The sequence below is a fragment of the Ovis aries genome, chromosome 9, assembly GCF_016772045.2.
Source record: "Ovis aries strain OAR_USU_Benz2616 breed Rambouillet chromosome 9, ARS-UI_Ramb_v3.0, whole genome shotgun sequence".
Classification (NCBI taxonomy): domain Eukaryota; kingdom Metazoa; phylum Chordata; class Mammalia; order Artiodactyla; family Bovidae; genus Ovis; species Ovis aries.
Genome location: NC_056062.1, coordinates 14,260,647 through 14,398,917, shown reverse-complemented (window position 1 = coordinate 14,398,917; position 138,271 = coordinate 14,260,647). Strand labels below are relative to the sequence as shown.

Genomic DNA, 138,271 nt, shown 5'->3' with positions numbered 1-138,271 from the left:
CAAATGTACATTAACTGTTACCAAGGGAACAAGGGACAATAATGGTCACAAGGTCAGGAGACAATCCATATCTCAAGAAAAAGGGAGGCGAGACTAAGCAGTCTTGTCGTAAAGAGAATGTTTCCTAAAAGAGACCCAAGCCTGTCGCACACAATGACCTCAGTCCTGAGAGCTGCGTGCAGTTCTACTTGCCTCCGGCAGAGGCTGACAAGGAACAGAGGATTTATGAGAAACAGCACGTAGGAATCCTCCCGTTAAACATTCCCTGACACTCTGTGTGCTGTGTGTGTGCCCGTGTGCTGTGTGTGCACCTGTGTGCTGTGTGCTGTGTGTGCTGTGTGTCCTGTGTGTGCCTGTATGCTGTGTGCCTGTGTGCTCTGTGTCCTGTGTGTGCTCTGTGTGCTCTGTGTCCTGTGTGTGCTGTGTGTGCCTGTGTGCTGTGTGTGCTGTGTATTCTGTGTCCTGTGTGTGCCTGTGTGCTGTGTGTGCTGTGTGTGCCTGTGTGCTGTGTGTGCCTGTGTGTGCCTGTGTGCTCTGTGTTCTGTGTGTGCCTGTGTCCTGTGTGTGCTGTGTGTGCCTGTGTCCTGTGTGTGCTGTGTGTGCCTGTGTCCTGTGTGTGCTGTGTGTGCTCTGTGTCCTGTGTGTGCTGTGTGTGCCTGTGTGCCTGTGTGCTGTGTGTACCTGTGTGCTTGTGTGCTGTGTGCTCTGTGTGTGCTGTGTGCTGTGTGCTCTGTGTGTGCTGTGTGTGCTGTGTGCTCTGTGTGTGCTGTGTGTGCCTATGTGCTGTGTGTGTGCTGTGTGTGCCTGTATGCTGCGTGTTCTGTGTGTGCCTGTGTCCTGTGTGTACCTGTGTGCTTGTGTGCTGTGTGCTCTGTGTGTGCTGTGTGCTGTGTGCTCTGTGTGTGCTGTGTGTGTGCTCTGTGTGCTCTGTGTGCTCTGTGTCCTGTGTGTGCTGTGTGTGCCTGTGTGCCTGTGTGCTGTGTGCTCTGTGTGTGCTGTGTGTGCCTGCGTGCTGTGTGTGCTCTGTGGTCTCAGTTCTGCACGTGCTCTCTGTACCTTTGTGTGCTGTGTGGACATGTGTTCTCTGTGTGTGGTGTTGGCGTCCTGTGCACAGGGTTGCTGGCCTCATGTGTGCGTGCGGTGTGCTCAGTGGAGCTACAGCACCGGGCTTGCATGGCCAGAGCAGCCCTCCAGTGTCCTTTTCCCCAGTATGTTGCCCCACCCTGGGCCTGGCCCAGCTGGGCAACAGTCGAGAGGCGAGGGGTACCAAGACGTGTAGGCGGTTCCTTTGGCCCCAAGGAAGCAAGCTATGGGCTGGGGACCCCGTGGGGTAGGAGCCACCCCTGCCCACCCGAAATAGGAAGATCTGGGCGAGATTCCCTACCCGCCTTCTTAGCCACTCCTTCAGGCTGGGGGTGGGGGGGAGGGCGTCCTCCGAGGGAGGAGGAGGCAACACCCGCGCTGTGCAGGGAGAGCCAATTCCTAGGGCTGCCCTCAGGGTCACAGGGCCTGGTCTCTACTGGCCCCTCCACAGCCTCCCCTCCCCTGGAGGGTGGTGGCAGATGTGAAAACCCACTGGGAGCCAGGCAGCACTCACCCAGGATCCCTCGATCTCTGGTGAAGGGAGGGGAACCAGGGACTCCACTGCGACTGCAGTGAAGCTGAGCGGCCAGCCTCCCCCAGAAAGGGGCTGCCAAGCTCAGCCAGGACAGGGTTGTAGGGGAGGGAACTGGGCAGTGTAGAGGCGGGACAAATTTGAAGGCTGGGACCCCCAGGAACTGAAGTTGGTGCCCTAGCCATGCTGGAGATAAGAGCTGAATTGGGAAGTAGAATTAAAAGCACAGTCTCCTGCGAACTCAGAACACCTCTGTGTGCGGATCGCGTTGTTGAATCAGCATTCACCAGAGTGCACCATAGACCGTCTGCTAAGCTGAGAGACAGCAAAACTAGATAGGTCCTCTGCTCACACGAGTTCTTCAGATCCACGGTAACTGGCCTCCCACTTGACCTGCAGCGCTACCAGGTGACCCCAAATTCACCTTGTAAAGGATTCAATACCATCCCAAGTTAGCTCAGTTCTCAAGAGAGAATTCACCATGACCAGTTTTCTAAAGTGATTGTTCCAAGAAATGAGAGACAAGAAAGTTCCTTCCTTTCTTGCTCCAGGAAGAACACGTTTTTGCCTTGTTTTAATGTGTGCCCCTTACGAGCAGGGAGCAAGGACTCTTTGCCTTCCTCTGTGCTTGCCCTATTGCTCAGTGCCACTCAAAGAAGGCAGGGTCACGCTCCCATCTAATCAAATCAAACTCATTTCCACTTGACATGCCATTCCTTTTTGCACCTCAGTGCTTTTATTACCTAAATAACTCTCTTTCCTATAGAGAGTTCTATTAATAATAAACCATCTGAAAAATAAATGCCATGAACTGGGGCTTTGGCCCTAAAGCAGAAATGGATAGAATCAAAAATATCAAATACCTCCCACACAGCAAGAATTTATGTGTGGTCGTAATGAAACCAACTGGTGTCATTCTAGAGGGCTCTGAAGCACTCCAGCACCACAGTCCTTTATGTCTCAGCACAGAAAAGAACTCAGCAAGAGGCCAAGTAGGAGATAAAAAGTGATTTATTAGGACACTTGTGAGGTTTATAAGGGGGTGGATGAGAAAACCAGCACCCTGAGAACATACTGAACTACAGTTCTATAATCGAAAGAAAAATATGGGGGATGGGGGTGGCAGTGGGGGAGGGGGAATGGGAAGACCCTCTTTCTCTTGAGCACACACGTGTCCATCATCAGCTCCTCCTCCAGGTCAGGCAGGACAATTTTCTCATCCCTACATGGTCGAGCTAGGTCCACAAATTACTGTTTTTTATGTGTGCAGACAGCATGGCCTAGGGATCATTAATGTGCTGACCTCACAGGGCAGGATGTGAGACTCATGCCATCATTATTTTCTTGTTTGGGGGGCATGTCTCGTCCTTCTGTTGCATGGTTTTGTCGTTAAGCAAGCCTGTTTGGTTTTGTGGTTAAGCAAACCTGCTTTCTTGAGTAATCATTACTTACAGGGGGCTCCCATCGAGAAAAATCTACTTACAATCCCCTGGTAGGATTAACTATGTAATCATCTACTTACCCCTTTACTGTAGCCCTAAGAAACTGCTCCCTGGGCTTAAAGTCCTAATATTCCCACCAAATAAAATAAGTCTCTACTTTCATGTTGTGACTATTTTTTAGTCAACAGTTCTGGTGACAACAAAGGGACCCCGAGCAGACGCCTGTCCTCCGCCTGAACTCCAAGAGGAGCTAGAGCCTTGGGGTCAGCAGAGGCCCCTTGTGCCCATCGGCCTCCTCAGGGTCCAGACAGATGGACAGAGTCTCTCTTGGTTCTCAGACCTCCTGTACTGACTGATGATCCTGAGTTTTGTTTGGTGGGCTATAGCAATTACCTGCCCTGCTCTGTTGAGTTTACCGAGAAATACAAAGGGCTCTGTAGAAAGAAACCAAGTTTGCTCCATTGTAGGAGGCTGAACAGTCTATGCTGAGCAGTTGGGTAAGGGCTATTCCATGAGAGCTTTGCTCTGAAGAAAAGGGACAACACTCCTCCCCTGCCAGTTAAGGCTTTCCCAGGTGACTGAGAAATTTATGGGGGTGAAGACTGAGTCCCCAAAACATGCAGTGGTCACATAGGCAAAGCCACTCATTAATTCACCCTGGGGCTGCAAATAAGAACTGGCCGTTCATTCAGCAATCTGAGCAACCATGGTGGTCTTAGACTGCCAGAGATAGACTCTGAGACACGTAAGATGAGCTACAAGGCCTCTGGGGTGACTCCTGGAAGAATCAAGCTCACAAGCAGCACACAGGTCCACAATCTCACAAGTAATTTTATCCCTGACTAATTCAACATAAAATGTGAAACAGAATCTCTCAAAAACAAAACAAGAGGCAGCAGAAAACAACCTCTGACTAACATCTCAGCCAGAGCAATGTGTGAGCCAGAGCTCATTCTTACAAGTACCTAGTTGTTGATGGTGGTGGTGTTCAGTTGCTAAGTCACGTCTGACTCTTTGCAACCCCATGAACTACAGCACGTCAAGCTTCCCTGTCCTTCACTAACTCCCAGACTTTCAAACTCATGTCTATTGAGTCAGTGATACCACCCAACCATCTCATCCTCTGTTGTTCCCTTCTCCTGCCCTCACTCTTTCCCAGCACCAGGGTCTTTTCCAATGAGTCGGCTCTTGGCATAGGTGGCCAAAGTATTGGAGCTTCAGCTTCAGCATCAGACCTTCCAGTGAAATTTCAGGGTTGATTTCCTTTAGGATTGACTCGTTTGATCTCCCTGCAGTCCAAGGGACTCTCAAGAGTCTTCCCCAGTATCAGAGTTCAAAAGCATCAATTCTTCAGCACTAAGCCTTCTTTATGGTCCAACTCTCACATCCATAGATGACTACTGGAAAAACTGGCTTTGACCGTATGGCCCTTTGTTGGCAAAGTGATGTCTCTGCTTTTTAATACACTGTCAAGGTATTTAATATGCTGTGTTGTCAAAGCTTTCCTTCCAAGGAGCAAGCATTTTAAAATATCATGGCTTCACCATCTGCAGCGATTTTGGAGCCCAAGAAAATAAAGTCTGTCACTACTTCTACTTTTTCCATGAAGTGATGGGACTAGATACCAAGACTTTAGTTTTTTAATGTTGAGTTTTAAGCCAGCGTTTTCACTCTCCTCTTTCCCCTTCATCGACAGGCTCTTTAGTTCTTACTCTCTGCCATTAGGTTGATATCATCTGCGCATCTGACTCTGTCTCTTGTGGGGGTCAGTGCTTCATTTCCTGGGTCCTGGTGCACACAAGGTTTTGTTTGTGCCCTCCAAGAGTTTCTGGTGGGCAAAAAAGGTCTTAATGACCCAGATAACCATGATGATGTGGTCACTCATTAGAGCCAGACATACTGGAGTGGGAAGTCAAGTGGGCCTTAGGAACCATTACTACAAACAAAGCTAGTGGAAGTAATGGAATTCCAACTGAGCTATCTAAAATCCTAAAAGATGATGCTGTGGAAGTGCTGCACTCAATATGCCAGCAAATTTGGAAAACTCAACAGAGGCCACAGGACTGGAAAAGGCCAGTTTTCATTCCAATCCCAAAGAAGGGTAATGCCGAAGAATGTTCAAACTACAGAACAATTGCACTTATTTCACACGCTAGCAAGATAATGCTCAAAATCCTTCAAGCCAGGCTTCAGCAGTACCTGAACTGAGAAATTCCAGATGAACAAGCTGGATTTAGAAAAGGCAGAAGAACCAGATATGAAACTGCCAACATCCACTGGATCACAGAGAAAGCAAGAGAATTACAGAAAAATATTTACTTCTGCTTCACTGACTGTGCTAAAGCCTGTGATTGTGTGGATGACAACAAACTGTGGGAAATTCTTATAGAGATGGGAATACCAGACCACCTTACCTACCTCCTTAGAAATGTGTATGCAGGTCAAGAAGCAACAATCAGAACCAAACGTGGAACAATGGACTGGTTCAAAATTGGGAAAAGAGTACATCATGGCCATATATTGTCACCCTGCTTATTTAATTCCTATGCAGATAATAGCATGCAAAATGCTGGGCTGGATAAATCACAAGCTGGAATCAAGACTTCCAGGAGAAATATCAACAACCTTAGATATGCAGGTAACACCACCTTAAGGGTAGAAAGTGAAGAACTAAAGAACCTCTTGAGGAGGGTGAAAGAGGAGAATGAAAAAGCTGGCTTAAAACTGAACATTAGAAAGTAGCATCATGGCATCTAGTCCCATCATTTCGTGGTAAATTTTCTTGCTCAGTCACTCAGTCATGTTTGACTCTTTGCAACCCCATGGACTGCAGCATGTCAGGCTTCATTCACCTTCACCATCTCACAGAGCTTGCTCAAATTCATGTCCACTGAGTCTGTGATGCCATCCAACCATCTCATCCTCTGTCATCCGTTTCTCCTCCTGCTTTCAATCTTTCCCAGAATTAGGGTCTTTTCTAATGAGTTGGCTCTTCGACCCAGGTGGCCCAAGTACTGGAGCTTCAGCTTCAGCATCAGTCCTTCCAATGAAAATTCAGGATTGATTTCTTTTCGAATTGACTAGTTTGATCTCTTTGCAGTCCAAAGGACTCTCAAGAGTCTTCTCCAACACCACAGTTCAAAAGCATCAATTCTTCAGTGCTCAGACTTCTTTATGGTCCAATTCTCACAACCATTCATGACTACTAGAAAAACCACAGCTTTGACTAGACGTACCTTTGTCAGCAAACAATGTCTCTGCTTTTTAATATGCTGTCTAGGTTTGTCATAGCTTTTTTTCTAAGGAGCAAGTTCTTTTAATTACATGGCTGCAGTCACCATCTGGCAAACAGAAGGGAGGAAATGGAAACACAGGCAGATTTTATTTTCTTGGACTCCAAAATCACTGTGGACGGTGACTGCAGCCATGAAATTAAAAGATGCTTGCTCCTTGCAAGGAAAACTATGACAAACAGACACCATATTAAAAAGCAGAGACATCCACTTTGCCGATAAAGGTCTGTATAGTCAAAGCTATGGTTTTCCCAGTAGTCATGTACAGATGTGAGAGTTGGACCATAAAGAAGGCTGAGCACTTAGAACTGATGGTTTCAAACTGCGATGCTGAAGAAGACTCTTGAGAGTTCCTTGGACTGAAAGGAGATCAAACCAGTCAATTCTACAGGAAATCAATCCTGAATATTCATTGGAAGGACTGATACTGAAGCTGAAGCTCCAGTACTTTGGCCACCTGATATGAAGAGCCAACTCACTGGAAAAGACCCTGATGCTGGGAAAGATTGAAGGCAGGAGGAGAAGGGGATGGCAAAGGATGAGATGGTTGGATGGCATCATCGATTCAATGGACGTGAGTCTAAGCAAACTCCAGGAGACAGTGAAGGACAGGAAAGTCTGGCATATTTCAGTCCATAGGGTCGCAGAGTCAGACACACCTAGCAACCAAACAATAACAACTACATATATAGAAAAGAGCTAAATTCCTTAACTTGGAATATCTGCTTTTCTTTAATTAAAAATAGTCTTTTGAAGTTCAGACTACCTGCCCTTTGTTGCAAATTTCTATATAACATGGCACACACACACCCCTCGCCACCTTGGCAGAGTTCTCTCAGGGTTACTTAAGATGCAGACACCCAGGCTTCCTGCCAAATAAAACAGAATTCTCAACTTTCAGGTTGTGAATATCCTTTAAGTCCACAGGAGGGAGGGGAGAGGGGAAGGAAGCAGAGAGAGAGGCAGATGTATCCTTAGAACGTCTAGATGCAGAAGCGGGAGACACACACCTGGCCACTCCAGCAGGTGTCAGGTGGGCAAGCAGCAAGTCCCCAGAGCAAGAGGTTGAAAGAGGGAGCCTGAGTCACCCCCGCCCCCCCTCCCAGGGGTGGGTGAGCCTTTAGGAAAGCCCCCTGGCATAACTTTGGTTGATGAGCCTGGCTATACCAAGCCTATGGATACCGGGCCTGGATATAGACCCAGAACTGCCATGGTTTCAAGGGCATGGCCTTCTGAGTGCAGCAGGCTAATTAGGCCACCCTAACCCCACCCTATCAGACAAGTCTAACTGGAGTGTAGGCTGAAACCAAGCATCAAGGTCAAGGGAACCAGCTGGCCTCTTGGCCTCAGTTTTCAGGTTATGTTGAGTGTGGCCAGAGCTGGTGCAATCCCTGCTCCCCAGACCTGAGACCCAGAAGGAAACTAACCAAGAGCCACGGCCTACGGCATGTCCCTGGGCCCCAGTGCCGTGTAGTTCCCAAGGACGTCATCATACCTGAACTGTGACATCTCAGGACACACAGAGCCTCACCTTCAGCCTCTAAGGAAAAAGCCCCAGAAGCCTTTAGAAAGGCTTCTGTCCCACTCTCCTGTCACCTGGACATCACAGAAGACCATAGAAGAAGCGGAGCCCCGGCAGAACTCTGCACACACAGCGCACTCACCAGACAATCACACACACTCACATCCATGCATAATCACATGGTGCCCAGGGTACCCCCACCCTACCCAGAGGACTGGGCCCCTCTTACAGGGTCCCTCTTCCCACCGTGCCCCATCCTGACCACCCTCCCATCCTGCTTCAGCCCCTCTTCCGCGGGTGTATGGTTAAGAGGCCACTTCTCCTGTGCCCTACCCCCACCCCCCAACCCCGTCACCACAAATGTCACCCAGAAAGGGTGCAAGAAAAGGTCAGGTGCCATAAAAAAAAAAAAAAACAAAACAAAACAAAAACACAACAGCTCCAACAGGAAATATGCTGTGAAAGTAAGAAGTGTGACTCCTGGGCAGGGGGGCGGGGCGGCGGGGGCTCCACCTGGCAGCCACAGTGCAGGCAGGCAGGCGGTGCGGGTCTCCATCCCCACCCGGGAGAAGCAAGAGCAGGGCCAGGGCAATGCAGAAGCTGGCCTGGCTCACAGGCCCGGGAGGCGTCGGGCCAGGCCAGAGCCGCACACCGTGGATGTTCTGTGAACAGTTGTTGTAAGAAAGGCAGTTAATGGCATCTGAGACAGAACACCAGAAAGGCACTGACGCCAAACCCAGGAGAGCCCACTTCACTAAGGATGGCCGGGGGCCTCTAGGCTCCGCGAGGAGGGTCAGGACCGGCTGGCTTTGGGACCCAGCCCACCCCAGCCGGCTTCCCCGGAGCACCCAGGAGGTTCAGAGTCCTCCTGGGCGGACGGTTTAGACGCCGGTGGGGCCGGATCTCCAGCGGGTCCGCACTGTGGTCCACAACCACTGCCCCGAAACCCCCTCCTGCACCCCTGGATCCTCATCCTGTCACCTCCCCCACCATGGGACGGCTGACGGCCGGCGCGGGGAAGGCCTCCTCTCAGCCTCCTGGTCGCCCGCACCCCACTCTGAAAAAGGGGTTCTGGGCACCGCCGCCTCGGCCTCCTTGGCCGCCTCCCCTCCCCTGTGTTCCACCGGAAAAGTGTCGGGCCACCTGTGGGCCTCCCCCACCCCTGCCCGGGCTGCCGGGAGCTGCGCGACGCCCCCGCCCCCTTCCCGGGGGACCAGACTGAACCGCGGCGGCGGGCGCTGCGCGGGGGAGCGGGGCCGGCGGGCGGGGCCCGGGCGCCAAGCCGCGCCTCTCGCGCTCGAGCACCGCCTCTCCGGCCGGGACTGCGGGCTGCGGCGGGCTCCGGCTCCCAGGCAGTTTGGGCTGCGCCTCCAGGCCGGGGACCTGCGTCCGCTGACGGTAAGTCGGGGCCCGGCCGGCCCCGGCGGGCGGGGGCGCGGGTATGGGGCCTTCCCTGGCGCGGAGCGGGAGCGGGCGAGTGGGGCGCTGGGCAGGCGGGAGGAGCCGGCGGGAGGAGCTTGCGTGAGGGATGCTAGGGGTCGCGGTTGCGAGCGGCCCGGCCCCAGGGCTCGCCTGCCCGCCTGGTTTCCCCGCTCCCCGGCCCTCCCCAATATTTCCGACGGATGAGGGCGGGAGCGCACGGAGACTGCAGCGGGCACCCTCCGGGGCTGGGTAGTCCAGGGTTGCGCAGGCGCCGGGGGCCCATCGCCCAACTCTAGGTTCCCCCACGACCCCTCACGTGGAAACTGGGGAGAGTCAGCCTTCCAGACTTGAGAGAGCAGGGATCTTGGCGGCTGGCAGGAAGGAGAGAGTTAACTGCCCTGGAGGGTGACCACGGGACGGGAGCCTGCCACTGGAAGAGGTGAAAGCACCTTGTTTGGCATAAATTATGCAAGCACTGGAGATGCCTAGAAGCCCACTCCCTGCGCTGGGCCGCCCTTCCTTCCCTGGGGCCCAGGACCAGCTCCTACATCTCTTGCCGGCTCAGGTGCCAGGCATCACTAGAGGTCAGCCCGGTCCGTGCGCCCGGCAGAGAAGTGCACAGTCCGCGATTGGCGGAACCCCACCCCCGCAAACCCACTGGCTCCTCTCAGGGCTCCCTTCCGCTTGCCCCCACTAGTGTGGATACGTTAGTGTCCAGTGCCTGGACTCAGCCTGCTTGGGGTGGGGGTGGGGGAGCCTGGCAGCAGTCAGTTATGATGCTGGCCGTGCCAGCCGGGGCCGGCGGCTGTGGGCACCAGAACTTCCTTCAGGACCGCTCGGAGCTCCTCTCTCGGGATTCTTACTTTATGGAGGAGCAGACCGAGACTCCTTCCTCCCTGAACTGCCTGGATCTGGGCACAGGCCCCAGGGGGCCTTGGCGCTGTTCTTGGACATCTGCGGCTCTTTCTCTGCGCCCCAGGACTTCAGGCCTTGCCCAGAGCTGGGCAAGAGAGACCTGAAGCCCATTCTCGGGGTCTCCGCCAGCCCCTCCCAAAATCTGTCCTCTGCTTGGCATTCTCGTTTCTCCCAGTGCCTAGGAACTAGCGCCCTCCCCCACCCACAGCTCTCCCCTGCAGAAAGCACCAGACTGCTCCTCCCACACCAAGCCTGAAACAGAAGTCCAGAACCCCAGCTGGTCGCATTCTGAGAGCTTTCTCCACCCGCTGCTAAGGATCTTTGCCCAAAGGAGTGTCCTGGCCAGCCCCCAGGGGCTCACCCCCGTCCCCTGAGCCTGGGCCTATTCCCACTGGGGTGACTGGTGGCACACTGCTGGGTCGCCCTGAGCCCCCTGCCCCCTAGCCACCAAGAGCAGCAGATGCTTCTGGGGTCCTTGTCGTCAGTGCTGCCCCTGGACAAATGGGAGAGCCCTGAGCCGGCTCCCCCAGCACAGAAGCTGCCGGGGCGGATGCTCAGCTAGATAAGCCCTATGCCCCCAGCCCAGCTCTGGGATTCCATGGCAGGCATGGAGCTGGTCCCATGGCAGGCATGGAGCTGGTCCCATGGAAAGTTCTGGATGCAGGTCAGCTAATATTACCAGCCACCATCCCTCCAGGGCCCTTGAACTCGAGAAATTGATAAGAGGCCAGACGAAAATTCCAAACCAGGCTTTATAGGTGCTGGAACTGCAGCACAAGGAAGCAAAAGCAAGAAGCAGGTGCCCTCACCCGCTCCCCGAGAGGAGCTGCTTCAGTCCTGAAACGGAGTGACAACAGGGGCGGGTCTGGGGGGGGAGGCAGGAGGCATAGTTTAGGTGGTCAGTCCCACTGCTTGGTGGTGCTGTGGGGGGGGGGGTCCTGAACACCGCCCTGCTTGTTCTCCCAGCACCTCCAAAATGTAGTTTGTTTGTGACTTCTTGTATCTTTTTGCCCAAGGTGTGCATAGGCATTGTTATTTTTAGTCACTTACAGTTTCTTTGTATTGTGTTGCTCACTGGGACGGTTGTCCAGGTGTGAGCACTCTGGTAGAGGATCCCAGGTCCTAGCCTGTCTCACCCACACTGCCAGGCCCACAGGCAGGGCCCACTCCCTTGGCCTCCCTTTCTGGGAGATTCTGAAAAGCCTAATGAGTTCCCTTATCTGACCTCTAGCCCCCCTCTCCCAGCAACAAGTGCCACAGACTTGGGGAAGGGTGTCAGCCAGGAGTCTGTGCTGAGTGAGGGGTGGGTTCAGAATGAAGCAGAAAGACCGTCTGCACTCTGGCCTTGCTTCTGGCTCCTCCCGCACCCGCCCCCGCACCCGCCATCTACAAAGTGGGATCGCCAACTGTTCCCCAGGGCCAACAGCTCTGACCCCACTGGGAGAAGCAAGGCCTGCCCCCCAGCACACCATCTCTTTGGACTGCAGCTTCCTGAGAGCCCAGCCAGACGCCTATCCCTCCAGAATGAAGGTCTTCCTGCCATTGCTGCTGGCTGCCCTCCTGGGTGTGGAGCGAGGTGAGGTGCCCCAGGCCCCAGGCCTCCAAGCTGGCCGTGGCCGTGTCACTGGTGCCACTCACTCCCCCCCCCCCCACCTCCCCTGGAGGCCTCAGGCCTGCCCTGACACTTGGACATCACTGGAGCCCCTCCAGGGCCAGGATCTGGTGTCCTTGTCCTTCCGGGTCTCCAGCCTGGGGCCCGCGTGCCATAGGGGCCCCATCAGTGCCTGTGCAAGAGGGGGTGCCCTCGAGCCTCTGGGTCAGGGCTGGGGGGGCCCACTGGAAGACTCCTCGACATGAGCCTGCGTCCCTCCCCTGCAGCCCACTCCCTGGTGTGCTTCACCTGCCAGGATAAGCAAAGCAACTGGGGCTGCCTGAAACCAACCATCTGCTCCGACACCGACAGTTACTGTGTGACGGTCTCTGCATCCGCCGGCCTCAGTGAGTGCGGGGGCTGGGCGGCCAGGCTCCCTCCCATCCCCCCACCCCTCCTCCACTCACAGCCTCATTTCCGGTGGTGCAGAGAACGTGGTGAACTTGGGCTACTCCCTGTACAAGTTCTGCTCCCCGATCTGCGGCTCCACGAGCCTCAACCTCGGTTTGGCGTCCATGGACACATCCTGCTGCCAGAGCTTCCTGTGCAACATCAGCGCGGCCGGCCGCGGGCCCCGGGCTAGCGCCCCCGTGCTGGGCCTGGGGCTCCTGCTCAGCCTGCTGGCGGCTCTGCTGCGGTTTGGACCCTGACTGCCCAGCCCAGGCTCCCAAAGCTCAGGAAGGAAGGAAAGCCCAGACCCAAGAGGATCTCAAAGCCACTGCCTCTGACTCCTCACCCTGCTAGTCCCACCTTCTCAGCCCTGGGTCCCCACAGGCAGGCCTCTCCCCTGTACCCGCAGCTGCCAGCTCCCCTTACCTCCAGGTCAGCCTTGCTGGGGGAACCTGGGAACGGAGCCTGAAAGTCTGGGAGTCAGAACCGAGTCCCAGGGACACTCTGGGAGGGGCTCCTAATCCCAGGCCTCCCTGCCCCCAAGTGCCGAAGATGTGCTGTGTGCAGAAGGTGTGTGGTCCATGCGCCCAGCTGGGCATGTGTGAGTGTGTTTGGGGGAAGGGTGGGTGTCAGAAGCGTGTCTGGAGCCCCAACCGCCAGCACAGAGCCCCAGTCCCTGGTATCTCTGCACATGTCCTTGTCATTTCACTCACTTAGAGGGTGGCCTTTGGGGAGACAGGGCTTCCCCTGTTCCCAGGTCTAGATTACTGACCCAGGAATCTGCTCCCGTCCCAGATCCCACAGCTGCCCTCCACCCCACACCCTCCTGCCCTCCACCCCACACTCCTGCTGCTTTGTTGCCTCAAATAAACACGTTTCCACCCTTTCTGGCTCTGCTGTGGCCCTCAGCCTGAGATCACCCTTCCCGTCGGGGTCCTAGTGAGGGGGGCAGCAGAGCTCCAGAGCCTCAGGTGTAAAGGGGTCTGACAGTTCCCTGTGATGGGGCTCCACCCTGAAGCCCACTTGGAGGCCCTTGGGGAGAGGGGTCACCCAAGTTCACAGGTAGCTGCCCTCAGCTGGGTGGGATCATTTGATCCTCAGGACAGGACTGGACTGGACAGGGAGACTGGGGTGGGGCAAGGGAGGTGGTCAGCCCAATTCTAGGTGGGAGGCAGGACCCTACAGAGGGAGGGATGGGATTGGAAGGGAGGAGATCACCCCACACGTTCTGGGACTTGGGTAGGGCTATCTGGGCCAGTTGGGCTGCAAAGGACACACAGCATGGATGGGTGGGGGGAGGCACACAGGAGCTGAGTAAGGGGGAGCAAGGCCCCTGTCCCAGGGGTGTGTGGGAGGGACTCCCCTGGAGAAGGGCTGAGGTGCTGCTCCCTGAGCTCATGCCTACTCCCCGGCAAGCCCCACAGTGGTCTTCGGCCAGCCATGGACCCCCAGGGTCTGCAGTGGGGCCTGAGTTCTAAGCCAAGGGGATTCTTTGATTAGGCTGGTGGCCCAGGAGCAGTGGATCCAGGATTGCAGGGTGGTGGGAATGAACACAGCAGAGCTCGGCCTGGGCCATCCAGGAGCTCCTATGTGCTTGGGTCCAAAGCCCAAGGATCACTGTGCAGCAGGGCAGGGCAGTGGTCACTGCGGGGCTCGGGTTCTGGCCCATGTCATGGGCCCTGGTCACGGGGCAGGTGAGCAGCTTTGCACAGACGGGCCCTGTGACACCCACGAGGGCAGTGTCCTCATTGCCACCAAGGAAAACTCCAGCCAACACTTGAGGTTGAGCACCAAGGCGATGATAGAGCTCCAGGGAAGGGCAGGAGGAGGAGTCTGCCCTGAGAAATCAAGGTGGTCCAGCAGGATGGGGAGGGGAAGGAGATCCAGGCTCAGCCTACATATTGTGGAAGGATCTAGAAGCACATTACAGCCGTCTGGTTGAGACTCTGGGGTGGTAAAAATGTTGAGATTCATTTAGGGGCCAGACCAGCATTAAAAACCAAAACAGGAAACAAAGGAGAAGAAATCAGAGTGTCCCCCAGGAATGCTGGTTACCCCTGGAGTCCTGAGCCCTAAAAGCAGAAAGCTCAAGGACTTCCCTGGTGGTCCAGTGGTGGAGACTGCATGTCCACTGCAAGGGGCTCGGGTTTGTTCCTTGGTTGGGGAACCAAGATTCCACACGCTACCCGGTGCGGCAAAAAAAAAAAAGAAAAACAAAGCAAAACCAGAACGCTGCTCCCCACCAGGCCAGTTCCACAAGGATTAAATTGCAGCCATCCAATGGGGAGAACAGGAGGAAGCCTTCTGTGTTTTGGACATGCGCCCCTAGATAGCTAAGATGTGGGTCTAAGGAAAAATTCCAATGACCCCCAATTCTTGCATCTTCCCATACGTAGAAAGCACTAAAATCATTAACATGAGATGTCTGTCTTTTGTGGTTAGCTGTAAACTACCTGGTGCGAAGAGCCAACTCATTGGGAAAGACCCTAATGCTGGGAAAGATTGAGGGCAGGAGAAGGGGATGACAGAGGACGAGATGGTTGGATGGCATCACTGACTCACTGGACAAGCTCCGGGAGATAGTGAAGGTATGAGGGTCACAGGCAGGAAGTCCAGGGGCCTGGAGGAAATAGGCTGCAACAGTCAGACATTTTTCTCTCTCGCTTAAGCAGCAGGAGGAAGCAAACTACAAGTGTCAGATTTTTTCCCTTCTCTGTACAAAATTAAAAGGGGGTTTGTTTTTAAATTCTGTGTTGCCATGATGATATCTGGTTCCAACTGAACTGAACTTTTCTTAAACCTTGAGCTAACCAACGCATTTTTCTTGTGGAAATGTTTTCCTTAAGCTATGTTAAGTTATGTTAATGAACTATGTATTTACCCTAGACTCTCTTCAAGTCGGTTCCACCTATGAATCAGAACCAATAATCACTCAACAAACCAGTATGTTTGACTCATACAAATGTTCTCCTAATCTGTGTTAATGAAACTGTATATTTGTATGGAAATCTGCCTTTCTTCAAGGTTTCTATCAATCGTTTAATGGCCCGGGATGACTCACCTGGTGGCAATGTTATCTCAATGCATGTTGTGGGTGAGGGGCGTGGTGCCATGCTCTGAGTTCTGAGACATTTCCTTTCTCTAATTAGCAGCCTGCTAGTAGGTATGTGTAAAAGGAAATGGCAGCCCACTCCACTGCGCTTACCTGGGGAGTCCGATGGACAGAGGAGCCTGGGGGGCTACAGTCCATGGGTTGCAAAGAGTGACTGAACAACGACAAGAGTTGACTGCCTGTATTTCCCAATCGAAAAAATTCACGTAGATCCGACTTCTCCCCTACCTTTGCAGAACATTTCCTCAGAGCTACTGAGAGGCCATCTCCCAGGCTAGAGTCCTCAGCAAAGTCCCGGAAAAAGACTGAAACGGTGTAAGCAGGTAGGTTAGAGAGTCCCTGGAGAAAGAGTCAGGAATGGCTTTCTTGATATAAGAAAAGCCATGTTGTGATCTAAGCCTGGCCACAGAGCTTGCCCTTGAACATGGTCAGTAATCAGTGGTCTTCAGGGGACAAAGGAACGCTGGGACAGAGGAAAAGCAGTCAAACAAGAGTGCGGTGATAATACAAAGCAGGGTCCTAGTTCCTCCTCAAGGGGAATACGTGATAATATGTCTCTGAGTTCTGCAGGGCTTCCCGGTGCCACTAGTGGTAAAGAACCCACTTGCCAATGCAGGAGATATAAGAGACTCAGGTTCTATCCCTGGGTTGGGAAGATCCCTTGGAGAAGGGTATGGCAACCCACTCCTGCATTCTTACCTGGAGAATCCCATGGGCAGAGGAGTCTGGTGGGCTACAGTCCATAGGGTCCCAAAGAGTCAGACACGACTGAGCAACTAACACTTTCACTTTGGGCTATGTCATCCTTTTAAAGCTTGTGCCCTGCCCACTTCCCTCCTGTTTTGAGCAAGGCTGGGCAGTGGTGGTGAAAGGGACAGAGTGAAGAAGCGAAGTAGGTGATTAAATAGTTACTCCCACTAAGAGACCATAAGTAAAGAAAAAAGTATGGGAGACCTCTGTAAGTTAATGATCACTCAAGAAAGCAGGCTTGCTTAGCAACAAACCACACAACAGAAGCGCAAGACATGTCCCCAAACAATGGTGGAATGAGACTCAAATCCTGTTAAATCGACTTTAAAAAAATGCACAACGTGAGAGTTTCAAGTGAAGTTTTGTTGGGGGCAAAATGAGGGCTGCAGCCCAGGAGACAGCACCTCAGATAGCTCTGAGAAACTGCTCCAAAGAGGCAGGTGGGGAAAGATCAATATATATGTGATTTTGGTGAAAGGGAGATCCTGCAATCAAGCACATATTTTTGTAGGCTTCGCTAGTCATGAGAAGCAGATGTCACCACAAAGGAATTTAGTGCTTTTCCAGATATGAGGAGATGCAAGAACTGGGTTGATAATATCAGCTCCTAAAAACATCTTACTGAAGACATACCAATTTCCCGAGGGCACAGAATGCCTCATTCTTGATCTCCGATGTAAACTCCTTCAGGGAGTGTTGGAGGTCAGCAGCCACAGCAGCACATGCTTTAATCCTTGGAGACAGCAAGTGCCAATTTGTAGTTGAGAGTGACCACCTTTTTGGCCTTTTTGCACATTTCCATAGCACCAGGACAATCCCAGTTCAACAATGTAAAAACAAGAAGACTTCCCTGCCAGACGTGGAGGAGGAGCTGGTGAGGAAAGTTTGACATCTACTCAAGAATGAGTAAGAAGATGGCCTTTTTTCCCTTCCCAACTTCTTCTACAATAAAAGCAATGTAGCCCACCCAGCCCTGATGGCGGTGCCCTGCCCAGTGGCCCACACTAACAAGCCGTTGCCCTTCCTGTCTCTCTGCCTCCTGTTGGGTTCCTTCTGCACTGAAGACCCCACTTTTGACTGAGTCCTGAAACACAGGCCAGGCCAGAGGAAGATGCCCAGCTGGACATGACCGTCACAGTCAGGAGACACCAGAGCCCGGGGCAGATGGCAGTGGAAGGACAGCTGTGTAACCAATGCTCTATTCCCACGCATGCTAACCTCAGCTTTCATCTCTGTGCACAGACTATTTTGCAGGTGATAATAGTCTGTTATTACTCTACCCACAACTACACAGCGAAATGAAAAGCAGGGCTCAGAGCCTCCTGGTGACTGTGACCCTTGGAGACCTCCTGGAAGCAGCTGATGATTCTCTCCATTCCTGCTGCCCCTCCCCCACTGGGTGCGGCTAGGAGGCCCAGACTCTGCAGGAGTGGAGGGAGGCTGCGTGGGGCTGGGCGGGGGAGGGGCAGGAGGAGGAGCCCAGAGCTCTGAGTTTCCATTTCCCACAGCCCGAGAGAGGGCAGGTGGGGAGGGGAGGGGCAGGGGAGCCCCAGGAGCGGAAGGGGAGGGGCGGGGAGGGGAAAGGGGGCATCTCTCGGGCTCTGCTCAGGACTTTCTCTCCCTCCCACCTCCCGGCATCTGCCCAGGCGCCGCGCTGTCCAGTCCAGGCACACTGTGGTCAGGTGTCCAGACTCCCCAGTCTCAGCGCTCAGGAACCCATGTGATGCCTGCGTTTCCCTGCAGCCATGCTCAGCTCCATCTGGTCCGGCCCCGCCCCCTCGCCTGCCCCTCCCAGGGAGCCCTGAACCCGCTGCCTGCAGGGAGGCGGACAGTCCTGCCCAGCATCTGGCCTCCTCCCATGATGCCTGTTTGGTGCCCACAGCCCATGCCAGGGAGGACTCGGCGTCCCCTCCTCCCTAATCTTAGCATCACCTGCATTGCCTTGCTACTGCTCACCTGTGACTTCCAAGGGCCCAACCTGCTGGCTAGGGCCTCTCACTCGAGGGCTGTCTCATGACCCTGGATGTCCAGCAGCTATGGCTGGACCTGACTTTGCTCTGCCCTAGCTTTCAGAGTTCCTCTGGCCCCTGCCTGGCTCCTGTCTGTCTGGGAGACACCAGACGGTCCCCTGGGCTGGTGACTGAGCCAGAGCATAGTGGGACTCCCCTCTCTGAGCCCCGACCACGGGCACTTTCTAGGACCCCTGAATAAAAAGGATATAACCTCAGTAGAAAAGACCCTGATGCTTGGAAGGACTAAAGGCAGGAGGAGAAGGAGACGACAGAGGATGAGGTGGTTGGATGGCATCACTAACTCAGTGCACATGAGTTTGAGCAGGCTCCGGGAGTTGGTGATGGACAGGGAAGCCTGGGGTGCTGCAGTCCATGGGGTCTCAAAGAGTCGCACATGACTGAGGGACTGAACAACAAGAAGCCTCAGCAGAGGGTGCACTGTGGGAGGACAGCCCCCTGGAGAAACCCGTGACAGTCCTGGGAAGGAAAGCATTTGAGGTCTGGGTGCCAAGTGCAGGTGGCGGGTGCTCTAGGTATGGGAGCTGCTGGGACATGGGTTAGTCTGAAGGTCCATCGGAGTAATGATGCTGCTTTTTAATATGCTGTCTGGGTTGGTCATAGTGAAGGAGGAAACAGACAGAGCTGGACTCCATCTTGGGCTGGCTGCGAACATTAGGCTACATCCTCCCAATGGACTCTGAACTTTGTGCCCTGGGTCTATAGAAATGGCATACCAGGGACTTGCCTGGTGGTCCGGTGGCTAGGAGTCTGGGCTTCCGATGCAGGGGGTGCAGGTTTGATCCCAGGTCGGGGAACGAAGATCCCACATGTACAGTGCGGCCAATAAATAAATATAATTAAAAAAAAAAAAAAACACAAGAAATGGCATACCAATGGAAAACCAGATCCCCAGATAAAAGAGCCTCAGGACTTGTACTTGGACTCTCCGTTGCCTAAAAGAATATGCTAATTATCTCTGTAACAGAACAAAGTGGTAAATTCCATTATGTTTATCGGGATGTGACCACAGGCCTATTAGTAAATGTCCACTGTTTATCTAGCCTTGTGACACATGGATCATGGGTTGACTTTGATCGTATCTCTCTTTTACCTTGTCCAGACTAGTTTCAAGGAATTTGGGGAGGTGGGTTTAAGCAAATACACTTAAGGTATATAAGATTTTCACAAAAACTGATCGGGGTCCTTGGCTAAGAAGAGACTCTGCCATGGGCCCACAGGTGTAATAAACTGCACTCCACTATCTGCATTGTCCTTCTGAGTGAGTTTGTTTCCCGGAACGCGTGGCTATAACATTTGGTGCATTGGCCAGGAAACTCCTTACTTTGAGGAGACAAGTCTCATTTGGGACTACTCCGAAGCCTTGTGACTTGAATCTTCTAGAAGGGGGAAGACGCCTCGCCCTTCTGGAAGGATCCTGTGTCTCAGTGGCCGGACCTTTCACGTTAGCAGGTAGTGTACAGCAGCAGGGAAACTGAGCGCTCAGGTGAGGAGGAACCCACCCGTGAGGGTGGAAGAGGGGGCCTGATCACCCCCCTGGGAGGGACTAGAAGGGGCACGGACCCACAGGGGCCTGGAATAGGCAGAGGGCGATTGCTTTGTACACAGGTCCACGGGTGTGCTAGGGCTTAGGAAGGAAATTTGCAAAGGTCACTTAGGAGGTGTGTCCACGCCATCTCAGGGAAAATTATTACCAGCGATCACCAGGGGATTTTTAGGATAGGAAACTTTTCCCTATATGCTCATATTCCCCTGGAGGTGTCCCGTCTGCTGTGAAATTCTTGACCCCCTCGGAATTGTCAGGCTAGAAGGAGAGGGATACATAAGTGAGTATGAATTGGCTTTTCCGGAGACGGCGTGGGACATGGGATATTTAACCCATCTGTGTTTTCATCTGCACCTGATCAAGCCCACCAAGGCAGAACAGACTTTAAGGGAGAAACAGTCTTAGACCACGTGGTGTTCTGGTTCAACCTTGCTGACCGGCAGGTGAAGACACCCACTTCTCCCTCTGGGATCTGGCAGGATTTGGACAAGGATGACCTGCCCCTCCCCCATACTGGATGACGACGCACCCACCGGCCCTGTGCTCCACCAGGCCCGGAGGCCGCCTTAATGTCCGATCCAGGGCCAGGTGAAGTTCCTGCAGCAGCCGCTGCTCCTCGGCCAGCTCTCCTGGAGGTCGTAGAGCTGTCACCTTGGCAGGCTCCGATCCCGGTGACAGAAGCCTCTGGCCAACACTTCCAGGAACTGGTGCCAGCCGAACTGCCCAAATTATACCCTCCTCTCCCGGTGAGTACTGATAGGAAGGGAAGGGAGCCCTTGGAATTAAGCAGAGACTACACTCTGCCAGTTCCTCTTATGTCAGTTCCTCTTTCTACCCTTATAGCAGAAAGTGAAGAGGAACTAAAAAGCCTCTTGATGAAAGTGAATGGGGAGAGTGAAAAAGTTGGCTTAAAGCTCAACATTCAGAAAATGAAGATCATGGCATCTGGTCCCATCACTTCATGGCAAATAGATGGGGAAACAGTGGAAACAGTGTCAGACTTTATTTTTGGGGCTCCAAAATCACTGCAGATGGTGACTGCAGCCATGAAATTAAAAGACACTTACTCCTTGGAAGAAAAGTTATGACCAACCTAGATAGCATATTCAAAAGCAGAGACATTACTTTGCCGACTAAGGTCCGTCTAGTCAAGGCTATGGTTTTTCCAGTGGTCATGTATGGATGTGAGAGTTGGACTGTGAAGAAGGCTGAGCGCCGAAGAATTGATGCATTTGGACTGTGGTGTTGGAGAAGACTCTTGAGAGTCCCTTGGACTGCAAGGAGATCCAACCAGTCCATTCTGAAGGAGATCAGCCATGGGATTTCTTTGGAAGGAATGATGCTAAAGCTGAAACTCCAGTACTTTGGCCACCTCATGCGAAGAGTTGACTCATTGGAAAAGACTCTGATGCTGGGAGGGATTGGGGGCAGGAGGAGAAGGGGACAACAGAGGATGAGATGGCTGGATGGCATCACTGACTCGATGGATGTGAGTCTGAGTGAAGTCCGGGAGTTGGTGATGGACAGGGAGGCCTGGCGTGCTGCGGTTCATGGGGTTGCAAAGAGTTGGACACGACTGAGCGACTGAACTGAACTGACGCTCTGCCAGAGAGCCGGAGGGAACGAAAGAGGACAGACAAGAGATTTGCAATGCTAGCTGCTGCTCTGGGAAAGTCTATCTTGGGCCCTCTGGAAAACCTCCTCTGCCCCAGGGACAGGACGGTCCTTCAACCGGTCCCAACGGAGGCCCAGGACCCCGTTGCAGCCAAACCAGTGTGCCCGGTGCTAAGGTTTTGGCCACTGGAAGAATGAATGCCCTAAGGCAAGGAAGAAGAGGAAGCTCCCACAGCTGTGGGGCTTGCTGACTTTGGAAATTAAATAGGGCTGCCGGGGCTCAGAGATATCAGGTCCCTGAAAGCCCACGGTAACCTTAGAAGTGGGGGACCAAATCATTGACTTCATGGTGGATACAGGAGCAGAACTGTCAGTAGTAACAAAATCTGTGGCACCACTGTCCAAAAAGACTACTGCTGTAACTGAGGTATCGGGAGAAGAGATGATTAAATCGTTTTGCCAGCCCAGAAAATGTCAGATGGGGGGCACCAAGTGATTCATGAATTCCTCTACATTCCTGAGTGCCCAGTACCCCTGTTGGGAAGAGACTTGCTCTCCAAACTAGGAGCGCAAGTAACTTTCTCCCCCGAGGAGAGGCCCACCTTCCAGATGGACACTATGACTTTTTTGCTCTCTCTCTCAATACCACCCCAAGATGAGGGGAGGTTGCATGAGCCGCCCAAGGAAGAACCGGATGGGCCGGAAGAGCATGAGAGAGAGCTAACTCAATTATTCCCTGAGGTCTGGGCGAAAGACAACCCCCCTCCCCCCCGGTTGGCTAAACATCAAGCCCCAGTGATAATAGAACTCAAACCAGGCACCATCCTGGTTAGAAAGCGCCAGTACCTGCTACCGATAGAGGCCTGGGCCGGCATACTGCCCCACATCAATAGATTTAAACAAGCGGGCATTCTAGGAGAGTGCCAGTCGGCTTGGAATACGCCAATCCTGCCAGTCAAAAAGGAAGGAGGACAGGGCTATAGGCCTGTACAGGATCTCAGGCTAGTCAGCCAGGCTACTGTGACTTTACACCCCACTGTTCCAAACCCCTACACCTTACTTAGCCTCCTCCCACCGAGGACTAAAGTTTATACTCGCCTAGATCTCAAGGATGCCTTCTGCATATGCCTTGCCCCAGCGTCACAGCCCATCTTTGCCTTTGAATGGGCAGATCCAGTCGGGGGCACCAAACAACAGCTCACCTGGACTCCCCCACAAGGGTTTAAGAACTCCCCAGCCATCTTTGGGGGAAGCCTTGGCTTCTGACCTGGACTCATTCCATCCAAAAGAATATGGATGTTGGCTCCTACAATAAGGGGATGACCTGCTGCTGGCTGCTGAGAGGAAAAATGTTGGGAAGGGACAAAAACATTGCTCCAGTTGCTGACGGGAGCAGGTTGCTGTTGCTCCTGCTGCTGCTAAGTCACTTCAGTCGTGTCTGACTCTGTGTGACCCCACAGACGGCAGCCCACCAGGCTCCCCCGTCCCTGGGATTCTCCAGGCAATAACACTGGAGTGGGTTACTGGGTGTCAAAGAAGAAGGCACAGATCTGCAAGCAGGAGGTAAGGTATCTGGGGTTTGTTTTAAAGAAGGACACAAGGTTCCAGACCCTAGTTGGGTCCTATACACTGATGGCACCAGCCTGATAAAACAAGGACGACGGCTGTCAGGTTAGCCAAAGCGGAAGGGGCCATCAAGACTGAAAAGGGATGGTGGGAATTGCCAAGTGGCAAATTATTGGTACCAGAGGAGCTGGCACACACTCTGGTAAGCCAAACACACCAAGCGACCCACCTAGGCCATGCTGCCTGCTCACAGGTTAATGCTGCCTCTCGGGTATTCGGACAAAAACCTCCAGGTATTCAGCTGAAAGGCACGCTGCCCTTTGAACACCTGGGAGTGGACTTCACTGAAATGAAACCTCACCGAAACTACCATTACCTGCTGGTCATGGTATGTACGTTCTCGGGTCGGGTAGAAGATTTTCCTACCTGGACTGAAAGAACATCAGAAGTAGCCCGGTGCCTGCTTAGGGAAATAGTTCTCAGATGTGGATTTCCTGCCAGAATTGGATCAGACAATGGCCTGGCTTTTGTAGCTGATTTAGTACAACAAGTAAACAAAACTTTAAACATCAAATGGGAACTGCACACTGCATATAGGCCCAGAGTTCTGAGACGGTGGAATGAACCAACCGGATACTTAAAGAGAGACTGACTGCTCCTGGGTGGACTTGCTTCCAATGGCTCTGCTCAGACTCAGGATGACCCCACAGTCCCAAGGCTATTCTCCATATGAAATTGTGTATGAGAGGCCCCCTCCCATAATAAAAGAGGTGTCAACAAATTTGCCTCAGGTAAGGGGAAACAGGATTTCACAGCAGATGGAACTGGGTAAGGTAATAAATCAGGTAACTAAGTTTGTACAAGAAAGGGTGCCGTTCCCCCTTGGGGAACAGATTCATGAGATTACGCTTGGTGACCAAGTATGGGTCAAAGATTGGAAACCTGATTTGCTAGCCCCTTGGTGAAAGGGCCCTTATGTTATTCTAACTACCCCACTGCAGTTAAAGTGGCAGATATTGCCCCTTGGATCCATCATGCGAGGGTGAAGAGAACATACCACGCAGACCCAAAAAACGCTGAGTGGACTGCACAGGGGGACCCCGCTGACCCTCGAGGACTAAGACCATCCTTAAGAAGGAGGAAAAGAAGGTCCTGGATGAGCCCCTTCAGGATGAAGCTGCACAGTCAACTCCTGCTGCTTGGCCTCATCAACGTGCACATTCCTACGCCAACTTCCACAATACCTCCATCTGTTGGGTATGTGGGGCTCTGCCTCTGTGACGGATGGACTTCCCTGGTGGCTGTCACCGCTCCGCCAAGGAGATTTTAAACCACTCTGCTCTTCTCTGGGACACAATCATAATCTCTCCCTGCTCTCTGGGTATAAGCCAGACCTACAGTCAATACACTTAGGTCATAGGGTTACATTTTATATAAACTCCAGTGTAACAAAAGCCTAACCTACAACAACCCCCGGTAAATCTACCTTATTTACATGCTAGGTGGACAAGATCTGTGTTTCAATGGTGTGAGTATATTGCCTTATTCATACCCTCTATAAGGACAACAGATATTATGATTAAAGTAGAGGCCTTGACTAATTTCACAAAACAGGCCCTCCTAGATAGAACAAAAGCCATCCAAGCCTTAAATGAAGAGCGAATCCAAATGAGAAAAGCAGGAATTCAAAATAGAATGGCTTTGGACATACTCACAGTTGCTCAAGGAGGGACCTGGGCTATAATTAAGGTTGAAAGCTATGTATGCATTCCTGACTTATCTGGCAATGTATCAGCTGCTTTAGATGACGTGAAAACCCAGGTAAAAGCAATGTTAAATGAAAACATTCCTTTGTGGACTTCGGTCCTATCTTGGGTGAAGGGCGGTTGGTGGAAAACTATATTTACCATTGTTATAGTTGCCGTGATAGTTCTGCTTTGTGGACCCTGAATTTTACAGTGTATTCAATATATCCTTATGAATGATGCTCATGATATGAGTTAAGAGCATCATGACGGGGGAATGAAGGAGGAAACAAACAGAGCTGGACTGCATCTTAGGCTGGCTGCGAACATTAGGCGACCAGCATGGTCACCCTCCCAGTGGACTCTGAACTTTGTGCCTTGTGTCTATAGAAATGGCATAAAACCAGATCCCCAGATAAAAGAGCCTCGGACTTGTACTTGGACTCTCCGTTGCCTAAAAGAATATGCTAATTATCTCTGTAACAGAACAAGGTGGTAAATTCCATTATGTTCATCAGGATGTGACCACAGGCCTATTGATAATTGTCCACTGTTAACTACCTAGGCTTTAGGCATATGAATCTCGGGTTTACTTTAATTATATCTTTTCTTTTGTTCAGACTAGTTTCAGGGAATTTGGGGAGGTGGATTTGGGCCCGTACACTTAGGGTATATCAGGTTTTCAAAAAAACTGGTCGGGGTCCTTGGCTAAGAGGAGACTCTGCCTTGGGCCCGTCGGTGTAATAAACTGCACTCCACTATCTGCACTGTCCTTCTGAGTGAGTTTGTTTTCTGGAACCCATGGCTACAACGATAGCTTTTCTCCCATGGAGCAAGCATCTTCTCATTTCATGGCTGCAGTCACCATCTGCAGTGAATTTGGAGCCCGAGAAAATAATGTCTGTCACTATTTTCATTGTTTCCCCATCTTTGTGCCCTGAAGTGATGGGGCTGTCTTGCGAGTGCATGCTCCTCGGCTCTGTCTCATCACAACAAAGATTTGGAGTGGCGGACGACATTAAAGTCCCCCTCGGCGTGTCACAGCTCTCAGGTCTTGGACAGACCGTGTTATAGCTCTCAGGTCTCGAACGGACCGTGTTATAGCTCTTCGACAAATCAGTGTTACAGCTCAATGTTACAGCTCTGTTTTATTTAGATAATAGCAGGGAAATCCATCTTCGAGGCGTGAGGGCATGTCGACCTAGAGACGCAAAGAGAAGAGAACCCCAGCGCGCGGGAGGTTGGGGTAGGGGAGAGAGAGAGAGGTTTGGCTCCTCTTTTTATATGTTTTTCTCTCCCCCGGGCCTGTCCTATGTAAATTGGGCCAGCCAGGAGTGTTGTTTGTTTTACCTGAGGTCCTCATTCCGGTCCTCTGTTCTATTTTCGCGGGCTTTTCTCTTCCTTATCTTTAAGCCACCACCATTCTGGACTCTGTTTCCTAGTTCTAACTACCTAAAGGGACCAGATGCCTTGATCTTCATTTATTTGAAGGTTGGGTTTTAAGCCAGCTTTTTCACTCTTCTCTTTCACTTTCATCAAGAGGCTCTTTAGTTCCCCTTCACTTTCTACCTTAAGGGTGGTGTCATCTGCATGTCTGAGGTTATTGGTATTTCTCCTGGCAATCTTGATTCTGTTGCTGCTGCTGCAGCTTCTAAGTCGCTTCAGTGGTGTCCGACTCTGTGCGACCCCATAGACGGCAGCCCACCAGGCTCCCCCATCCCTGGGATTCTCCAGGCAAGAACACTGGAGTGGGTTGCCATTTCCTTCTCCAATGCGTGAAAGTGAAAAGTGAAAGTGAAGTCGCTCTGTCGTGTCCAACTCTCAGAGACCCCATGGAGTGCAGCCTACCAGGCTCCTCCGTCCACGGGATTCTCCAGGCGAGAGTACTGGAGTGGGGTGCCATTGCCATTTGGAGGAAGCCAATTCTGACTCTACGCTGGAAACTGTTTCTTTGACTTGATTTTGTTGCTTTTGTTATTATAATGATACTTAATGGCTTGCCTGGAGGACCCTGACCCCCTGCCCAACTATAAACTGAAGTGCCTTTGTTCAGCTTGAGAAGGAAATGGCAACCCACTCCTGTATTCTTGCCTGGAGAATCCCAGGGATGGGGGAGACTGGTGGGTTGCCCTCTATGGGGTCGCATAGAGTCAGACGCGACTGAAGCGACTTAGCAACAGCAGCAGCAGCAGGAGAGAGGATCGACCTTGCTCATCTGTGAATAGCAGAGATTAACACAGCCCTTCCAAAGGCAGGCCATTCCCTTGGAGCTGTTTCACAAGGCTGAAGGCCCTTTCCCTTTGCTTCCCCACTGCCTCTCCCTCTCTGCTCTGCCCTTTGACTTCAGTTCCTTATTGCGTCTTTCCCTTGGATCTATAAAAGAACCTGGCATCCAGACCCCAGTAAGATGGTTATCTTGCGGTGCTAGCCTGCCATTTCTTCGATCAGCTGGCTTTCCGAGTAAAGTCCTTGCCCCAGCACCTTGGATTCATTGGCCTGTCGTGCGGCGAGCAGAGGGCGCTTGGACCTGGTAACGCTTCTAGTTGCTGGCTTCCTCCTGAGAGCTGGAGGGGGCTTCCTCCTGAGGGCTGGAGGGGTCGTCCCCCCCAGGACCACCCCCTTTGTCTCTCCCTCAACCCTCAGGTCCTCTGCTGACAGCCCCCCATCTCGGGCCGCATAGGGAGCCGAAGAAGCCACTGGAGACACAGGTGGCCAAAGGAGCAGGCACGTGAGCCCAGGATGGGCTCTCCCTGGGAAAATGGCCCTGAGCTCTGCCCACCCCCAGGCCCGATTTTCATCTAGGCCCCCACCCCCACCCCCAACACACACACACGCGCGGTCCCAGGGTCAGGACTTGGAACATGGATAGCCCCCCCAGGCCTGGGCTGGGGGTGGGCAGGAGAGGGGCTCAGAGGCTGGAAGTGAAACCTGTATATGGTGGCGTTGGGGCCCGTGTGAGGAAAGCAGGAGAGACTGCATCCCGAGGCCTGTCATTCATCTTAAAGACAGGATGTGACCTGGGCCTGAGAGTGAGGAAACCGTTGCTAGTGAAAACCAGGTTTCCTGGAGGTTTCCCTCCCTACAGGTGACAAAGGGAGATTGCAGTCGTGGCCAGGCTGCCTGTCAGGTTAACCAGAGACATCCCCCCTCGATGTCTAATCACTGTTCATTCCCCCTTTAATCTTGTTTGTTCTCCTAGCACCTACTTGTTGTGAAATTCAAACATATGCAACAAAGAGGTTGCTAACATGTAACCAGTCGCGTAGTGGGGGGTATGAAACGGGGCCTCTCAGAAACATCAGGGGCCTTGTTGGGAACTGATCCCCGCTGGACCCGCTGGCGTAATAAACTGTACTCCACTGCCTTGAGTGTCTTCCGAGGTGTGTTTTGTGACTCTGGATTCCACAGCAGTGTCATTTCAGGGGGACTCCGAAGAGCTCCAGTACTGCAGTCTCTTATGTCTCTGTAAAGAGATTCAGTGAGAGTAAAGCGGTAGATACGTGATTTACTAGAACAGGACAGTTGTGAGGCTTACAAGGAGGCAGGCAAGAAATGCCATACCCCAAGAACTTAGTGGGCTACAGTTTTATAACCAAAGGAAAAGTGGGGTGGGGGAGAAGACCTTCTTTTTCCGGAGTAGACTTCATGCTTCCATCATTAGCTCCTCCTCCAGGTTGAGCAGGGGAGTTTTCTCGCCCCGTGTGGTCAAGCCAGGTCCACGAATTCTTGTTTTGTATGTGTTCAAAGACCATGTCCTAGGGATCATTAACGTACAGAGCTCACTGGGCAGGACGTGGGTCTCATGAGGCCATTGTTTTATCGTATGGGGGCAGGTCTCGTCCTTCTGTTGCATGGTTTTGTGGTTAAGCAAACCTACTTTCTTGAGTGATCATCAACTTATAGGGGTCTGCCATATTTTTCTGGGCTTCCCTCATAGCTCAGACAGTAAAGAATCTGCCTGCAATGCAGGGGACCCCAGTTTGATTCCTGGGTCAGGAAGATCCCCTGGAGAAGGAAATAGCAACCCACTCTAGTCTTCTTGCCTGGAGAATCCCATGGACAGAGGAGCCTTGTGGGCTACATACAGTCCATGGGGTCGCAAGAGTCGGACACGACTTAGCAACGAAACCACCACCACATTTTTCTACTTACAATCCCCTAGTGGGATTAACTATTTAATCACCTATTTTGTCCCTATAAGTAGGGTGGGTTCTGGCGGCTCTCATCCTACTGAACCCAGAGAGGGTCTGACCCCCTCCTCTCATCAATCCCTAGAGTGGGGTAGGAGGAAGGAGGCAGCTCTTGGCAGCTCACTGGCATCCTTGGCTGCTTCTCCCCAGAGGAGTGGGCAGAGTCCCGCCCTCCCCTGAAGATGTCACAGGCGCCTAGAAGAGACGGGGTGCAGGGGCTCCCCACTCCAGGCGAGTCCCTGCACCACCACCATATCCTGCACCCAAGCTCTCTTTGCAAGGCGCCCCCGACTGGGAGCAGACCTCCCAGCTCGCTTCACTGGCTGGCGCCTGAGTTACCCTGGGAAGGTGGCCTCACTCTCTCTCCAGTGGGGTCTCAGATCTGTGACTCGGGTTCCCCCATGGCCCACTTGTCCTCAACTGGACCGGCCCTCCTCCCCGGAGCCTGTTAAGAGCTGTGGTCCCTGTAGGAGGAACCCTTGGGTCCACAGGAGGGGAGATAGGTCAGGGGAGGACAGGGATGACCTGGGCCACGCTGTGAGGGTGAGCCCCCAGCCCTACCTCCTAGGGTCCTCTTGTCCACGGAAAATCAATCAACAGTCTTTCTAAGACGAAAGAAGTTTAGTGGAGCTGTTGCAGGAAGGCGGACTCCTTCCAGGGCCCGAAAATGGCCTCTTGTCTAACACTCGGAAGTGAATTGTCCGAGGAGACACATGTGCTGACAAAGGACCAGACCCAGCGGCCGCAACTGGGACCCTTTTGTCCCTGGTCTCCTCCTGACGTGGACAACTGGCCAGAGTGCCTGACCGGCTAAGGAACAAGAGACTTTATTGACCTCTCTCCTTCCCTCTCTCTTTCCTCTCCTTAACCCTTCCTGTCCTTCCCCATTTTTCTAGTCCCCCAGTCTTGGATGCAAGAATCTGGTCGAAGGGCCCTCAGCCTGAGCTGAGGATTGGAGACTGATCACCTCCTCTTGGCAGAGAACTCGAATTCTGGTTCTGGTCTGGTCTGATTTCCGGTAGGGCCGAGTTCCAGTCCTCCCTTCTCTGGAGGCCCAGGGAAAAGTCCCACAACGCCTGGGTATCTGCAGGTGGCAGGAGACGTCTGTAAGGCCACCCCTTTTGCCCCCCGTCTCCCACCTCCTCCCCCTTCTTTCAACCTGGCTTCCTTTCCTCCCTTTGAAGTTTTTGAAGACCTGAGATATTTTCCTTTATCTGAAGTTCTGCGTCTCTATAGGAGGTTTTCTGAGAGACTGTATTCTTATATTTAAGGGAGTGTCTGATGAGGACTGCCAGGTTTATATGTGTGTGTTTTAACTCTGTGATCTGTGTTGTGATTTTTGATGGCCATTTTGCTTTGTCTGGCCACCATGTGGTTTAGACCTGCCGGCATTTTGTTAGAACTTGATTTTCTTTCTCTGTGCCTTGAGACCAGGGCTCTCAGGAACACTTATCTAGACCATCTCTAACTCCTGAGACTGAGGGAAAAGGGGAAAAAGATTTTTAAAATTTTATTTATTTCAACTGTTTTTTTAAATAAACTAGTAAATTTTATATTGTAATATCTAATTCATGACTAAACTTAGAAAATGAAGCTAGATCTTGCACTGTGTTTGTCTAAATATGTCTTGCTATGTCTTTGTCTCTGGGTAATATTTTTGAGGTTAATTTGTAAATGAGCTCTATTTATTTGGCTTAAAAAAAGTAAGTGCTTACAAATCAAATAATTCTAAATTAAACAATAAATTTCAGGTTCATGTGAACTGGGAAATATTCAGTATTAAATACCTGATATTAATGTTTTTTTTATTGACCTATCTAATATAGACATGTCTTAGAGTAATTAACATTAAGTAGAATATTTTCATTGTACCTAAGTTTAATATAAGTTAAATATTATATCTGTTACAAGTTTGTCAACAAGGAAATTACCTCAAGTGAAGAAACATCTAAAAAATGTAAATGAGATATGAGCTTTTATATAAACTCTATTGAGAATAATTATTCTTTAGAAATATCTGTCTACAATCGTCTCTCCAGATTGGTGTAACTTAAATTTCTAAGGGTTGTGCCAAGTGTGCAAAGTGTTGGAATTCTATTGAATAGTTAGGTCATTTCCAAATAAAATAAGATTTTCAGACATTTACTGCTGCTGCTGCTGCTGCTAAGTTGCTTCAGTCGTGTCCGACTCTGTGAGACTCTATATACAGCAGCCCACCAGGCTGCCCAGTCCCTGAGATTCTCCTGGCAACAACACTGGAGTGGGTTGCCATTTCCTTCTCCAACGCATGAAAGTGAAAAGTGAAAGTGAAGTCGCTCAGTCGTGTCCTACTCTTAGCGACCCCATGGACTGTAGCCCACCAGGCTCCTCTGTCCATGGGATTTTCCAGGCAAGAGTACTGGAGTGGGGTGCCATCACCTTCTCCAGAAACATTTACTACTAAACACTAATTTCCTTTTACAGAGAAACTAAAGAGATTTGGAACTATAAATGAATAATGTTTGGTGCCTTCCTAAAATGTTTTAAGAAAGCAAGGGTTTTAGAAATTATCGCTGGTATTTATGTTCACCAATCTATAAAATGCTAATATAAAAGTTAGTTCTTGGTTGCTAAAGGAAAGTAGGAAGTGTGTTTTGAATAGAAAAAAGAAAGAAAGAAAAAGGTATGAAAAATACTAAAAAGAGTTATGCATGATCAGGATTTTCTAAAATTGTATTACAATTAGTTAGATAAATGGATTTTGTTAGAAATGACATAGCCGTAAGAAAACTGGTTAGAGTCAACTAGGTCCAAGATGGCGGAGCTGACTTTCACTAGACCTCGAGTCTTGGTATTTACTCCCATTGTGACATATCAACAAGCTAAATGATACACCCATCAACATTGACTAAATCTGATCAAATGTTCTAAACCCTTTTAATTGATCTTTTTGATAAAAGTTCCTTAATCGAAGTCTTTTGAAGTTCCTTTGACCTCTAGCTAACTTTGGGGTGGTTCAGAGGGCCCCTGGAACATCCAAAAAAGAGATATTAAACTGTGTTTATTTGGTTGGTTAAATTACATGGAAAAGATTATCAAATGACTAATAAATCTGCTCATGTTATAATGTATGGTAAGATTACTAATACAGATATCCTAGAAATTATATGGAGTTCTTAACATTCTGATATATCCTGGTATTCTAATGGAAAACCTGATGACTTCACAAAAGTTAACAAAAGGACTGAATGAACCAGCGAATATGCTTATAACTTTCATGGTTTCTGTCTGAAAAATTATGGGTTTGAATCTTAGGTTTTCAGGGAGTAGGGAAAACCTTCCTCTCAAACTAATTATGACAATACTTTGGTAAAATTAAACGTTATAAACAAAACAATTATATTTTTCTCTGACTCCATCAAAAATTGGAAATTCTTAGGTTTCCAGTAAGTTTATCAAATGAGTTAGGAAGGGTATCTCATGGGTACAAAAATCTCAAGAAATTTTTGAGACCTTATAAAGGGAAGAATTCACCTTGATTTGTTAGGCAAAATCTGTGATAAGCTTTTGGTGTGAGTTTTCCAGCCCTGTTTTATTTTAAAAGTTCAGTCTGAGACTCTATAAATGTTTCAACAAAATAAAAATTCCATAATCAATTATGGTTATATAAATCATCAGACCAAAATTAGTGAGAACAGACCTATTTTGCAAACAAACTAGCCTTAATTTGGTTATATTTTATAAAAAATAAAGGTAACTTTAGGGAGGAAAAGATATTTCAAAAAATGTTAAATCCCAGTTTGTTAATGGAGGTCTGCATCTAGTAAGACTCATCTCTTAGATAGTTCTTTGCTGTTATGTGATATTACTGTAAAATTTAATTGAATTCTTAAAGAACACCCTAAGTTTGTTTCTGAAGCTCATCTCAGTGATCCAGCTTCGGGTGAAGATCAGATGCCTCATGACCTGCAACCAGGACTAGAAAAAGACATAATTTAAGGGACTGTCTCCAACCTGGATGGAAGGACTTTTTATCAGGAGAAACTACACTACACCAGGATGAGAAGACGATGACATCAGAGGTAGACAGCTTCCCCAAGATGCTGGACCTGGGTCGTATAATCATTTATGTTTTCTTGACTTCTTAGACCTTTGCATATAAGTCAAATGCTTTTCTATCATAGGCCTGATTCTATGCTAGTTTTAGAAATCAATTCAATTGTTGGGTTTGTGGCCAATTACCTGTATCTAGTTCTGGGTTACCTTGGTAAATTTCTCTACTACAAGACTCTAACTGGCTGGCCCTGAGAAAATTTACTTAAAAAAAAAAAATTATAGGCATATTCACATCACTGTGATATTACTAGATGGGATCCCCTCACCAGGCCAATTAATAATGTCTGCTCTGACTCTGGCCATACATTTGAGCTTTTTTCTATTACTCAAGCTCAATCAGAGCAATAAGAAAGGTTTCAGCAAAGGAGGAAAAAATCTCCCACAGTTATGGAATGGATTTATATAGATAACACCAGGCTATGGTAATTTAGGTTTAAAGTCTCCTCTGTGTTGGAAACAATTAAATCATACTAAGGACGATCAGTCTAGTAACACAAGAAAACAGGGCTATGTGCCTTACAGACTATGCCAGTATATAATTTCCCTGGAAGATAAAGATTCTACAGAGCAGACTAAGTCAGGTGACCTGAGATATACTGGGCTACATCTAATGGAAGTTCTTAACATAAGTCTTACTTGTGACTTTACTAATACTGCTGGCTATGTTATTTGTATTTCACCTGTTTTACAAAATTGCTGTTTCTTACACCGTCAAATGTGTGTGAGGCCTCTAATAGAATAATATATAGTCCCATATGAGATCGATGATGGTAACAGTGTAACTCTAGATATGGCAAGAAGCAACAAGAGGGAATATTCTCCTGGACCAAGAGGCTAGTGAGACAGGTGGTCCAGAGAATTTTGGATACTGTTTTATGGCCTAGTCCTGTAACAGCACATTGAGTGACCTGTCAACAAAATCTTTGCCAAACCTGAGAATGGACATTCTCAGCACCATGGGATAAAATGGTCATGAAATGCCCCCCTCAAAATCATGGTCAAGTTTATGAGCAAAAAGGGGCTCTGCCAACTGAAGACTGACACTCGCCATCTGCGTCTACAAAGATTAAATCATGGCCACTGCAACTGCTGACCGTCAACACCCCTGAAAGGAGTGATATTACTGTAAAATTTAATTGAATTCTTAAAGAACACCCTAAGTTTGTTTCTGAAGCTCATCTCAGTAATCCAGCTTCGGGTGAAGATCAGATGCCTCATGACCTGCAACCAGGACTAGAAAAAGACATAATTTAAGGGACTGTCTCCAACCTGGATGGAAGGACTTTTTATCAGGAGTACAGATCAGTTCTGTGTTCTCCATTTCTTACCTGTAGGATACAGGCTTCATTCAGCCTCCTTGACTTTCCCTGAGTTCCAAAGCATGGATTCAAACAATTGCTAATCAGGGAAGGGAGGGGATGCAGAAACAGGCTGCTGCTAGGTCGCGTCAGTTGTGTCCGACTCTATGCGACCCCATAGACGGCAGCCCACCAGGCTCCCCCATCCCTGGGATTCTCCAGACAAGAACACAGGAGTGGGTTGCCATTTCCTTCTCCAATGCATGAAAGTGGAAAGTGAAAGTGAAGTCGCTCAGTCGTGTCCAACTCTTCGTGACCCCATGGACTGCAGCCTACCAGGCTCTTCTGTCCATGGGATTTTCCAGGCAAGAGTACTGGAGTGGGGTGCCACTGCCTTCTCCGCATTTTCCTCTTAATGGAGTTTAAAAGTGCCAACAAACACTCCAATTCCACCTAACATGGAGGGAACTCATGGAAAAGCATCAGGTAAAGCTGATACTCTGATTATGAGCAAATATCTTATTTAGCAAATTCTTCAACATGACTAAGTCAATACATGGTGAGGGCCCACCAACAGCCATGGAAAGTCAGGAGTTCTTTAGCTTCTTGGTAAAAACACCTCTCCACTGTCCTAAAAAGACCAGTTCTTCAAAATTTGCTCAAGAAACAAGTTTCGGATCCACTGAAGTAGATTATGAGGTTAATGCAGAAGTCAACTGGTGAAGTTTCTGTCAACTGTTACGCTTAATGTCCTCTTCTTCTGAAACCACCACCCCCTCTTCCTCCTCTGAAACCTCCACCTCTACCACCTTTGCCACCTCTCCCTGGTCCTCCTCCTTGACCTCCCCTGCCACCGCCTCTTGGAGGTCCCTTTTCACCAGGAGGTCGAGGTAGAAACCTCTGCAACGGCAGCAGTTTATATGGGTCTATATAAAACTTCTGAAGTTTTTTAAAGGAAGATGCTTTCATGTTCTCTGATAATTTAACTGAAAAATAAAAATCTCTAAGCTGTCCAAATATTTCACGCACTTTTCCAATTTGTTCTTTGTTTTCTTTCTTTCTTTCTTTTTTTTTTTTTTTTTTGTTCTTTGTTTTCTAAATGAACTGGAGCATTGAAATAAGGTACTTTATTTTCATCTGTGGTACATTTACACACTATGTCATCTTCACAGGGGTGCAGGAACTCTCGTAATAAAACTACTTGTTCTGGAGGTCCTTGGTCTTGGCCTTTGTTAAAGCCTCCGCGGCCGCCCCCTCGTCCAAATCCTCTGCCGCCGCCGCCTCTGAAATTACCGCCGCCTCCACCTCAGAAGTGGTTGCTGCTGCTGCCGCCGCCTTGATTAAATCCTCCGCGACCTCCAATCAAAGGTTGGTACAGCCTCCAGACAGAGTCCTGGTTCCTACTCAAAGAAATATGCATAACAATGTCTTTGAGCCCCCACCCAGGTGGAGGATGGGAACTTCAGACTGAACACAAGATTCCTGGAGCACAACTCTGTTGCCTCACCACCAACCAATCAAAAAGGGTCACAAACCCTGCAGCCCTCACCCCAAATGTTGCCTTCTGTTTCTGGGGACCAGAGGTGACCATCCTGTTAGGTCTCCTGTTTGGCCCTTGTCTAAAGGGGCCAACAGTTTCAAACTAAATTGCTGTTACTACAAGGGTGGAAGCTGGTTTCAGATGTGGAACACGCCAACTTAGATCAGGTAGAGAGAGACTTCTGCTTTGCTAGGCAGGCCTACGCCCATGCACAGCGGGAAGAAGTTACAGAAGAAAGAGACCTCCGCCCCAGTTCCCAAGAGGTATCTTGAGTATGAAGTCTCTCATGGGGGAGTTGTTAGGGGAAGCACACTGATTGAAACCGCCCACCCTAGCCAGGCACCACAGTAACCATTTGCATGAGTTGTTTTATGACAGGAGATCCTGATGAGGAATACGGAACTAATAAGCCACCACCAACCGGAAGCGTTCAGGAAAGGTCTAAAGGAGACACCACGTGTCCGTCCACTTCCCAGAATCCTTCTTGCTAGTATCCATCTTGGCTGACTGATGTGTGTGCCACCAGGAAAGACTCTGAATTAGAATGATTGGCCAAAGACCACCCGGAAACTAATCCCATCACCATAAAACCCAAGACTGCCAGCCACACGGCAGAGCAGTTCTCCTGCTTACCCTACTGCTCTCCACCCGGGTGCCCTTTCCCAATAAAATCTCTTGCTTTGTCAGCACATGTGTCTCCCCAGACAATTCATTTCCAAGTGTTAGACAAGAGCCCTGTTTTGGGCCCTAGAAGGGGTCCACCTTCCTGCAACAGAGCCGACCTGAGGATTACAATTGGGGAGACAGTCTTTCAGAAAGCTCTGAGGATTCTTCCACCTGTTAAAGGTCAAGGCAGGGTTATATGTTTCTGAGACACAGGGTTACACACCGCCAAGTGGTGTATTACTGGCAGTTCACACAATCCAGATCTACGCATACAAAGTGAGTAGTGAGTCCTGGTGTCAGAACAGACAGTTAGCTAAATGTGAGCAGAGGAAGTGGGGCACGGGGCCACATGCAGGAAACCATGCATTTTGTAAACAGTGGGTGTTTACAAGAAAACAAAGCAGATGAAGAAAGATGGAAAGAGGGTGGAATCTCCAGAGTGCTGGAAAACGTTTTGCTCTTTATATTCTCAGTAAGATCAGCCTCACAGATAAGATGTACCAGCCTGACACTTCCAGTCAAGGCTAAATAAGGGTCCCCCTTTGGGAAGGCGGAGCTGGGAAGAAATCAGGGAAATGTGACCCCAAGCCCTCACCTCCCCAGTGAGTATTCTGCCCTTAATTTCTCCACCCCACAGAATCAGCTTGCCAAAGAAACTCAGCATAGCTATTCACCCAGGTCTCCCACTTTGCAGGCAAATTCTTTACCAGCTGAGCCACCAGGGAAGCCCAAGAATACTGGAGTGGGTAGCCTATCCCTTCTCCAGCAGATCTTCCCAGCCCAGAAATCGAAGCTGGGTCTCCTGCATTTCAGATGGATTCTTTACCAAGTGAGCTGCCAGGGAAGACAAAGTAACAAGTAAAAAGCATCCCACCAAACCCTAGGGGACCCTAGGTCCTCACCCTCAACCCCATAAAAGCAGAACCCTAGCCTAGTGCTCGCTCTCTCCCCTCAAGACCCCACACTCTGCCTTCAGGGGCTCCTGGTAAGCCCAGGACTTGTGAGCAGTACAGCTGGTCCTTTCAAAGCTCCCTGTGGGTCATCGCTGCTGCTGGGCTTCCCTGGGGCTCAGCTGGTAAAGAATCTGCCTGCAGTGCGGGAGACCTGGGTTCAATTCCTGGGTTGGGAAGATCCCCTGAAGGAGGGCATGGCAACCCACTCCACTGTTCTGGCCTGGAAAATCCCCATGGACAGAGGAGCCTGGCAGGCTACAGTCCATGGGATCACAGAGAGTCAGACGTGACTGGGCAGTCAGGCACAGCACACACTGCTGCCAGTTACTGCCATCCTAATAGAAACCACAGGGCTGGTCTGGCCACAACACTAGGTGTTGATAGGCTGGGCCAAAACCTAATAGGTCATGGCTACCACTTTTTCCTTTGCTTTTATTTCTCCCAACTGTTTTTTCTCTTTTCTCATTCTTTTGGAATTATGGAACATTTTTCATATTTCCTTTTCTCCTTTATAGATATATTTCTTACATGATTATCACAATATGCGCTTGTTACGCTGCTAAGTCACTTTAGTCGTGTCCGACTCTGTGTGACCTCATGGACAGCAGCCCACAAAGCTCCCCCACCCCTGGGATTCTCCAAGCAAGAACACTGGAGTGGGTTTCCATTTCCTTCTCCAATGCATGAAAGTGAAAAGGGAAAGTGAAGTCACTCAGCCATGTCTGACTCTTAGAGACCCCATGGACTGCAGCCTACCAGACTCCTCTGTCCACGGGATTTTCCAGGCAAGAGTACTGGAGTGAGGGGCCACTGGTTATAGTCTGCCTTAAACTGCTACTATCACCACATCCTGCTCAAGAATCCTGCAGAGCATAACTTCATTTCCTTCCTCCTGTGAATGAAAAATGTTGCTGCTGTATCAGTAAACAAAGGACGTTACAGCCCACAGCCACTGCCATCACCCTGGAAGGTGAGTCCTGAGGGAACTCAGGATAGAGACAGACTCATGCCCACTGCCAAGCCCTTAGCTACTTGCCAGGAGCCAGCACGAGGAATCCCGCCCATGGCAAAGGTCATGAGGAAGAGACCCGACAGGCAAAGGCAAGTCAGATCTCGAGGGAACCTCCCTGGACATACTCGAGCATCTACCCCAAAACCAGAATCTGTCTGCCTTACTATATTATGCCTTTCACCAACTCCTGGGACATTAACAGGGGGCTGTCCCCCCACCACCTTTTTCCGGAAAAAGTTAATTTAGAGCTTTTAGATAATAAGTCTCCTGGACATAATAAGAGTGTTTCAATCCAAAACCCCTCTGATGGCTTTCTAGCCTGCCTGACAGGTTTATCCGGACTCTTACAGCTATGCATGTGGTTGTTTACAGCCTCCTGACCATGAGAGGCGCAGGAAGCTTGAAACATCCTAGGAATGTAGGGCCTTCCAAGGAGTCAAAAATCATTAGAATAGGACTGATTAAGGGTTTCATTGTTGAGCCAATACTTGCTACCAAGTTTTCATATCTTTTATTTGTAGATATAGTTGGTATGTAGAAAAAACAGGTAGTAGCCCTGGCGTTAGCAACATTAGATCTTTGAGTTAAGTACTTTCTTTGTTATAACCCACTGCACCTTTGTTCTACAGGAATGTAACTTTATTTAGTACTTTGAGGGTGATGCAGATTAAAGAAAAAACACTTCAGGAGAAAATGAGTTTTCTGGTTGATAGACATTTATCTAGGAAGAGAGCCATAAAAATGTTAACAGGCTTCTTGGCCAGAAGATAATGTAAATCACCTGAGACCTTTTGTATAGGGGAAGGTATGCAAAAAGAAAGCCTGGTCTCAATAAGTGTCAGGACTGCTGCCCCTGCATAATTCTGCATATTCCATTATTTCTTTATTTACAATTTGAGGTATATAAGCTGCCTTTGAAAATAAAGTTGTGGGTCTTGCACCAATGCTTGGCTCCCCCATGTCATTCTTTTCTTATTCTCCCTTTTCAGGCTACATTCCCATCTGGAGCATAGAGGCTCGCCGTGTATACTTATTTGCCCTGGCTTCTAAGACCCACTCGAGAGGGAGCCCAAGGCAGGGCACCCTCCGCTATTCAAACGGGCGCTTGTGGCCTACGTAGATGGTACAAGTCCCTTGTCTCGGGACTTTATTGGCTTTCTATGTAAACCAAGGAATACAGCCTCTTTTCTCCTCTATCTTCTCCACTCCACTATTCTTTCTTAATCTCTCTTTATATCTCTAATTAAATAATTCTTTTTTAATCGCCGACGCCGTTTCCCCTTCGAATTACCCTGGATCCACTGGGGCTGGACCCCAACAGCTACTGCAACTGCCCCAGCGGTGCACCCTGAGGGGACTCACGACAGAAAAGAACAGGATATTGGCCCTGGAAGATGCCATGCCTGTGAAAGGAATGATTGCAGTGAGCCCAGACTCGTATCTTCCCATACAGAGAAAAGCACCAAATTCCTTGAGATAACTGGTCCTCTTTAATTGACAATAATCTTTTCAAGTTCTGACTACCTTATTTTTGTCACAAAAAAGTCCTACATATCCTGGCTCCTCTGAGAAGCTGTCCTCTGGGCTTGAAATCCTCAGAAATTCCACCAAACAAAACATCATTCTCAACTTTTCAGTTCAGTTCATTTCAGTTCAGTCACTCCGTCATGTCCCACTCTTTGGAACCCCAGGAACTGCAGCACGCCAGGCCTCCCTGCCTATCATCAGCTCCTGGAGCCTACCCAAACTCATGTCCATTGAGTCAGTGATGCCATCCAGCCATCTCATCCTCTGTCATACCCTTCTCCTTCTGCCCTCAATCTTTCTCAGCATCAGGGTCTTTTTAAATGAGTCAGCTCTTCGCATCAGGTGAACAAAATACTGGAGTTTCAGCTTCAACATTAGTCCTTCCAATGAACACTCAGGACCGTTCTCCTTTATAATGGACTGGTTGGATCTCCTTGCAGTCCAAGGGACTCTCAAGAGTCTTCTCCAACACCACAGTTCAAAAGCATCAATTCTTGGGCACTCAGCTTTCTTTATAGTCCAACTCTCACATCCATACATGACCACAGGAAAAACCATAACCTTGACTAGATGAACCTTTGTTGGCAAAGTAATGTCCCTGTTTTTTTAATATGCTGTCTAGGTTGGTCATAACTTTCCTTCCAAGGAGTAAGCATCTTTTAATTTCATGGCTGCAATCACCATCTGCAGTGATTTTGGAGGCCCCCCAAAATAGTCTGCTACTATTTCCACTGTTTCCCCATCTATTTGCCATGAAGTGATGGGACCGGATGCCATGATCTTAGTTTGCTGAATGTTGAGCTTTAAGCCAGCTTTCTCACTCTCCTCTTTCCCTTTCTCAACTTTTAGGTCACACATTTTTTTTTTTCAGTTGACACTCCCCCATGTACTTCTGTTATCTTAGTACTTATTTATAGACATTCGTTATAAACCCCACAAGGTGCTGCTGCTGTTGTTTTACACTGTAAATATTCTTCCATATTTACCCCAATGTTACCAAAGGCAAGCCCACATGCCCAGCACACCTGGAGGCCAAGCAAACCTAAGTGTCAGAGTTTGAAACAAACAGTTTTATAGCAGGGCCAAGAAAGGCAAACAGGCGGATCCTCCTTGAAAAGCTGACCTCCCTAAAGGGTTTCAGCAAAGCATTTTTAAAAATTTATTTTGTTGAAGTACAGTTGATTTACAATGCGGTGATTCAGATATATATATATATTCAAATACTCAGATATATACATATACACACACATATATTTGACATTGAATATAGTTCCCTGTGCTATACAGTAGGACCTTGTTATTTATCTATTCTATATATAATAGTTTGCATGTGCTAATCCCAAACTCCCAATCCTTCCCTCTCCCAACCCCCTCTCCCTTGGCAGCCAGAAATCTGATCTCTACAGCCAAGCACTTTTAAAGTCAGGCGAGGGAGGGGGCCTCAGGGTCTGTGGTCAGCTTGGGCACAGTTCTCTGATAAGCTGATGCGTAGGAGAGGATGCAGTGGCGGGGGTGGGCTCCATACTGTCTTGCTCCGTCTCACTAAGACCATCATTTCGACTTTCAGCATCTCGATTGCATTATCACCAGCTGGGATGACATTCTTTGCACTTATCCTGCTAAGGATTTTCTGTGATCCATGGATCTGTGGGTTATCATTTATGAATTTTGAAAAATATTACATCTTCAAGTATCTATTAAACCCCTCTTTCTTCCCTATGGCACTCCAATCTCATGTAAAGTTAGACCATTTGACTGAATCTCACAGGCCCTGATGCTCCGATTAATTTTTTTCTATTGTTTTTATTCTAAGTTTCCTTTGGGCTGTTTTATACTGTCCTCTCTCTGCCTGTGCTCATAGTGTCTTTTGCTCCTAATTCATCCAAATGAGTTCTTAATTTTGGATATTTTATTTTTTACTTTCTGAATACAATGGCTAACTGGGTGTATTAACTTGACTGAGCCACAGGACTCCAATATGTGGTCAGATATCGTTCTGGATGTTTCTGTGTGGACATTTTTGGATGAGATTGACATTTTAAAATATTTATTTATTTATTTGGGGCTGCACCGACACTAGGGCTCTCTGTTGCGGTGCACAGATTCTCTGGTTGTGGCTCAGTTGCTCTGTGGCATGTGGGATCTTAGATCCCCCTCCAAGGAATAGAGCCTAAATCCCCTACATTGCAAGGTGGATTCTTAACCACTGGACCACCAGGGAAGTCCCAGGACTGATATTTAAATTGGTGAAATTGGAGTGAAGCAGGCTGCTCTCCATAATGTGGGTGGGTCTCATCTAATCAGCTGAAGGTCTGAATAGACCAAAAGACTGATTTTCTCCAAACAAGAGGGAATTCTGCAGCAGTCTTTGGACTTTAACTGTAGCATCAGCTTTTCCTGGGTCTCTAGCCTTCTGGCTATAGGGGAGCAGAACTTGCCACCCTAAAATATGTCTCTTTGGCATATTAGTTGTTTCAAGCTGGTTATTTTCTGAGAAACAGCATACATGGGAAGGGCTCTGAAAAGCAAGTGGGAGTTGACCTTTTGTAAGAAACATTTACGTATATAAAGGCAATCTCCATTTGGGATGACCAAATATCTAGAAACTCATACTAGTGGGGAACTCAGTGACTTAAATCTGCATCACTGATCAACCCCCCTTAACTGACTCTCCCTGCCTTCTACAACCTGTTTTTCTCTTTGGCTGAGGATGGTATTTAAGGTGAGGGCTTCAGCCATTTCAATGAGTTACTCAGCTTTCCTGGGTCTCTCCCATGTAGACATGGTATTACACTTCTGTTTGATTTTCTCCTGTTAATCTGTCTCCCGTCAATTTAATTCTTAGGCTAGCCAAAAGGGTAGAGGAAAATTTCTTCCTCCCCAACACAGCCCACCCTGGAGGTTTTGAACTTGCAGCCTCCCTAAGGTCATGAGCCCCATCCTTAAAATAAACTTTTTATTTACATACACATTCTATTGGTTCTGCTTCTCTGGAAAATCCTGGCCAATACACGGTACATTTATTCAGTTTGTTTTATAAAGTCCTAAATGGCACCCACTCCAGTGCTCTTGCCTGGAAAATCCCATGGACGGAGAAGCCTGGTGGGCTGCAGTCCATGGGGTCGCTGGGAGTCAGACACGACTGAGCGACTTCATTTCCACTTTTCACTTTCATGCATCGGAGAAGGAAATGGCAACCCACTCCAGTGTTCTTGCCTGGAGAGTCCCAGGGACAGGGGAGCCTGGTGGGCTGCCATCTATGGGGTCACACAGAGTCCGACACGACTGAAGTAACTTAGCAGCAGCATTCTCTGTTAGAACTCTCAGTTTTTCAAGTCTACGATTGAACGCACTTAACATAAAGTCCTTTCCTGCTGACCACTATCTGGATCATCCCTGGGTCTTTCCACCCTACTGTTACTGTCACCTTCGGGCGTTGTATAAATAAGAGCCAGAGGCCACAAGTACTAGGTCTCCAGTTCCCTCTTTTACCAGATCAAGTGCACGAGGTGTTCTCCAGGTCAACTCCATCAGAGTCGAGCTAGGTTGGGCTGGACCCCAGAGTTAGCAAGGCGCGTGGAAGATGCGTTTCCGCACCTTCGTGCCCTTAAGCCTCCCACTGCCAACTCCTGATGCCTTGCTTCAGACTCTGTCGAGTCTCTTCAGAGCAAGATCAGCTATGTGTTCGGAACAGACCTCTTTTCTCCGGTGGGAACTTGGTCCTGAGAGCTGTGGGACTGCCGCAGGTGCCCGTCTTCCTTATACGCGACCCGCCCTGGGTACCACCGCCAGCATGCGGGACCCTGCGCGTGTGCCGCGTCGCTTTCCCAGAACTGAGCATGCGGTAGCCGCCGGGTGTTTGGGTACAGTAGGGATGGTGGCTGGCGAGGCCCCCGCAAGACGGGGCTGGGGGCCGCGGAGGCTCAGTTTCCCACTTCTGGAAGCCAATCCACTTGGTCCTTGGTCCTCTCAGCTCCCAGCACATTTGAATATGACAGCTGCAACCTGTCTGGTATTTTCTTCTTGGTCCCGCGGGAGAACGTGACTGCCGGCCTCCTTCGTCCTGACACATACCGGACGCCCTCTGATGGCTACTGAGTTTTATATGTTTACCTTGCGTCCTGACTCATTACTGATTATTTTCGAAATTTGTTATTTGTATTCTTCATTCTCCAGGATTTCCAGATATACTACCACCTCATCTACAAATGGACCTGATTTTACTTCTTTCCCCATTCTAAAGCCTCTAATTAATATTTTATAATTATATCAGTGAATACTGGCTGAATTTCAAATAGTGATCAGAATGCTTTTCTTATAATGTAAGGTGATGACTTTAAGAGATTATATTTTTCTTGAATATTTTAAATTGAAGGGTAGCTAATCTATTCCAAGATACTTCAAAGTCTATAGATTTATCCCTATGACATTTATTTTCATATCTATTAAAACGATGAGTCGTATTAACACATTCCATGATATTTAACTATCTGAATCCTAGGAATATATCCTACTTTTTCTTCGTGTATTTTCTTGATGTGCTGTTGGAATCTATTTGTTAATATTTCTTAAAGATTTTTGCGATGATAAAAGATGTTGATTTGTAATTGTCTTTCTTTTCACAATTTTTATTAGGTTGGTTATCAGTATTATACTGGCTTTGTTAAAATAACTTGGAAGTCTCTTTCATGTTCTCAAACAGTCTGTGTCATTAGGAATATTGGTCTTTGAAGATTTTGTAGAATTTGTGAATTTTGTAGAATTATTTCAGATTGTGAAATAATCTGATCCAGGCCATTTCTTCTGGAATAGTTTCTTATTATGTTTATTTTATGCTGAAATTGATCTCTTAAAGCTTTTCTCTCAACTGGGATAAATTTTGCTTAAGTATATTTTCCTAGGTAGTTATCCACCTCATTTGAGGTACCATATTTGTTTAAGGGTATATGAAATAGTCTGTTATCATTTAAAATTTTGTCCTTCAATAAGAGCTTCACTCAGGATTATTTGCATATTTGTACTGCCCCCTTTTATTGATTAGGTTAGTTGTTTGCTTATCTAGTTCTTTTAATTTCTCAGAGAACCAAGTTTTTGCTTTATTACTCATGTCTGGGTTTTGTTCTCTGCACCATTTACTTCAGCTTCTAGCCTTATGATTTTCTTCTCCATACTTTCTTCTGTTGGCTTTGGTTCCTCCCCACCCCACCTCTCCAGTATTTTTGAATTGGGAATTTGAATTCGTGTATTGTCATTTTTTTACCTTTTACTAAAAAATCAAACTTCTAAGTTTTTAAAAACTTTTCTTACAGTATTGATGCTTGATTATATTCTTGACTATATTTTAAATACTTGGTTCAAAAGTTTTTCTTTTTTTAATAATTTCTACATCTTGGGAAGTCTGATAGCAACCTTTTTTTTCCCCTCTCTCTTTACATATACGCTGTGGGAGGTTTTGCATTAAAGGGTGCTTCTGTGTCTTTTACAATTTTTTACTAGCGTAGTCTTAGCGCTCACTTTTCTGGGTCATTTTTCCAGAACAGGTGAGCGCTTTTAGTTTGGACTTAGGTCGTTTTGTCCTCTTGTTTGCCCGCCTTCATGCTACAGCTTCCAACTTAGGGTCTCACATGCCTGCCCCCTTGGAACAGTGTGAGCTCACTTCTAAGCTGGTCTACTTACGGAGACCATAAATGGAGATTTGCCTCCAGTCGTTCCTCACGTTCGCCATTTTTTATCTCTTCTTCTTTTTATTGCCTATTGTTGTTCTGATGCAAGGTGCTCCTTCACACTTTCAAATGTTTTAATTCGGGCAGGAGAGTTTTATTCTGCTCCCTAGTTGGATGTCCGGGACATTTTCCAGGAGCAAGGCTTTATCTTCTTTACTTCTCCCCGCAGATTCGCGCGCTGGGTCGCGGCCTGCGGGCGCGGGGTCGCCCTCTTCCGGCTGCGCGGTGAAGTGCAGCTGCCCCTGCGTCCGCGCTCGGGGGAGGGGGGGGGGTGGCAGAGGTGGGTGTCCACCAACATCAAGAGTCCCTCTGGCTGCTGCAGCTCTGCGCTTCCCCTTCTCCCTCCCTTCTTTCTATGTGCCACCAAGCCTGCCAAGGGTGTCACCCCCTGCCCCACTTGTTTGCTTCCCCCACTGCTCTCAGCCTGCAGTACCAGGGAACCGCCCAGGGAGGCTGCCACTGGGCTGCCAGGACAGCAGAGGAAGGCAGAAACATCGCTGGGGGACAGAGACCTCTCTGACCCCAGGACCTGCGTCCCCGGCCCAGAAGAAAGGACCTTGGCGAAACATGAGCTCACAGGTGGTGACTCACCCTTTGCCAACGGGGCCAAGGCTTTGACTCGAGACTGTACCCTGAGGCGTGGGGTCCTGCAAAGCCGTCCTGGCCGCCCACCCCACGCTCACCCAGCCTGCTTCATCACACCCACATCCAACACCACCATGCGATTTGAGGTCCCAGACTCCCATTCAACTGGATTACTGCATGAAATGACAAATGAATAAACACACAATGTAAACCAAGATCCGCCCCCCAAGTGGGTGCAGTTCCACCCCTTCTGGGCCCACCTCCAAGGCCGGCCCATACCCCGCCAAAGGCAGGACAGCTTGAGGGGCTGGAGCGGACCAGAGGCTCTGGGTGTTCCACCACCCCCGAGGTGGAGGCTGGGACCTGCCAGGCAAGATGGGGCGGGGGACAGTCCTTCTCGTTGGACCACTGGGAGGGGAAATGTCCCCAAACAGCAGCACATCCTTGAAACTGGGGCCTGAAGGGGGTGCCGAGGTCCAGTGGCTGCTGGTGGAGGTGTCGCAGCGGTCACTTGGATGCCAGAGGCAACCCCTCTCAGCCCCCCTTTGCCTAGGAGTCACCCGCTTTGTCCTTCCACCCACTCTCCTGCTGGACCCCTGGGGGCAGGCATTCCCCTGCTGCAAATCCAGATCCGGGACCCACACCCTGCCAGCCTGCTCCTCACAGGTGCTCAGCGGGGCATGATCAAGGAAATAAAGGCAAGAAGGAAAAAAGAAAAGGCCTGGGGGAACATACAGGCAGGAAGTGGTGTGAAACCCACCTAGCTACCGGACACCCAGGTGAGAGCCTCTGGGCTTCGGCTCTGTGTTCAGGGTGCAGCCTCGGGAGACTGGGTCCCTGGGGGTCAGAGGAGAGGACAGCATCTCCTGCCACACCTGGACGCAGGCAGGACCCCGAGAGCCGCAGGTCTCCAGGCGAGGTAGGAGGGTTTGTTACAGGAAGAGAAGGAAGTACCCGTGGGGTGGAGCCTGACGGAGGGGGTGAGCCATAGGGGAGACGCCTTCCTCACACCCCTTCTCCCCTTTCTGCTCCAGCAGGAAGCGGCCATCCTCACAGGCCCCAGGAGACCCTCCCCAGAGCAGGGGCTGAGAAGCCCCTGCACCCAGCCCCTCCCTGGGCTGATTTTGCTGGAAGGGCAGTCCCCTGCAATTGGGAACGGAAGGGGCAGGAGGAGGGGTCAGGCTGGGAGAGAGCGTCCCATGAGAACTAGGATCTGATTGACCTCAAATGAGGGGGTCCAGGGCGAAGAGACCCAGGGGATGGGCAGGTGCAACTTGGGGAGCTCTGGGCAAAGCCCCCTCTGCCCCCACCTCCCTCCCCCACTCCCCCACAGGCTAAGCTGGTGGTGTCATGGGGGCGCTGGTTCTAGCCCTGTGGGCTCTGCTGGTGTCTTTGGACCCTGCTGGCAGAGCCAGAGAGCCAGGTAAGGACGGCCCTCTCGGCTGCGGGGGCTCCTGGGGGCGGTGGGCACATCCCGCAGGGTCGGCTCTTGGCGGGGTGGGTGCACAGCGCACTCCTCCGCGGCCGGTGCTGCCCCCCAGGGAAGAACCTGAGCTGCTACCAGTGCTTCAAAGTCAGGAGCCCGGAGTTTTGCTCGCCTGTGGTGTGCTCCTCCACTGACCAGGTCTGCGTCTCCCACGTGTTGATCATCACCCTGAGTGAGTTCTTGGCCCCGTGCGGAGGGGGACTCCGGGAACTCAGCCCTGGATCCTTTGGGGTCTCAGCGGGGAACTGATGGAGGCTCCCTTCAGGGGACCCCGGCCTGCACCCACCTTTGCCTGATCCCCATCCTGAGCACAGGGGAGGGGCCAGCTGCTCAAGGTTAAGCCTGGGGGCTTCTGGAGGGGGCTGGCCGCTGGTCTCTCTCCTTCTCTGGGGTGCCACGTGGCAGCCCATGATATGATGTAAGGCAATGCATACAGTTGTCATACGTGTGCGTGCTCAGTCGCTCAGTTGTGTCCGGCTCTGCAACCCCATGGACTGCAACCCGCCAGGCTCCTCTGTCGTGAATTTTCTAGGCAGGAATACTGGAGCGGGTTGGCATTTCCTACTCCAGGGGGATCTTCCCGACTCAGGGATGCAACCCGAGTCTCTTGCATCTCCTGCATTGGCAGATGGGTTCTTTACCACTAGCACCACCTGGGAGGCCCCGTGCAATTGTCGTATATACAATACAGTGAGGTTCAACCTAGCAAACACCTTGCACGCAACAGGTACAGCACACACGCACACACAGCACAGCAGCACGAGGAGGAGGGCTCCTCCAAGGCGACCTTTTCTGCAGCTGGGCTGTTCTGAGTGTCCTGCTTCCCTCCGGAGCTTCCTTCCAAGGTCTCTGCACGTCTCTGAGTGAAGGGGGGATGGGAGCCCCAGCTGGGATCAGCCCCTCCAGTTGCCCTCCCTTTTCTCTCTGCTCAGCTTCCCCCATCTCCCCGGGACTCCCAGGCCCCTGGCTGCCTGGGTGTCCAGGCTGTGCGTGGTTTCAGGGAAGAGCCCAGACCAGAGCCAGCAGCCCTGAACCTTGCCTTTGCTGTGACCTCAAAGGTGACCTTGGGCAGCTGTGCTCCCAGCGCTTTGCAGAGCCTGGCTTGTGAAAGGGTCGGGAGAAGGTGTCAGTGCCCGCTTGGGGACTAGCCTTCGCTGCCCGCCCTGGGCGCTTCCTCCTCCTGGATGCTGTCCTCTTCCCCGCAGGACTACCGGTGAGGACCCTGCTCAGCAAGCGCTGTGCCCCCAGGTGCCCCAGCACCAACATGGAGTTCGAATGGCGGTCGGACTCGGGGGTGCTCAGCAAGATCGTCCGGCACTGCTGCTCCAGATCTCTCTGCAACAGGGCCCCCGTCCTGCAGGAAGGCCCCAGGGCCCTCCCATGGGGGCTGCTGCTTCAGGTGGGCCTCAGCCTCCTCTGGGTCCTGCTGTGAGCACCTTCCCTCAGCCCAAAGCGCACCCTGCCCCCGTCGCTCTCAAGACCCTGGGTGGCACATGCCCCGGAGGGGAGGTGCTATCACCTCGCCGAGGGCCTGGCCACCTCTCCTGTCCCCAGCATGGGCCCTTCACTCACACAGCCTGGGACCGTAGCCCCCGCTGTGTTGGGGAATGCGCATTTCTCAGCTTGGGGTAACAGCCCCTGCCCTGAATGGATGATCCAGGCCCCTGTGTTGTGGGAAAAGAGGTGGGGAAAGCCAGAGGGTGGCTCTGGCTCTGCTTCTGACCTGCTCTTCGCTCTCGGCCCCTCCACGCCCACCATCCTGGCCATCTCTGTCCCTGGCTTAGGCAGAGTCCTGAGGGGGACCATGACCATCACTCCCTCCAGAGACAATAAAGTCACTGCTCGCCCACACCCCCTCCTGCCTCCTCCTCATCTCTCCCCGCTGTGCCCAGGCTCCAGCTCTTCGGCCAGCGCTCAGCAGACCTCTGTGGTTGGGCGCTATCCAGTGTGGGAGTAGTGCACGGAACTGTCCATCTAGGTTGCAGCCCACTGAATGGGGGACAGGACCAGCATTGGGCGAGCAGGCACCACAGGCTCAAGGCCAGGTCCTCAGGAGAGCCAGCTAGCCAGTGGTGGAGATGGAGTGTCAGCATCTGGGGCACAGGCCCAGTAGGGCAGTAGGGTGGAGAGATGCTGGGAGAGGACATCTGAGTGGCGGGGCGGATGGGACCCATGTTTGGTGCTCAGGTGGGTTGGACAGGGTAGGTGCTGATGGAAGGCCTGGAGGTGCCCAGGATGGTCCAGGCTTGGCTTGGGGGAGGGTCACCCAGGACGGGGCACAAGGAGGGAGTAGGTTGGGACTAGTGAAACTAATGACAAGCTCACGGCTGTCCAGGCTGCACCAGGACCCCACTGGACATCCAAGGGGACGTTTTGGAGGACCAGGCAGCAGAGGACAGGAACCAAGAATCAGCGGGTGGGGGCAGTGTTGCCAGGCCACAGGCCTCCAGAACCCAGAAGAACTCTGGGCCCACACACCTGTTCGGCACGCCTGGTTTCTCAGGCTTACCCTGCCCGCGAGTCTGCACGCTTCCCCCCCACCCAGGGTCTGCACACTGGCCTGGCTCCAGGTTCTTACATCTGCCTCCCACCAGCACACATCTGACCCCAATCTCCAACTCCTGGCCATCTTCCCATAGACCAAGATGGGCCGGCTGGCCCTCGGTTCTCTGGCACCTTCATGGGTTCATGGTCTGGGCGTGGCTCCCCTCTGTGCAGGGAGACTGCCGGGGTGACCTGGAAGTCTTTGGATGAGAGTCCCAGAATGCCCACCTTAAAGTGGGGCCTCTCTCCTGTTCACTCAGGGTGTGGATTTTCATGCTGAACTTAAATCCCCCAGGTCCCCTGGCCTGGCCAAGCAGACGGTCACCATCTACTGCTTCCGTCTCCCTACGCGAGGTTCCTGGCCCATTGAGGCATAAAGAATCTCACTTCCTGAGTTTAGACCAGTCCATAAGGCCAGTGCAGAAGCGAAATGGTCACGCGGTAGAGCTGGGGTCTTCCCTCCAAGCTGGGAATCTGTGTGTGTGATCTGGGTCAGAGGCCACCACGCCCCATCTCCCCACGACCCACTGTGCCAGCCAGTCTCTGCTTTCCTCTCCATGAAGATGGGCACCTTGAGGGCTGAGCATCCTGGTCTCTGTTCTGGACAGGGGGCCTGGGACTGTAGGTCTTCTGGCCATACTTTCAGATAGAAATCAGAAACTTTCCTGAATAAATGGATAAATGAGTAAAGCCTGAGTGAAGGAAAGATGAAGATGATTGACAACCACATGAGAAAGGTATTCTTGAGCAGTGAGTAGCTGCTTCATGGTGGCTGAGCATGTGGTTTGAGAAGCTGGAGCCATCCTCAACCACTCAGCTTCCCCCAGTCCCTCTGACCTGAGATAATGCTGGATCACAAGCCTCCTGACACCACACCTTCCCACGTTTCCCGGGGGCCTGAGCAACATGTGGCCACCCAACCCAAAGCTGGTCTGCGCCAATAGCAGGACCACTGACGTGCAGGCACCACCGTAGCCATCCTCAGCTTCAGGATTTTTGCTGCAGATTCTTTGGCCACTGGAGTCTTTTTTCACAGTCTCTGCTGGGAAACTCAAAGCCAGCTACAGCCTCCATTCCAGCAGGTGTCCAGCTTCATGCCGACACTCAGAGGTGCCCAATGCTGTCTCCATCTGATCATGCCTTGCCTTTCCCTTCTGCCCCACATCCTTCATAATTGAGTTTCTGATTCTCTTAGCTTGTACGACCTTAATTTTAACTATAAAATGGATTTGGTGAGCCAACATTCATAGATTCCCCATCCCCTGACCTCTCTTCACCGGTTCTGCCTGCAGAGTTCTCCCTGTCCTCGTCCTGTCGCAGGGCCTGATCCCACTGATGGAACCTGGGCGTCCCCCAGATGGCCTGCAAGAGCTCAGGGCTCTAAGAAGGCACTGCAGGACAGTCCGAAGGCAGTGTATGTGGGGAGGTGGGGGAGGGACTGTGAAGACCTAGGAGGGAAAGCCGGCAGTGGGGGCATCCCACTGCTGCTTCCACTCACCTTGCCCTAAAAAGAGAGACCCGAGCCCTGCACATTCCCATCCACCACATCCGTGGTCCAGCCACGGGTCAGGCTGCGTGTGAACGCCACACACCGCAGAGCCCAAAGGACTCTGCTCTCCTTCACGACCTGTCCCCCCTCCACCCCCACCAAGGTCTTCTGCTCAACCTTGAACAGAGCAGTCTTGTAGGCTCACGTTGTTCCAAATGTCCAGATTTTTATCATTTAACAATAAATTACCCCACAGGCCATGTTCTCTGACCATATCCACTTCAATTAAACATCTAAAACAAAGAAGATAAACTTTTAAATCCCAACTATTTCTGAATTATTACATTTCAATTAGTTCATCTGTTGAACAAGGAATTATAATATGATTTTTTGTTTAATTCCTTGAACTGATGGGTGATAAAATCAGGGCAAACCTCTATTTTAAAAAGAAAACGGGCAATGCGAGGAAAATGGATAGATTACAGGCTTATGTCATGAAAGGAGAGGTGCTGGAACATCAAGAAAGCATGTGCTTAAATCTAGAAACTGGAAAAAGAAAAATTAAACCAAAAGAAATCAAACTAAGGCCAGGAGTATGATTTAGTGAAATAGGAAACCAAAATGAAACAGAGAAGATCCACAAAACTGAGGAACTAACAACCTGTCTGACTGTGATGGTGGTTCTATCGGTGTTTCCATTTGTCAAGCTCAACAAATTATCCATTTCAAAGGGGTGCTTTTTCTTGGATATAAATCACTTTAGCAGAGTTGACTTAATTATCACCAAAGAGTCATTGCATGGGATAGATATGAATATTTAGATGCAATGAAGTATTTCCTAGTGAAAAATACAGATTACCAAATTTGACCCAAAAAGTAAAATTTCCAAGTTCCTTTTACAAAGCAAGCATAATACTGACAGCTAAACCTGACGATGATACCAAAAAGGAGATCAGAGCATTTTGTGGGTCAGTGCAACAATCTTAAATAAAGTAAAATATTAACAAACCAAATCAACAGCATACGATACAATAACATGACTGTGTGTGTACAGCCCTGGAGGCAGGAGCTTAACTGTATAGGAAGGTGCTGGTTACAGTCATACAAAGGTGCTGGACAGGACTGGCACTCCCTAACGTTGTATTTGAGACACAGCAAATGAAAGTAAGCAAGCAAAACGAGTAGAGACAAGAGAATTTGGGAATTACAATCTCTATTGCAACTAAATAGTATGTTTCAAAAACCCTAAAAAGTCAATGGTAAAACTAGCAAAATCAATAAAAATCATTCAATAAGTTAGTAGAATATGAAACTGAAGTGAAAATCAGTAGCCATTTTATACATAGGCGATAGCCAACCAGAGGCTGTAATGGGAGAGAATTTTTTATTTACTATTGGAGAAGAGGGACCTAATATTTAAAAATAAATATGACTAAAAATATGCACAGTCTAAAGGAGGAAAATTCAACAAACTCCCAAAAGATACAGCAGTAGCTTTGAACGACTGTAAAAACACTCCTTACATTAAATATCATTAAAATGTCAGTTCTTTCTAATTTATAAGATTTTTAATTAATGTCATTACTGTAAAAATAAGTTCTTTTTTTCAGTTGGACACGTTGAAAGACAGGTAAACAAAAACATTCAAGATTAGTTACAAAAAGAATTAAGTTGTGGGAGTAATTAGTACTACCAGAGGTTAAAATATAACTTCTAAGAAAAAAAAAATTTAAACAATGTGTTACTGTTCTGTGAATGGACAATCAAACGAAGTAGAATAAAAAGACCAGAAATATACCCAAGAACATATGGAAAGTTAGTGTATGATAAAGGAGGAATCTCTAATCACTAGAGCAAAGATGAACCTTTAAAAAATAATTGGTTTGTGAACGAATAAGGGACTACGTAGAAAAAGTCAAAACTGGATCCGTACCCAGGCATCCATACATCATACCTGAGAATAAACTAAATATTAAACAACTGAAACTATACAAATACCCAGAGAAACGATATGTGAGTATCTTCATAACCTGGGTGTGGAAACAGGCTTCCTATGTATAATTCAAAATCCAAATGCAAGCCAAGATGGACTGATTTGTTTACATACAAATATAAAGATTTTTCATGACATACACACCACCGCCCAGAGGATATAGAGAAATTTAAAAATTTAGGGTGAGGGAAGGGGGCTGAATCAAATATGAATGATACATGAAAAAATTAACAAAGATATATGAAATAACACACAAATATTTAAAAAAATATGCTTGCCTTCAGTCGCGAAGTAAATTCAGAGAAGATGATGCATACCGGCCACAGGGGGCGTTGTGGAGAGCATGGGGCTACAGGGGCAGAGCCAGCCCTGGCTCGGAGGGGACGGAGGAACACTCTCCTCGCCCACTGGACGCAGCTATAAAACCAAAATGAAACACATGGGGAAGCCACATGAGGACTCTGAACAGAAAGTAGTAGTAGGAAGACTGGGAAATAAGACTTTGAAGTGGCACCAAAGTGTGATAAGTTTCCCCCTTTTCATCTCCGGTTTTCTCTAGACTTGACCTATGATAAGACAGCCCATAGCCTTTTTGGGGGGGGGGGCGGGGGGCACTCCACACAGCGCGCACACAGCGCGCAGGATCTTAGTTCCCTGACCAGGGACTGAACCCGGCGCCAGCAGTGAAAGCACTGAGCCCCAACCACAAGACCGCCAGGGAATTCCTGAGACAGCCCACATTCCGAACGTGAACACGGACAGGAGACGCAAGTCCCTCTTGGTCTAAGTCAATGAGTGGGGAAAATCGCGACTTCAGCAGCCCGCAGCACGCCTGAAGCTCCGAGAGAAGGGACCTGGCCTCTCCAGTCAGAGGACCTGTGACCCCAAGTCTGCGGGGTAAAACCCACTGACTTTTTTCTCTAGATCTTCCCACCTCATGACCCCGAGTGTGGCTGCAGGGGTGGGAAGTAAGCAGCGCTGTGGAATAATTAAGCTCCGGCTTTCTGACTAGATGACGGAAAAGAGGAACCGAGCAGAACTAGAAAGTGCCAGAGGGACAGCAGGGAGTGAGAAGCCTGGGAGAGAATCCGGTAAAGATGTTTGTGAAAAGATGAGCTTCCCAGGTGGCACTAGTGGTAAACAACCCACCCACCAATGCAGGAGATGCGGGTTCGATCCCTGGGTCGGGAAGATCCCCTAGAGGAGGAAATGGCAACCCACTCCAGTGTTCTTGCTGGGAAAATTCCATGGACAGAGGAGCCTAGCAGGCTACAGTCCATAGGGTGGCAGAGAGTCAAACACGACCAAAGTGGCTTAGCACATAGCAGGCTCACTCCTGAGCGGAGCAGTCCAGTGAGGGAGGCTGCAGCTGCCGACACCCCTCCCAAGCTCTGAGCCCCTGTCAGGGGCCCACAGTGTGGACACCACCCTGACGGAAGGTCTCTGGTGGTCCTTCCTTCCCACAGCCTGGGCATGGCTGTGGGGGTCCTGGGGTGTGTTTTAGGCACCAGACGGGGCTGTGTGTGTAAAAGAGTGAACGCGTGTGTCAGAGAGCATGTGCGTGACTGTGACAGTGTGAGTGTGTATAACTACAGTGCAAGCGTCCGGCAGGTACCACCTTGGTTACAAGGGACCGAAGCCAACACCACCATGAACACAACCACATTTCCTCCACGTAAACAAGCCCAAATGAACACACTTTCCACAAGACTGTCACTCTTTGAAAGTGTCGAGGCCCTGAAAGAAATCAAGACGGAGGCCTGTTCCAAATCAAAGGGACCTCAGGAGGCCAGACAAGCGGGTGGGACCTGAGGTTGGGTGTGTGGTGGGCGGGAGAAGGGCAAGGGGGGCTCGGAAGACTCAGGAAAGGCTGGTAAACTGGACCGTTGTTGCGAGTCAGTGTTAACTTTGTCATTTTGATCACTGTACTATGGTTATATGCAACGTTAAAATTCGGAATATCTGTGTAAAGGGTTGTATAGAATACTTCTATACTTGTTTGCAACCTTTTATAAGCTTGAAATTATATTCAAATTAAAAGTTTAAGCTATGAGCCTCTCTTAACAGAATCCTAGTCTTGTATTGCTCTTTCACATAACTAGAGAAGGATATAGATTTTGCCCAAACTACCACCGTTCACTTTATCCAAAACATGTGATAAGTAGTATTTTCCTCATCTATTCTGGGTCTTTCAAAAAATATTTAAGGACTTCTCTGGTGATCCAGTGGTTAAGAACCTGCCTGCCAGTGCAGCGGACACTGGTTTGATCCCTGCTCTGGGAAGATTCCGTGCACTCTAGAGTCTGTGCTCCCCAAGACAAGCCACTGCCGTGAAGAAAACCCTTGCACCACAACCAGAGAGCAGACCCCGCTCACCGCAGACACAGAAAGCCTGAGGGCAATGACCAAGAGCCAGCGCCGCCAAGAGCAAAGAAATGCATTAAAAAAAAAAAAAAAAAAAAAACTATGCTACTTGGAAATGCCTCTTTTTCATTTCTACATGTGAAAAAAAAATTGTACTTATCTTTTTTGTTGTTGATTTCTCACTTAATTGCATCTAAGTCAGAGACTATAGTCCCTAGGTATGACATAAAGAGTTTTGAGAAATGATAAAATCTGAACACTTTGAACAGATTCAAAGCACTGGAAGGTCTTGTTTTGTGCAGCACCTGAGTGCCAGGGGCAAGGGTGTTTAATTACTGCCACAGAAGGAGGGCCTGACGGAGCCGTGGGGCCATCTGTTCTATGGAGCATGAATTTGATACAATGAACTGTCCTTGCTCACCCCGTCCCTTGGCCCCACTCTCTTGGGCACCTAGGGTTCTCTGTGGACCCCCACAAACCTCTCCCCCCACCTCTCCAGGGTGTGGAGCTTCCTCCCTGCCCCACGGGGTCAGTCACATCAGAGCTGACGGCTGAATCTGCTGCTGACCTGAGTGGGTGGACCCGCAGGCTGGGAGACCTTGCCCCCTCCCGCCAGCCAGCTGTGAGTCAGTGCCCCTCCCACCCTGGGGCCTCAGAGGCTGCATGTTTAAGACCCCCAGGAAGCCTTCCTGAGAACAAGGTTGCTTCTTACTTGCATCAGGGTAGAGCTCAGGTCTGGGGTTCAGGTGAGGATGCCTGGGACCAGAACCCACGTCATCAGGACAGAGGATTAGAGAAGCCAGGAGGAGGGTTGTACCTGGGCATCAAGGGTGTGCTGGATGGGGGACTGAGGGAGACGGGGGCGGGGAGAGCAGGAACAGGAGGGGCCTGAGGCCAAGGGTCTGGGGGCAGCTCCTCTGCCTCCCCTCTCGCAGGCCTGGCTGACCGCAGGGTCCTCCTGAGCCTGCAGTGGGCCCCAGTGTGTGCACAGAGAGCTGACCAGCAGAAGCGGAGGGGGGCCTGCTGGGCCTCTTCAGCGTGGGTTCAGGACTACGTGGGCAGAAACCACGGAGAGGTGGGGTAGTGACGTCATCCTGCTGGTGTTGAGTGCTGAGTGTCTGACCAGGGTCCCAGGAGGCGCTTGTGCTCAGCGCTGGGGGTCAGCTGGGGTGCTGGGAGCCTGTGGACACCAAGGGTCTTCAGCGGGCAGTGGCAGGGTGGTAGGTCCCTCGCTGCACCTGAGTGGACAGCGCCCTACCCGGCCTCCCCGCAGACCCCGGCCTGCAATGCAGCATGGTCCGAAGGCCGACTCCTCCCTGACTGCGTTAAAGCTGCCTGCCCCCACTCCAGCACTCGGGTTGTTTCTCCTCCAACTTGGTCTCCGGGGGCGGGTGAGTCCAGGGCGGAGCTCAGCTGCCGGCCTGGGGGCCCCTGGTACGCCCTGTGAGTGGGGTTGGGCGTCTCCCCCTCCAGAGACCCCATGCTCTGCTGCTTCCTTCCATACAAAGGCCACAGGAACGTCCCAGGGTGAAGGAGGGGGTGACCTGAGGGACCTCGGGAGGGCGTGCTCTGGAGGCGGCGTCAAGCCAGGGGCCCAGAGGCCCTCAGAGCCCCACGGAGACCCTCCCGTCTCACTGGGCTCAGAGGCTGTCCACGCTCCCCTTGGGCCCTCTCCCCACCTCTGCTCTGAAGGGAGTGACCCCAGGGAGCCCATGCACTTGGAGAAGCTGGTCCTTGCTTTTGTCCTTCCCCTCATGTCTCACCTGTCCTTCCACTTCTACTCTCCTGGGGGGTGGGTGGGGGGTGACAGGCCCCTGGGGTGAGCCCCGGAGTGGGCCCAGGCTGCCAGAAGCTGTGAGCCTTCAGGCCCCGGGAAGCCTGCCCTCACCTGCCCCATTTCTGGAAGAGGGGCCCTCAGGCCTCCTATGGGTGTTCCAAATTGTGCTCCAGCTGGAAAGCCTCTTTCTGAGGTTGGGTCTCTCCTACCTGACCCAATAGGAGCAGGGGCGGGGTGGTGGCTGGTGTGGGGGGTGCGAGTGGCTGTTTGGTGATTTTCTCTCCATCTGTGGATTGTCAGAGGGACCCCTGCATGCAGGCCCCGACAAAGATGTCTACACATCCCTGTCTGGTACTGGTGAAAACTGGGCTGAGCCTGCCCTGCCCCCTGCGGGTGCTGGGCAATCCCCTGCTCCCCTGAGTTCTGCACCCCACCCCATGGCATGCTGGAGAACGGGGGCTGTGGGGCCGCACGTCTCACTCTCCAGGACCTGCTGAACCCGCGCATGATCAGGAATGCCCTGTCTTCCACGCGGCCCAGAGGCCTGGCTGGGCGCAGCCCTGATCTCTGTCTTAGGTTCCGAAGAGGAGGCAGTGATCCCCAGAGGCACATGGGCTCCTGGGCCAAAAGCGACCCTCGGAACAGGAGCAGACCCCCAGAGAAACTTCAGCACGCCCAGGCCACCGGCTATCCAGTGAGCCTGGGCAACTGCGGGCCTCTGCCCTGCGCGGTGGGCTTCTGCTCAGCTGGGGGCCCGGCCTCCTCCAGGCCTGGCTTTGAGCGCCCTGCTTGCCTGCGCCCCGCTCCCGGCTCTGAGGGCCCTGCTTGCCCGCCCTGGCTGCACAGTCGCGCAGGCTGAGCTGCCGCCCATGGAAGGTGTGGGGTGGGAGGCGGTTGGTCGGAATCCTGGAATCCCGGAATTCCGAGCGCAGGAAACAGGACCAGTGCACTTCCTTGTGCAGGAGCCAACACAGAGCTAGCGCCCTGGACGCCAAATACGCCAAATTACAGCCGGCATCCCTCACAGGAGCGGGGCGGGCTCCCTGTAACTCCACGTGGGCCGGTGAGGAGCCGGGGTGGGGTGTGGGCCAGGCCTCTAGAGAGCATACCGGAGTCAGTTCGGTGAAGCCACACCCGCTGCTGGCTATGCTGGGGGCTGGCTCTGGGCAACAGTGGGGTCCTGGGACGCCTCCTCCCGTGATCTGGACTCAGAAGTAACTCAGGAAATACCCGGAGTTCAGTCCTTTGAGCCAGTGAGCATGGACCTTTTCTGACCATGACATCTCCAGAAACATGTGTGTGCATGTGTGTGTGTGAATACACACACACATGCACACACATAGACTCACAGTCACATGAATACATACATATACACACCTATACACATCCACATATCCACGTCCACATAAACACACACACATACATAAATATACACTCACACGTACGTGCACATACACAGATAAGTAAGATCGTAACACACACACACATACCTGGAAAGGAGGGGTTAACAACAGATCCACCTTCCTCCCTCCCCTGGGGATGCCTTGAAGAAGGAGAAAAATTAGGAGAGAGAAAAAGGAAACCGCCAGGCAAACATCCTCATGAACTTGCTACTCAGAGCCTCATAGCAAACAGATCACGGGGTGTCCTTACCTTGGCCTGGTTGACTTGTAATAAATACATCTGGATCTGAAGGGTCTGGCCCTGGGAAGCGTCAGATTCTCCCCTGAGATGACTGGCATCCGAGGGCAACGTTTGTTTCAGGGGAAACACCCAGTGTTGGTGGTGGCCTCGCACACTGCTGAGCGCTCCTCAACCTGGACCCCAGTGAGGGAGGCGTCAGGGGGAGGCGCTCAGTCCTCGCACTGCCCTGCCTCCCATAGGAGCTGGACAGTCCAGCTCCTGAACTGCCACCAGTCAGGGCTGTGATAGGATCGCTTTTGTTATGGTGACAAGAAAGTGAAAAGCAAAAGGGTTTGTTGCTCAGCCGTGTCCAGCTCTTTGCAATCCCATGGAATGTAGCCCGCCAGGCTCCTCTGTCCATGGCATTCTCCAAGCAAGAATCCTGGAGTGGGTTGCCATGCCCTCCTCCAGGGGATCTTCGTGACCCAAGGATCAGACCTGCGTATTCTGGGTCTCCTGCACTGCAGGCGGATTCTTTACCGCTGAGCCACCAGGAATGCGCCTTGTTGACAAGAGAAGGGAGTGGGAAACCGAGGCCCTGGGAGCCAAGATGCCTGAACACACATCCTTGATAGAGAACAGCGGAGTCCTGAGGTAGCCATGGGGACCAGGTCCCACCAGAGTAGGAGATAGACCTGACCCACGGAGCTGCCAGGGGACAGACAGAGGGACGTTAGGAAGCGGAGTTTATTCTCTGGCCGCTGTTAGTAGGTAAAAGTGAGCCCTTTAGACGAGCTGGGATGATGAGAAAGAGGTCCGACCAGTTTTCTGCTCAACGGAAAGTCTTTTCTCTTGTGACCCATTAAACAGATGCCACTCTCTGATAACTCAATTAAGAACTGATTACTCAAAAACCCATGCTGTGGTGGACGGCCCTGCCAGGTAACCATGGAGTCCCACGACTGTGTCGTGTAAGAGCAGGCTGCTTTGGGGGAAGTGGCGGCAGAAGATCCTTCACCGCTTTAACAGCGGGAGGGTGGAGGGGCTGTGTCAGTCCTCAGAGCCCTGCCATCCACTCGCCTCGGCCCAAAGCAGCAGCTGCCTTTTTATGCCACTTCTGGAGCCTGCTGGGTCCGCTTCTACCCTCTGAGTGGTCAAATACCTCGATTTGTTAGAGTTCCCTGACATTAAACTCCCCCTGTTGAGATAACCTAGGTGATTTCTGTCTCCCCAACTGGCACCGGCCCAGCCACTAAACAGACGACTCGTTGGGGTGTTTGAATTTAGGGGGAAAATCACTTTCCTCATCCAAGAATCATGTGATTTCTGGTTACAAAGCAGCCGGGGAAGAAATCTGAATGTGAAACAGGCCCTGAGCAGAACCAAACCTCAGGACTCTCAGGGCACACGGCCCGGCAGTGTTCTCAACAGACCACACCGCGCTCAGGCGATATTAGAGTGGCTGCGTCTAAGGGGGAAGGGCGTGGCCTTTGCTGAAACCTGCACTGGGACTGGGACTCCAAGGCTGCCTGAAGCGCTGTCTGGAGCCCTTGGGAGAGCCCTCCAGCTAGATTCCTCCCCCCAGCAGAACCCTCGAGCTGGACCCCCCAGAGAGAGCCCTCCAGCTGGACCCTGGGGACCCTGACGTCATCCCTCACTACTTTGCCAGCAGCCACAGCTCTGTTGCTCAGTCACCTCACAGTCCATGCCCCAGGGGTCTCCTGCATCAGAGGTTGGGTAGATTGGACTGGGTGCTCTGCTCAATCCTCAGGGACTGAAATCAAGGTGTGGGCCAAGCTGGGCTATTCTCTGATGCCCAGGGGTCTCATCAGGTTGGTGACAGAACTCTTTATCTTGTGGGGCTGAGGCCCGCCTTCCCTTGTTGGGGGCCACTTGAGGCCCATTCCTTTCGGGTGCATCTGTCCCCTGACACCCCTTCTGCAGGGCGCATGAGGTTCAACGGACTCCCGCACGCCTGTGCACCTTGGGGTGGGCGCCATGTCTGCAAATCCCTTCAGGGCATGGAGCCCAGTGCTCCCGTGGGTCACTAGGACAGGAATTCAACTCAGACTCCTGCTGACATGCACTCTGCCTCGCAGCATCACCTGACCGTCTGAGTGTGAAAGGGAAGCAGCGTGCCTGGGTCCCTTGACTCAGCACACCATCCGTGACTGCAACTGCCATCTGCTTTCCCCCCGAAGACCTGCGGAGATAGCGCCAGCAATGCTGGGGGCCGGGGGCGCTGAGCGGCCTGGCCCGGTTCTGGGTGGCTGGGCCTGCTGAGTCCCTGCCTGTTGGTAGGGCGGGGGGAGGCAATGGCTGCCCCCCTCCCGCAGTGTCAGAGCTTGGTTTCTCCCCTGGACATGCCCAGTGTGGATGGGAGGGCACTCGAAGCCTGGACAAGCCCCCCATCCCCACACTCCCCGCCACCTCTGGTGCACTGGGAGACCCACTGCAGCCTCCGACATAGCCAGGCTACATGGGAGTCTGCAAAAAGTGCCCTGGGAGTCCACCCTCAGGGACACACCACATGGACTCCCACACTCAGTGGCGGAAACATGTGCACTAGCCTGGATGGGACTGGCCCCTCCCTGCCGGAAGTTCAGGGCGGTTAAGATTCGGTCTTGGGTTACTGAGTCAGGCAGAAGTAATGTTCCTGGAAGCTCAGCATCATGAAGAAAAGAACCTGCTGTCCATAGTAGGGACACCAGAGGGAGAGCCCTTCCAGGAGACTGGCCTCTGCTGGAAACTGGCTTAGGAGGCCAGTAAGGGCCAGGGAACGAGCTAGTCAAGAGGTCATGCTGCCAACAATCAGGAGGTCATGCTGCCAACAACCGTGGGGTGGGGACACCTCCCCCCACCCAGGAGGGCTCTATGCATCCCCATTGCTGTGTCACTGTGGCACCTGGTGCCTTTAGACAGCGATGGCGAGCAGCAGTGGAGATGCAGACGTAGAGAACAGGCTTATGGACAAGGGTGGAGGGGAGGAAGGAGAGGCGGGAGCACAGACACTGCCATGTGCAGGATAGACGCCAGGGGGGCTTTGCTGTGCGACTCAGGGAACTCGAACTGGGGGCCCTTAACAACTCAGAGGGGGGAAAGGGTGGGAGGTGGGAGGGAGGGTCAAGACCAAGGGGACACATGTACACCTATGGCTAATTCATGTTGATGCGTGGCAAAAATCAAACCAATATTTTAAAGCAATTATCTTTCAATTAATAATAAATTTAAAAATGTTAAAAGGTCAGTGGCCAGGCAGGGTTGGGTAGGGGTGTTTATTGGACATAACTAGTCAGTGTGGGATCTGTTATTCTCTGATGACCTGAGAAGAATATATAAAGGAAAGCCTACTCTAACATTGCTGAACCAGCTGGGCTGAATATTTCTGCCTGTCATGGGGGAATCAAGTGAAGGGCTCAGGCTAGAAGGACCCTGTGCACACACAGCATCAGTGTGGAGCTAGGACCCTGTGCACACACAGAATATCAGTGCAGAGCTGGGATCCTGCACACACACAGAGCATCAGTGCGGACCTGGGATCCTGTGCACACACAGCATTGGTGCGGAGCTGGGACCCTGTGCACACACAGTGTCAGTGCGGATCTGGGACCCTGTGCACACACAGCGTCAGTGTGAAGCTGGGACTCTGTGCACACACACCGTCAGTGCAGAGCTGGGACCCTGCGCACACACAGAATATCAGTGCAGAGCTGGGACCCTGTGCACACACAGTGACAGTGCGGAGTTGGGACCCTGTACACACAATGAACATCAGAGCAGAGCTGTGACCCTGTGCACACATAGCATCAGTGCAGAGCTGGGACCCTGTGCAAACATACAGCATCAATGCAGAGCTGGAATCCTGCCGGAAGCCAGCACAAGGAGTCCCGCCCGTGGCAAAGGTCATGAGGTTAAGGGGCCCTACAGGCAAAGGCGAGTAAGGCCTTAAGGGAGCCTCGCTGGATCTGCTCGCGCATCTGCCCCCAAACCAGAGTCTGCCTGCCTTACTGCATTGTGCTTTTTGCCTACTCTCCTTACATTATGGGGGTGGGGGGGAGGGCGTATCCCCCACCCCCTCTCTCTGAAAAGGAGTTAACTTAGGACTCCAGTTAATAAATCTCCTGGGTGTGACAAGGGTGTTTCAGTCCAAAAACCTCTCTGCTGGCAGACTAGCTTGTGTGACAGAATTATCTACACTCTTGCTACTATGTACATAATTGTTTACAACCTCTCAACCATAAACAGCACAGAGAGTTTGGAGTATTTTGAAAGTCTTAGTTAGCATAGGGTTTTTCTAAAGATAACAATCATGTTGGTGAAGGGTTTCATTGCTGAGTTAATGATTGCCGCCAGGCCTCCATATCCTTAGGCACCTAGGGGTATGTTAATCGATGTAATTGGAATGTAGAAAAAGAAATATAGTAGTTTTGATGTTAGCAATACTAGACTTTTGAGTTAAGGAATTTTCTCTTTTGTTATAGATCACTGCACTCGTCTTTCTTTGTTATAAATCATTGTGTCCTTGCTATGTAAAAATGTAACTTTATCACTGTCTTAAGACTAAATAGATCTTAAGGGGAAACAAGTTTTCTGATCGATTAACCTTTATCAGTAGAAAGAAAGGTGGGGCCATAAAATGTTCATCTGTCTCCAGACCAGAAGTTATTGTAAAACAAATGTAAGGCCCTTGAAAGAAAAAGATGTGCTGAGAACACTGTCCTTAGATAAGGGTCGGAGCAGCTGACCCTGCGTGACTGTTTCTTACATTTATCTCTATGTATAGCTAAAAGTATAAAAGTGGACCTGAAAAATAAAGAAACAGGCCAGTTCCTGGAAAAACTGGTTTCCCCCGTGTGGTCTTTTCTCATTCTCTTCTTTTCTGGCTGAACTCCCATCTGGAGTGCAGAGGCTCACCAACCTACTAATTTTGCCTGGGCTTCTAAGATCTGACCAGGGAGGACTTTGTGTCCCCACTCCTTCGGGAGACCGGGAAGACGCCTGTGGCCTACGTAGGTGGTGCAAACTCCTTGTCTCGGAGTTTTATTGGTTTTCTGCGTAAACCAAATTATTCAGCCTCTTTCCTCCACTAATTTTCCTACTACACTATTCTTTCCTAATCTCTCTTTATATTTCTAATTAAATAGTTCTTTCCTAGGACGCCGACTCCGTCCCCGCTTCGAATTCCCTGGATCCACCGGGGCTGGACCCAGGCAGAATCCTGTGTACACACACAGCATCAGTGTGGAGCTGGGACCCTGTGCATACACAGCGTCAGTGTGGAGCTGGGACCCTGTGCACACACACAGCATCAGTGTGGAGCTGGGACCATGCGCACACACACAGCATCAGTGCGGAGCTGGGACCCTGTGCACACACAGCATTGGTGCAGAGCTGGGACCCTGTGCACACACAGCATTGGTGCAGAGCTGGGACCCTGTGCACACACAGCATTGGTGCAGAGCTGGGACCCTGTGCACACACAGCGTCAGTGTGGAGCTGGGACCCTGTGCACACACAGCATCTGTGTGGAGCTGGGACCCTGTGCACACACTGAGTATCAGGGCAGAGCTGGGACCCTGTGCACACACAGCATCAGTGTGGAGCTGGGACCCTGTGCACACACAGCATCAGTGTGGAGCTGGGACCCTGTGCACACACTGAGTATCAGGGCGGAGCTGGGACCCTGTGCACACACAGCATCAGTGTGGAGCTGGGACCCTGTGCACACACAGCATCAGTGTGGAGCTGGGACCCTGTGCACACACAGCGTCAGTGCTGAGCTGGGGCTCTTCTTCACTAAACACGCTGTTTCTGTCTGGACATTTTGATCATCTTTGGGCAACTTTCAGGGCTTCCCGGATGGCTCTGTATTAAAGAATCCTCCTGCAACGCAGGAGACACAGGAGACAGGTTCAATCTCTGGGTCAGGAAGATCCCCGGTGGAGGAAATGGCAACCCACCCCCATATTCTTGCCTGGAAAAAAATCCCATGGACAGAGGAGACTGGCGGGCTACAGTCCTTGGGGTCTCAGAATTGGCAATTAACAAGAAAACCAAGCAGTTGGGAAGAAACTGTCATTCAGCTGCTCAAAGCCCCAACCCAGGGGAGGCTCCAAGGACTAACAGAACCCTCCGCCCCAGTTCTTAAACCCAACATTTGAAACAAATATTTCAAGGGACCCTCCTAGGCTCCAAGCATGGTGATTCTCATTAATCACAGAGGTCCTGTTCTACGGAGTCAGTGAGAAAACAGAGTTGGCAAGTACACAACCACAGGAAAACACAGGGCCTCCTTTCCACCCGCCCATCAACACATAAATATCCACAAGGTACGTATCTGATTAGCAGTTAATTTCCAAAACAGATACAGAACTCATACAGCTCAAAGACAAAAAACAAGCAATCCAGTTTTAAGATGGGCGGAGGACAGATGGCTAACAGATCCATGAAAAGATGCTCAGCATCACTAACTGTCAGGGAAATGCAAATCAAAACCACAATGAGAGATCGCCTCTCACCTGTCAGAATCAGTTCAGTTCCGTTCAGTTCAGTCACTCAGTCGTGTCTGACTCTTTGTGACCCCATGAACTGCAGCACACCAGGCCTCCCTGTCCATCACCAACTCCTGGAGTTTACTCAAACTCATCTCCATTGAGTCAGTGACGCCATCCAACCATCTCATCCTCTGTCGTCCCTTTCTCCTCCTGCCTTCAATCTTTCCCAGCATCAGAGTCTTTTCAAATGAGTCAGTTCTTTGCATCAGGTGGCCGAAGTATTGGAGTTTCAGCTTCAACATCAGTCCTTTCAATGAACACCCAGGACTGTTCTCCTTCAGGATGGACTGGTTGGATCTCCTTTCAGTCCAAGGGACTCTCAAGAGTCTTCTCCAACACCACAGTTCAAGAGCATCAGTTCTCCGGCACTCAGCTTTCTTTATAGTCCAACTCTCACATCCATACATAACTACTGGAAAAGCCCTAGCCTTGACTCTTCGGACCTTTGTTGGCAAAGTAATGTCTCTGCTTTTTAACACGCTCTCTAGGTTGGCCATAATGTTCCTTCCAAGGAGTAAGCCTCTTTTAATTTTATGGGTGCAGTCACCATCTAGTGATTTTGGAGCCCAAGAAAATAAAGTCTGTCACTGTTTCCACTGTTTCCCCATCTGTGTGACTTGAAGTGATGGGACCAGATGCCATGATCTTCATTTTCTGAATGTTGAGCTTTAAGCCAACTTTTTCACTCTCCTCTTTCACTTTCATCAAGAGGCTCTTTAGTTCCTCTTCACTTTCTGCCATAAGAGTGGTGTCATCTGCATATCTGAGGTTATTGATATTTCTCCTGGCAATCTTGATTCCAGCTTGTGCTTCATCCAGCCCAGCGTTTCTCATGATGTACTCTTCATATAAGTTAAATACGCAAAATAGCCATCGTCAAAAAGAGCAGATAACAAGTGTTGACCAAGATGCAGAGAAAATGGAACCTCTGTGCACTCTTGGTGGGAAATAACTTGGTGCAGCCACTGTGGAAAACAGTATGGAGTTTCCTCAAAAAATTAAAAATAGAACTACCGTATGATACAGAAATTCCGAAGGAGAGGAATATCTCTATGTCAAAGAGATATCAGCACCCCACGTCCGCAGCAGCGAGGTTTACAATAGCCAAGTCATGGAAGCAACCTAGCATCTGTCAACAGACAAATAAATAGAAAAGATATGACAACACGGATGGATCCTGAGGGCTTTGTGCAAAGTGAAATGTCAGGCAGAGAAAGACAAATACTGTATGATCTCACTTACATGCGAAACCAAAAGCACCAAACTCACAGATACGGGGAACAGGCTGGTGGTTGCCAGAGGCAGGTCACAGAGGGTGGAGGAATGGGCGAGGGTAGCCCAAAGGTAGAAGAGTCTGGTTATAAGGTAAGGAAGTCCTGGGTTACAATGTGCAGCACAGTGACGGGTTAACACTGCATCCTGTAATCGCTAAGAAAATAGAGCTTAAGATTTCTCAACATTAGGAAAACAATAATCTGTAACTACGTGAGGTGATGGATATTAACTAAACTTACCGTGGTCACCAGTTCACAATGTATAGACATATCAAATCATTATCTTATACACAGTAAATCCAATGCTATCTGTCTGTCGGTCACATCTCAGTGAAACTGGGAAAGAAGCATAGCCTTGATTTATGTGCGTTCCTGTTTAAAGACAACATATTTAATATATAATGTTGGTTCATGAGCCCTGAACTCATGGTCTTCAGCACCGGGGCTCACACCTGAACAACACACGTGTTTTCTCTGTATGACACATCCTTGCCTTCTTATGCTCAGGACACCAGACAGCGCTTCAGCTCCATCCCTGGGGGCCACTTTAAACAGCATGATCACCAACAAAAAGCACCAAAACCCCAAAGCAACCTGCCACCAGACAGACCAGGAAACAAGAAAGTGCAGCCTCCTCCTTTCAGACTGCCAGGGACAGGCATGTTGGTGGCTCAAGTCTTCTACTGCTCTCTGGATATCTTCAAACATCTGAGGAAGCATGGCGGCTGTTGATTTGAGTTACAAATAGATGTTAGCTACTAGGCAAATTCACACATACAGAATCTGAGTAAGAGGATCAACTGTAAGTAAATCTCACTGGGCATGAACGGTGGTCTTTTGGTACCCAAAGTGCTTTTCATGAACACCAACCACCAGGCACCAAAGGAGCTCAGAGAATTGCTGTTTGGAATAACCAAAATCTAACAAAAGGTTAGATTCATTGGAAGGACTGATGCTGAAGCTGAAACTCCAATACTTCGGCCACCTGATGAGAAGAACTGACTCACTGGAAAAGACCCTGATGCTGGGAAAGATTGAAGGCAGAAGGAGAAGGGGATGACAGAGGGTGAGATGGTTGGATGGCATCACTGGCTTGAACTCGATGGACATGAGTTTGAGCAAGCTCCAGGAATTGGTGATGGATGGGGAGGCCTGGTATGCTGCAGTCCATGGGGTCACAAAGAGTCAGACATGACTGAATGACTGAACAGAACAAAAGGTTAGGAAGAAGTACCAAAAGTAAAATCCTAATTTCTGATCATTTAATTTTCAGCCCTTCTGGTCTAGTCATAAGCCTGCAGTCTCATCAGCTGTCCCCAGCTGAGACTTCTCTTGAATCAAGACATCCACCCATCGTTTCCATGTCCAGCTCCAAAGTGCTTCTCCCTTCCTCCCCCAGGTCACCCCTGCCACCCTCGACCCCTGGTCAGCACCTGCTCTCACCTGTACACCGGCATGGGCTCCCTGGGGCTCCCTTCCACCGTGTTTGCCCCACCACTGCACCCTCCCCTCCAGAGTCTGAGTGGGTTGGTCCAGGAGGGAGGCAGTGGGCTCTGTGTGAAGGCTGCTCCATCGCATCACAGAAACATAAGGCAGCGTAAAGCTCACTTAGCAGTTTCAACACCAGCGTGTCTCAAGGACACATTCCTTTCAACCACCAAGTGCTTCACAGCCACAGAAATCTGAACTGTCTGCAGACCCCCAGAGCCCATGGCTGCTCCCAACAGCTGCCTGCCGCCCTCCTGCCGGTCTTCCTGGTCCCCACAGGCAGGTAGGTGCACAGCCCCCGGGATAGCAGGAGCAGCCTGATCCTAGGTGAGAAGCTGAGGGCTGACTGGGAGTGGAAGGGACACAGCACAGAACAGGCGCACTGGGTCCCCAAAGGAACCTCAGAGTGTGACCTCATTTGGAAACAAGGTCTTTGCAGGGGCAGTTGAGATAAGAATGGAGGTTAGACCATGCTGGCTGATAGAAGATGTGCATGCTAAGTCACTTCATTCATGTCCGACTCTTTTCAACACCATGGATTGTAGCCCGACAGGCTCCTCCGTCTGCGGGATTCTCCAGGCAAAAAAACTGGAGTGGATTGCCATGCCCTCCTCCAGGGGATCTTCCAACCCAAGGATTGAACCCATGTCTCCTGCGCCTCCTGCATTGCAGGCAGATTCTTTACCCACTGAGCCACCTGGGAAGCCCAGATAGATGATAGGTTATTGATAGATAATAGATAAGTGACAAGTAGATAGATGATGATGGTGGTAAATAGATAGAAAATAATGATGATAAAGATGGCTAGATATTTGATAGATGGTATAAAGTGTCATTGTCTATAAAACAATGTTTTCTATTACATCTGTATAAAACAATGGTATTAGGGAATGTACGTGTGAGTATCAGCTTTCTGTGATACTGTGCCAACAGGCATCCAAGGCGGTCTGTGACACCTGCTCACTCATAGCAGCTGCTGTATCATATCCCTTCCTGTGACCTGTGACCCCATCACACCTCATCAACCCACTCCCCTGTGGGTGGGCATTTGGGCTGCTCCAGGATTTCTGCTCCTGTGAATGGTCTGACTATACACATCCTCCTGGTACACACACTGACATTTCACTGCGTGATGTGCCAGAAGGAAACGGCTTGGCTATGGTAGGCAGAATATTCAGCTCCAAGAATACAACAGGCTGCGTTCTGCAGTGGCCATTCCAGAGTGTCTCCAACCTGCGAGGTATGAGAGGCCCGGGTGGTGTACGTGGGCTTCCTTGGGGCATTGTCAGACTGAGAGTCTGTTAATCCGAGGCTAGGACTCTGCGTCTGAGACTCGAATCTGCCTGGCAACGGTGGAAGCAGGACCTCTGCCTATATGCAGGTGCCTTGACACCAGTGCATGTCTTTGGAGGTCTCAGGACTTTCCTTGGCCTGGCAAACCTCCGCAAAGTGGAAACAGAACGCTCGACTTGAGCAGGAGGGCTCTGCAAAAAGACTCAGGGGATTTGAGGCATGGTAACCATGGTGACTACTGCAGGGAACACTGGGGGACATTCACCAAACAACCGCTTGATTTCTGATTAGCTAATCTCGGTCTCCTTCCCAGCTGTGCTCCCTCAGATGGACCAGCCCTCCCCCTGGGGCCTCCCCTGGATCAAGACCCCATGTCACCTCAGGAAGGCAATGTCTTTCTGTCCATCTTGAAGTCTGTCTGCCTGGTTGCCTAGCTGGGCCACATGCTGCCCAGGGCCCTGTGCCCTGGGGGGAGGGAGCAGGGAGCCCCGGGCTTTCCTCTCAGCCCAGGGAGATCCAGGCAGTGGGTTGGTGGGCATGCTGACCCTGGGCTGCAGCCCAAGGAGAACTCACTCCACCAGGTACGGCTGCTCCCCAGCACGTTCAAGAAGCCCTCTTCTCATCATCTGTGATTCTTAACGTACCTGACTACTTACTACTCTTTATACCTCACTCACTCATTTTTATTTTACTCATTCATTCAGCAAAATCGTGTATGCTTGCATGCTAAGTTGCTTCAGTCATGTCCAACTCTTTGCAACCCTATGGACTGTAGCCCACCAGGCTCCTCTGTCCATAGCTGGCTCTCAAAGTCAGTTCCAGCTGGTGGTGAGGAAGATCCAGACCCGCTCTGCGGCCCTCACCGCCCCCCTCCTCCCTTGGTCAGTTCACTGTGGCAGTTCCTCTCTGCATGTCTTAAGGACAAATGCATAAACCAACAGAGAGAACGGATGAGTGAAGGGCTCTCTGAGCGTCTGAACTCTGCCATTGACTGCAGAGCCCGGCTGGTGGGAGTTGGGCTGGCTCCATCCTTCAGGCTGGAGGGATGACCACGCTTGTCTGTGACAAAGGCCCAGGAAGGCCAGCCCTGGGGCTGGTTCCCCAGAGACGCTTGCTGGTGACGTATCGAGGCACTGGGACAGGAGCTCACGGAGGGACAGCCTCCGCCTGCGTGAGCTTCGGCCCAGGGCAATCTAGGGGCTAGGCGCGGTGCACCACAGGAAGGAACGGAGGCCCCTCCCCGCTGGGGTCTGGGTGCAGTGCACCATGGCAAGGAGCAGAGGCCCCTCCCCGCTGGAAACACCTGCTGGCTCCTCCTCAGGGCGAAAATGCAGGGAGAAGAGGGCCCTGGTTTTGTGTAAAGACACCTTGGGGACTTCCCTGGTCGAGGACCTGCACTTTTAATGCAGGGGACATGGAGTCAATCCCTGATGGAGGAACTAAGATCCCACATGTCTCAGGGCAACTACCAAGCCTGCGCTCTAGCACCTGCATGCCCATACACCACAGCAAGCCCACGTGCCTGAACGAAGACCCAGTACAGCCCAAAAGAGGCACCTTGGGTGGACTGAGAGGAGCACGGGGCAGACAATTCTCACCTGTGTCATTGACCGAATATATTAGTTATGGAGGAGCCCCTCACCTAATTCTCAGGACTTCGGGCCCGGTGCCCCTCCCTGTCCCATGCTGCCCCTCCGGGAAGGGTAAGGAAGCCCCTGGCACCCTCCGCAGGGGCAGGGCCCGGACTGTCTCACCTGTCTTACTCCCAGCTCTATTCCCGAGGCCTACAGCGTAGCACCTGGCTTCCAAAAAGTAGTGTGATGAATAAATAAGCACATGAAACCTCAGCTCGCCCTCTAAGCTCCTCTGGTAGGCACCCACAGCTTATCATGGGATGAGGGTGGTGCAGGTTCCTGGGGCACCTGACATCAGGATTTCTGGGCACAGGGCCTGGGCTGCGTTGGAACCCTCACCTGAAGGAATCCTGCTGGAGCTTCAGAACTGGTGCACGGAGCACCAGGGGAGGCTTTTCTCATCCACCTTGCTTCTTTATCTGCCTTGGTGGTGGGGCTGGAGGCGAGGGGGCGGGCACTACTGTCCTCCCACCAGGAGAAGCAGGAAGAGCTGGGGGCTCTGCCCAGCTCAGCTCTATCCACTGACGCTTACCAACACCTGGCGCGTGCAAGGGTGCACCGCCAGCTGTCCCGTGGGGCCCCAGGAGGGAGGAGGAGACAGGGGCACCCAGGTGGGGGTGTTGGAAGGCTTGGGGAGAAACAAGATCTCGACAGGATCAGAGGCTCCTGCTGGGAGCACAGGCCGGGAGGGAGGGTGTACCAGGAAGTACACTTTGCCTAAGAGCCTGAAGTCTGGAAGGGACTTAGACGGAAGAGAGGAGGGATCAGGCAAGCCTTGAGCCCTGAGGGAACTGAGGGGGCCGTTCACTGTCCCAAACCCCCACACTTCCACCACTAGCATTCTGCCAGCAGCGACAGAAGGGCTGGAAGCCTGATTTCTAGGCTCAGCCCCTCCTCCACTTACAACTCTGCAGCCAGCTAAGTGTGTCCCCATCTCACAGACACAGAAACCGGCTCAGAAAGGAAACAGAACTTGGCCAAAATCACACAGCAAGAAGGTGTCAGAAGAGACATGTGGGTCCAAGCATTTCCTGCACATTCGGTGACATCAGCATCTTACCTCTTCCAGGTCTGCTTCCTAGGTGTCAAGTGGGCATAGGAAGACCTATACTTGGGCAGCTATCAAGCGCGAGTGAGGAGGAGACGGACAGATACTCTGAGGGACAGACCCAGCAGGCAGGGTATGGGAGGGTGGCTCAGAGCACCGGTCACCCTGCGGCTCCCCTGGGCCAGTGCCAAAGACCCCCCCCCCCGAGACCCATTGAGAGGGCACTGGGAAAATGGACCCCCAGGAGCAGACTGCTCCAGAGCACGAGTGGTGGGAAATTGCCCATCTGTTCCACGAGGCTGCCAAAATCCTGAGCTCACCTCCGACAAAGGTATCCCAAGGCAAAGCAGTCACCAGTCTCAATCGTGACTCTGGTGCAACCATCACACAACACAATTGCTGGTGATTTGAAGCCAGCAGAGGTTTAAAAGGACACTATGCTGTGACTCTAGGGTTGGTTTGTGCCACAAGCACCATCAGGACATGGAACGAGAGAACCCGCTGTATCAACTACCAGTTAAATGAGGGAACACAAGGTGATAACAATGGATGGTGAAGGGTATTTCTTTTCAACTCATAAGACATTCCTAATAAAGAAATCTAATTGAAATATGAATAAATACAGGGTCTAACCTGAATAAAGACAGATCATCAAATCCAAAAGCAAACATCAACTCAGGGTGCAACAGGGAAGATCTTCCATTAACACAGAGGCCCTGGATCACTGCTACTATTCACCTATGTTTGCGGACCCCAGCTAATGCAATAGAAACCAAAATTAAATAAGCAGTGAAAATATTGGGAAAACACAGCCAAATGGTCTTCATTTGTAGATTATCTGATTGTATGTATGTATCATGCCTTGAAAGTTTAAGAGTTTCTGATAAGAATAGAATTTAGGGAGATACACATTAGAAAGTAGCCTCTTTCCCTTCCCCTGGTTGCCTGACACCCTCTGCACCAACTTGATAGTCCCTGTGTTGTGAACCCCACTTGTCTGGGGTCCAGAAGCCTCATTCTGCAGCCCCCAGCCCCTCAGGAGTCACTGCGTGACCTCGGTTCTGCTGGGGGATGCCTCCAGACAACACCCACAGACAGCTCCACCGGGGCGAGGGGCAGTTCCCAGCCCGCCAACTCTGTCACCGAGAGAGGCTCCCCACATCCCCCCAGCAGAGTGCCTGCTGAGGCCCCTCCAACCCAGGGGGACTCTGCCTGATACACTAGAGGGTGTGAGCACAGGCCAGCCTCGGGAAAACGAGGGGCAAACTTGAATCTGTAACAATTTTTCTCTTGAGACCCATCTTACCAGGTGGTGGAAACCTACTTGTCTTGGCCCACCTTCTTTCCCTGGGCTGTGCCCAGTGAGGGTGGTGGACACGTTGGCTACAGTGCCCCTCAGCTCGACCTGGCCTCACACAGCCACCAAGGCGCTCAGGCTGCACCAGTCTCACACCTCTAGTCTGCGGGCCTCGCCTCCAGCACTCGCCCAGCTGGTAGGCGGGAGCTTGCCTGTGGCCACCTGCTGCCCCCTCACCCGCCTATCTTGCTCCAAGGCCCCGCCCTTCAGGAACTTCTCTCTGTGACCCAGACCACCCTCCACTCCTTCCAAGCCCCTCTACCCAGGGGCACCACTGCCTCACCTTCAAGAGTTTCCCCCAGCGCCGAGCCTGGAAGTGTTTTGAGGCGCTTCTCCCTAGACTTGCTCGGTTTTGACATCTCTCTCTGAGAGGCCCATGGCGCAGTGGGTAGAGGATTTGGGAACCACGGAGGCCAGCCTTGTGAGGACTCCTGCAGATCCCTCAACACCTTCCCTCGTCGTCCTGCTGGTGGGGGCTGAGTACTTCTGGAATAAACACCATGAAGGAAATGGAAAACATCACCTCACTACATGAAAAATGACCTTAAAGGAAAATGGAGGGAATCAAATCCCACTTCCAACACCACAAAAACTACAGATTACTCAGCAGTAAATATATCCAGGAAGATATAAGAGCCACATGGAGAAAACGATACATTTGTATGGAGGGCCTAAATACACGGCGAGATACGTGGAGTTTCTGAGTGGCAGGACTTCCAACAGTGAAGAACGCTCCCTTCCCCAGCTTGAACCGAAATGAGTGAAAGTCCAGTCAAAACCCCCAGGAGGGTGTGGGACTAGACAAGTGGGCTCTAAAATTCATCTGTAAGAATGAACTGGAAGAAGTGGCAAGAGTCTTTTAAAAGAAGAGAAACCAGGCTCTTGCCTCACCAATTGTTGAAAGTAGGCTGTAGTCAAGCAGCTTGGTGGGATCCAAAGTGGGAGGAGGCCCCCAGGCGAGGAGGGGGTCCCCTGCCATTTGGGTGCAGGCCCAAAACACACATACCTGTTATCCACGTGGTGCTTAAGTCACCAGGGAAAGACGATTTATTCAGAAAATGGCATTGAGCAAAACGACACGTGTTTGGAAGTCCCTGCCTCCTGTCACACTCTAAACTCCAGGACTGGATATCCGAATGTGATGCCCACATCTGTAACAATATTACAAGAAAGAGATTACGCAGAGATTATTTTCCTCAGGAAAGGGTAGAAGACAGGTTCGTAAGACCTGAAACCCAGAAACCATAAAATAGCAATTAGATTCGGCCACACGAAACTTGAGATACATACGTACAATGAAGACATCAGAAAGAAAAATGCAAGGAAACATTCGCAAAAGACACACCATGGGAAAGACTGCTCCCTTGACGTGCACACGAGCCTGACAGGCCACAGGAGAAGACCAAGTCACAGTAGCAGGAGGGGCTATTGCCCAGTCACAGGAGAAACACCGGGGCTGACAAACACTTAGGACATCCAACCTCACCAGTAACTTCTTTTCAATATTTACTTAGTTGGCTGCACCCAGTCTTAGCTGTGGCAGGTGGAATCTTTTTAGTTGTGGCATGCCAGCTCTTAATGTGGGATCTAACTCCCTGACCAGGGGTCAAAACCAGGCAATGGTACCATGGAGTCTTAGCCAGCGGACCACCAGGGAAGTCCCACTAACGACTTCTTAAGTGGCGCTCAGAGTAAGGTTCTTAAAAAAGTCCTAAAGTTGAATAACACCTCTGTGAGGGATGCGGATGGAGTTGGTGTGACTATGACTTAACGTGGCCCTCTCTGAGGCACGTATTTCTTTGTTAGGTCAATATCCTCTCCAGCTCAGCTGTCCTTGTCTCCAAATCAATGTGACAGAAATAATCGCCTGACCCCACAGGATATGGGGCCCAGCACAGTGCGTGCGTGCCCTGTCACTTCACTTGTGTCTAACTCTTTGCAACCCTTTGGACAAGTAGCCCACCAGGCTCCTCTATCCATGGGATTCTCCAGGCAAGAATCCTGAAAGTGGGTTGCCACGCCCTCCTCCAGGGGATCTTCCCAACCCAGGGATCAAACCAGCGTCTCCTGCACTGAAAGTGGATTCTTTACCCACTGAGCCATCAGAGAACCCTGGCCACTGCTGTGCTGCTGGTAAAAACCACTGAGGGGACCCCTGTGCCCTCCAACAAGGGGAGGCCGAATGAGTCCTGGCTCGTTGGTCTAGGGGATGCTCAGCCGCTGACACTGAAAGAGAAAGGTCCATCTAGACCTCCTGACCCAGGAAGGTGTCCCTGATGAACTGTCCAGAAGAGGAGTCCGTGGCACCCTGGTGAGAGACTCAATTCCTAGATATGTTGATAAGAAGTCCAGTGTCCCCGAGAAGGAGAAGGAGGTCTGGAGCCCTCGAGGAGAAAGGAGTCTGGGGCTCTCAAGAAGAAAAGGAGAACCTTTTTTTTTTTTTCTTTTTTTTTTTCTTTGTTTAGTCAATATCGGAGAAGGCAATGGCAACCCACTCCAGTACTCTTGCCTGGAAAATCCCATGGACGGAGGAGCCTGGAAGGCTGTAGTCCATGGGATCGCTGAGGGTCGGACACAACTGAGCAACTTCACTTTCATTTTTCACTTTCGTGCATTGGAGAAGGAAATGGCAACTCTCTCCAGTGTTCTTGCCTGGAGAATCCCAAGGACAGGGGAGCCTGGTGGGCTGCCATCTATGGGGTCGCACAGAGTCAGACATGATTGAAGTGACTTAGCAGTTAGTCAATATAACAAAGTATCTTGCTCAAGGACATGTTTCTCCTTAACAAGAACCTTCTGACTAACCTTACAAGCTTAAGACTTAGATTGTGGGAGAAGGTCTGAGACCTTTCTATTGTTAGTTCTAATCTTGTTCATTTAAGATGTTTGTTGTAGGAGTGGGTCTGGTAAAAGTATATAGTGTGTTAGTTGCTCAGTTGTGTGACCCCATGGACTGTAGCCTGCCAGGCTCCTTAGTCCATGGAATTCTCCAGGCAAGAGTGCTGGAGTGGGTTGCTAGTTCCTTCTCCAAAAGTATGTGAGGTCTTGATAAGACTAGTGAGTTTGGGCACCCTTCTGATGTCTATGTCAGAAGCTTTGTCTATCCCTTTTTAAACTTTAATAAAAGTCTGCTACACAAAAGCTCTTAAGTGATCAAGCCTGGTCTCTGGTCCTGAAGCTAAATCTTCTACTTCGGAGATCACAAATGACATCATTCACCATAAGCTATCACTGGCTGATCAACACATGCGTGCGCGTGGCCCAGGGCCAAGCTGGCACACCGGCTGCGGGCTTCGATCCTTCCGAGAGCTCACAAAGGTGGGGGCTACTGAGAAGCCCTCAGAGGTCGGAGCACAAGCTCAGGTTCGGTTGCGTGGAAACAGGAGCTGAGGTGTCGAGGCCAGGTTGTCTGGGCCGCAGTGCCCTCCCTCTAAGCCCCATGTCCACTCAGAATCACGCATCTTCAATAAAAGACCTGGGAGAACTTTATGCCTTTTTGTGTTTTAAACACTTCCTTCAAATAACAAATTCAGCAAAGACTAGGTAGAGGTTGGTTTGAACCCATGCCCCTGGGGTGGTCCGTCCACATCCTCCCAACACCTCCAGGCGTCCCATTGCTCCAGATCGCCTGGCTCCAGCTCCCAGCTCCCCCAAATCCCCAAGGTTCTCTGTCTGCTTCCCCTGAGCCAGCCACATCTACCAGGTCACCCGCCAGCAGCACCCAGTCCCAAGGGTCCCAAAAGCAGCAGACGCACTCAGTGGGTAGCACACTTTACTGAGGTTTGGGGGAGGGGTACATCGCAGAGCAGCAGAGCAAACTTAAAAACGGAGTGGGAGACACCCTCCGACAAGCCCCTCGGCATCTCCACCAGCGGGAAGTTGACACCGACCAGTATCCACCGACCCTACTCTCCCCTGGTTCACTCCCCCGGGACCTCCAGACCCCTCTCCGTCCTGCTTGCAGAGAAGCCCAGGGAGGAAGGCCAGGGCCAGCCCTGGGGAGAGATCATTCATTCATCACTATCATTCATTCCAGATGGTGCAGGACCCAGGAGTGATCATGGGCTGGGTCAGCCACAGAGGGATGAAGAGGGACTGGCCAAGGACCAAACCCCAGAGAAAGCCTGGAGTGGCTGCGGAGCCTCACGTGGTGAGCGTGGGCCATGAGATAACTCACGTGGCCAAGGGGTGCAGAGTCCAGCTGGACTCAGGGGTGCAGGGACGAACAGAGGGCCCACTGCTGGAGCCGAGAAGGCTGGGAGAAGCTGCACTCTCAGGTCAACCTCCAGGGGCCCTCCCTGCCTCCTCCCACCTGAAGCACCCAGGCCCTCCGTGCTATCCCGCAGACCCTGGCTGGGGGACTGGCCTTCCAGACCCTACCTGTGGCGGCACCCGACTCAGAGTGGGGATGTGAGTGTGCCTAGTTCTGCGGCAGACTCCCGGCACATGAGCCTGAAACAGTCCTGATGGCCTTTGGGGAGCGGACCACCCCCAGCGGGAAAGGGCACGTGGAAACCTGCACACAGGGCCGTGTCTGTGTGTTCTCGTCTGCACACACACCTGGACCTGTGCGGTTTGCCTGTGCTGGGGCACACCGATTCAGGAGCTGCTGTGCCACAAATGCGTCAGTGTGGGAGTGCATGGGGGGCATGAGTGTGGTGTGGCGGGGAGTGTGCCCTCAGTGGACATGGGTGTGGGTCTGGTGTGTCCGTCTCCCTAGTGTGTGCATACACGGTTCCAAGGCCTCACCCTCAGGCTCACCCTGTGACCTTGCTCAGCCCAACACTCACTGCCCCTCAGGCTGTTCCCAAACCTTTCCAGGCCCACAGTCCCCTGGCAACCCCCAGAGGACCCACGCCACCCTCTCTGCGCCAGCTCACCTGCACTTTCTCTGCCAGGAACCCCTCCCTCCCCAAAATCCCACCCAGGCTCAGACCCGGGTCTCCAGGCTCAGAAGTGATTTTATTTCTCCGCAGATATCCTCAAAGCCAAGCTGTTGGGCTGGGCCCGGCTTCCCCTCAGGGACCCAGGGGCCCAGCCTCCTGCCGGGTGCCTGGCCCCTGGAGATGTCCTGTGGCTGCAACTTGGAGCTGGTGGGGAGACAGGGAGTTCTCACAGCTGGGGCAGGCGGGAGCCACAGGCCGCGGAGCGGAGCCAAGGCTGCCCCCAGTGCCAGCCAGGCCAGGCTGGGGAGGGGGCAGCCACGGGCTCAGGTGTGGGGGGACAAGCTCGGAAGCCCTGCGGTGGGGAGGGGGCCTCAGGGTCCAGCCCAGAGGAGGGCGGGCCCCAGGCTGAGCAGGAGCCCCCCGGCCAGCGCCCAGGGGCTGCGCCCTGCCTGTGCCACCCCATTGCACAAATCCTTCTCGCAGCAGTCCACTTCCACCTTCAAGATCCCAGAGTTAATGAAGCCCATCAGATAGTCTGAGAAAAAGTGCCGCTTCACAAAATCACAGGACGAGGCACACATCTTGTTCACGGAATGATCCTTCCTGCCTGGGGATGAAGACAGGCAGCCTGGGATTGGAGCCCCACAAGCCTCTCAGCCTCATGTCCAGGACCCAGCCCAGGGACCCTCCAGGTCAGCTCAGAACCCCAGAACAACATAACTGAGGCTTCAACCCACCCATGCTGCCCCCCAGCTCCACAGAAAGAGTCAGAGAGAGTCAGGTACCTGCTGACTGTCACACAGCAGGGTAGGGTCGTGCCCCCAGACACACTCCATTGTCCGAGGCCAGAGGGACTCCAATGACACCACCCCCACCCCCCAGCCTGGAGCTTGACTTACTGCTGCTGGGATCTGTGATCCAGACAGTGGCACACACCGTGTCTGATGGATGGCACTGCTTCGGGGTGCAGTGGCTGGAGTTGGTGGTCAGCGTGCAGTCCTGGCACCACAGGCCATGAGCTGGGCAGGGCACGGAGAGGAGGATGACTAGAGGAACCGGGGTTCAGGCCAGCCAGCCCCCTGCATCCTCCCCACCTGCCTCATTGCAGGTCCTAGCAGAGCCGCGTGGCTGTAGGAGGCCAGGCACCCCCTGACCAGGAGTGACCAGGTCAAACTGGCACCTGGAGGACAGGCTGGGAAAAACCTGTGTGTCTTTGGGCAGGTTGGGGTGAGGGTGCTGCTGCTGGGACTCTGGAAGCCCCTCTGCACCCCCAGGCCCCACACATACCCACAGTGCACACGCACAGAGTCACACGCATCACACCTGTGGTGCCCTCTTGCACACTCCTCTCCCCCCCGCCACTCCCCCGGTTCACATCCCCCAGAATCCAGTTGATTCCATCGAGGAAGGTCAGACAGGACTTGATGGGGAGCCAGAGGGGCTCTGAGAAGAGAGTGTCCGGGAACCCCAGCGCCAAGCCAAGCCATCCGCGCAGGGCCAGCCCGCAGGACCAAGGCCCAGGAGGAAGAGCACCCCAGCCCTGGGAGCCAGGAGAGATCCACGTGGCTGTCGCCGAGGCAGCCGGAGCAGAGGGTCACGCTGCAAGGGCCGAGGGCCGGGGTCGCAGAGGTGTGGGAGGGGGTATGGGCTGGATGGGCATCGTAGCAGAATGACCACCCCACACCTGGTTCTCTCCGGAGCTGTCTCGCACAGACTCTCAGGTGACCTGGACTCCCCCCACCGCCCCTGCCAGCGGCCCCAGACTTACCGGGGGCCGAGCACAGCAGAGCGGCCAGCAGCACCAGGCCGAGGCCCTTCATGGCTGCAGGCAACATGCTCCAGGCGGGCCTCGGGAAGGGGCGGGGGCTGCGGGCGGGGGTCGTCTGGGACACCGGCCTGGCAGGGGGAAGCCTCGATCAGGAAGGAAACGAAGCCCCTGGCCCAGCTCGAAGGGCCCTCCCCTTTCCTGGCATCCTAAGGCAACCTTCCCGCCCGGAATCCAGAGCCTGGGGTAGCCGGGGAGCTCCAAAGCCCCGCCCCCAGCCCATCCGCGGGAACATCCACCATCGCTACACCCCCTCGGGGGAGAAGAGGCCTGCCCTCTCGCTGGGGGACAGCCCGAAATGCCCCCTTCTGGCGCTCCGCACCTGTGGGATGAGGGGTGGGGAGGTGGGGGTGGTCGGGAGGCGCGTCTTGTCCCTGGGGAGCCATAGGTGCGTCCGGAGAGGAAAGGGCCGGACGAGGTGCGAGTGGACAGTACCTGCCGGCGGGCAGAGGGGTGCGCGCTACCCCCACCCCCACCTCTGGGCCGGGGGCCCGGGAACCCGGCGCTGAGCCTCCTCCCTGCCTCCTCACGCGAGCCTTGGCTCTCACCGCGGGTCTAGGCGTGGAGCGCGGGCCTCGGGTCGGGGGCGCACTCACATCCCTGGGATGCCGCGACTCCGGGCCTCCAGGCGGCGGGGGCGGCGCGGGGAGCAGTGCCCTTCGGTCTCCCTGCGGACGGGAACCCGGGTGCAGCCGTGTCTTTCGGGGAACGCAGCCGCAGACACGGACCCCGCGCGAGGGGCGGGGCAGAGCCGGGGCGGGGGCCGCGTGGGGGGCGGGGGCGGCTGGAGTCGCGCGGATTGGGGCGCCTGGGACTCAGGGCCCCGCAGGGTCACCGTCCCGGGCCGTCCTGGGCCCCCTGGCCAGCAGGCAACCCGCACCCCCGCCCGCGCGCGCGCGCGCCCTCTCCTCTCCCGATCTCTTCACCCGTGCGTTCCCCCCACCTCCGCCTCCCCCCACCCAGGCGCGGGCAGGTCCCTTCCCCCTCAGCTTGGCTGAGATCCCCTTGGAATTTCTCGGAAGAACGTTTACTGCGAAAGGAAGCGAAAGGCACAAAGACGCAGAGAGGGAGGGAGGGAGCGAGCGCGGCAGGTACTACTGGCCCAGGCCCCCTGTTCGCGGCCCTTGGGCCCTCCCTTCCCTGACCCCATCCGGATCCCGATGGTTCAAGGTTATTCTCCGCGCCCCCCACCCCACGACGACCCCACGAGCAGCCGCAGACCCAGGGACTGCTGCCTCCAACCACACCCACACTCAGAGGGCAAGTCCCAAACCCTGGTCTTGGCACTCAAGGCCCTCTACCGCCTGCTCTGGTCAGCTTCTCAGCTTTGTCTCTTGCCTTCTGCTCCCATCACGCCTGTCGTGCTGTGCTTTGCACCTGCTGTCCCTCATGCCTGAGACCAGTCTCTGCTGGGCACTGCCATCCGCTGGGCGAGGAGCAAGTGCTAAAGTCGATCCTTCAGTCCTGACTTCATCTGTCCAACAAATATTTATACAGACAGCCTGGGACCACGCTCAGGTGCGTGACTGTAGGCACGCTGCCTGCCCCCTGAGCCTCAGGTCCTTGTCTATAAAATGTAACCACGAAACCGTGTGAGGGCTGCACCAAACCCACAGGGAGAGATATCACTGGGCACCCAGACCAGGGCAAGTGCCGGCGAGAGGGCAGGCAAGCAGCGGACAACCGGGCAGATTGACAGGGGGAGCTACTGAGTGGGATGAGAAGCAAGGAGAGAGGCCTGGGGTGTGGACAAAGCCTCTCTGGTGGAGCCCGTGATCCTGCAGGAGGAGGGTTTGCAAGCTCCAAGATACAGAGAGCAGGAGTGTTTGGGGGAGGGCTGGGGCGATGGCTCAGGCCACAATATGCAAAAGGATTAGATTTTGTCCCAAAACCTATGTAGCTGGGCAAAGGCTTGAGTCCAGGACATCCTTGTGAGAATTAACACATGCATTTCAGATTTAACACAAGGCCTTCCCCAAGGGGCTGGGGGCAGGCCACATATCCTGGGTGCCCTCCCACAAGACCGGCCTCTAGACCTTTGGGTCAGTTGGATACTGACTCTGTCCAGGTATGAGGTGACTGTGGGATGGCACTTGGTGGCAGTCCCTGCTGATCACAGCCAGCCTGCTCCTGGCTTGGGAATCTCTGCCAAAGTTCTGTCAGAGACTTGGTAGATCCCTGCCAGACCTAAGGCAAGGCAACCCACTCCCAACACCTGGGACTGGTAGTGTGGGGGGCAGGCTCTAAGAGGTATTCTTGCCCTGGTGTATCTCCTTCCTTCCTTTTTTTTTGCCATCCTATTTAGCTTGTGGGATCTTAGCTTCCCAACCAGGGATCAAACCCAGGGCCTCGGCAGTCAGAGTGAGAGTCTTAACCACTGTACATCCAGGGAGTCATTCCCTCCCCACTGAGCATGGCTGGACTCACTTCTAGTGCAGAGAGGGCAAGACCAGTGGGATGTCACTTCTGAGATCAGATTATTGAGACTGTAGCTTCTGATGTGGGCTCTGCCTCCAGTCCTCTCTCAGATTACTCATCCTGTTGGCAGCCCTGTGCAGAGGCACCGAAGCCAGCCAACAACCACCCAAGGGACCGCAGAAGTGGACCCCCACAACCAGCGGAGCCCTGAGAGGAGCCCACAGCCCCAGCCAACAGCAACTTCATGAGAGAATGTGAGCCCGAGGTCCAGCACTTGAGTTCCTGACCCTTGGACACTTCAAGAGCATGAATGGTGTTGTTTTAAGTGCCTGCGTTTGGGGGTAGTTTGTTATGCAGCAAAAGATAGCAGGTGAGTAGGTTCTGGATTGGGCATGATGGGGGCAGATGACAGATACCCAGAGAGTAATGCCCAAGGAGTCTGCCCCCCCACCCCGCCCCAGGGAATGCAGCTCCAGGCCTGTTTGTTCCTTGAAGAGCAAAGACCCTGCTCTCCCCATGCTGGGCTTGGTTGCCAGGGAGACAGATATTCCTAACCCGGTTTCCAAGCTACTCTGCCTTCCTCCCAATACACGTGGGATGGTGTTACGCTATCAGGATTTTTGCAAACAAGAATAAAAATCAGTCATGATGGGCAGAAGCAAGGGCAGAGTGTCCATGTGTGGCCCTGGCCCTTGCAGTGTGGACAGCCCCTGCCTGCATGGAGCTGTCCATGACCTTCCTCCTCCCCACCTGACCTGGCCCAGATGCCTCGATGCTGGTGCTGGGGCCTGGCCCTGGCTGGAGACACTCTGACAAGCGCCCACAGCCTGTGGGGTGACCGTGTGGCAGCGGCCCAAGTCCCATGCTCTACAGAGGGTGGGGGTGATTGGTGGCCAGCTCCCCCGCAGCAGAACCGCCTCGGGTGGTCAGAACCATGGACAGCGTCAGAGGCGAGGGATGGGGCAGTTCGCCGCTGGCTGCCTTGCCTCTAGAGTCTGGAAGCCAACAGAAGCAGAGCGCTGGCCTCTGGGTCAGGCCCTGGCAGGAGAGGGGCAAGGCTGGAGTCATGCCTGAGCTGTGCTGCAGGGTTTACTGCCTTGTATTTTGGGCCGACACCATCAGAATCCCTCCCAGCTGTCCAAGGTTGTAGGTCTGACCATGGCCCCCACCGCCCTGCCTCACGGAGAGGGCCAGCCAAGGGTGGACAGGGACATTTATTCACACAGTGGACACTTGAAGAAAGGCTGCTGAGCTCAAAGAGAAAGTCCTTGATCCTCAGGATCCCCAGAATAGTGGGGAACAGCTAACAAGGTAAGTGCTGGGCTGAATGGTGCCCCCCCAAATGATTCCCACAATCTGTGAAGTTGATCCTGATTGGAAAATGGGACTTTAAGGATGAGATCAAGTTAACGATCTCGCGATGAGGCCATCCTAGATTTGAGAGGTGGGGGCCAGATCCAGTGTCTGGTGTCCTTATAAGGTAGAGAGACACAGAGAGAGGGCATGTAATGGAGGCAGAGACCTCAGGGACACAGCCACATCCAGGGATGCCTGGAGCCCCCAGAGACTCGAAGGGGCAGGAAGGGTCCTCCCCTGGAGCCTGTTGGCTGTTTTAAGCCACAAGTTAGAGATTTGTTGAAGCAGCAGCAGGAAAGAGTGCAGAGTGCAAGAGGTGCTGGAGAGAGGAAGGTGCCCCTCACCCCAGCCGGCCACCCGCCCGGAGAAGCTGGAAGGGCCTCCCGTGTTCTGAGGCCCTGGGACACCACAGCCCCCAGCCCCACCCAAGCTCCTCAGGTAGTGCACAGGGCCCTGAACCACGGCTGCACAGCCTGCCTCGACGCCACCCCCTCCCCCGCGCTCAGGACCTGGGCAGTCCTGCCACCCCGGAGTCTCGACTTCCTCATCCAGAGAAGTGAGAGAGCTGGCCCCTCCCTCTCACGCCCTAGACTCTGGGTCCCAAGAGGACAACAGGGAGCCGCCATCCAAGGTGGTCATTCCTTACCTGGGGTGATCGCAGTCATGTAGACTCTGGGCAGGCTTGGAGAAGAAGCAGAGCTGGGGCTTTGCCTAGGACCACCTGCCACACTCCACCCTGACACCACGGGCTCCCCCAGGCCCTCCTCCCCACTCCCCCAGAGGTCTAACCTCGCCCCTCTCCCACCACCTCCTTCCCCATCAAACTGCTGGCAAAAACCTTGTACCTAAAGTTCTGCCACAGTTGCCAGGAGTGCAGGTGGGACGCCCAAGGACGGAACGCGGGCCCCGCTACTCCTGCTGTGTGCCGGAAGCAACCCCCGAAGGTCCTCCCCCATGGCCCAGGGAGGGGGTCCTGCTCGGCCTGGGCCTTCCAGGTTTCGGAGGGAGGCACGTCCTGCCACCAAGTCTGACCCCTCATCCCAAGCTCATCAGCGTCCTCCCTTTCTTCCTGGAGCCTTAGGCCCAAACTTGCGCGGCAGGCGGGGCGGCGCGGTCCTGTGCAGACGTGAGGTTTTGCACAGTGTCAAGCCCCCTCCTAGCGCCCCTTCCCAATTCCCCCTCTTGCACACAGCCCCTGCCTTGCCCAGGTAACCTCTCCCCGGTTCAGGACACAAAGAGCTTCTTCATTCCTTTCTGCAGCTACAGAGAATCCCTGCATAATTACTTTCAGAGTTAACAAGTCACTGCGAGGGAGACGGCTCCCTGCTGCGATGGAATTAATTGCCCTGCAGAAGGCACCCTTCATGGGTGCATTATCCCAAGGGGGCGCCAGCAGCGAGGCTTACAGCCTCAGGAGGGGCGGGCGTGGCCGGGCGGGGCGGGGCGGGGCGGTAGGCGGAATTGGCGGTGGGCGGGACCAGCTCAGCCTGCGCCCAGGTCCGAGTGCGCCCTCGGAGTGCCGGCGTGCGGAGAACCAGAGGTCTGCAGAGGTGTTAGAGGTCTCAGCTTCTAGCACGTGGAGCTGTCCCCACGGCGCCCTCCGAGAGCTGCACAAGGAAGGAGATGAGAGAAAGTTTGGGTGGAGAATTAAGGCACAGGGGTGTTTTCAGGGGCTTTTTATTTTCTTGATGAGAGACACCTGAGTGTGTTTACCTGCAGGAGGAGAGGAACCAGTCCGAAAATTAAACGTGGTGTCACCGCACAGTCCAGCAATCACGCTTCTGGGCACAGACCCCAAGGAATTGGGAACAGGGACTGAGAAAGACATCGGCACATCCGTGGCTGCCGCAGCATTATTCACAGAACCTAGAACACGTTGGCACCCCAGGTGCCCTCGGAAGACAAAGGCTAATCATGATGCGGTCTATACATACACCAGAATATTATTCAGCCCTACAAGGCAGGGAAATTCTGACCCACGCTACCACGTGGGTGAAACGGGAGGACATTAGGCAGGGGAGAGGGAAGGGGAGTGAGTGTTTAATGGAAGCAGAGTTTTGCTTTTGCAGAGGGAGGGTGGTGACAGCTATACAACAATGTGGCACTGAGTTGTGCATTTAAAAACGGTTACATGGCAATTTTTTAAGTATTTTTTTATATTTATTTATTCACTCGTTTGACTGCCTCAGGTCTTAGTTGTGGCAGGCTGGGTCTTTGGTCTTCATTGCGGTGTGCAGGATTGCCGGTTATGGGCATGCAGGATCTTTTTTTTTTTTTTCCAGTTGTGGTACACAGGGTCTTAGTTGCAGCATGCAAACCCTCAGTCGCAGCACGTGACCTCTAGTTTCCTGAACAAGAACCAAACCCGAGCACCCTGCCTGGGGAGCATGGAGTCTTAGCCTTAGGGTTGCCCAGAGGCTAAGTCAGTGGAAGTGGCTACCAGTGGATGTCCCAACGTGGCAAATTTTACATTATGTGTATTTTACCAATTAAAAATATGAGGGATGATCCACCTTCCAGAGTAATGGAAATAAAAGCAAACATAAACAAATGGGACCTAATTAAAAGCTTTTGCACAACGAAGGAAACTATAAGCAAGGTGAAAAGACAGCCTTCAGAATGGGAGAAAATAATAGCAAATGAAGCAACGGACAAAGAATTAATCTCAAAAATATACAAGCAGCTCATGCAGCTCACTTCCAGAAAAATAAACGACCCAATCAAAAAATGGGCCATAGAACTAAACAGACATTTCTCCAAAGAAGACATACAGATGGCTAACAAACACATGAAAAGATTCTCAACATCACTTACTATCAGAGAAATGCAAATCAAAACCACAATGAGGTACCATCTCATGCCAGTCAGAATGGCTGCTATCCAAAAGTCTACAAGCAATATACGCTGGCGAGGGTGTGGAGAAAAGGGAACCCTCTTACACTGTTGGTGGGAATGCAAACTAGTACAGCCACTGTGGAGAACAGTGTGGAGATTCCTTAAAAAACTGGAAATAGGACTGCCATATGACCCAGCAATCCTACTGCTGGGCATAGACACCAAGGAAACCAGAATTGAAAAAGACACGTGTACCCCAATGTACTTTGCACCACTGTTTACAATAGCCAGGACACGGAAGCAACCTAGATGTCCATCGGCAGACAAATGGATAAGAAGCTGTGGTACATATACACAATGGAATATTCCTCAGCTATTAAAAAGAACGCATTTGAATCAGTTCTAATGAGGTGGCTGAAACTGGAGCCTATTATACAGAGTAAAGTAAGTCAGAAAGAAAAACACCAATACAGTATACTAATGCATATATATGGAATTTAGAAAGATGGTAACGATGACCCTATATGCAAGACAGCAAAAGAGACACAGATGTAAAGAACAGTCTTTTGGACTCTGTGGGAGAAGGCAAAGGTGGGATGATCTGAGAGAATGGCATTGAAACACGTACAATATCATATGTGAAATAGATCACCAGTCCAGGTTCGATGCATGAGACAGGGTGCTCAGGGCCAGTGAACTGGGATGGCCCTGAAAGACGGGATGAGGAGGGAGGTGGGGGGACGGCTCAGGATGGGGAACACATGTACACCCATGGCTGATTCATGTCAATCTATGGCAGAAACCACTAGAGTATTGTAAAGTAATTAGCCTCCAATTAAAATAAATAAATTAACTTACCAAAAAAATGACGGAAAATAAAGGAAGAACCAAGGGACAGAAGAGAGGGGAGCTGGAAGCACAGGAGAGCAGAAGAGTGCCTGGGGCGGGGAGGCAGGAGTGCCGGGGAGGCCCCAGCAGAGGAAGGGGCATCCAGAGGGTGGGTGGCATTGGGCAGAGGGTGGGTAGGGTGCCAGTCTGGATGTGGCAACCTCGTGGCCCTCGCCCTGAGAGGCCTGGCTTCTCATAGAAATGTGGGGTGGGGAATCTGAAGGTGTAGGGGCAGCGGCGCTGACAAGCACTGTGGATGGGAGGTCCACTACAGGCAGCCCTGAAGCAGGAGCTGCACGCTAGGGACCCTGGTGGGGCTGGAGCGGGGGAAAATGGGAGGTGAGACCCTCCGGGGTCAATGTGGACAGGCTGAGACTGTCCAGGGGTTAGAGAAAATTGACCTGGGGTGTGGACATGTGGAGGCGGGAGGGGGCAGGATGAACAAATGGAGGGTGGGCTCCTGCAGTCAACAGGGTATGGGCAAGTGGGTCCCCTAAGACTGCCCGGAGCCTGCTCCCTCTGACCAGCCCACCCCTGCCCGCCTGTTTCTTGATAATGGATTTCAAGAGAGAGAGAGGCTTGGGCCCCATCAGAGACCCTGGAAGCTGCCTCATTGGCCAGTCACTGTGGGGCCACTGGAAGCAGAGAGAGAATCCATAACAAACCTCTCATGGCCCCTGCCCACCTAGGAGGAGGGTCTGGACTCTGATCTAAGAAGGAAGGCAGTCTCTCTGCTCCCAGAGAGCGTGGGAAGGAGCCCAGAGCAGGGAGTGGGGCATGAGGGCCAGCGCATCTGCAGCCACATTTGCCCTAAAGGCCCCCCTCCGCCATGGCTGTGTGCTGCCAGCAGGGCAGATGCCTTTCCTGCCCAGACTTCAGCCCCTTAGTTAGAAACACTGACCATCTTTTCCCTGGTCTGGGTCCGATTCATGTTGGTGACCGCAGAGGCCTGGGGTAGGGGCTCATAGCCCAGGACAGGTCCACACAGCTCCCCAAAGAGAGCAGGGTCCATGCCTGCCCCCTCCAGCTCCCCCTCTACCAGGGCAGGAGGGGTGTGGATGGCCAGTGTGCCCTGTCCACAACTGGCACCAAGGTCTGATTCACTCAGCCAGAGGGAGGCCAGGCCTGGCTGGGAGGGGACCCAGACCAGCAGTGCCCACAGGGCCATTCTCGGGAGCCAGCCCGACTGAGCAGGGCAGGGCAAGCAAGGCCAGGCCCACGTCAGGCATGGGTCTTTGGGCTGGAAGCTGGGCCCCAGGCTGCCTGGGAAGAGCGCCTGTGCGTGTGGGCAAGGCTGAGGGAGAAAGCACTGACATCCTAGGGCAGAGGCTCTAAAGCGGGCCTCAGGTGCCCACGGGGCCTCCAGCCCTCAGCCTTGGCCCTGGGAGTTTGAGGGAGGCATGTCTCCACCCTAGGGGTCTTCAGGGAGGCCCTTGTCCCTGAAGCCGGGGGTCAGAGAGTGCCAGGAGGGGTTGATTTTGTGGCCAGAATGCTTGAAGATAGCTGGGTGGGGAAGGAGCTGGCATATACTCACTTTGACCTGAGGACTAGGGGCCTCGACCACTCCTGTGGGGCCCCAACCCTGGCCAGGCCTGGCCGTGACTGCATCTGTGTAGGCAGGGTGAGCCCCCGTTGCCTATCCTGGGATGGGACGAGGGAGCAGGGCAGGGCTGGGGGGGGGAGGGGCACCCTAGGGTGGGGGGGTTGTGAGGAGAGGGCAGAGTCCAACCCTGGCAGTAATTCCTAGTCAGTAAAGTAGTGATGGAAACACTACCTACCCCTAGAGTTGTTGAGGACCAACAAAATGGTATTTAATTTTAACTAGTGAATTAAATGATGTTATTTATTATTTGCATCTGGGCCAAGGAGGAGCTGGGCCTGTCTGGGGGGTCAGGCAGCAGGTGGAGACCTCCTGCTCCCTAACACTTCTGGGAACCCCCATGGGGCCCTGCCTGGGAGCAGCTCCTGGGAGCCCAGGTCAGAGCACCTGCAGGAGGAAGGCAGTGTGCGAGCCCAGCACGTGGGGTGACCGCGGACACAGGCCTCAGGAATGCAGAGGGCAGGTCCTGGGCCATGAGCACAGAGGATGACCCTGGCTGGAGAGAGATTTTGGCCTCCAGATGGGGGCGGGCTGGGGACAGCTGACAATCAGAGACCAGAGGCCAGGCAGCTCCCCGCAGAAGCCGAGGCTGTTCAAGCAGCCCAGTGCCCATGGGGAGAGGATGGTGCACTGGTTCAGAGGAGCAGGTGGGAGGATAATGCTTGGCGGCTGAGACTGCAGAGGAATGCCATCCCAGCCAGCCCTGGGGGGACTCTGCTGGGCACTGTCCTACATGCCAGCAGGCACTGGCTCTTGATGGCCATGACCGCTTTGAGAGCGCGGAAGCCCACAGAGTCAGGGGAAAGAGGCCTGGGCTCAGGCTCAGGTGGTTTCGCCCAAGAGCCAGCTCTCAGTCTCTTCTCCAAATGCCCCTGAGGATGTCCACGGGGAGACTCAGGCTGGGCAGGTTCAGGGAGGAGCCCCGGTGAACAACAGGGGCGGGCTTGCAGCCCTGACTCCAGGCCTCAGTCTAGCCTCCTGCCCTGCCCCACCTTTCGTTGGCCTCCAGGAAGGGGCTCCTCAGCGCCTGCCCTGCAGCCCACAGAGGAGGAGGTGGGCAGCCCCCTCCCACAGTGCTGCACTGCCAGGAAAAGGCAGGCTCCCAGTGGTCCCGGAGGCCAGCCCCGGAGGGCAGGGGGCCAACACGAGGGACGGAGAGAAAAGGAGGTGTTGGTGGTGCAAGACCTCTCTGAGAGTGTGACACGTGCAGATGGGACGGTGGGGTAGTTAGACATGAGCCGCAGGGAGGTGACAGGCGAAAAGACAAGAGGGGGTGGATCAAGCTAAGCCCCAACCATCTGAGGACCACCCCCCCCGACCTCACCCAGAACGGGCAAAACTATGGCCTGGCGGTGGGCAGCTTACCCTGATAGAGACGGCACAGTGACACAAGAGGACGCCCACTGCTGCCACGGCTGCCCCCGCCCAGACTAGACAGGCATACAGCCTCTAGCAAACCCAACTCATTATACCAACGTTAATAAAGTCTACAGGTGGTTTTGTGCTCCACTGGGTGGGCTGTTCTTAGCAAATCAAGGGTAAGGGCATGTGCAGAAATGAACTTGTTAGAGAACTCGCCACAGGCAAGCAGAGCCACCGCCTGTCACTCACCCACGATCGCACGGCCTCCTCCCGCATCGCTCCCTAACCCTAACGCCTGCGAACAACTCCGCATCAACACCCTGAAGCCAGTGCGGAAGGGGCTGGTTTCACCTCACAGAAACAGACGGCTCTTCCTCTGAGAGTGTTTATCAATCCTTTATCTTCCTGTACTTAAGCAGGAAGCAGCAGTTTGCAAATACGTGCTTGCTATCACAAGGACTCAGATGTCTGGTCTGGTCTCCCATTGACCTCCTCGGTGGAAGCTCTCTGTCTGACACAGGGCACGCCACCCCGGGGCAGGACGGCCTCAGGACGCCAGCGGGGACTGTGTTCCAGGGAGAGGAGGCAGCGGGGCGGAGGCCCTGAGGTGGGGCGGAGGGCAGCGGCCGCCGGCGGGCCCACGCAGTGCTGCTGGGAGAGGGAGGCCTAGCAGAAGGACCCCAGCTGTGTCTCACTCTGAAATGCTCTTAACAAGGCCCCGGGAGATGACGCAGCTGACTCGTGGTTGACGGTGCCACTCAGCGGTCTGCAGCTGGACTGGAGGGTCCATGAAGCCAGGCTCCCGTGGCTGCGGCCTGGACCTGGTCTCAGGGTCGAGACAAGGGGTAGGGGCTGGCCAGCCTGCACTGCAGGGCTGAGGCCGCAGGGCCAGGGCAGAACCGCTCAGGTGGACAGGACGCCCCACCGGCCGCCACAGTGACTTCCCCTCCCCCACCACTGGAGCCAGGGAGGGAAATGACCATCCCTGGCCCAGTGCCTGGCCTGGGGGCCAGCGTGAGGCCCATTGTTTGAGGCTGGAGCTGGCGGCCCGGGGCCTTGGGAAGCCCCCGGCAAGGCCCTTTGTCCCACTTCCCACAGATTCAGAGCCCCAGCGAGGCCCTGGTGAGCAGACGCGGCAGAGGTGGCAGCCCCGCAGGATGAAGGCGCTAGCGGCTGTCCTGCTGGCCCTGCTGTGGTGCAGGCAGCAAGGTGCGTGGGGCAAGGGGCGGCCCTGCAGCGAGAGGGATGCCCAGTCCAGGCTGCAGGCCCTCAGGGTCACCCAGCCCGGAGGCAAGACGTGGCTTGGGGAGGAGGACGGGGAGCACCTGCAGGCCGAGGCCAGAGGGAGGCGGGTGGGCCGTGCTGGGTCCCCACGGGCCCCCAAACCTCCAGCCCCTGCCCCAACCAGACGCCAGGGCGCGGGTGACCCTCCCCACCCAATCCCACCCAGTCTCAGCCTCTCAGGCTTCGGGGTACCTGCCATCTGGGGGCTGGAGTCGGGGGCTGTGAAAGGCCAGCGCCCAACCCCTAGTGTTGTTGGCAAGGATGCCGCCAGGTCGCACACCAGCCAGGAGGTGGGGCCGGGGCTCAGAGACCCAGGCAGCGACCTCACCAGCTTGGGAGGGTCAGGGAGGTCAGAGGGACTGGGAAGGGGATGCCAGACCGAGGGGAGGGGGCGCGGCACTGGGCTCCGAGCCTGTGTCCTCTGCGCCTGGGTAGTGGAGGTTTACAGGTGTCCCTGCGTGGCCAGGGAGAGGGCAGGCACAGGAGGACGAGGACGATGACCCGGACCCTGGGCGCGAAGGCTACGATGATGAGGAGGATGAGGAGGAAGAGGAGGCCGGCGCGCCTGCGGGCAGCAGGGGCTCAGGTACCTGCCCACCCCACCCCAGCATGGGGGCGCTCGACCCTCCTCCTCAGCACTCACATGGGTGCCTCGAAGCTGACAGTGAGGAGCCCACAGGCAGAGGCCTCCGCTGCGAGCGTCCATGCCCTCAGGGTGGGGGAAGGGGGAGGCAGGGCCCCTGGCACTCAGCACACCCTCAGTTCTCACCCTGGCAGTAGCCCCCAACTGCCATCCAGAGGAGGGGCTAGAGAAGGAGCCAGTCCTGGGAGGGGCAATGGTGCTGGGGCAGAGAGGTTAAATAGAAGTTCACCAAGCAGACAGGGGCACAGCAGAGCCCCAGGAAGGAGAGACCAGTGACCCAAAGGCCCTGGGTGTGGAGTCCAGTTCAGAAATACACAACTGTCCCAGTAAGGCAGGGCAGCGGGGGGCGAGGCGGGAGAGTAAGGGGGCCAGTCCTGAGGTGGGGGCACAGAGGGCTCCAGCACGGCAGGGTTTGAGGGGGTCAGCTGAGAGTGGGAGAGGCGGACCGGAATTGGGAAGAGACCTCCAAGGGGAAGAGGCTGGGAAGCAGCAGGCGTGGGTGAGCTGGGGGCGCTCCGGGGGCTGTGCCCCTTGCACAGCTGAGCCCACCTGGCCCCCCAGGGCCACAGTGCTACACGTGCCAGTCCCTGCACAAGGGGGAGAGCTGCGAGCAGGTGCAGAGCTGCGTGCTCCCCAGGACGTGCAAAGCCATCGTCTCCTCCTGGAACGCTGGTGAGGGGCCACCCGGGGGTGGCGGGACGGCGTCACCCAAGCCTGTGAGGGGCCCCATCCCTGCCGTGTCCCGTCCCGTGTGATCCACTCTCTCCCCTCACAGAGTCAGGTCCCCAGACCACCTACTCGGGGTGGTGTGCAGACACATGTCAAGCCATCAGCAGGACGGTGGAAGGATCCCTGACGACCATATCCTGTTGCCAGTCCAACCTGTGCAACACCCCACCCTGGCAAGATCCCCAGGGGAGGGGGGCAGGTGGCCCCCGGGGGAGCCCTGCGACTGTGGCCGCCACCGTCCTGCTCAGCCTCCTGGCCGGCCTTCAGGCCGTGGGGCTCTGAGTTGGGCGGTCCCTCCTCGCGCCCAGCATGGCTTGCACCCTGGCTGGCCAGCACTCTGTCCGCTGTCTCCTGTCCCCTCCCCCAGACCATGGAGAATAAACTGGATGCACCCGTGATGACCCCGCGGCACTGGTTCCTTGGCCACAGCGGCCCTTCCTCGGTTTCCCCTTCCAGCATCCTGGCCTCCTCTCCCTGCCTGTGCATGGCAGATGGCCAGCACGTGGGCCTTAGGTCCAGGCCTCAGCGGCTCACAGGTTGGGTCCACACAGCTCCCTGCCCCCAGCAGAGAAAACACTCACTGCATGCCAGTGGGGAGCCCACCCCAGGTTGCTCCCCAACTTCTTGCCAAAAAGAAACCTCCATCCATCCACGTGAGGGGTGGCCCTTGTAGAGAGGACACTTGGGGAGGAAGGTTTCCTTGGCCTAGAGGAGGAAAGGCCCCCACCCAGGGCGGCTTGGGGGTGAGTGGAATTAATGAGGGGCTGGAAGACAAAGAGAAAAGAGAGGGAGACAGGTGGTGTATGGCTCAGATGGGACTTTGCAGCCAACCACTCAGCTTGGGTGGGGGGGATGGGGCGGAAGAGGGGGCAGTCAGGGAGAAGCGGAGGGGCAGGGCAGGAGCCCCACGGCTTCCCCAGCCTTTGCTCCAGCTGGACGGGTGTCGCTGGCTGCTGGGCGCTAGGCCTCCGTGACTGGTGCTGGGATGGAGCCCAGCCCCAGAGGGGGAAAGAGAGGGCTGGGCTTCAGTTTCCCCATCAAAGCGGTATGGAACAAGGCACAGAGGGCCCTGGTACCCACCAGCTGAACACCCCCTGGGCAGGGAAGCCCAGCCCTCCATCTTGCCTGCCCCGTGTTCCTGCAGGCAGAGCAGCCTCCCACCGTATGTTTCCCCTTTCCTCACCAAGGGAAACCTCTTGGTGAGGAAACGCCACCGTCCCGGCACACAACAGTCCACCGGACAGAGGCAACACATCTGCCCAGGGTCACGCAGTTGGTGGTGGCAGGTCCGGGACCCAGCCCGGGGCTTCTGGTCAACAGCGGTCGCCCTCCCAGGTGGCCATAGGCCGGTGGACAGCAGAGCCAGGGCACCTGAGCCAGAGGTTGCAAGCAGCTGGATGGCGGCCAAGACCCAGCTGGATCCCCAGGCCAAGACCAGTCTGAGGTGCCAGTGGACAGTCACAGCCAGGGCCTTGTCACAGGGCTCGGCGCTCAAGGCCAGTCCCCAGAAGGAGAAGCCAGAGGCCCCGGGAGGCTGTGTGTTCAGCCCCTCCTTCCCATCCGGCCCAGCAGCACCTCTGCGCCTTCCCAGGAGGCTGGCGGGGAACACGTCCATCCGGATCAGAGGCCCTGCTCCCCATGGCTGCCGAAGCAGATGACCACAAACCACACACGAGTGATCTTGTGGTCCGGAGGTCAGAAGGAACGGCAGGGCTGTGTCCGCCTTGGAGGCCATGATAGTCCATTTCGTGTGTCAGCGTGCCTGGACTAAGGGATGCCCGTGCAGCTGGAGAAACGTTATTCCCGATGTTTCTGTGAGGGCGTTTCCAGGAGCACTGGACATGTGAATGGCGGGCCTGAGAAAGAAGATCACTGCCCCAGGTGAGTGGGCATCACCCAGGCCATCCGAGGCCCAGATGGAACAAAAGGCAGGAAGGACCAGCTCCTTCTTCTGGAGCTGGGATGCCCATCCTCTCCTGCCTGCCAATCTTGGAACTCCTGCTTCTCGGGCCTTTAGGGCTCAGAGGGAACGACACCACCACGGCCCCACTCTCCTGCTTCCAGAGAGTGGACTGGGGGCTTCTCGGCCTCCAAGACTGTGTGAACCAATTCCTCTGTGTGTGCCTGTGTCCTGACCTGCTCTGCTAATAAGGACACCAGTCAGCTTGGGTTAGGGCCACTCTCGTGACCTCACGTACCTTAGTTCAGTTCAGTCAGTCACGTCCGACTCTTTGCGACCCCATGGACCACAGCACACCAGGCCTCCCTGTCCATCACCATCTTCCAGAGCTCACTCAAACTCATGTCTGTCGTGTCAGTGATGCCTTCCAACCATCTCATCCTCTGTTGTCCCCTTCTCCTCCTACTTTCAATCTTTCCCAGGATCAGGGTCTTGTCCAATGAGTCACTTCTTCACATCAGGTGGCCAAAGTATTGTAGTTTCAGCTTCAGGATCAGTCCTTCCAATGAATATTCAGGACTGATCTCCTTTAGGATGGACTGGTTGGATCTCCTTGCAGTCCAAGGGACTCTCAAGAGTCTTCTCCAACACCACGGTTCAAAAGCATCAATTCTTCGGTGCTCAGCTTTCTTCACAGTCCAACTCTCACATCTATACATGACCACTGGAAAAACCATAGCCTTGACTAGATGGACCTTTGTTGGCAAAGTAATGTCTCTGCTTTTCAACATGCCATCTAGGTTGGTCATAGCTTTTCTTTCAAGGAGCAAGCATCTTTTAATTTCATGGCTGCAGTCACCATCTGCAGTGATTTTGGAGCCCCCAAAAGTAAAGTCTGTCACTGTTTCCATTGTTTCCCCATCTATTTCCCATGAAGAGATGGGACCAGATGCCATGATCTTAGTTTTCTGAATGTTGAGTACCTAAATCACCTTTAAAAACCCCCGTCTCCAAACACCGGCCCATCCTGAAGTCCTGATATTAGGACTTCAGCTCATGAATCTGGGGGCGTAGTTTGGCCCATCATAAGGGACTAAGACAGGGCTCTGTTGGGGACACAGAGCACGGTGAATATCCTGAACTGAATTTAAAGGAAGTGTTTGCCAGGGTGGTGGAGATGGGGAGAAGGGGCAGAGGCCTGGCTTGGCCCAGGGGGACCTGCAGGCAGACAGGAGCTGGGATGGCTGGAGCTTGGTTCAAAATGCCAAGGCTCGACTCCTGAGCACTAGGCCCCATGTGTGGCCTTCACGTGCACGGCTGGTTGCCAGGCAGGGTTACCCACTCCTGCTGGCTCCCTCAGTACTCTATCTGCTCCTAAGGTTGCCTCTCTCCCCCCACAAGCCCCGCAGCAATAGCAGCCAAGCTCAGAGAGCCAGGTCCTTCCCACAGATCTTCTTCATAAATGCAAACAGGCCTCTGCCGGCCTGCAAACCCCATCCCCTGGGCCTTTTCCACCCCCTCCAGCTGCTGCACCAACCCCACTGAAAACTACCCCCTGGGATCCCCTCAGGTCCTATGTATCCACCCATCCCTGGAATCGGCAGCAAGTTCAGGGAGAATACTGTATTCCCTTCTTTGCTGGGCTCACCCGAGTTACCAGCTGGACAAGGGGCTCGGGGGTCCTGTCCCAGCAGGCAGATCCCCCCTGGTCACCCCACCCCACACCGGTTCCATTCATTTGGTGTTTTTCTCCGGACTTCCTCAGCACAGGAAGCAGGTGGCCATGGTTACATTTCCTGTCCTTGTTCTCGAGGATGAGAACTGGGTGAGGATGAAGCAGTGACCCCAAAGCAGGACATTCCTGAGGACAGAGATTCCCGGCCGTCAGCTTTGGACGGACTGAGCGGCGCCCTCCAGACACCGCCAGGGTTTGCAGAAGCTGATGGACTCAGGCACTGGTCAGAGGCGGGAGTTGAGCAAGGCCGCCGACTCCGTGGCACCCAGTCCCACCAGGAACTGTCCGGAACAGAGGGGAGTCAGAGCCATGGCCCCAGAAGGCATCAGGCCTGGAGAGCAGGGGGCGGGGACATGCGGATGCAGAAAGGCATTTCAGTGTCAAGAACGCCCGGCCAGAGCAGAGCAAAACTGCCCTCACCTGTGGGACCAAGGCGGCTCTGGATTCCCAAAGGTGGAGAACTGGAGTGGGGGCTATACTGGAGTAACATGGGAAAAGCCGCCCCTCGGGGTACCCCCTTACTCAGCTTCATAATCCTCTCAGAAAGAAAGCTGGGATACTTGGTGGAGGTGGAGGCAGGCGGGATCTCAGTCCCACAGAGCGGGTGTCCTGGAGAGGAGCAGTCCTGTGAAGTCCCAACCTCAGGACATCCTGGGCGAGAAACCCTTGAAGAAAGTGGCAGCTGCTGGGACACCCCCAGGGCCAGGCTGTGACCCACCAGTTGCAGACAGAGCCCTCCTCTGCCCAGGGTGCACGCTTACCGAAGGACATGTGGGAATGCCCAGCTTCCCTTGCCCGGCCCTCTCCCCATCCAGGCTTGGTAACGCCCAGGGATTTACCTCCTAGTAGGTCTGTAAGTGCATGAACATAGGGAAAGTTACATAATTGGAAAATGGATATAGTTACCACCCACCCCTCGCCATCAGCTGTAAGCCTGAGGGGGCGGATGTTAGCTTTCCTAAGTAAATTTGTGTGACACTGTAGTAGAGGAAACACCCACAGCTGAGTAATCTGTGTCTCTAGGAAGAACCACAGTAAAGTCGCCCAACTCCTCCGGTCCAGTGCACGCCTGCAACACTCTCTGGATTTATCTCTGAGCCGCGATAAGCTCCAATTTCCTGAACTGCAATTCCTTGGGCTAGTCCCAAATAAACTTGCTTTTGCTGGTAAAAGACCTGGCTACCACTATAGTATTGAATATAATATCGTAGCAACAAAGAGGGAGCAGAGTTGAATTTGGTCTTGACTGTGTTGAGACTGCAGTACCTGAAGCTCCTGCAAGGATAAAGTGTAAGGGACAGATGCACAGAAGGAGCCAGAGCCAGAGACACGTGAGAGAAGGCAGCATCTAGGAGCATCAGGGCCAAGTGCCCATTCACTGAATTGCCATGATGAGAGCCCCACCACCTGCCAGGCCACTGGAAGGACACATCAGGAAATAGAGAAAGCAAAACAGCCCACCCCCAGAAGCCTTGATTTTCTGGTGTGGGAAAGGAAGATGAACACAATAAACACAATAAGGAAATTACATAGCCTGTTGGAAAGCTGAAAGTGCTATGAAAAAAAAAAAAGCAGGGAAAGGTGGGTACCAGGAGGTGGAGGAAGAGGCAGAATGCTGTGGTATTACAAAATGTGATCACCAACAGTGCCAGTGGTGTCCAGGACGTGCTCCTTACCAGTGGACTACGGCAGAGGTGATGGGAGGTTAGGTACTACGAGACTTCACCGTAGCAGACTGGGACCAGAGGCTTTCTGCTGGCCCTGAAGGAGCACAGAGAGGGCCACGTGGCAGGGAACTGTGGGTGATCTGCAAGACCTAAGGTCAGCCTCCCGACAGCCCAGAAGCTGGCCCTCAGTCACACAGCCACCAAGAAAGGAAGCCTGTCAACAGCCACAAGAGTGTGGAAGCAGATCCTCACGGCACGCTGAGAACCTTGCCTGTGGCCTTCGGAGACTGCGCAGAGGACCAGCTAAGCCTCTCCTGGACTCCTGTCCCACCGTGATATAACAAACGGTGGATAGGAAAAGTGCTATAACCTTGACAGAGGAAACCGTGGCACAAGAAAGGAGCCCTGATATAACAAACAGGTATGGTTTTGAGCTGCTAAGCTTGCGATAACCAGAAAACTAACACACCCAGGGTGGTCAGAGGTCAGGGGTCCCCTCTAGGAGGTGAGCTCTCCGCAGGCGGTAAGTGGGAGTGAGCCAAGCCGACAGCTGGGGACAAGTGCTCCAGGCAGAGGGAGTGGTCAATGCGGCTGAACGCGGGCCACAGCCGGCCTGCTGCTTCGGTGGAACTCAAACAGGTGGCGGGGGCGGGGGGCACGAGTGAGGGAGGGGGTGCAGAGGGGAGCGAGGAGGGCTGGGGTGAGTGATGGGGGCAGGAAAGGAAGGGAGGGAGTGCGCAGGTCAGTGGGGCGAGACTGGGTGGGCGGCCGGGGTAAGGGGGGCGTGTGCTGCGACCCGAGTGAGTGGGAGGGGCTCGATCGAGGGCCGAGTCACCCGTGGCGCACCACCGAGAGGCCGGGGCCTCGCCGCCTAGAACGGCGCCGGTAACGCCTGCCTGGGAGCAGGCTCTTCCTGCGGGTACCGAGGGTGGGCGAGGGGGGATCAGCTGAAATAAGCTGAAAACGATTGCGGGGGCGGAGCCCTGCAGGGCGCACCACCGAGAGGCCCGCGACTTCGCTTCCTAGAACGGCGCTGGAAGGGGCGGGGCCAGCGGCGGGCCCTTCCGGCCGGCGCAGAGACGCGGCTGCTGGACTGAGAAGATACCCCGGTGCTCATCGCTGGCAGCTTGGGGTGTGGCTGCCCTTGACGAGGACGCGTCCCTTCCGGTCCAGGGACCCTGCGAGGAGCGCACCCGCCCGGATCTCCATGCGGGAACTCACTGGGTCCCTCTGGCGTCGTGTGGAGCCCCCACCCAGGGCATCGGCCACCGCTCTCTCGGCTCCCTGGTTTCGCAGGGACAAGGGCGAAGTGCGCGAGGACCAGCGCCGTGCGAATCGAGGTGAAGGAGACCTCGGCCCTGCACCCGCGGCTGGCGAGGCTGTCAGGGCCCCTCTTCTCGGCTTCGACACCGCTGCGGGCCCTTTGACAGGCCCAGGACCTATAGACTGCTTGGGTGCCTGTTTGCCCTTGGATCTCAAACCCACTAATAATCCCATCTCTCACTGAGACCCCGGCTTCTGAGGGCGAGTGAGGTTACCAAGGGAGTCCTGCTGCAGCTAGATACCCAAAGTTTCATGTTACAAGCGGCCTGGCCCAGAGAGTGAAGGAGCTACCCTGAAGTGACAGAGCACGTAGCTTTAGCTCAGGGCTGTGGTCTGCTCTGGCACGGTAGATTGCGTTTCCTGCGTGGCTGTAGCAGTTACCAGGCCTACAGATCTGTGAAATGAGAAGACCAAAACAGTGACCTCAGATCGGTTCCACTTCTAACAATTATTTTATTGCTGGGTATGCACAGGGCTTAGAGAAGTGAATATATCCAGTCTCTGCCATTCAGCACCTGCTTGAGTTAGGCAGACATGATGATGATGATGTTTGGGGAGCAGCATTATGTGCAGTCTCCGGCCAAGTACCGAGGGATTCCGGGATGAAAAAGAAGGATCCTTGCCCTCAGCTCATCAGGAGACTGCACATCAGTGACAAGCCACAGGGTCCTTGGAGCCCAGCCAGCAGACGTCAGGCTCAGTGGGTCCAAGGACCACTCCTCTCCATTGAGTGGGTCCGCATAGAGCCAAGATGAGTTTACATCTGCCCTGGAGAGCCGTGGGCTAGAGGGTTGATGGCACTTTGCTGTTGGTCTTGGTTTTCACCTGTTTCCTACTAAAACTAGACCTCAGCTCAAACTGCAGCCTGGCTGACTGGGGCTCTGATCCTCCACCCTAGTTCTACCTGCCTCCCCAGCAGAGATGCCCCCATATTTGTATGCTTCCCTCAGCCTAGATGACCTTCTGCCATCCTCAGTTCTGGCTCCCACCTAATGCTAAGAACAGCCTCCTCCCAGAAGCTACCTCCAAGAGAGCCTTCCGAGAGTAACACTGGCCTGAATCTGAGTCAAGTGTATGTAAATATTTTCATCAAGATGGGAAAACTGTCCAGTCATTTTATGTGTTGCCTCTGTGCATGGGAGAGTGGATGAAGACTTAGTATCCGCTTTGACTTAAAGGAAATGCAAAGGATTTATCCCTCAAAACATACTTCACTTGAAATGTTACCATCTAGAGCACCACATTTTGGGGTGAGACAGCCTGGTAGAATATGGACCTCCTGGGAGATCAGGTGACCGCACAGGCCATGGGAGGTCTCGCAAGGGTGACTCGAGGACTCAGAACAGGATCTGCTTTCTTGGGAAAGTGCTTTCTCCTATCTTGTGAAGATTTCTTTTGCCTGCAGTTAAAGAGCCTGAAGTTTGTCAAGCTTTATCCTAGAAGTCCATTTGTTAGCACTGAGGGAAGAGAGGTTAAGGAAGCTCAGAAATAATACAGAAAAGAAATAGGTGAAGCTTCTTAACCAATGAAACATGAGTCATGCTGGTAATTCTTCTACAGGTACCTGGGCCTGACCTGTCACTGGGACTGACTGATTCCTGTTTGAATTTTGTGGTGATATTAGAATGTTAGGGTTAGGGTTAGGGTTTAGATGGGATTAGGGACAGAGACTGCCAAATCTTTTAGATAATGCACTCAAGAGCCTGGGTTTGGCCCTCAGTGGACAGTCAGCTCCAGTTAAGGCCACAGGAAGAATGAAAGCCTGGTGAGGAAACAGGGCATGAGGTCAGGGAGGCTTCTCTGAGAAGAACCCTCAGAGCAGAGCTCTGAGTGAGTGAGAGGCCAGCACTAGTTCTCAGGACCTGTTTGTGGGCAGTCAGGTGCTGAGGCAAGAAGGGCTGGGAATGTGTGGTGAATCTCAAGGTGCTTGGGAAGGGGCAGGGCAGCAGTGTGAGGGGAACCACGGGGGATTTGACAGGGATGTGACGGAGTTCACTGGCTGCTGGGTGGAGGATGCCACCTAGCAGAGGACTCAGGAGGGCCAGGGTGAGGGTGGGAGCAAGGCTCATCCAGGTGATGGGCAGTTAGAGGAAGCACAAGCTGGAATCAAGATTGCCAGGAGAAATATCAACCTCAGATATGCAGATGACACCACCCTTATGGCAGAAAGTGAAGAGGAATTAAAAAGCCTCTTGATGAAAGTGAAAGAGGAGAGTGAAAAAGTTGGCTTAAAGCTCAACATTCAGAAAACTAAGTTCATGGCATCTGGTCCCATCACTTCATGGCAAATAGATGGGGAAACAGTAGCTGACTTTATTTTGGGGGCTCCAAAATCACTGCAGATGGTAATTGCAGCCATGAAATTAAAAGACGCTTACTCCTTGGAAGGAAAGTTATGACCAACCTAGAGAGCATATTAAAAGCAGAGACATTACTTTGTCAACAAAGGTCCGTCTAGTCAAGACTATGGTTTTTCCAGTGCTCATGTATAGATGTGAGAGTTGGACTATAAAGAACGCTGAGTGCCGAAGAATTGATGCTTTTGAACTGTGGTGTTGGAGAAGACTCTGGAGAGTCCCTTGGACTGCAAGGAGGTCCAACCAGTCCATCCTAAAGGAGATCAGTCCTGGGTGTTCATTGGAAGGACTGAAACTCCAATACTTTGGCCACCTCATGCGAAGAGCTGACTCATTTGAAAAGACCCTGATGCTGGGAAAGATTGAGGGAAGGAGGAGAAAGGGACAACAGAGGATGAGATGGTTGGATGGCATCACCAACTCAATGGACATGGGTTTGGGTAGACTCCGGGAGTTGGTGATGGACAGGGAGGCCTGGTGTGCTGCGGTTCATTGAGCTACAGTCAGACACAACTGAGCGACTGAACTGAACTGATGGGCGATACCTTCTGTCAGGGTCACACGTGGCTCTCATGGCCTGTAGCTCTAGAAGCACATAGTCTGGTCCCAAATGCAAGAAGTGGAGAAGGAGCAAATAAAGGGCAGGGAAACTCCACAATTGGGGGCCACACAGCAGTTATTGGTCCATGGTGCACATGAGGATCCAGGTGTGGAGATGCCGCCCCTGGCAGAGGAATAAGAATTCTTTGGTTAGGGATTTCCCTGGTGGTCCGGTGGCTACAATGCCACCCTCCCAATGCAGGGGGCCCGGGTTCAATCCCTGTTTAGGGAACTAGATCCTGCATGCCACAACTAAGACCTGGCAGAGCCAAAGAAATACATTAAAAAAAAAAAAATTCCTGGTGAGCAACTGAGTAAATGATGACATTTACCCAGATGAGGAAAACTGGGAAGAGTAAGATTGGGGTGGGGGTGTTCTGGGAAATCAGTTCTTTGGTCATGTCCAGCCTGAAACTTATGAGATGTCCGGGTGGCACACACCAGCAAGAAAGGAAGGGGGCCATGTCCGCATGCCTCTGCTGCCCCTTTCCCTGCCCATCTGTCACTCTGTAACTCAGTTCCTCCCAGACATTCACTTAATCTGCTAGTTCGTGGTCTTGTTTCTCTCCAGCCCCAGAAGGGTTGCTGGCGCTATTCTGTTCCAGAACTTCAGTTCAAAGCTTGGAAAAATAAAGTCCTTTCTGAAGAAGTGAATTTACAAGGGAATTTGTAGGCTGGAGGATTTTGCCCTTGGCCATTCTCCTTGATCCTTGCCGGCTTCCAGGGGGCCTTCCTCTACCCTGAAAACAAGGATGAAGAAGCCCACAGGCAAGAAAAATAAGACCCAGACCCCAGAGGCAGAAGTTCACGTGCAGAAGGACACTGCCAAAGAAGAGAAGGCATCTGGGAAAGAACAGCCAAACCCACTTTGGCCCAAAAGCACAGGAAGGAAGCCCGCCTCAGTCCTGAGAATGAGAAGCACATGTTTGAGGCCTTAGATGCTTCGTTTAAAGATGACTTTGAAGGAGTTCCCATGTTCACTCCCTTCCAGAGGAGGAAGCCCTACGAATGCAGAGAATGTGGGCGCATCTTTAAGCAGATCCTGTTCGTCACCAGAGAGTCCACATTGGAGAGAAGCCCTTCCAGTGTGCCCAGAACAGGAAGACATTCAGGCACAGCTCTGACGTGACCAAGCACCAGAGGATTCACCCCAGAGAAAAGCTCTTTAAATGTAGTGAGTGCAGCAAAGCCTTTAACTGCAGTTCCAATCTCCTGAAACCAGAAAACCCACACTGGAGAGAAGCCGTACGGATGTAAGGAGTGTGGAAAGACCTTTGCCTACAGCTCATGTCTCATTTGCCATCGGAAACATCACCCATGGAAGAAGCATTGAGTGTGGGGAAGCCACCCACCAGACTCGGAACTTTGTGCCCACAAGAACATCCTGGCAGGCCTGCCTGGGGGTCCTCTTCCTCTGGAGTCTGAGCAGGCTGGTGGGGTCCTGCCTTCACCAGGAGACCCACCCGAACCAGGTCAGCAAACACCCAAGCCATACAGAGAATCTCCAGGTTGAGACATCATGACAACAAGCATGCAAACTGCTGTCCAGAGGGCAGGTTTGGGACCTGAGCACAGCGCAGCACTTCCCACTGCTGCCTCGCCTGTAGCACCCATGCTGGCCTCAGCCCTCCCACGGCTCCTTTGAAGACTGGTCTGCAGACCCTTTGCCCACTGTGTCCCAAGTCCATCTCCGTGCAGCCTGGCAGGAGGCCTGTGTCCCTGGGCTGGACAGCAGTGCTTCTGCAGTGAGCACTGGGAACCCCACTGTCCCCCCACCTGGGCTGGCTGTGCCGGCAGTGATGTGCTTTGTCCTGTGCCTTCCCTCCTCTGCTGGAGCACCAGTCCTTGAACTTGGCCCCCATCCCCAGGAACTGGATTCCCTGTGTGTCCTCCCAGCTCAACCACCATCCCAGCTGAGCAGCCTGGCTCACCACTCAGGACACTAAATGCTGCCACCATGGGCGCTTCCTGCCCTGGCCATGTCGGCCCCAGGATGTTGATGGTACACAAGACAGAAGGCCAGCTCTCCGTTCAGGTGAGTTCCACTTCTCCAAGCCTGGATCCCAGATTCTGTCCCACGTCCTGCACATCCATGTGCGTGCCTGCCCTTGGCTTCCCTCCAGGAGTGGCCTGGCTGGGCCTCCGCACTCTCCTGGCTGGGGGAGTGGCTTGCCCAAGAATTTCGGCACAGTGTAAGAGGGAGGAGGGACCAGAGGGATGAGGGGGCCTGTCATCCAGGAAGTAATACGGCTTTTTATCAGTAAAACGTTGACACCTACATTTTCAGCTGTTTGGACCCAGAAAACTAATAATGACCCTGGTCTTGGGGCCTGCTCCATCAGAAGACAGGAGAGAATGCTCCCAGTGCAAACATCTCTCCAGGTTAAGACTCTTGTTCTTTCTAAAAGCTACAGCATTACAACAGCTCTACCTGCACCAGGCACCTCCATTCCACAGCTCAGTGGGCCCTCCTCCTGTACCAGCAGCCTGGCCCCAGGTGTGACCAGGCATAACCTGGCACTGTGATCCTGCTCACACAGTCCCAGAACTGGAGATGTGATGAGGCAGAATTGTTCAAACAGGTGCCGGGAGGCTGGCTTAGGGAAAACGCACCTGGGATCCCGGTGGGCAAGATTGCTGTAAAGGATGCTACTGGGACATTTGGCAAACCTTGGGTCTAGACTGTCCACCAGTGGGGGAGGGGGGACATCAACGTCCAAGCTCCCTGGTTTGATGGTCTGCAGCCATCTCAATGTCCTTGTCATGAAAGATGTCCGCTGTGGTCTTCAGGGCCACAGAACAAGGTCACAGTGTCTGCAGTTTGCTCTCAAAAGGTGAGCAAAGAAGCAATAACAACAATACCCAGACACTGAGTGAGTGACAACGCAGGCTGGCAAACCTTCTGTTAAGGGACGGATAATAACTGCTCTTGGCTTTGTAGCCATAAGATCTCCGTCACAACTCAGCTTAGCCATGACAGGCAACAGCAGTCAGAGCACAGAAACAAACAAGCACGGCTCTGTGCCAATAAAGCTTTATTTTACCAAAGCAGGTGGTGGGCCGGATTTGGCTGATTCTAGATGAAAGGATATGTGACATGTTCTGGGGGTGTCTGCATCCGCTTCAGTTTGGTTTGTTTTTTATTTATTATGGTTTATAATATCCCATGATGAGTATATTGTTATATATAAAATATTGTTGTATAACACATATTAATACCATAGATAGAAATACATCACATGTACTGTAGAAAAATTATCACTCTCTGTGTTAGTATGTCTCCCATGTTATTACCAATGGGAAGCATTTTTTGTGGCTACCTAATGATCTGTTAAATAAAAAGCCGACTTAACCATTTCCTAACATGTAGGCTGTTTCTAGTTTAGGTCACTATAAACAATGTGGTACATATCTTTTCCACATTTAGGGCCAACGATGGGTTGCCAGAAATGGACTGATGGATGGAGATCATGCTGGCAAATACCTTCCTCCGAGTTGTGCCCCAGAAGTGCTCCAGCAGCTCACAGACAGCAGGTGAGTTTTAATCTCGCCAGTTTGTTAGAAGAGAAGAAACACTCTAATCTAATGTCTTTGATTTCCAGAGAAGAGGCGGATACAAAGAGCATGGTCTCTCAGGCCAGGGTTGCCAACGCACCCTCGTGCCTTGGAGATGTGGGGCCTTGGCTGGTCCTCACCTCCTTGTGCCTCCAGTCCCCAGAGGTGACATTGGGGCACTGACAGTGCTCAGCCTGGTCACTGCCTGTGTGTGACCTCAGTGCCACGCTGACCCCCAGTTTAGCCACTGTCAGCTCTGGTCACGTGTTAGTGTCCTTAGTGGGGGGACATTGGCCCACAGGCATGAGAGGTAGCCGTGCAAGCAGACAGCATTCAGTGCCTCTCCCAGGAAAACAAGAGAGCCACAAGAAAACAGTCACGCAGCCCGTCTACAATCAGCCACCGGCTCTTCTGCCGCCCAGTGTTTGGTGCAAACTGATGGTCTCATTTCTCATTTCTTCTGAGTTAACTATTATGACACCACATCGCCTCCAAGCACTGAACCCCACACCCTTCAGATAGCAATCTGTTTTGATGGTTTTATTGGCTATTGCTCTTCAAATGAAACTCAAATTCCAGAAAAAGAAAACCTGCTAAGTAACCTGAGTCCAAGAAAAAACCATAATGAAAGTTATTTGATGAAAATACCGCTTGCCGGAACCCATGCATCTGTGGTCAGTAAATCTACGACAAAGGAGGAAGACTGTACAATGAAGGAAAGACAGTCTCTTCAGTAAGCAGTGCTGGGAAAACTGGACTGCCACATGGAAATCAGTGAAATTAGAACATTCTCTAACACCGTACACAAAAATAAACTCAAAGTGGATAAAACACTTAAATGTAAGACCAGATAGTATAAACTCCATAGAGGAAAACAGGCAGAACACTTTTTGACATAAACTTGCAACAATATCTTTTTGGATCCACCTCCTAGAGTAATAAAAATAAAAACAAAAATAAACAAATGGGACCTAATCAAACAAAAGTTCTTGCACAAGGAAAGGAAACCATGAAACAAAAAGACAAGCTACAGAATAGGAGAAAGTATTTGCAAATGATTCAATTGACAAGGAATCAATGTCCAAAATATACCGACAGCTCATGTAGCTCAGTATCAAAAAAACAACCCAATCAAAAAATGGCAGATCTAAATAGACATTTCTCCAAAGAAGACATACAGATGGCCCACAAATATATGAAAAGATGCTCAACATCACTAATTATTAGGGAAATGCAAATTAAAACTACAGTGAGGTATCACCTCACACTGGGTCAGAATGGCCATCATCAGAAAGTGCAAATAATAAATGCTGGAGAGGATGTGAAGAAAAGAGAATCCGCCTACATTGTTGGTGGGAATGGAAACTGGTGCAGCCACTGTGGAGGACAGTATGGAGGTTCCTTAAAAAATTAAAATTAGAGATACCATATGATCCAGCAATCCCACTCCTGGGCATATATCCGGAGGAAACCATAATTCACTGAGCAGAGGAGTGGATAAGAAGCTGTGGCCCATTCACACAACAAAATACTATCCATCCATGGAAAGAGCTGAGCACCACCACCCACTACGACGTGGGTGAGATCCAGAAGCATTATGCTTAGTGTAGGAGCCAGGCACAGAGGACAAACACTGTATGATTCCACTTATGAGTTCCATTTCACTTTGTGTATTCATATAAATGAACTGCCCTGGAACGGGCTAATGCATAGGAAATGGAGTAGCAGTTGCCAGGTTGGAGGAGGACATTGAGGGTTTGACAGGTACAGTTTCTGTTAGGTAGTGGTGACACATACCCAGCACTGGGAATATTTAATGCCACTGAATTATTTACAGTTGGTTAAAATAATAAACACTATATACTTTTTTACCACAACAAAAAAAGTCTGTTGAATTTGATATGCCAATAACAAAATGCAACTTTCTAAAGCTGTCATCCATTTTAACAACAAAAATGGCATTTTCTGGCAAGTTGAAGATGTGCTCACCTGCTGACCCAGAAACATCACTTGCTGACACGTCATAGAGGAACTCTGGAACATGGGCTAAAGAGACACCTACGGCAGTATTTCCACGGAAGCGGGTAAACGTGCATCAGCGTCTGCGGGTCTCAGACACAGCACTGTGCAAAGACAGGAGAACACGCAGTATGATTTCAGTCATTAGCTTGTGCAAAGCCAAGAAAACAGCATGTCATCTGGACATGCACATGGGGAGAAACAAGAGTCGATCCCCAGCCGGCAGGGCTTGGCATTTGGTGGCCTCTGCTTCCTGAAGTGGGTGGAAGCCGGGCAGGGTGTGGTCCAGCCCCGTAATTTCATCATAGCACACACACCCTAAAAAACAGTCATTTGTTTCCTCGCAATCCTGTTGCCAACCAGGGTGGGGTACCCCGCGCTCCAGAGCAGCATGGTCCTGTGACACCTTCCAAAGCTGAAACAGCGGAAAGCAAAGAGGCAGTTACCTCGTTAGAACACATCTCATTCAGGGTGCACAAGACAAATTAAGATGATGCCCCCAGACACGGTTAGCAGCCCTGGCACCTTACTGTCGAGCCTGGATCCAAAGGAAGGAGCTTGGGGCACCCACTCTTAGCTGCCTTGGGAGCAGCTGCTGTAGAACAAAGGCTGAGCAAGCTTTTTTTTTTTTCAATTTTTGCCTTTATTTTATCAAAGCTAAAATCCTCTTTGGATTTGTAGCAAACCAGGTACTAAAAAGCCTCACTCCAGCCAGAACCCCAAGGTGTCCTCACACCCACACCCCAACCAGCAGCAGGTTTGGTCAGTTCGGTCCCCCACACGCCCTCCCCCAGCCTCCTCTGCACCTTGCCCATCTCTCCCTTCTCTCCTGCCTCCCCACTGCCCTGAACCGATCTTAAATGCACTCTTCACTCCCTGCTCACGACAGTTTGCTGGCTCCTGGTACAAGAAGAATGAAATCCAGGCTCCAAATTGACTTTAAGACCACTGTCCAGCTTGTTTTGGAGGCAGGGACCTGTCCTGTTCCACACTGTACCCCAGCTTGTGACTCAGGACCTGGTACCAGGTCAGGCAGAGGAAGGCAGGGGATAACCTTCCAGAACCTACAGGGCTGGGACTCACCTCAAGTCTGGGGCAGGAATCAGCTGCTCAGGCACCTTTTCTCCAGCTCCAAGTGTGCTTCAGCCTCTTTCTCAATTCTCATCCTGGTCTCACCACCCAACAAGGAAGGCCCCTCCCCACACACTTGGTCCTTCACATGTCCCTGGTTATCCGGTTTCTCTGCTGCTGTGGCAGCCACCTGGGACCAGATGTCTCCTCCTCCCTGATGAGATCCTCAGGCCTGGGGCTGTGGCTCCTCTCTTGCTGTCTTCTGTTCTCTACCTGCCCAGACTCAGAGGTAGCCATGGGGAAGTAATTCTGCTGGACGTCCATCCCTGGTGGATAGGTTCATGGAATCCTCCTCCAGCTGTTGCTTTTCCCAACAAGAGAGAGTGAGTCCACTTCTCTTTCTGGTTGTAAGATCTGGGCTGAGAAAGAGATTTCGTGAACATCAGGAAATTCAGGAAGAATTCCATGAAAAGGTTGTGGGGAAATCTGTAACACTTCTTAGGACCTAAAGTTTGGGAACACACTTCAATGGCAGGGTAGTTTAGGGGGCATTTGAGACAGCCCAAAAAGAGAGGAGGACTGACTTCAGCAAGTTCCCTAGCAAATGATGGCCGTCCATGCTATGGAAAGAGATTCCCCCGAGGATGCTTTGGGTGGAACTTTTCTTCTTGCGGACGGGAGCACTCCAGTGGCTATAAGAAATGTGCTTGTAGAATATGTGTGAGCTATCCCTGCCAGGCGCGCGCTGCTCTGGACGCATGTGCAACCGGGGACCGAGAGCTCAGCAGACGAACCTGGGGCGACTGACCTCGACAGGCTGCGGGCTCCTGTGATCAAAGGCCACAGATCCTTGTGGGGCAGGTCCACTGGCCTCCAGCCGGCGCCGCACGGGTTAAGGAACTCCCCGCCCCGCGCGGCGCCCCGCCCACCGCCCCGCGAGGTCACCGAGGCAGTGGTCCTCCCAGCACCCAGAACGTCCCGGAAGTGCGCGCGGCCGGGCGGGGCGGAACGCGGGTGCACTTCCGGCCGGCGCCCGGGCGGCTACCTCCCGCTCGGAAGGTGAGTGGGTACCGGGCAGTGGTGATGGAGGCTGCCGGGGCGCCCAGCCCCGCTCGCGCGTCGTCCCCGCGGGCCGAGCCCGGCCCCTGCAGCCGCCGCCGCCTTGGCCTCGACCGGGGCTGGGGGCGCGGGTGGGGGCTGCAGCGGGCACACTGTCCCCGAACAGTCGCGGGTGCCCGTTTACGGGGCGCCTTCGCACGCTCCCGGAACCCCAGGGACGGGAGCTGTGGCGACCCCACTCTGCAGACTGGAAAGAGGCTCAGAGCTGCCTCTGGCCCGAGGTCGGTGGCTGAACGCAGCCCGGGCTGCCTGCTCTCTGCTGCCAGGCCCCCGGAGTTCGGGCCCTTTCCCGCGGGGCACAGGCTCCAAGCTGGGGAAGAGGGAGTAGACAGGGTTCGCGCCCGGGCCAGTGCCCTTTGTGTCCCCTCCGCCTTCAGCCTGTCACAGCAGCGTGGAGGTGGAGGGTTTGCGTCCATGTGTGACTGCCACCTCCCCTCAGACAGCCAGGGTAGAGGTGGCGGTGCGTTTGCCCCCCGGATATTAACTAAGTGATTTAAGATGGGTCTTAGCGGGAGTGAGAACCTGCACCCAGGTTCAGGACTGCAGCCCCACCCTGTGGCAGTTTACCTAGCTGCCGGTGACCCTTGCCATCATTAGGGGCTGAGGTCTGGTGGGGGCTGACCCCGAGGACCCCTGTGGCGGCTGCCTCCCTGCTTCCTTGAAGCAGGTACTGTCTGCACCATTGCCGGATGTACGTTAACTTTGGACTTTGTCCTGCCCCTTTTTCACCCCCAAATAAGACCTACTTCATTAAAGTGTGAAAGAAAAGCTCTCCCCTTGGTCGAAGCTGTTGTTGCAAACCAGATTAAAGGAGGGTGTTTTTGACCCAGAGGAGACTGAGAGCACCGGAGTGTGCTGGGGCCAGGTCTGCAGCCTCTGAGGGCTCTGTGGAGGGTTTTCCTCTCTGGAAGAGTTTCCTTGAGAGTTAACCTGGAATGTTCATGCTCCAGCAGGCAGGGTTCAGTTTTTGTCTTCCCCAGAGCCAGGGGCCCCTAGCTGTGACAGGAGGTTTTTCTGGAAGAACAGCCTGCTTCTCCCGGTGGGCAAGGCCTTGGGTTGGGAGAACATTCTGTTCTTGTAGGTGTGCTGGTGCTGTGCGCCTGGTGGAACGAACAGTTCCAACACTCTGGGCCCCACAGGTTGCCTCTTGGAATTCCTTACCCAGGGAGGGAGGCTCCGCCTGTGGCTGATTGCCACCCCCACCCCCAGCACACCCCTCTGACCCCCTCATCCTGCCATGGTTTTCATTTTCCCAGGTCCCCAGTGTGCACTCCTTCAGCGGGCCTTGGGGGAAGATGGCGGCCCTGGGGGACGGTCAGGAGCCCCCTCATGTCCTGTCCCTGGTCAGTTTCGAGTCACCCGGGACACCTGGAGCCCATCACCATGAAGCCCAACTTCACCTCCACCTCCACGGTCATCAACATGGTACTTGCCTCCCTGCACTATCACTGTGGGCAGGCAGCTTGCTGGGCACTGGGGCTCCTTCACCCTGGTACCTGAGTTGGGACTCGGGCAGTGGTGGCTGAGCTTTGGGCTGAGCTGTGTGAGCAGTAGCTCCCTAGGGGACAGGCCCCCGGACTGTGTTTCTTTAGGGAATCGGGGCTGCAAAAAAAGCAGCCCTGATGGCCAGGCCTGTGTGACAGAAGCAAGTCACCTTGTCTCTCTCCCAGCCTTTGCTCCCATGCCAGGAAAATAGTGTCTGGAGATCTGGGCAAGCTGGTTTGGGTGGGGAACCCTGTGCGGATGGAGCCACCAACCTTGCTGCAGGCCCCAGCAGGATCTGGGGGTGTCCAGGTGTGGAAATAGCCAACAGCTGTTTGGGGAGGACGTCGCAGCCCTGTGGCGTGTGGTGCCCCTGGGCCCTGCTCACACTCAGTTATCAGAGTCCGGGGCTTCCTTCCATGCCCCACGTTCCACAGGAGGCTTGGCCTCACTCCTCTCACAGTGGGGGACACAGATGCTGGTGACAGCTGGATGGGAGCCCAGATGTGTCCCATTGCTCTCAGGGCAGGTGTAAGCCTGTGCCGCTGCCTGAAGAGCTGGCACTGTGCCCAGGGCCCACTCTGGGCCCAGGGTTCTCACTCTTGGCAGGTCCTGGCGTTATAGCAAGTGATGTTATGGCAGCTGAGATGGGCTGAGCAGCAGCTATGCTGGGTGCCAGCTGTGTGCTGAGGGCTCTGTGTGGGGACAGAGGAAGCCGGGGATGGGTACCAAACACACGAGGACAGTGAGGCCCACAGAGGTCACAGGGGCGGCCTGAGCTCACACACAGCCAGAGATAACGGGTCAGTTGAGGACGAGTAGGAGCTCCTAGCGTGCCCTGTGACAGGCCAGGCTGGGGCATGTGCGGTGGGTATGGAGCTGGGCGCTGCCCTCAAGGAGCCCAGACCCGCCCCCCTGGGCACACAGCAGTTTCAGGGCCCCCACGCTGCCCCTGGGGGCCTGCACTTCACCTCCAGCTCCTCATGTCACCCTCACACCAGCCTGGCGAGTAGGACCTCCTGTCGCCACATCTGTGATGGGGACCTGGAAGCCCAGACCTGAGCCAGTGGAGACCAGCAGAATCCAGACCCCACAGCCTGACTGAAGCGCTTGCCCTCAACGCCCCTGCGGGCCCAGTACGCCACAGCTCCTCCCCAGGGAGGCAGACCAGCAGGACACAGGACTCGGGAGGGGCTGTCCTGAGGATAAGAAGGCTGGTCCCCAAGCCCCTGCAGAGCAGGGCTGCCCCTGACCTGATCTCACCCAGCCACGGACAGCACAGGCCCAGAGGCTGGTCTTGGGTGCTCTGAGCCATGTCCAGGTGCACTGAGATGCCTGAGGGTTGCCCGATTGGAAGGAGTGGGGCTTCACCCCTCCCCACTGTGTCCAGGCTGTTTTCCAGGGCAGAGAGAACCTCTCAGACTCTCGAGCCTTTCCTCTGCTGCTGAGGCTTTGCTCTTCAGGGGTCCACAGGGGCCTCTGCAGGAAAGACCCCAGCATCTCAGGAACCTGCCCAGGGTCCTCCAGCCAGTGAGGCCAGGACTTCTGGAGCCCCAGCCTCCCGACTCCTGTGTCCAAGTCGGTGAGATGGGCCAGAAAGAGCATTCGGGAGATCCACCCTGGCAGGCCTGGGGTCCCTCAGACACAGCCAGGCCTGAGCCCAGCGACTCCACCCACCTCAAGGACCATTTCTGAACCTGCGGCTGAGCAGAGTGCTGGACGCCAGGCAGGGCCAGAGGGTGTCCTTAGAAGGGGAGCCCTGATCAGCTCGAGCAGGGCAGGGAGCAGCATGGGCCGAGGGGACGGGGCCTGGTCCCTGGCAGGGGTGCTGGGTTGGGGGGTGCAGGTGCGGTGCAGGGCTCAGCCCCTCTTCGCTCACAGCTCCCAGAGACTAAAGTGGAGCCGCACTGCACTGGGCTGGGTGGCGGGCCTGGCGTAGCCCCTCAGGGACTAGTGCACTGCAGATGGAGGGCTGGACCCCTGGGGCTTGCAGGCTGGAGGAGGGAGGGGCCCCCAGCCAGGAGGCAGTCTTCCCAGAGGTACCCCTGGCCTGGCGCCTGAAACTGAATTCCAGGTACCGGTGGCCAACCCCACCCCCCTGCTCCTCTCCTGCAAGTGTGTCCAGGCCTAACAACACACTTTCTGGGCTGTTCTGCGTGGAAAACTTTGAACCAGAAAACCACCCACTGCCTTCCCTCTGGAGCACCGGCCACAGCAGCACGCTGTCCACTTGCGCCTCAGGCCTGGGGCCTGCAGCCAGGGTCAAGCAGGCCTGTCCCTGTTGCTAGTTGAGGGTGGCCTGCCTTCAGGCCAAGCTGTAAGCCTTCCGTCACAGCTACCCTGGAGGTGCCCAGCGTAGGGGGACACAGCGCTGAGCTCTGTGAGAGGCCATGTCAGGATGCGGCCGTATGAGCAGGCTGTCCACCTAGCAGGCCGCACCTGGCCAGCCCCAGACTTCGGGTGGTTGAGTGACAGGGTGAGGGCAGCAACCCAGAGCAGCCGTCGCTCCGCCTTCCCCACTGCAGGGCAGCCACGTGGTGTCTCGGGGCCCCTCACACACCTGTCTCCTGAACACTCACTCCAACCCTTTGTGGCTCTCAGGAGCCTCCAGAGGAGGGGGAAATGAGCCCCAGCCCCCTGTGACCCCCAGGCTTCCCCAGCAGCAGCCCTGAGGTGCCCTCCCAGCCCACACAGGAGCAGGAGCCGTCAGACCTGGACTTCCAGGAGGTGGCAGAGGTCCAGATCTGCAGAGACACCTGCTGGTCAGGTGAGTGAGCAGGCTGCACCAGGGCCCTGCCCGCATCACAGTTACCTGCGGCTGCTACCCACCAGGCTCCGGGCTATGCCCACCACAAAGCCAGGCCCCCAGGCCCTTCTTGTCCCTGGCTCAGAGCGCGCTTCCATCCCCCACAGCCCGTCCCCACTGATGCCCATCCTGTTGCCTCCACTGTCACGGCTGTGAGTGCTGCCCAGGCCCCCATAGCCCCGGCCTGTCCAGCTAGTGTCTGCCCCAGCACCACTGGCGCCCAAGGCCGGCACTTTGGGAGTCATCCTGGCCCCCCTTACCCCAGCATACTTCCCCCCGCCTCCTCTAGCCCCCTGAATCAAGTTCTGGCCCCATCCCCTTCTCTCCAAGGCCTGGAACTGGATTCACCTGTCCAGGCACTTGGCCCCTCATTTCTCTGCTGCCCCACCTTACCCCGCCTCTCCCCCAGAGAAGCCCTTGTGGTGTCCCCCGGGGCTCCCTGAAGCAGCTCAGGGGCCACAGGGGCCTGGAGAGGCGCCTCCTTGGAGAGGACGCGGCAGGCGCTGGCGTCCCAGGCCAGCATGTGGGCTTTTTTGTTTGGCTCTGAGTCTGAACCTCCTGTCCGCCCCACCCTCCAGCAACCCACGCATGACCATCCGCTCCCACCCTGGCGCAGGCACCTGGGGTGGGACAGGGTCCTGTGAGGGGTGGCCTCTGAGAGCCCTCCACCTCTCCCGCTTCTCATTTCAGGGTCGGAGTCGGAGTCGGAGCAGGCCCCGTCGTCTCCCCGCCAGCACGATCCTGAAGACGAGGTGCACCAGGCCGAGGGCGTGCTAAGGACCCTGCTGAGGAGCCTTCCCCGCAGACCCAGTGGTGGGGACCGCTTTGGGCAGGAGCCCAGCCTGGAGCAGCCAGCAGGCCAGCCACCGAGGGCCGGGCCCCGTTCCCAGAAGAGAGGCACCTGGATCGGGTCGCAGGGGGCCTCCGAGACGGAGAGTAGCCCGGGGCGCACGGCCGAGCTGGCGGGCGGCTTGAGCCGGGGCTCTGGCCTCGGGACCCAGCAGGGTGGCCCGCGGGGCGGGAAGCCGCACAGGTGCGAGGCCTGCGGCAAGAGCTTCAAGTACAACTCGCTCCTGATGAAGCACCAGCGCATCCACACGGGCGAGAAGCCCTACGCCTGCCACGAGTGCGGCAAGCGCTTCCGCGGCTGGTCGGGCTTCATCCAACACCACCGCATCCACACGGGCGAAAAGCCCTACGAGTGCGGCCAGTGTGGCCGCGCCTTCAGCCACAGCTCGCACTTCACGCAGCACCTGCGCATCCACAATGGGGAGAAGCCATACGAGTGCGGCGAATGCGGCCAGGCCTTCAGCCAGAGCTCCAACCTGGTGCGGCACCAGCGGCTGCACACGGGCGAGAAGCCGTACGCCTGCAGCCAGTGCGGCAAGGCCTTCATCTGGAGCTCGGTGCTCATCGAGCACCAGCGCATCCACACGGGTGAGAAGCCCTACGAGTGCCCCAACTGTGGCAAGGCCTTCCGCGGCCGTTCGCACTTCTTCCGGCACCTGCGGACCCACACCGGTGAGAAGCCCTTCGCCTGTGGCACCTGCGGCAAGGCCTTTGGCCAGAGTTCCCAGCTCATCCAGCACCAGAGGGTCCACTACCGGGAGTAGCGAGCGCTGGGAACACGCAGCAGCAGCCTGGGGTCGAGGCAGCACTCCTGCGAACGGCTCCTGCCGGCGCACCCTCCTGGTTGGCACAGCTGGCATCACATGCCCTGTCCCGAATAAATTCTTTGTACTTGATGGAAAGGAGAGGAGGCCCAGGAGCTGACTTCATCACCTTCTTGGGCTCTGTGCAGGGCGTGGTGCAGATTGCATGTGTATGTGGGTCGGTAAATAACAACAATGGACCTAAACCTGGAGACTTCAGTTGGATACCGGGGTTTTTATTTTTACACGAATAGAAGCAGTGTACCATGATGGCTAGGAAAATCAACTGGAATTTAAAGCCCAACTCTACACTTAATTGTAAGGTTAGACAAGTTAATATCTCCAAATTTGTTTTCTAATTAGGAAAAAAAGATATATTAGTCAGGGCTCTCCAGAGAAGCAGAGGCAATTGGAGAGACAGGTAGGTTAGGAATCCGCTCGTGAGGTTACGGAGGCTGAGATGCCCCAAGACCTGCAGGGGGCTGCTGGAGACCCAGGAGTATCAATGGTGTAGCTCCAGTCTGCAAGCCAGCAGGCCCGGGACCCAGGAAAATGCAGTGTTTCAGTCCAAAGGCAGAATGAGACTGACACCCCAGGTCAACAGTCAGGCAGGCGAAATTCACTGTTACTTGGCCTTTTTGTCCTATTCAGTCTCAGCTGATCGGCTGCGACCCACGCACATGAGGGTGAGGAGCCCAAGCACTTTACTCAGTCTGCTGACTCAGATGACCATCTCGCCCAGAATAATGTTTGACTATATATCTGGACACCCTGTGGCTCAGTCCAGTTGACACATAAAATTAACCATCATTAGCAAGGATAAGATCATACTTGACACTGTAGGGTTGGCCTCATTCCTCCTCCTATAGGTGTTCTCTCTCTGGGATGCAGAACAGAGCTCAAAGGAGCCCCAGACCCATTCGCTTCTATTTTACCCACTAGAGGGTAAGGGAAACATCCCAGAGAAGGGTTCTGCTGGGGTCTTAGGCCACTTGCTGTCCATCCCTGGGAGATGGGCTCGGAGATTGCCATTCAGCCTGATTCAAAGTCACACTCGTGGCTGGTGGCAGGATGCTGGGATGAGCACACAGAACCACAAGTTCCTCTGCCCACATTTTCAGTACCGTTATTGTCCACGTGCTTGTCTTTGTCAGTTGCAAAGCATCAGTCCATATGGGGCTACATCAGTATCTCATAAGTCTGAACTGGACGAGGGGTTAGGCTGGACCCAGACTCCAGAGAAAAGAGCATCTCCAAGGCTGGGGTCGGTGCTTGCTGAAAAACAGATTCCCAGACCCCACATCAGGGAAGACAGATTCAGTAGATCCAGGGTGGGGCCAGGGAATCTGGATTTAGCTCCAGCACCCCCAGTGATGTTCACAGTGTGCCAGGCTTGGGGGCCTATGGGCTCACCCAGCCCCTTGAAGCAGGTGTTTCTGCATGGGCGATGGTCCCAACTCTACTCAGACACCAACTGGAAGGGGGCCCGGCACTTCTGGACTGCTTGGCTGAGGCCAGGGTCTGCCCTCCAGCACCAGCCCTCCCAGTCCTGCCCTCTGGACCTGTCATAGCCTGGCTGTACTCAGTAGAGGAAGAGCCCTCAGGGTTTGAAGGTGGTGGTCACGCTAGGGGCCATCTCCTCGCCCCTGCGATTCTTTCCTAAGTGCTGGGTTCCTTCGACTGGTCGCAGGGATCGTGGACTTGCCTCAGCAGCGGACAGTAATGTTCTCACCTCAGACCAAGCCAGCATGAGCCATTCCTCCCCTGGGCTGCCCCAACAACCCAATACTCGCCTCCGCCTCCCACCCACTCCACCAGAGTCTTCTGGAATCACGAGTTGGGTGGTATCCCTTGCTTGCTTTCCAGAGTCTCTCCTTATGCGCCGGGCCTCCTTGCCCTTTCCCTCCCAGGCTGTCTCTGCCTCACCGCCCGCTTCTCCGAGGTCCCACGGGCAGTTGCTACCCAGCACCTCGGACAGCTCCAGAGAAGCGCGCCGGTCCGAGCGTAGGTGCACCGCCCCGAGGCTCTAGGGCTCAGCTCAGTGGATCCCGGGGACTCCTCTCCGCGAACTGCTGCCCCGGGCAGGGCCCCCCGCGGGTCCCCCACCCCCAGTTTCCGAGAGCTCCGGGAAGTGCTGGCGGCGCGGGGCGGCCCACGCTGCGGGTCCCTCGGCCCTGCGGCCCGGCTGGCGGTGGACGCGGTGTCACGGCCGGCCCCCTCGGGCCTTCCTCCCACAGTCCGCACGACCCCTGACTGCAGAGCTGCGTCCGTGCGCCAAAAGGGCGTCCCCCGCCCGCTGGGCCCAGGGTCAAGACGGCCGCAGGCCAGGTTCCCAAATCATGCTTCTCCCACCTCATTTTCGGGAGTGCGCTGAAAGAGTTGACAATCCCAGGGGAGGCCGGGTTTCGCTTTGGAAGAAGTTCGTCTGGGAGTGTGCGGGCGGAGCTTGTGAAGTCCGGACCGCCGTGCCCCTGAGGGGAGCCCCCGGCCCCGGGCACGACCCATCCGCGCCGCTGGGGTGTGTTTCCCTGAGACCTCTCCGGGGGTCAGCACGACGTCCTCGTCTCGCTGACGCCAGCGCTATCACCCGCTGTGACCTCGCCTGCCACTCCGACTGCCCAGGGCACCAGGCCAGGCTCTCGCCTTCCGGAGGAGGGGACCCAGGGACACGGTACTCCCCTCTCGAGCCCCGGGCTGTGTCCCTTTGGCCACGGTCCTGACCTCGGCATCTGTTATTCAGCGGGCGGCCCAATCCCCTCCCCGCTGCCCTGCTGCCTCGCCCCAAGGATCAGCCAGATTCCGGGTCTCAGGGGAAACTAAAGGCTAGTCCTCAAGGAGGACAGGTTTTAACAGATTTTTTAAATTTTTAATTTGAAAAGTTTATTTGAGCAAAAATCATTTGGAATCAAGCAGGGCTCCCAGATTTCTTTTCCTTTAACAGCATTGCTGAGTGGGGGGTGGGGGAGTGGGAGAGGGTGGAGACAGGTAGTGAGTTGGAGATCGACTTGTACACACTGTTATATTTGAAATGGATAAACAGCAAAGACCTGCTGAATAGCGCAGGGAATTCTGCTCAATGTTATGTGGCAGCCCGGATGGGAGGGGAGTTTGGGGGAAAGCTAATACATGTATATGTATGGCTAAGTCACTTGGCTGTCCACCTGAAACTATCACATTGTTAATAGGCTATCAGTTCAGTTCAGTTCAGTCACTCAGTCGTGTCTGACTCTTTGTGACCCCATGAATCGCAGCACGCCAGGCCTCCCTGTCCATCACCAACTCCCGGAGTTCACGCAGACTCGCGTCCATCAAGTCAGTGATGCCATCCAGCCATCTCATCCTCGGTCGTCCCCTTCTCCTCCTGCCCCCAATCCCTCCCAGCATCAAAGTCTTTTCCAGTGAGTCAACCCTTCCCATGAGGTGGCCAAAGTACTGGAGTTTCAGCTTTAGCATCATTCCTTCCAAAGAAATCCCATGGCTGATCTCCTTCAGAATGGACTGGTTGGATCTCCTTGCAGTCCAAGGGACTCTCAAGAGTCTTCTCCAACACCACAGTACAAAAGCATCAATTCTTCGGCGCTCAGCCTTCTTCACAGTCCAACTCTCACATCCATACATGACCACTGGAAAACCATAGCCTTGACTAGATGGACCTTAGTCGGCAAAGTAATGTCTCTGCTTTTGAATATGCTTTCTAGGTTGGTCAAAACTTTTCTTCCAAGGAGTAAGCGTCTTTCAATTTCATGGCTGCAGTCACCATCTGCAGTGATTTTGGAGCCCCCCAAAAATAAAGTCTGACACTGTTTCCACTGTTTCCCCATCTATTTCCCATGAAGTAATGGGACCAGATGCCATGATCTTCATTTTCTGAATGTTGAGCTTTAAGCCAACTTTTTCACTCTCCTCTTTTACTTTCATCAAGAGGCTTTTTAGTTCCTCTTCACTTTCTGCCATAAGGTTGGTGTCATCTGCATATCTGAGGTTATTGATATTTCTCCCAGCAATCTTGATTCCAGCTTGTGTTTCTTCCAGTCCAGGGTTTCTCATGATGTACTCTGCGTAGAAGTTAAATAAGCAGGGTGACAATATACAGCCTTAATGTACTCCTTTTCCTATTTGGAACCAGTCTGTTGTTCCATGTCCAGTTCTAACTGTTGCTTCCTGGCCTGCATACAGATTTCTCAAGAGGCAGGTTAGGTGGTCTGGTATTCCCATCTCTTTCAGAATTTCCCACAGTTTATTGTGATCCACACAGTCAAAGGCTTTGGCATAGTCAATAAAGCAGAAAGAGATGTTTTTCTGGAACTCTCTTGCTCTTTCCATGATCCAGTGGATGTTGGCAATTTGATCTCTGGTTCCTCTGCCTTTTCTAAAACCAGTTTGAACATCAGGAAGTTCACGGTTCACGTATTGCTGAAGCCTGGCTTGGAGAATTTTGAGCATTACTTTACTAGCGTGTGAGATGAGTGCAACTGTGGGGTAGTTTGAGAATTCTTTGGCATTGCCTTTCTTTGGGATTGGAAAGAAAACTGACTTTTCCAGTCCTGTGGCCACTGCTGAGTTTTCCAAATGTGCTGGCATATTGAGTGCAGCCCTTTCACAGCATCATCTTTCAGGATTTGAAATAGCTCTACTGGAGTTCCATCACCTCCACTAGCTTTGTTCATAGTGATGCTTTCTAAGACCCACTTGACTTCACATTCCAGGATGTCTCGCTCTAGATGAGTGATCGCACCATCGTGATTATCCAGGTCGTGAAGATCCTTTTTGTACAGTTCTTCTGTGTATTCTCTATACCCCAATACAAAATAAAAGGTTGAAAAGCATTTTTTAAAAAGAAAGAAACAAGATGAAAAAAATATAATATTTTGGGAGTTTGTTCCCTTCTCACACACTTCCTCTCCCTGACCTTGATCCCTGCATAACCCCATCCCAGACACGGGGTTTAATTCCCTTGTTCCCTGAATTAAAGAGATGACACGCCTTCCCCAGTTCTCTGCATGCTCCGGTTTAGAGGCTGCTGTCATCTGCTGCCTCCCCTTCAGGGTTCAGCTCAGAGTGAGGAGGAGATTCCAGGGCAAGAAACCCCGGAAGAGGCAGAATCCCAGTGCGTCCAGGGGACAAACGCCTCAAGTCTCCCGTGGCGGGGCCAGGGACCTGCTGGCCTGTGCAGAAGCCATCAGTGTTCCCAGCTGGCAGGGCTGCCACAAGAGACCTGCCCACACCAGGCGATTCCTGGGGAGGAGAGGAACCAAGACCTTGAGATGAGAAGCAAAGCCAGCCTCACTGCCAGCCTGTGACACGCCAGGGAGACTGCACAAGAGGAAGGTTGGGAGCGACGAGCCCGGCTGTTTGAGCCACTCCAAGTCCAGCAGGCGTGGGGAGCCCCAGCCCGGAAACCAGCTCTCCACCAGCCTGTGGGACCCAAGGCCTCCCCGCACGGGCCAAGGCCTGGAGCAGCAGAAGCTTCCAGTTAGGGAGAAGCCTCACCAGTGCGGCCAGTGTGTGCAGGAGGATTTTCGGGTGGACATCGGACCAGAGGATCCACACTGGCAAGAAGCCATCTCGTGTAGCCAGCACGGGAAAGCCTTTACGCACAGCTCCCAGGTCACGCAGCCCCCGCGGTTCCACAGCAGCGAGAAGCCCGTTGCGTGTTCGCGGTGCGGCCCTTCCTTCAGCCAGAGCTCCAGCCTCACTCAGCACCAGCCGGGCCACCCCAGGGAGGAGCGGTATGCCTGCCAGGAGTGCTTGGTGCCTTCAGCATTAGCGCCTTCCTCAGCGAGCATCCGCACCGGGGAAAAGCCCTCTGAGTGCAGCCGCACCTTCAGGGCCCTGTCGGACTTCTTCCTGCACCAGAGGGTCCACACTGCGGAGAAGCCTTTCGCTGTGCTGAGTGAGCAGGGCCTTCCTCTGAGCTCTCACCTGAGCCAGCGCAGGTAGGTTCATGACACAGAGTGAACCAAGGCAGCCACTGTGTGGGGGTGGGGGGGCGGGGGCGGCGCACTGGGGCCTCTGCTGCACCGAGCTGACCCTGCACGGGAGGGCGCTGGGGACACTGCGGACGCCTGCGGTGCTTTGGTGCAGGCGTGCGGAGAGCAGCGCTCAGGCTCGCCCTGAGGCTGGCCCCGACACCTGCACCGCGGTTAAGACGCCTGCGCTGGCTCCCTCACGGCAGCCCTGCAGGGCCTTCACTGCTTCTTGGGCCGCCCGGTAACGGTGCTAACAGAGTTCCACTGGCTCCCCCTGGCAAGCGGGACCGGAGGTTGCGGCAAGGCGGCAGCGCCCTCTCACTCGCCGGGAAATCTGACAAACAGGCTGTTGAAACGAGCTCCGTGGTCCCCCTGACGGCAGCCCTGAGAAAGGCCTAGGCCCGAGGTCAGGCAACGGGACGAGCACTGCAGGTCACCCCCTTCAAGCGGCCAGTGGGCTTTGCATATGTGTGGACGACGAACTCTTTTCTTTACCCAACATTCTCCGCCGACGGTGCGGGGGGTGCGGTGGGTGCGCCGCGAGGGGCGGGGACGCCGAATCGAAGTCTAGCTGGAGCAACTCTTCACTGTATTTTCAGGTTTGTACTGTGTTTTCAGCCTCGTGGGTCCTTTTTGGTCATGGGGCTGGTCGAATAATGCAGGGCATAGTCCCTGGCTTGGAGAACGTAGTTGAGAAGTGGCGGCCGTGTGGGGACGGTCATGTTTTCAGGTAAGGCCCCATGTCGGTCTACTCGGTGTCTGGTGGGAGCAAAGGTTCTGGTGTGGGAGATCAGATTCGTGTGGTTGGAGTATTTCTTTTGGGAAGAGGGGTCCTCCAGAATATTGCCGGTTTTCCCTTAAGATGTGTCTTGAATGCTATTTCTAGTTTTTAGGTCATCCTTTTGAGATGTTTTCATTTTAACGTGTGCTTCATGATTTGTGAAACGTTACACATAAACAGTGCAGTGCGGGATTGGGCATCTATTCAGTGTTTACTGATGCAGGAAATGCCTTAGACACAGGCTCCTGAGGATGGGCTGGTGGGAGACAGGTGCAGGGAGCCCCGTTTGTTGGAGATTCTGGGAGAGTGTCCAGAGGGGCCCCCAGGGATGACCGGGAGTCCAGGGCTGGAAGAGTCGCGGCCTGCAGGTACTTTGGATGCCGGCGATGGTCCAGCTTCTGCCCTTTGGACCACGTGGCTTATGTCTGTATTCTGCCCTCTGCCCTCGCATTCTGAAGCTGTTTCTGAGCCCAAAAAGGTAACATCTAGGCAGCTGGTGGGGCTTCAAATTACCTGTTCTCTCCCCTCCTGGCCTTTTTGCTGCCCAGCTGCCTGCCAGAAAGCCTGTCCACTGTATTTGGCTCCTTCATCCTTCCCCCTGCACCATGGCAGGTCTGCAGGCTCCAGCACTCTGGGCAGTAAGAGGGAACTGGAAAAGCCAGCGGGCTTCATTCACCTCTGTGTCCTGCACCTGCAGTGACCAGCAGCTGTGTTCCAGTAGTGCCTGTTCCACTGACTGGGCCCTGGAAGGTGGAAGGTGGCAGAGCAAAGGTGCTGACCAGGTTTCTCTTTCTCTCTCTCGGTTGTTAATGTCAGAAGAGGTGATGGACCCAGGGCAGGGCTCACCTAGGAGAGTGTGGCTGAGGGCAGGCAGGAGAGGGATTTGCACTGTTCCCCAGGGGATGTGAGTGGAGAAGCACACCCGTGTGCAGTTGGGGCCACAGGCCAGGCTGAGTTCAGCTCTCCCTGCCTCGGGCTGGCCCAGCCCTGGCAGCACTGAAGCCCCTCCACTCCTCTGGGCACTGGCCAGCTCTCTGGGGCCCAGAGCCTAGACATGGAAGCCAAGTGGACCCCCTACCCACTCACAGAGCAAGTGACACTGGCTTGGGTAGCATGTGGGGTCGGGGGTTGCTACTGGAACCCCAGGAATCTGGGTTTTCTGGTGGTCATGGAGGTCTCTGTCCCCTGCGCACCTCTCATCTCTGCAGGCCCCTGTGGCCTCGGGCTCCAACTGCTCAGGTCTGATACTATCTCAGCCCGGGCTGCAGAGGACACAGCCCTGTCTCCCCCCGGCTGCTGCACAAACCCTAGTCAGGTCACAGGCCCATCCTGGGGAAGCTGGTGGTATTGGTTCCAGAATGATCTAAGGAAGATAGGGCAGGGGCACACCCCAGAAAGGCGGGGCCCTGGCAGAAGCAAACAACAGGCCCCCCAGTTGCACCCCTGATCCTGCTGGAGAAGAAAAGCCAGTGCACATCCCACGAGGAAGCCGTCACTAGAGCCCGAATGAGAAAGCTCACTCTGGCACCTGGTTGTGGAAGCGACAGATACATGATGGGACCCCATGGGGACCTCTGGAGGAGGACACCCTCCACCACCTGCGTCCTGGGACATCAGCGTCGGCCTCTTTGGCGCCATCAGAAGGCAGACTCAGCGTGCAGTTTATGTCTCCTCTGGGGCTTGCAGGGGAGACAGGCTTAATCCATTTCTACAAGCTCATCAACAAGCTCTGTTTGTCAGGACCTCACTTTTTTGAGAAAACTTGACAAAGCACATTTTCCTTATTATATAAACAGAATATATTGTAGAAAATTTGGGAAATGCAGAAAAGTAGAAAGAAATCACACTAGTTCACATCACATGGCAGAACCATACCTTTTAACTTTTTATATCTATACAAATTCTTTTTTCCCAAAATCTTTTTAGGATGGATTGCATCCATTATGCCTCTTAGCTCCATAACCCTTTCATGTGTGTTTCCGACACTCAGGGATGTTCTCTTACAGACCCTCACTGCAGGCACCAAGTCCGGGTAACTGGACACTGACACAGCGCCCAGCCAAGTGGGGCCCAGCATCCAGCAGGGTCACATCTTGTCTCTGGTTGCCCTGTGTCCTTAGGAATCTTCAGTGTGGGGCGGTTCCTCAGCATTTCTTTTCTCCCCAGAGATGGTTTATTAGTTGCAGGGGAAACATGGTGCCCACAGTCAGAAAACCAGACAGGAGTGACCATGTGATCAAAATGATCTCTAGCCAGTGACGAGTTGGTGGACACCATGTAGCTACACGTGACACCCAGAGGACACGTCGTTGCAGGATTCCAGCAGGAGAGGCATGGCCTGTGTCCAGTGATGAGGGAGGGGAAGGGAATGGGCCAAGGCTCAGAGCGAGGCAGGAGCGAGCCGGGCAAGGTCAAGGACTGGTGACTGGTTTCACAGCTGGGGGAGCCCGAGGAAGAAGCACGACTGGAGAGGGGGTGAAGGCTGGGGGCCAGCGTCGGGCTGAGGGAGGGAAGGCCTGCTGCCAGCCGCCCACTGGGCCTGTGTGCTGAGTGGGCTGAGAGCGTGGGCGGCTGCCAGAACAGAGCAGAGGGGCAGTGCCAGGGGCCAGGAAGGTGTTAGGATGGGGTGGCTGAGGAGCAATACAGGAGCACTAAAGGAAAGTGCCTGGAGCATGGAGAGACAGCACAATGCCGTGCTGGGCACAGGACAGCCACCTCCCAGGCCCAGACCCATGTCTGAGGCTGACGCTGGAAAGGTTTCTTGGCCGGGGTTCAACACAAGACCCTGTGCTGATCCACTCTGCACACAGCCCCACCGCGTAGCCTATGGGGCTCAGAGAACGCCCGCCCTCCAGACCTGAATCCTGCCCACAGGCTCCTGAGCCCGCAGGGGAGACCCCAGTCCTGGCCAGCACCTCACCTCAGCGTAGGAGAGACGCTAGGAATGGACCGGCCAGGCTGTGCCCCGGCTCGTGCAGCCCGAGGAAACCCTGAGATAGTAAAGCCCTTGAGTGTGTGGTCGCTGCGACCAGAGGGGAGGGACCAGCCCGGGGAGGCAGGGCAGGCGGGAGGAGAGGGTCCACCTGCCAAGACCAGCCGCCGTCAGGCTCCGGCGTCCTACCCTCGGCAGATCTCCGTGGGGAGGGCGGCCAGGGGTCTCTCCGGCTCTGCCTGCCCCTTCCCCCGGGCGCTCCCTGCTTTCTCCACGAGCGCCGGCCTCCTCCGTCGGTGCCTTCGCCCACTGCGCAGTCAGCGAGGTCACCATCCCGAGTGACGACCCAGGCCTCGGGCCCGGACCCGGTGGGAGGCCACGGGGCCGGCGGGGAGGGCTCGCGCGGGAAGGGGAGGGCCCAGGAGGCGTCCCGGAGGTCTGCGAAGGAAAGCCCAGCAGGGGCGGGAGCGGTGAATGTGAAAGTGTACGGACAACCACCGAGGGTCGTGCACGCGAGGCTAGGGAGCCCTGCCCGGACTCGCGCAAGCAGGTCCACGCCCCCCGCGGCTCCGGCTGCTGCCCGCGTCCCCCAGGGCAGCCGAGTGCCGGTCCTCCGGCGCCTAGAGCGTCACCGGAACTGCCTGCGCCGCCTGGGTGGGCGCTGCTTCCCGCGAGCGGAGGGGCTCCGGGTGAGTGCGGGCGATCCTGGGGCTCGGCGGGGAGAGGGCAGGGTGCGGAGGCCCGGCCGCGCAGGGGCAGGAGACCGAGACAGGCCCGGGGGGGCGGGCACGGGGACCCTTGTCTGTCCCTGGCTGCGCTTGTGAGAAGACTCACGTCCCAGAGGAGAGCGGAGGCGGCGGGCGGCTCTGACCTCGTCGGGGCCAGAGAGAGCCTCCCCCGCCCAGGGTGACGCCCCGGGGCAGCCTCCGTGCCCCAGGGTGACGCCCCGGGGCAGCCTCCGTGCCCCAGGGTGACGCCCCGGGACAGCCTCCCCCGCCCAGGGTGACGCCCCGGGGCAGCCTCCGTGCCCCAGGGTGACGCCCCGGGGCAGCCTCCGTGCCCCAGGGTGACGCCCCGGGACAGCCTCCCCCGCCCAGGGTGACGCCCCGGGACAGCCTCGTCCCTGAGGTGGAATCAGTGTGCCTGTAACGCCTTTGTAAATTGTTGAATTACCAGCAGTGCAGTGCTCCTTGTCCTTTCCCAACGGTGCGTGAAGGTGTTTGTTTCCCTAATTGTCTCAATGTTCCTAAGAGGCCACTGCTTTGAAGCCTTTGCTACTTTTAGACTGAAACATATTTTAAATTTCATTTTTAATTGCCAACCACGTGGAGCAATGTGGGACCCGTGTTTAAAATCTATATATTAGCTGCTTGTTTATTTTCTTCTCTGGTTACCTGCTCGTAACTTTTGCTAGTTTTTCACGCTTTCTTATGTATATATAATAGGATATCTTGAGGCTATGAATCCCTACCTGTGTTGCAGGTATCTCTCCCGTTTGGGGTTTTTTTTTTTTAATCTGTTTTTTATTCTAAATGTCCTGTGTAGTTAAGTCTGTTGGACTTCACCGTTGGTGTCACGCTTAGCAAAAGCATTCCTCAATTCAAAATTACACCATTCAGATGACTTTTTATTTTTTTGGTTTCATGTTTTTATATTCAGATCTTTATCAAGAAAAAATTTAAATACATAGAAATGTCTCCAGACATTTATGCATGTGTGCGTGCTAGGTCTCTTTGCGACCCCATGGACCGTAGCCTGCCAGGCTCCTCTGTCCATGGGATTCTCCAGGCAAGAATACTGGAGTGGGTTGCCATGCCCTCCTTCAGGGGAACTTCTCCAAGGATCGAACATGCGTCTCTTGTGTCTCCTGCCCTGCCAGATGGGTTCTTTACCACTAGCGCCACCTGGGAAGCCCAAGGACGGCTTAAAGGTGCTGGTTCGTCCCTCGTGGATCTAAGACCACAGCAGGCAACTGACAGGTGCTGCCTCATCGGTCTGGGCTCCTCATCTGCTGGGAGGCTGGGGTGAGGGGAGCTAGCGTGGCCTAGACAGAGCTCCCACTAGTTTCTGGGGTGTCTGCTTATTCAGGACCTTGGTTTATACTGAGGTGGCTCCTCCAGGGCAGGCTCTGAATCTCCCTTCACTGAAGGAGCTCTGACTTCCCCCCTGTCATTTTCTCCCCTTTTTCCTCTTTCTCCTGGACAGGGGTCCCACTGTTGGCATTTCTGCAGGAAGCAGCAAACAGCCCGGTCTGGGTCTCCAGACCACCACGGAGAGGGCTGCCCTGATGGACAAAAGCACAGGTGAGGGGGGTGGGGCGGCCTGGCCCGGCCCAGAGGGCTGTCCTGGACTGAGATGTGGGGACAGCTTAGGAGTTGGAGCTTCCCCATCAACCTGCCTGGCGGCTGTGGAGATGTCAGTGGACTCTGGCAGCTTCTGATGCTCACAGCACCCTACATTCGTGCCTTTGTGCTCCTCATACCCCACCTCCTTTGCTCTCCAGGCCACACCTTTTTTTTCCCATAATATTCACTCATTCAGCTGTGCCAGGTCTTAGTTGTCGTACGTGGGATCTTTTAGTTGCTGTGTGTGAACTCTCAGTTGCGGCAGGCGGAGTCTAGTTCCCTGACCAGGAGTCGAACCCAGGCCCTCTGCATTGGGCGTGTGGAGTCTTTTCTCCTAGCCACACTCTGCAGCCCACTCTCTCTCTGGAACCCCAACCTGGATACCTCTGAGAACAAGAATTTTGGTTTTTAAATTGTAGTTGATTTACAGTGTTGTTAGTTTCAGGTGTACAGCAGAGGGATTCAGTTATATGTATATTCTTTCTCATGTTCTTTTCCATTATATATTATTGGAAGATAATGAATATAATTCCATGTGTTATACAGGAAGACCTTGTTCATCCATTGGGTTGCCCAGATAATTTGGGTTTTTGGTAAGATGTTACAGAAAAACTTGAATAAACTACTTGGCCAATCCCAGGTTTTTTTTTGTTTATATTGACTTCCTCTATTTTTTTTTTTTTACCAATATTTTATATATAGTAGTTAGTATCTGCTAATTCCAAACTCCTAATTTATGCCTCCTCGCTCCGCTCCTTCTCCCTTTCCCCTTTGGTAATCATAAATTTGGTTTTGGTCTGTCTGTTTTGTAAATAAGTTCATTTGTATCAGTTCTTTAGATTCCACGTATAAGTGATATCATGTATTTGACTTACTTCTCCAGTAAGATAGTATCTAGGTCCATCCGTGTTGCTGCAGAGGGCATCATCTCATTCTTTGTGGTTGAGTACTACTGCATTGTCTGTGTGCACCACACCTGTCATTTGTCGACGGACATTTAGGTTGTTTGCATGTCTTGATTGTGAACCCAGTGCTGCTGTGAATACTGGGGGGCATGTATCCTTTTGAGTTTTACCCAGATATATGTCCAGAAGTGGGATTTCTGGATCATATGGTAATTCTGTTTTGGGTTTTTAAAGGAACCTCCATACTGTTTTCCATAATGTCTGCACCAGTTTACAACACCCTCTCCAGCATGTTATTTGTAAACTTTTGAGTGATGGTCATTTTGACCAGTGTAAGGTCTTTCCTGTTGTTTTGGTTTGTATTTCTCTAATAATTACCAGTGTTGAGCATCTTTTCAAGTGCCTGTTGGGCATCTGTGTGTCTTCTTTGGAGAAATGTCTATTTAGAGCTTCGGCCCATTTTTTGATTGAGCTGGTTTTTTGTAAATGAGTTGGATGAGCTGCTTGTATATTTTGTAAGTTCAGTCCTTGTCAGTCACAACACTTGCAAATATTTTCTCCCATTTCTGTAGCTTGTTTTGCTTATGGTTTCCTTTGCTGTGCAGAAGTTTCTAAGTTTGATTAGGTCCCATTTGTTTTTGCTTTCATTTCTTCTGCTTTGGGAGACTGATGTAACAAAACATTGCTATGGTTTATGTCAGAATGTTTTGCCTGTGTTCTCCTCTAGGAGTTTTACAGTATCACATCTTATATCTAACCCTTTAGGCCATTTTGAGTTTATTTTCGTGTATGGTGTTAGAGAATGTTCTAAACTTCGTTGATTTACATGCAGCTGTCCAGCTTTCTCAGCACCACCCTATGGGTGCTCTGGGATGAAGGCTTCTCTGCTGGAGGTGGCCTGTGGCTCTGGGGCATTGAGCAGCCTCCCTGGCTTTCCCCACTTGGTACCAGTGTAACAAAAAGTAGGGTCGAGCTGCTCACCCCCTCAAAAGCCAATAGAGGCAAGGGTGACAGAAAGGAAAGTTTGCTTTATTTTGGATGCCAGCAACCTTGAGTTGAGAGGTGGGGGCAGTCAAGGCCACAGTATTGTCTCAGGGAGTCCAGGGTCTGAGAAAGAGGCTGGATCCCAGCATGTGCCATCAGCACTGCTTGCCCCTGTACTCCCGGACCTCTGCTTTGTTTCCTCCTGCTCTGCTGCCGACTGCTCTCTGGGCTCCAGTCCATGTGGCCAAACCAGGGAGTCACCAGAGCCTGACTGAGGGTCTGTCCCCAGGCCTGAGACTGGGCAGACTGAGATTAGAGGCTTGGGCTTTTCTGGAGTCTCAGGAAAGGACACTGACCACCCTCCCCCGGTCCCTCATCCATCCTGAGACCACAGAGGTTAGAGGTGGAGAACTGGGCAAGACGAGGACAGGCAGGATCACAGGCATCTTGCTGTCAGCTCTGTCAGCACACAGCTCTCCAGCACGACCTGTGTGTCCTTAGCCGAGTTCTCTTCTGAGTTGTGTATCTCTGCCCTCTTTTCCAGCTTACCAGGCTTCCTGCTGTGCAGCTTCAGCAGCTGAGCACGGGGCTCACAGTGCAGAGCTGATGCCTCAGCAGGCAGCCCTGAAAGAAGGGGGCCATGGAGAGGCCACACCAGGACTGTTACAGGGTCCTTCCTGGACACTGGGGCTTTTGGACCCTTGTGGGAATGAGGAAGCTGCAGAGAGACCCAGAGGTTCCCCTCGGGGACATGAGGTTCATGAGGACAGAGTGTCCAGGTCAGAGGTCACCCTGAACACAGCGTCGGCAGTAGATGGGAGAGGCCCCTGGAAAGGGCGGCCTTACCGATGCAGCACCTGTGACAGGAGCTTCAAATGCTATTCAGACGTGGTGAAGCACCAGAGCATTCACTCTGGGGAGAAGCCCTACGAGTGCAGTGACTGTGGGAAAGCCTTCATCCACAGCTCCCATGTCGTCAGGCACCAGCGCATTCACAATGGGGAGAAGCCTTACATCTGTAAGGAGTGTGGGAAAGCCTTCAGCCAGAGCTTCAACCTCATCAGACACCAGAGGATCCACACAGGAGAGAAGCCGTATGAATGTGCTGAGTGCGGCAAGTCTTTCAGTCAGAGGTCAGACGCTATGAAGCACCAGAGGATTCACACAGGGGAGCGGCTCTACGAGTGCAGCGAGTGCGGGAAAACCTTCATCCACAGCTCAAACGTCATCCGGCACCAAAGGATTCACCACAGAGAGAACCCTTACGAATGCAAAGAGTGTGGGAAAGCCTTCAGCCAGAGCTCCAACCTCATTCAGCACCAGCGAGTCCACACAGGGGAGAAGCCCTATGCCTGCCAGGAGTGCGGGCGCGCCTTCAGCCGCAGCTCCTTCCTTAGTGAGCACCGGCGCATCCACACTGGGGAGAAGCCCTATGAGTGCGGCGAGTGCGGCCGCTCCTTCAGGGCCCTGTCAGGCTTTTTCCGGCACCAGAGGATCCACACCGGGGAGAAGCCCTTCCGCTGTGCGCAGTGCGGCAGGGCCTTCCGCCTGAGCTTTCACCTTATCCAGCACCAACGGGTTCATGGCACAGAGTGAACCTGCTCTGGGGTGAACGTAGAGTAAAAGTTGAGTAAACAAGGCTGGAGGGTGGGTAGCACGCCCTTCAGTCTTTGCCAGCACCCCGAGGCTCGTGAGCTGTGCTCCATGGGCCACAGGAAGATAACACTGTCTTGTGGTCTGTGAGCTGCCCATGGAGGCCTGAAGTTTACCACCACCTCCGGGAGCAGCGGAAAGGAAAGAGGCTGGGGAAGGAGACTTGATGCTGACATGTGCCTCTGAAGCTGCTGTACTTCATTTTCATAGCACTGGGGTTTCCTGGAGTATAGTTTACATGTAATGTGATGCCCAGCTCTTAAGTGTTTGGTTATATAACAAATACAACCTGTTCTGACCTTTATGACTACCACGCTATCAAGATGCTGACTATTTCCATCAATCCAGAAAGACTCCTCGGGCCCCTCATCCTTAGAAGCAACCAACAATGTTGTTTTTGTCACTATAGTTTTGCTTGTTCTGAAATGTTATATAAATAGTGATATAATTTATACTCTTTATGTATTTTTCCCTGTGCTTAAGTTTTGAGGTTTATCCATGCATCAGAAGTTTGTTTTTGTCTTTTTTTTATGTTCATAGCACTTTTGAAAAGTGGTCACTGTTCATGATCTAATACCTCAGACATCACAATACAGCAGCTTTACAGATACCTGTAAATGTTACTTGCCAGATAGGAAGGGAGAGGTATCTTTGTTGGGGATGCTACTCTGACTATCATAAAACTGCCATAACAAGCTGAGTGAGGTCGTGTTACTGAAAGCTGACTGTAATGTAACCTGGCCACAAGTCTTGGGGGTCCAGCTGCAGGACCCAAATCTGTCGTGGTCAGGCTGTGGTTTGGTGCCCCTTCATGGGAACTGTCTGCTCTAGATTAACTCCTGACCGAATTATGGGGGTCCTGTAGCTGGCTGGGATTTCTAAAACAGTAGCTCAACTCGGGGGCTTCTGTTGGTACCTGTCTGTTTTATGGTGTCCGCTCAGGTGACAGGGCTGTGGAGCCTGTAGGGGCAGAGGTGCCCTCAGAGTGGATTCAGTGGCTCCATAGCACTGGGCTGCCAGCTCCTGGGCCAAAGTGAGGTAGAAAGCCGAGCCTGGAGGTAGAAAGCCGAGCCTGGAGCTCCCATGCGGAGGCAGGACCTGGGTTTGTGCTACCTCCCAGGTATAACAGCGCTCTGGAGGACAGCTTCCCCTGCTTAGATTCTGATGGCCCTGGATCATGAGGTCAAAGCAATGAACTTAAAGAAGTCACCAAGCACAGAGGACAGCATCTCATTGAATGAGGGTTAACAAAACCAGCAAAGAACAGATACAGACCACAGAGAACTGCAGATTATTGAAACTACCAGATAATGCAGGCAAGAGAATAGTTATGTGTGAATGTTTAAAGAAATATTAATAAGACGTCTTCCCACTAAAATCTAGAACAAGACAAGAATGCCCACTGTCACCATTTCTATTCAACATAGTACTGAAGTCCTAGCCACAGCAGTCAGACAAGAGAAAGAAAACATATCCCAACTGGAAGAGGAGAGAAAATTACCATTATATGCAGATGACATGATACTGTATATGCAAAGCCCTAAAGAGTCCACACAAAAACACTAGAACTGATAAATTCAGCAGGGTGACAGGATACAATATTAACATACAGAAACCTGTTGCATTTCTTTACACTAACAGTGAAATACTGGAAAGGTAAAGTGAAAAAACAAAAACAAACAGTCCCTTTTAACATCACATGAAGAAAAAATAAAATACTTAGGAATAAACCTGGCCAAGGAGGTAAAAGACATACACTGAGAACTATGAACACTAACAAAGGAAACTGAGATGATTTCTAGAAATGGAAAGGTGCTCTTCCCTTCTGTGGCCATCGCTGAAGTGCTAGCACCCAAAATGAAATTCAATCCCTTTGTGACTCCTGACCGAAGCAAGAATCGAAAAAGGCATTTCAATGTGCCTTCCCACATTCGCAGGAAAATTATGTCTTCTCTTTCTAAAGAGCTAAGACATAAGTACAACGTTCGATCCATGTCCATCCAAAAGGATGAGGAAGTTCAGGTTGTATGAGGGCACTGCAAAGGGCAGCAAATCGGCAAAGAAGTCCAGGTTTACAGGAGGAAATACGTCATCTACATTGAATGCAGCAGGAGAAGGCTAATGGCACAACCGTCCGCGTGGGCATTCACCCCAGCAAGGTGGTTATCACCAGATTAAACTGGACAAAGACCACAAAAAGATCCTCGAATGTAAAGCCATGGTATTTTCAGCTTGACTTTTACTCTTGTGTGAGATGAGGGCAATTGTGCGGTAGTTTGACCCCCAGCAAGATGCTGGCAGGCGCTGGAGCAGTGGCTGCACAGCTGGAGCGACTGGGAGGAGACACCCCACATCCAAGGGCACAGGAGAAGCCCCAGCAAGACTGTAGGAGGGGCGAAACTGTGTGTAGAATCAAACCCCATACCCGCCAGAGACGCTCAAAAGACTCAAACCTTGTACACGCCAGGACCCAGCGACCCCACAGAGACTGAGCCAGAACTGTGTTCGAGTGTCTCCTGAGGAGTTCTGGGTCAGCACTGGCCTGCCGCAGGGGCAGGGGCTCTGGGTGCAGCAGACCTGGGTATGGCATAAGCCCTCTTGAAGGAGGTCCCCATTAACTCCACCATAGAGCCGCCAGAACTTACACAGGACTTCGGAAACAGACTCTTAGAGGGCACCATCAGAACCTTCTGCACCAGGACCCAGGAGAAAGGAGCAGTGACCCCACAGGAGACTGACTCAGACTTGCCCATGAGTATCCAGGAGTCTCCGGCGGAGGTGTGGGTCGGCGGTGGCCTGCTTCAGGGTTGGGGGCACTGAGTATAACAATGTGTGCGTGGGACCTTTTGAAGGGGTCGCCATTATCTTCCTTACCCCCACCATAGTTTGGCCCCAGGTCAAATAACAGGGAGGAAGCACAGGGCCAACCCATCAACAGAAAATTGGATTAAAGATTTACTGAGCATGGCCCCGCCCACCAGAACAAGACCCAGTTTCCCCCCTCAGTCAGTCTCTGCCATCAGGAAGCTTCCATTAAAGGAGAGAATGTTGAAATTGTTGTCTATATCCTGGAAGTTCCAGCCATTCTCAAGACCCAGAATCATCACCTTCAATGTTTAAGCCCAAGTAGACAACAGCCAGGGGTTTGCCAGGTGGCGCAATGGTGAAGAGTCCACCTGCCAGCAGGAGATGTGGGTTCAATCGCTGGGTTGGGAAGATCCCCTGGAGAAGGAAATGGCAACCCACTCCAGTATTCTTGCCTGAAGAATTCCGTGGACAGAGGAGCCAAGTGAACTACAGTCTGCCATGGGGTCGCAAAGAGTTGGACACGACTGAGTGGCTGAGCATGCTGAGCACGAAGACAATAGCTAGCATGTCGTGCCAGCCTGCAGCTGACACTGGAGTGCCCGACCACTTGGATGGGCTTCCAGGACTTCCGGTGTCCCCGTGCACCATCACAGTAACGCGACTCTGCACTTTAAACAAGTTCACAGACTCAGGGAGTTTAACAACATGAAGCAGAGTGAACAGAGAGAGACCCACACCTGGACACAACTCAATGAAAGCACAGGCCAACAAGATGAAGACCTTGAGGAGCCAGAGAAAGACTCCATTGCCAGCACTCAGTCACACCATCAGCCCACTGCTCAAGACAACAGGAAGAGGCAGGAGACAGTGGGCCGTGTCCTCGGTGCACTGAGAGGACACCTGTCCACCTAGAACTGGCTCCCAGCAAAACTATTTTTTTAGATAAGGAGAAAGCATGTATAAGGTAAGTAAAACCTCTGAGTTCATTATTAAGCAGTTTTGACTGGAAGGACTTCAAAATAAAGTTCCTACTAGAGAAAGAAGGACAATGATTTCCAAATGATGACCTTGAATACCAGATGAATGGCTGATGTAACTGAAAAGCCACACTGTGTGAGGACGCACACTGGGCCCTTCACAAGAGCACGGGGGCCAAAGGGACCTTCAGGCCCTAAAAGCCTCCTCTGTTGGGAAGAGCTGTAACACACTTTAGACTTTAAATACTCTTAGAGTAGCTTAATGTAATTACTAAATATAAACAGTGTATACGTTTCCAATCAAAGAAAAAATGCAACTTAAAATGAACAAAAACTTACTATATCAACTGAAAAATAAATAGAAGAAAGATCTGAAGATAAAACTGATTGATCAGAGCAAGATGGCAGAAACCACCCAAAAAGGTTCATAATCACAGTAAACCTGACAAGATCAACATCCAGTTGAAACAGGAAGGTTGGTGGGAGGAGCCTGTAACCCAGAACAGCAGCACCTGTGAAGACACGGTAGGCAGAGGCAGGGGTCCACCGAGGGGCCTCTGGAGGCGAGATGCCCACCCATTTGCTGTGTGAAATGCTGGAAGGGCTCTGGGGTTGGAGACAGCAGGTGTGCAGGGTTCTCACTGGAGAACAGGAACCGTCTCAGACAAAAGACAAAGTCTTGCCATCAGCACCAACCTCACGGGCAACCGCACTCAGCTGCTCCAGAGGCCGCAAGGCCCCTGTGCTCAGAACACCTGCCTTGTCTCCACGGGTGGACGACCAGCACCAGTGACCAAGGAGGTTCTCAATGCGCATACAAAGTCAAAGCAAAGAGAAGGGAGCTTCTGCAAATGCAAAAGAAACAGAGAGTGCAAGAAGTGTAGAAAAGGTGAGCAAAGCAGGAGTCAGTACTCTAAGGAGATAAGTAAGGAACTGTGTCCATTGAACGAGAACAGTATGGGGCTGCCCTGGAGGCCCAGTGGTGAGGACTCCCCTGCAGGGGGCACAGGTTTGATTCCTGCCCAGGGAACTAAGATCCTGCATCTCATGCAGTGCAGCACCCCCCAACCCCCGCCAAAAGAGAACAGAACAGTATTTTTAAAGGAACAGTTGAAAAGAAAACAAATCTTAGAAACTACATGTGGTAACCAAAATTAAGAACAAAGAAGATTGAGAGGTTGAGAGATAAAGTTAAGAAAATCTTTTTAAAAGAATGAAAAGACAAGGAGCTGGATAAGATAGAAAGATTAACAGGAGTCCTCGAGGCCGGGCTTCCCAGGTGGCCAGTGGTAAAGAATCTGCCACACGCAGAAGTCATGGGTTCAATCCCTGGGTCAGGAAGATCCCATGGAGAAGGAAATGGCAGCCCATTCCAGTGTTCTTGCCTGGAAAATTCCATGAACAGAGGAGCCTGGCAAGCTACAGTCTGCCATGGGGTTGCAAAGGGTCGGACACGACTGAGTAACTGAGCATGCAGGAAGGGAGATGGGCGGAGAAACCGAGACAGTGGGAATGAAGTTATCAGGGAAACAATCTTAACTTTTTCCTCAGAACTGAGAGACACGAAACACCAAGGCTACAGCAGCTCCCAGTGCCCGCCACAAGCAGCAGAGGAAGACACACCGAGGCTCGGCATGGAGAGAAGACAGCGTTGGTGAGCAGACTGCATGGAGCCTCTG

The 138,271-nt window shown here is 53.1% G+C and overlaps 6 protein-coding genes, 3 long non-coding RNA genes and 1 pseudogene across 17 annotated transcripts; 7 read left to right on the top strand and 3 right to left on the bottom strand.

Moving 5' to 3' along the window:
• The first annotated feature begins 9,221 nt into the window (after nt 1-9,221).
• On the top strand, nt 9,222-13,136 carry LY6E (lymphocyte antigen 6 family member E). 2 transcript variants are annotated; one of them, XM_027972814.2, is made up of 4 exons: nt 9,222-9,270; nt 11,627-11,785; nt 12,088-12,207; nt 12,290-13,136. In XM_027972814.2, the coding sequence occupies exons 2-4, from the start codon at nt 11,734-11,736 to the stop codon at nt 12,508-12,510; spliced, it is 393 nt and encodes a 130-aa protein (XP_027828615.1). In that variant the 5' UTR covers nt 9,222-9,270; nt 11,627-11,733; the 3' UTR covers nt 12,511-13,136. The 2 variants fall into 2 exon arrangements, with proteins under 2 accessions (XP_027828615.1, XP_060275923.1); XM_060419940.1 differs by having other exon boundaries at nt 9,222-9,733.
• A 22,169-nt stretch (nt 13,137-35,305) lies between these two features.
• LOC132660273 (uncharacterized) lies at nt 35,306-47,071 on the bottom strand. The gene is made up of 2 exons (XR_009601690.1): nt 46,963-47,071; nt 35,306-35,596 (listed from the first exon to the last, which is right to left on the bottom strand). It is a non-coding gene; the product is annotated as an uncharacterized LOC132660273 (long non-coding RNA).
• LY6L (lymphocyte antigen 6 family member L) lies at nt 46,872-49,539 on the top strand. Of its 3 annotated transcripts, none has more exons than XM_042253985.1 (5): nt 46,872-46,981; nt 47,536-47,625; nt 47,744-47,860; nt 48,621-48,746; nt 48,894-49,539. In XM_042253985.1, exons 2-5 carry the CDS (start codon nt 47,553-47,555, stop codon nt 49,118-49,120), a joined length of 543 nt encoding a protein of 180 aa, XP_042109919.1. In that variant the 5' UTR covers nt 46,872-46,981; nt 47,536-47,552; the 3' UTR covers nt 49,121-49,539. The 3 variants fall into 3 exon arrangements, with proteins under 3 accessions (XP_042109919.1, XP_042109918.1, XP_027829256.1); XM_042253984.1 differs by lacking the exon at nt 46,872-46,981 and adding an exon at nt 47,015-47,121; XM_027973455.2 differs by lacking the exons at nt 46,872-46,981; nt 48,621-48,746 and adding an exon at nt 47,015-47,121.
• A 2,388-nt stretch (nt 49,540-51,927) lies between these two features.
• LOC132660274 (uncharacterized) lies at nt 51,928-59,805 on the bottom strand. The gene is made up of 2 exons (XR_009601691.1): nt 59,509-59,805; nt 51,928-54,131 (listed from the first exon to the last, which is right to left on the bottom strand). It is a non-coding gene; the product is annotated as an uncharacterized LOC132660274 (long non-coding RNA).
• Nucleotides 59,806-77,881: 18,076 nt separating this feature from the next.
• Nucleotides 77,882-81,559, bottom strand: LOC101118536 (lymphocyte antigen 6H). 2 transcript variants are annotated; one of them, XM_027973453.3, is made up of 4 exons: nt 81,386-81,559; nt 80,781-80,908; nt 79,912-80,031; nt 77,882-79,619 (listed from the first exon to the last, which is right to left on the bottom strand). In XM_027973453.3, exons 2-4 carry the CDS (start codon nt 80,845-80,847, stop codon nt 79,384-79,386), a joined length of 423 nt encoding a protein of 140 aa, XP_027829254.1. In that variant the 5' UTR covers nt 80,848-80,908; nt 81,386-81,559; the 3' UTR covers nt 77,882-79,383. The 2 variants fall into 2 exon arrangements, with proteins under 2 accessions (XP_027829254.1, XP_042109917.1); XM_042253983.2 differs by having other exon boundaries at nt 81,434-81,559.
• A 10,839-nt stretch (nt 81,560-92,398) lies between these two features.
• GPIHBP1 (glycosylphosphatidylinositol anchored high density lipoprotein binding protein 1) lies at nt 92,399-94,353 on the top strand. The gene is made up of 4 exons (XM_012183471.4): nt 92,399-92,505; nt 93,047-93,166; nt 93,785-93,895; nt 93,999-94,353. The coding sequence occupies exons 1-4, from the start codon at nt 92,454-92,456 to the stop codon at nt 94,232-94,234; spliced, it is 519 nt and encodes a 172-aa protein (XP_012038861.3). The 5' UTR covers nt 92,399-92,453; the 3' UTR covers nt 94,235-94,353.
• A 442-nt stretch (nt 94,354-94,795) lies between these two features.
• LOC121820299 (uncharacterized) lies at nt 94,796-98,759 on the top strand. The gene is made up of 2 exons (XR_006060771.2): nt 94,796-95,833; nt 97,618-98,759. It is a non-coding gene; the product is annotated as an uncharacterized LOC121820299 (long non-coding RNA).
• A 1,568-nt stretch (nt 98,760-100,327) lies between these two features.
• GLI4 (GLI family zinc finger 4) lies at nt 100,328-117,457 on the top strand. Of its 5 annotated transcripts, none has more exons than XM_060393654.1 (5): nt 100,328-105,569; nt 106,962-111,238; nt 112,555-112,723; nt 115,431-115,547; nt 116,277-117,457. In XM_060393654.1, exons 3-5 carry the CDS (start codon nt 112,594-112,596, stop codon nt 117,197-117,199), a joined length of 1,170 nt encoding a protein of 389 aa, XP_060249637.1. In that variant the 5' UTR covers nt 100,328-105,569; nt 106,962-111,238; nt 112,555-112,593; the 3' UTR covers nt 117,200-117,457. The 5 variants fall into 5 exon arrangements, with proteins under 5 accessions (XP_060249637.1, XP_060249638.1, XP_027829226.2 ...); XM_027973425.3 differs by having other exon boundaries at nt 104,869-105,569; nt 106,962-107,068; XM_060393655.1 differs by having other exon boundaries at nt 100,328-111,238.
• Nucleotides 117,458-123,947: 6,490 nt separating this feature from the next.
• On the top strand, nt 123,948-133,310 carry ZNF696 (zinc finger protein 696). Its single transcript, XM_027973484.3, has 5 exons — nt 123,948-123,969; nt 127,119-127,288; nt 127,545-127,609; nt 129,126-129,223; nt 131,699-133,310. The coding sequence occupies exons 1-5, from the start codon at nt 123,948-123,950 to the stop codon at nt 132,748-132,750; spliced, it is 1,407 nt and encodes a 468-aa protein (XP_027829285.2). The 3' UTR covers nt 132,751-133,310.
• A 1,288-nt stretch (nt 133,311-134,598) lies between these two features.
• On the top strand, nt 134,599-136,658 carry LOC132657208 (large ribosomal subunit protein uL24-like; annotated as a pseudogene).
• Nucleotides 136,659-138,271: the final 1,613 nt, after the last annotated feature.

Coding starts and splice junctions, on each gene's coding strand:
- LY6E (XM_027972814.2), top strand. CDS start 11,734: ATGAAGGTCTTCCTGCCATTGCTGCTGGCTGCCCTCCTGGGTGTGGAG. Junction 11,786..12,087: donor CCTCCTGGGTGTGGAGCGAG/GTGAGGTGCCCC, acceptor CCTCCCCTGCAG/CCCACTCCCTGGTGTGCTTC. Junction 12,208..12,289: donor CTCTGCATCCGCCGGCCTCA/GTGAGTGCGGGG, acceptor CCGGTGGTGCAG/AGAACGTGGTGAACTTGGGC.
- LY6L (XM_042253985.1), top strand. CDS start 47,553: ATGGGGGCGCTGGTTCTAGCCCTGTGGGCTCTGCTGGTGTCTTTGGAC. Junction 47,861..48,620: donor CGTGTTGATCATCACCCTGA/GTGAGTTCTTGG, acceptor CTCTCTGCTCAG/CTTCCCCCATCTCCCCGGGA. Junction 48,747..48,893: donor CCTTTGCTGTGACCTCAAAG/GTGACCTTGGGC, acceptor TCTTCCCCGCAG/GACTACCGGTGAGGACCCTG.
- LOC101118536 (XM_042253983.2), bottom strand. Junction 80,032..80,780: donor TCTGCTGTGCTCGGCCCCCG/GTAAGTCTGGGG, acceptor TGCCCTGCCCAG/CTCATGGCCTGTGGTGCCAG. Junction 79,620..79,911: donor GATCACAGATCCCAGCAGCA/GTAAGTCAAGCT, acceptor CTTCATCCCCAG/GCAGGAAGGATCATTCCGTG.
- GPIHBP1 (XM_012183471.4), top strand. CDS start 92,454: ATGAAGGCGCTAGCGGCTGTCCTGCTGGCCCTGCTGTGGTGCAGGCAG. Junction 93,167..93,784: donor TGCGGGCAGCAGGGGCTCAG/GTACCTGCCCAC, acceptor CTGGCCCCCCAG/GGCCACAGTGCTACACGTGC. Junction 93,896..93,998: donor CGTCTCCTCCTGGAACGCTG/GTGAGGGGCCAC, acceptor CTCCCCTCACAG/AGTCAGGTCCCCAGACCACC.
- GLI4 (XM_027973425.3), top strand. CDS start 106,970: ATGGGTTGCCAGAAATGGACTGATGGATGGAGATCATGCTGGCAAATA. Junction 112,724..115,430: donor CCTCCACGGTCATCAACATG/GTACTTGCCTCC, acceptor TGTGACCCCCAG/GCTTCCCCAGCAGCAGCCCT. Junction 115,548..116,276: donor CAGAGACACCTGCTGGTCAG/GTGAGTGAGCAG, acceptor TTCTCATTTCAG/GGTCGGAGTCGGAGTCGGAG.
- ZNF696 (XM_027973484.3), top strand. CDS start 123,948: ATGTCGGTCTACTCGGTGTCTG. Junction 127,289..127,544: donor AGGCCTCGGGCCCGGACCCG/GTGGGAGGCCAC, acceptor TCCGGCGCCTAG/AGCGTCACCGGAACTGCCTG. Junction 129,224..131,698: donor CCTGATGGACAAAAGCACAG/GTGAGGGGGGTG, acceptor CCTCTTTTCCAG/CTTACCAGGCTTCCTGCTGT.